The 122739-nt window shown below is 43.1% G+C and overlaps 1 protein-coding gene across 3 annotated transcripts; it reads left to right on the top strand.

Annotated features, from left to right (window-relative positions):
• Positions 1–14018: 14018 nt before the first annotated feature.
• Positions 14019–102534, top strand: NOL10 (nucleolar protein 10). 3 transcript variants are annotated; one of them, XM_032653309.1, is made up of 21 exons: positions 14019–14199; positions 18109–18154; positions 20412–20510; positions 23189–23266; positions 24514–24551; positions 25772–25908; positions 26648–26713; positions 28155–28215; positions 32870–32955; positions 37709–37787; positions 38993–39142; positions 41641–41707; positions 43760–43812; positions 72015–72141; positions 75641–75720; positions 75918–76016; positions 77056–77145; positions 85273–85446; positions 85710–85957; positions 95698–95800; positions 101713–102534. In XM_032653309.1, exons 1-21 carry the CDS (start codon positions 14134–14136, stop codon positions 101830–101832), a joined length of 2067 nt encoding a protein of 688 aa, XP_032509200.1. In that variant the 5' UTR covers positions 14019–14133; the 3' UTR covers positions 101833–102534. The 3 variants fall into 3 exon arrangements, 1 of the variants encoding a protein (XP_032509200.1); XR_004352938.1 differs by having other exon boundaries at positions 14027–14199; positions 85710–85982; positions 101713–101730; XR_004352939.1 differs by adding an exon at positions 46486–46616 and having other exon boundaries at positions 14049–14199; positions 26648–28215; positions 37709–39142.
• Positions 102535–122739: the final 20205 nt, after the last annotated feature.

Below are 122739 nucleotides of genomic sequence, written 5' to 3'. Positions count from 1 at the left end.
GCACGACTCCATCCTCTCCTGTGGCCACTCATTTCCTGACTCTCTCCTGCGTGTCCGTTCTCTGACCTCCCTTTACTTTTGTTGTCCCCAAAACTCCATTCTTTGCCCGCTCCTTTCTCTCCCTGCACCGGAGGTTTGTGACTTTGGGGGATCACAGATCCCTTTGACTCTCTGTTGACCTCTCCTCCTAGAAAAGATAACTGTACATTACACAATACATAGGATTCTTTTCATATGATATTATCAAGGAGTTTGTGGGCCCCTCTAGACACTCGGACTCCAGATCTAGAAGCCTCATCTATACACTTTCCCAGAGAGATTTCAAACATTCCCGCAGGACCATCTTTTAAACATTGAAGTGTAGTGGAAAGTGAGGGGTGAACAGGCAGAACACAGAAGATTTTTAGGAGAGAAACTACTTTGTATAATATTATTATAATGACGGGTACATGTCATTATACATTTTGTCCAAACCCACAGAATTCCAAGAATGAGCACCAAGGATGAAACCTAATGTAAGCTATAAACTAGGTGGTAATGATGTATCAATGTAGGTTCACAGATTATAACAAATATAACACTCTGGTGGGGGACTTGATAATGGGGGCAGCTGTGCACGTGGGAATTCTGTACTTTCCATTCAATTTGGTCACGAACCTAAAACTGCTCTAAAAATTAATGTCTATTATTTTAAAAGAGAAACTATAATGTATACAGGAAAGAGAACAAATTACAGGTATACAGCTCAATGAATCACAGGTGGGAACACCCATGGAACCAAATCAAGAAATAGAGCATTAGTTAAAAGAAAAAAGAAAGAAAAGAAAAGAAAAAAGAGTATTAGTAATGCACCAGAAGCCCCCTTGGCCCTCTGCCATTTGGTATTTCCTCGCACTCTCCAAAGGAAACTACCAGCCTGACCTCTAAAGCCATTGAGTAGTTTTGCCTGTTATAAATAGAATCATACACTATCTATTCTTCGGTGCCTGGCTTCTTGATTCCTACGTTATGCTTGTGAGGTTCGATGTGCTTGGGTGTTCGTTTTAACTGGTGTGCAGTATTCACTGCCGGGTGTACCATGGTGTATTTTGGTGGACTTCTGCTTCAAGTTTGGGGCTTTTAGCTATCATGCCGCTGTGAACATTCTTGTACGTGTCTTTCGGTGAACACGTTGTATGTACTCCTGTTGAATATATATCTGGGAGTGAAATTGTTGGGTCCTGGAGTTTACATATATTTAACTTATATATGTAACTTATATATGTTTTCCAAAGTGATCGCGCTAAGCCAAACACCCCACCAGCAATGTGTGAAAGTTCCTGTCATTCCATATCTTCATCAGTACTTGGTGTTTTCAGAATTTAAAATTTTAGCCATCCAGATGTGTGTGTAACAACAGCTCATTGTGGTTTTAACTCGCATTTCCCTGATGGCTAATTATGTAGGGGACACTTTCGTGTGTTTGTTGCTCATTAATATACTTATATATTTTGTATTGGGTTGTTGTTTTTTTACTGTTGAGTTGTAGGAGTTCTTTATACATCCTGGATACCAGGCCACCATCTGATATACGTTATTAATTAATTTATTTTTGGCTGCATTGGGTCTTCATTGCTGCGTATGGGCTTTCTCTAGGTGCGGCGAGCAGGGGCTATTCTTCGTGGCGTGCGTGGGCTCCTCACTGCGGTGGCTTCTCTTGTTGCGGAGCACGGGCTCTAGGTGTGCAGGCTTCAATAGCTGCGACGTGTGGGCTCAGTAGTTGTGGCGCATCGGCTTAGCTGCTCCACGGCATGTGGGAATCTTCCCGGACCGGGGCTCTAACCCATGTCCCCTGTATTGGCAGGCAGATTCCTAATCACTGTGCCACCAGGGAAGTCCCTTAATTGTGTCTTCTGGTGATCAGAAATTTCTAATTTTGATTCTAACATCAATTTTCTTTTATGATTATGGATTTTTGTGACCTAAGAAACCTTTGCTTATCCCCCAAGTCACAAGATATTCTCCTATGCTTCCTTTTTAAATCTTTATTGTTTTAACTTTGGTGTTTAGGTCTATGATCTATTTTGAATTCATATTTTTTGTATGGTATGAGGTTGAATTCAGGGTCTATTTTTCCCTATATGGATATCCAGTTATTCCAGCACCATTTGTTTTATATTTTATTTATTTATTTAACATCTTTATTGGAGTATAATTGCTTTACAATGGTGTGTTAGTTTCTGCTGTATAACAAAGTGAATCAGCTATACATATACACATATCCAGCACCATTTGTTGAACAGAATTTCCTCTCCTCATTGGATTGCTTTGGTGCCTTTGTTGAAAATCAAATGATTACATAAATTAGAGTCTATTTCTGGGCTCTCTATTCTTTTCCATGATGTGTTTGTTGATTCTTCCTCCAGAAGCATACTCTCTTAATTACTGTAACTTTACAGTAGGCTTTGAAATCACGTAGTGTACATCATCTAACTCTGGGGTTTTTTTCAAATGTTTTGAAGAAACCTTTTGTACTGCTGCACATTTTAGAATCAGCTTGTCAATTTCTACCAAAAAATAAAGAAAAGCCTGTTGAAATTTTGATTGGGATTACGTTGAATCTATAGATTAATGTGGTGAGAATGGACATCTTTTTTTTTTAATGTGATTTTTCAGGCTTTATTTATTTATTTATTTATCATTTTGTGGGGGGGTTATGTTGGGTCTTCATTACTGCATGCAGGCTTTCTCTAGTTGCAGCAAGTGGGGGTCTGCCCTTCGTTGCGGTGCGAGGGCTTCTCATTGTGGTGGCTTCTCTTGCCGCGGAGCATGGGCTCTAGGCACGCGGGCTCAGTAGTTGTGGCTCGCGGGCTTAGTGGCTCTGTGGCATGTGGGATCTTCCCGGACCAGGGCTTGAACCCATGTCCCCTGCATTGGCAGGTGGATTCTTAACCACTGTGCAACAAGGGAAGCCCGAGAATGGACTTTTTTTTTTTTTTTCTTTTTTGTGGTACGTGGGTCTCTCACCGTTGTGGCCTCTCCCATTGCGGAGCACAGGCTCCGGACACACAGGCTCAGCGGCCATGGCTCACGGGCCCAGCTGCTCCGCGGCATGTGGGATCTTCCCAGACTGGGGCACGAACCCGTGTCCCCTGCATCAGCAGGCGGACTCTCAACCACTGCACCACCAGGGAAGCCAAGAGAATGGACATCTTATTGACAAATCTCATCTTGAATTATTTATGTATCTCCGCATCCTCCCACTCCCCCCCACACACACCAAGATCTGCTCTTGTGTTATCTACTGTCATACCTGACCCTGAAGCTGGGAGGCACCCTTAACTTTGGCCTCTCCTTTAGCCCTGACAGCAATCATGAAGGCCTGCTGATTTTTCTCCTTTGTCCCTAGTGCTACCGTGCTAGTGCAGGCCTTCCTCATTACTCACCCAGATAATTGCAATCTCTGATTACTTACCTGGACCCTGCAAATGTAGCTCATGCACCAGCCTGAGAGAGACTGTTTTTGCAAATCTGACCCCACTACTCTGGCTTGAAACCCATTAGTTCCAGGATCAGTCCCAGTTGCCTTAACTTGAAATGTACCAGTTCGTGACCTGGCTCTTTCTCACCTTTTCAACTACATTTCCTGACATTCGCTGTCCCTTCCTTTTTCTGAAAGCCTCCCCACCCACCCCAAATGAGTTGGGACCCCTCCTTGATGCATCAGTCATGCCCTGTACACAGGACTGGGCACATAACGCAGGGTCCCTTGCTCAAAAATTATGAAGAATTTCAAGATGACAAGAGCAGAGTTTTAAACCAGGTGTGAGTGAGGGTCTTATGAGCATGGGGCCCTGTGTGACTGCACAGGGCCTTTGTACTTCCCACTCTTGTCATTGTCTCTGTTTGTGTGGAGCAGGAAGCCCTAGAACTCTGAAGGACCCAGGCAAGTCATCCATGAAGTGAGCTGCTTTCTTCCAAAATCAATGGCTTTTGTCTTTTGTTATAACCTGATCACTTTGAATGCCCTTAGAAGGTAGAACATTGACTACTATTATAGTCCAGCTGCTCAGTTCTGAAAGCTGAGTCAACAAATGATTATGTTCCGTGAGGCCCGCTGTGATCGGGGCACTGAGAGCCCTGATGGAATGAATCTGCTTGTGGTTGTGATGTCAGCCAGTAATCCCACCACAAAGGTGGAGCTTGTGATAAACTTTCAAGCACAGACGTCACCAGTTTCCGTGTAGTATAATTAGCCTGTGTTCATTCTCAGTAAATATCTGTTCTTATTCAAAGGATTCTATACATTAAACTCTCCAAAATAGCTCCTTCAAATAGACTGGAAATGCACGCCCATGTGTATTTGGTATCGTTTATGCAAAGTATTAGTGTGTGATTGAAGGAGAAAACGTGCAGTGAGGTAGCATCCCACTGCCTGGGGTGAGGTGTGGGGTGCTTATTGCAATCTGGTTTGGGGCCCAGGTCCTAGTGAGGGTCTTCATGGTCAAGTATAAGAGGTCTTCCAGTCTGTCTTACTGCCAACTTCCCTGGCTTGATTTCTCCCACTCTAGAACTCCTTGGCAATGTGGACTACATCCTATGCAGACTTTTATTCCTAATATGCACAAGGTCTGGCAATAGGTCCAGTAAATGTTTGGCTACTGAATGGAAGATAAAGGGAGAAAAAAAGAGGGAAGGAAACAGAAGGGGGATTTCAGCGTTGGATTATATTATCTTGTGGAAGTAAGATAACTTATATTATCCCTACCACCACCACCTAGAGCAGAGAAGCAAAGAAAACACAGCTTTACTTAATCTAAAGTTCAGCTTAACTTTGTCCATAATGTAGATAATAACTCATTCCGGTGCATTTAAGACAGTTAAATGTTCATATTAATAATACTAATAAAAACAATAATAAATTTATATTAATAACATTTATGAAAGTTATTTTCTTAATAACGTGCATATAGCTTTAACCATTTTTTAATTTATTCATTTATTTACTTATTCAACAGACATTGAGTGCCTATTATGTGTTATAACTAGGAAGTAGATTTTCATGATCAAACATTCTATAGTTTATTTCACCATTGGCCATTTGTGGACTTAACATAATAAAAAAGTAAATCTTTTTTTAAACAAATTATTTATTTTATTTTATTTATTTTTGGCTGAGTCGGATCTTCTTTTTTCTGTGCAGGCTTTCTCTAGTTGCGGCGAGCGGGGGCTACTCTTCGTTGCAGTGCGCGGGCTTCTCATCGCGGTGGCTTCTCTTGTTGCGGAGCACAGGCTCTAGGCGCACGGGCTCAGTAGATGTGGCACATGAACTTAGTTGCTCCACAGCCTGTGGGATCTTCCCGGACCACAGCTCGAACCCGTGTCCCCTGCATTGGCAGGCGGTTTCGTAACCACTGCGCCACCAGGGAAGCCCAAAAGTAAATCTTTTTAACAGTAAAACCATTAACTGTCTATTCCTTTCTCTTTTTTGCTCAAGTCACATAAAATGGACAAAAGGCGTAACACAAGGCTGTGTAAAAAATACAGGGCAACACTGTATTTCAGGTATGCAAACTGCATCTGTATACCTAAAAATGTTAACATTACCTCATATACATTCTGGAATCTGTGTGCCAATTCAGCCCACAGAGAAAGACTTACATGGTATTGTCTTACTTTTATATAATAATGTCATCTACAAAGCATTTTCATGTGTGTAATTTCACTTGAAATCTGCCTTCTAAAAACTTACAGCCTAAGGCAGACATATTGACAAGTGTCTGAACACATAGTAGTAACTCGATGGATATTCGCAGAATGAGTGTATGAATGAATAGGGTTACAGGACACGTGATTAAGAGTTAATTATTAAAATAACACAAAAACTTTATAGTAAGTCCTAAAGGCATTTCAATTCAATTCAAACATGGCATTTACACACGGTAGTAGCTGAATACATGTGTGCTTAACTAAATTTAATTTCTCACATCTTTGCTATACTCCAGGAGTCTATCGCATGGAGGGAGGAGTGATTCTCTTTTTCCCTCGGTGGGAAAGACAACCTGTATGTGATGATGGTGATGACGATGATGGTGATGATGTTGATGGTGACGGCCATGCAAGTCACAGGTAGTTAGGCAGAATTCTAAGATGACCCAATGTCCTTCACCTTTGCATAGCTCCCTCCTCTGTAACTATGATAGGCTATTATGTTACATCACATGGCAGAAAAGATTTGGCAGATATAATTAAGGTTACTAATGAGTTGATCTTAAGATAGGGCCACCTACTCACATGAGCCCTTTAGAAGAGTCTTCTCTGCTGGATGCAGAGGGGAAGTCCCTGAGACCCACTGTGGCCAGCTTGAAAGACCACAAGCATGCATACTGTGAGCTTCCCACGGGGGTCACGGAGGAAGGACCTGAGAACGGCTTCTGGGAGCTGGGAGTGGCCCCCGGCTGACAGCCAGCAAGGAAACCAGGGATCTCAGCCCTACAACTGAAGAAAACTGAATTCTGCCAACAACAAGAATGATCTGGGGAGCTGATTTCACCCCAGAGCTTCCAGACCAGCCAGCCTGGCCGACACCTTAGTTTCTGCCAGAGAACCAGCCATGCCAATGCCATAATTCTGACCTACAGAACTGTGGGTCAATATTTACGCTGTTTTAAGCCACCAAGTTTGTGGTAATTTGCTATTAGCAATAGAAAACGAATCCAGTTGTTAATGGTATTTTTAAGGTGTGGAAAATTCCTCTGCAGGTTATGTGGAACCCGAAGCAATGATTCAGAGTAACAGGGAAATGGGTGAGCTAGGCATCCTGGGCTGGGAAGGGCGTGGCTAGCTATCAGGCATTTCAGTATTCTGAAATGGGGTCTGACAGGCGAGAAGAAGACCACGCGACCAGCAAGTGTCTGGAAGAGAGAAATGTTATCTTTGGGGGTCACTTATAGTAACATCTTCCTCTTTCATTCATTCAACAAATACTTATATTTGTTCTCTTCTCAGTGTTGCATATAATTACATATATGTATAGCAGTCAGATGGATAAGGTCCCTGTTCTTACGGGGCTTACATGCTAGTGAGCATGAAGGAACCAGAGTATAAAACACTTCGAGTGTTAAAGAGTAAAGTCATTTCAGGTAATAAATGCAAGAAAAACAATAAAGCACATGGATGTGATGGACACAGCTGGGCGGGGGCGGGGCTGCTATGGGTCAGAGAAGGCATTTGGGGGTGGGGGGTGACATTTGGAATGAGATCCGGATGCTGCAAAGTAGCAGCCGTGGAAATGCTGAGGACAGAGCATTCTGGACAGAGAGAACAGCAAGTGCAAAGACCCTGAGGCCAGAAAAGCAAGAGAACAGTGTGGCCAAGTCACTGGGGAGAGAGAGGTAGGCTGAACAGAGGTGGTGGAGGATCTTGTTAGGCATCAGGAAGGAGTTTGGATTTAAATGTGAGTGCACTGTGTTCTAAGTAGGGGAGCGAAACCATCTGATGCACTATTTTAAAAAGGTTGCTCTGAGGGCTGAGGGTCAGGGGATGAGTGAAAGCAGGGAGACCAGCTGGCAGCTTGGGGAGCCAGGCAGTGGGTGGCAGTGGCAGTGTAGAAATCCAGAAAACCTTCTTTGGAGATAAAACAGATAGACTTCCCGGTGGATTTGACGTGGAGAGTGAACCACTTGGTGAATAGAATCCTGTTTATTGGGAGGGGGAAGGCCAGGGGTGACGGGTATCAAGAGTTCTGGTTCTGGTGGATGGTTGGGAAATCTATCCACAGCCTATTGTAGTGCCTCATGGAGAGAAAACGAGGAAGGAGTTTCCAGAAGAAACAGAGACGCTCCATGGGCTTAGCAGGAGGACCCTCAACACTGGCTTCATCTTAATAAAACAAAACAAAACAAAAGAACTTTATTTTGAAATAATTTTAGATGTACAGAAAAGTTGTAAATATACTACAGAGAGTTCCCATATACACTTCACTCAGCTCCCCCTATTCTACCCATCTTACATAACTATGGCGTATTTATCAATACTAAGAAATTAACATTGGTGCAACACTATTAACTAAACTACAGATTTTATTCAGATTTTACCAATGTTTTTGCTAATATCATCTTTCTGTTCCAGGATCCAATCCAGGACACCACCATGTTGCATTTAGGACTTAATTCTTTTTAGTGTTTTATTTAAAGATGCACAAATGTAAACCTAGTATAAGTTTATTATGCTTTTAGCTCTTGTATTACTATACACCAAAACAAATTGATACATTATTTTCATGTAAAACTTCAAACCAATAGAATTCAAATTAATTTACTATGATAATTGATATATAGATATTTTTGATGAAAAACAGTTGCTGCTTTGCTAGATGAATATATAGCACTGCTATGACATGAGATCTGTTGCGTTCTCTATCCCCGCCTGATTTAATTCTTCCCACCACCGTCCTCTACGTGATCGATTGCAAAACCTCCTTTCACGTAATAGGCCATGACATCGTTGGGCTTTCACTTGGCTCAGACGTGTCCCTATCATATCATTTCGTGCCATCCTCTCTCCTTCTAATCACTGAACCGAGACAATAAAAGTAGTGGCACGTGGAGCCAGTGAACTGTAAACTTAAATACAAACTTGGCGCTGACGTGAGCCGTAGTACTTTTCCGAAGACGCCAACCAGATAATCAGATAGGCTTATATCAGTTGGTTAAAAACTTACTGTTGAAATAGAAAAAAAAAAAAAACAACGAAATGTTATTTTGCAAATACAACTGTAAGCCCCAGTTTAAGAAACACTGCAGTGAGATTAAATACAATGTATGATGAGAATCTAGGTATTTACGGCCCCCTGGAGGTGAAGGAGGATGAACTGGAGTTACTGAGGTACAGAGGGTGGGATTAATAGTAGTCCGAAGAGCAGGTGCAAAGACTCGAAGGAGGTGTGAGAGAGGGTCTTGTATTTTTCACGCTGTGAGTAATTCAGCTTGGAGAGTCTAGGGAGTGAGCGGGGGTGAGAGACGAGCTGGAGAGGGGGCAGCATCAGGTACAGTGGCTGGGAAAGGCGGAAGGGGCCAGCAAAAGTGTCCTTCTAGGCTTGGGGAGAACTAAAGAGTTTCGAGTTAGACTGTTGATGTGATCAGGTTTGCCCATTAGAGACATGACTTTGTCTCCTGTGAGAGACATATTTGGGGCAGGAAGACCAGAATAAAAGGATTGTGATGGCCAGGTGGGAGAGGATGAAATTTGAATTCCTCTGGCAGTGGGAACAGAGAAGAATGAATTTGACATCTGAAAGGGAGAATCTAAAGGATTTGGAGTTGGATTGGCTGTGGACGTAAAGAATTGGGAGAGGAATCTTGAATGTTTACTTGAAGGTCTCTGGAATAGCAACTAATAACACAGGAGTTAAGGTTATTTGGAGTCTACAACTTTTTTTTTCTTAGACAATTTTAAATGTTTTTGTTCCCAGGAGTAAATAATAATAACTAATAAATAGTGCTTACTATGTTAGGAACAGTTCTAAGCGTTTCATATGTGCTGTATTTTATTGAATCTAAAAGCCCATTAACTATAAGATGCACCATTATCCCATGTACCATTAGAAGAAAAATACTGTCAATTCAATATGCATGACACACAAGACACACCTGATTTCAGGGATGATAAAAATAGGTATCCTGGACTCAGTGAATTATAACACACACTCATTTTATCTTTATAAAAGCCCTCTGAGGTAGGTTCTATTATTATCCTCATTGTTCAAATGAGGAAACAGAAGCAGAGAGATTACATGAACTTGTTCTATCCAGCCTGTATCCAGGTAGCCAGTGGTAGGGCCAGGATTTGGACCCATGCAGTCTGGCTTTGAAGACTGTACTCTTAGCTCCAAGCACGGGCATTGGATAAAGCACCACATTCAAGTTCATCACAGTCGGGACTGAATATTTGTGTTAGAGATGAAACTAGAAACACCCAGGAAGCAGCACCTGCTTTGTAGTTCCACCCTCAGTGGAAAACAACCCTAGAATGCGGAGGATTGAACCCTCAGGGCAGTGACTGCAGGAGGGGCACCATCCTGGCACCGAGGACCAAGTACACCTTGTTCTACCCAGCAGAAAACACCATGTTCCTTGCAGTGTGGTTCCTGACTCTCTGACATTTCTTGTTGGAGCAGGAAGATGTATAAATGGGCATGTTTGAAACAATCATTTGGCAGAGAGCTGTGCTGTTTTCAATATTCCAAAGGCCAAAATGTACCTGACAAAGAATTAGGACTTTGGGTCAGGATGTGGAGTGATTAATTGACTCATTTTTATCAAGGAATATTTACTGAGAGTGTGCTATTTACCAGGCAGTGGGTTAGGCCCAGGGAACCCAGAGATGAAGTAAGGCCCAGACTGTCATGAAGTCTAGGTGCAAAGGGTGGTCAAACAAGTACCTTACAAACCACAAAGGTAATTGCCATGGATTTACTTCAAATCTTTCAGAATAAACCAAGGATGAGGAAGTAGTGAGGGTATAGCTGAAACATAATGGTTCATGTGTGAATTGTTGAAGCTGAGTTTTATGTACATGAGTTCAATACACTATTATACTTCTAAATATGTTAAAAAATTTCCTAGAGTAATGAAAATGAGGGAGAAAGAAAATAACAGGGTGAAGAACATGTTCAAAAGGAGTCCATCCCCCATGGAAACAACCTAAGTGTCCATTAACAGATGAATGGATAAAGAAACTGTGGTATATGTATAGGATGGAATATTACTCAGCCATAAAAAGAATGAAATTTTGCCATTTGTGGCAACATGGATGGATTTGGAGGGCATAATGCTAAGTGAAATAAGTCAGACAGATACTGTATGATATCACTTATATGTATTATTTGTGTTCTAAAAAAGACAACAAACTTGTGAATGTAACAAAAGAAGCAGATTCACTGATATAGAGAACAAACTAGTGGTTATCAGTTGTGGGGGGCAATACAGGGCTGGGGGAGTGGGAGGTACAAACTGTTGAGTGTAAGATAGGCACAAGAATGTTACTGTACAACCTGGGGAATACAGCCAATATTTTGTAATAACTGTAAATGGAAAGTAACCTTTAAAAATTGTATAGAAATCAAAAACTTTTTAAATTTTAAAAAAGGAGCCCATCCCAAATTTAACAAAAAAGGAAGCTTTATGGGCTCTCTTTTTAAAAATGATATTTTAATTAGGCTTGAGAGGTTGTGACTTAAGGAAACCAGAATGCCTGCAGGAAACCGCCAAGAACAGGCATCTAGTATCGCATGGCATCCGTGTTCATTATTATTGTCTGTAGGATGTGTTAAATTACTGTGCATTTTAATAATAAAAATCTGCAAAAAAAGTAAAGGTATTTATTCAGTACAGTGAAAGCATGGGAGAATGAGAAAAATATTCAGAAGGTGAGTTTTGAGGAGATGGTGGCCTCTGGATATAAGGACAAGGGGAGGGCTTCAAATGACCATCAGCCAAGATTCAAAAGCAGAGAAATGAAGTTGATATTCATGAGGTAGATGGCGAGTCTAGGGGTCAGTCAGTGGGAAATCGGATTGAATAAGGTAAAGTGAAATGGTCTAGGACTCTTTATTATCAAAGTTAGGAGTAGGCTATATCTATATAGATTATACCTAACACATGTCACTTAATAAGTGACAGACATGCTTGTGGTTTACACTCAATGGGTCTTTACAATACATTCTTGAAAATAATAAAGGTAGGGACTTCCCTGGTGGCGCAGTGGTTAAGAATCCGCCTGCCAGTGCACGGAACACAGGTTCGAGCCCTGGTCTGGGAAGATCCCACATGTTGCGGAGCAACTAAGCCCGTGCGCCACAACTACTGAGCCTGTGCTCTAGAGCCTGCGAGCCACAACTGCTGAGCCCGAGTGCCACAACTACTGAAGTCCGCGTGCCTAGAGCCCGTGCTCTGCAACAAGAGAAGCCACCCATAAGAAGACCAGGAACTACAACGAAGAGTAGCCCCCGCTCACCGCAACTAGAGAAAAGCCCATGCACAGCAACAAAGACCCAAGGCAGCCAAAAATAAAAATAAGTAAATAAAAATTTATTTTAAAAAATAATAAAGGTAGTATTTTTGTGTGTATGAAAGTATTCAAAGTGTCTTGGAAATCATCCAGCATATTTTGGAAAATAAGCATTTTCCATTTTTTTTTAATTGAGGTATAGCTTAGTACAATATTAGTTTCAGGTGTACAACATAGTGATTCAATATTTTTATAATTATACTCCATTTAAAGTTATTATAAAATATTGGCTATATTCACCGTGCTGTACAATATACCCTTGTAGCTGGTTTCTTTTATACACAATAGTTTGTACCTCTGAATCCCCTACCCCTATCATGTCCCTTCCCCCTTCCCTCTCCCCACCGGTAACCACTAGTTTGTTCTCTAGATCTGTCAGTCTGTTTCTGTTAACGTTTTCTATTTTTACAACTTGCTTAAAAGGCCTATTTTATTACCACTCTGAAGCCCATGATCTTTCTCTCCCTTGGGACACCGCCTCCCCAAGGAGGATGGCAGTCCTGCGTATTTTCTCAAAAAAAGTCTCAGGCGGAAGGTAGAATTTGGACTGGAACTTTAAGGTAGAATAAGGACAGTTACAATAGGAACAAAATTGTTGAGCTCAGAAGTCCTTACTCTGCCATGAACAATATAGCTTGTGCTCAAAGTGACCCACCTCAGTTATATGAAAGTGGAGTGAGTACTACTCTCCAGTTTCAAAAGGACCCTTTTGCACAGTTAACCGACACTTTCTGCTGAAGTTTCATCTAACCACACCAAGAATTCTTAAGTCCTCAGATCTAGGCAACAGTCTCTAAGTAACTGGATGATCAACAGAGAAAGTTTGTGAACTTTCTGAAAACGATACTTAAGTGAGGGTCTGTCTGTCAATACTGTCACACACCCATCTCAAAAAACATCAGGTTCAAATCCATTTCTTCCCTGATCACCTCTTCTTTTACCTTTTTTCCCCTCTTCTTATTATGCTTTTTCTTTTCTTTCCTTATTTAGTGAGATTGCCAGGAAGAAAATTTTCTCTACCTTTCTAGGTTCTTTTGGCTAGTCTAAGAATTAAATTGACATCAGATTAATATGTGAAAATCAAACAAAAGTGTAATAACATGTATACATGGGAGGGACCCAGGAAAACTGAGTAATGCACCAAAATGCTGGAAACCCTCATCTTAAATACCATCTTCAGCTAAACACAAAAAAGATTGTTTCGGGCACTGGTTTGAGACTTCAAAAGCGAGGAAGGCAACTGACATGGAGATTAAAAAGCAAATGTTTGGTAAACAAATGCTTGCTGGGTATCACAGGGACAATGGGACACAGAGGGGAATTTTAACAGACTTTGCTAGGTTCCTCCCTGTCTACCACACCCAGTTCACACTCTAGTTATCCATGGCGACAGCGCCCTTGCTAGAACAGGTCCTCTATCTACATTCTTCTACACAGTGAAGGGGAAGGTCAAAGTTTTTTCCTGTGTCTTTTGGGCCTTGATTGGTTTCAGCTAGAAATAATACGCACGCCAAAGAGACATTTTGGGATGGCAAATTTTGCTCCCCTGCAGGATGAATGTCAATTCTAGATGAAAATATTTTTTTAATATCATTTTAAAAAAGCTTTTATTTCTAATGGAATATTGCAGGAACACTGGTGAGAAAAGAACTCACTTCCACTTTGAATTCGCTTCCAGGTCGCATTCTCTCCCTGGATTCCCTGACCGGGCCCCCCAAAGCCTCAGTCAGCCCAGACAGCCTCGCCCTCCCGGGTACCTAGACCCTTCGGCCTGAGCAGAGACGCTAAGAGCTTCCTGCTCCTCCCTGCTGAGAAAAGGGAAAGCAGTTCTTCGCCCTCCCTATATTAAGGTCGCTCCCAGCCCCGCCGACTCCTGGACCTCACTAGTTAGCCTTCCCTAACTCCGCCACTTTCCCACTTCCGGGACCGGCGCTTTTTTCCGGCGCCCGGAAGTGCGTCATCACCCGGCGCCCGCCGCCCGGGCCCCACGCCGCCCAGGCGCTCCAGGAGGCCCTGAGACTACGGTGCTTGCGCGCACTGCAGCGTCCTGGACGGGAACGGGGGTGGCTGCTCCTCGGCGTCGCGATGCAGGTCTCCAGCCTCAACGAAGTGAAGATTTACAGTCTCAGCTGCGGCAAGTCCCTTCCCGAGGTGAGTCACGTCGGGTCCTCTTCTTCGCGGGGCAGCCGCCCCTCTCCTCTTCCCTGTTCCTGGTAGTTTCAGCTGGGCCCGGGCCGGCCCCAGACTAGGGGAGGCCCAGAGTCCAGGGACGGTGCCTGGGGGAGCTGGTCGGTGCTGGGAGACGAGGACAGTGCTGTTACCGCGCCAGAGCCTGGGCCGAGGGGTGATCGGGATTGATGAGTTGGCTTGAACTTTTTGCGGGTAAAGTTCTCTAGAACAGAGGAGCTGTCCCTTTGGGTTTGTATAATGTTCACAGCCGCTGCCACACCGAGGAGGAAAACGTGGACAGATTGGTTGACAGGTATTTCTCCCCCACTTTAATGCCCGCTCATCAGCTCTTCGTTGAATTCTTGTTATATGCCAAGTTCTAGAAATACAGCAGTGAAGAGAAATGCAGACTTTGTGTCAGCAGCATTTATGATGTGGACGGCAGTATTTTTGAACCTTGCTGAACTTAACGCGATTTCGTTGAGTCTTAGGACATCAGAATTGGAAGGCCTTTGGAAAGTCAGCCATTCTCTTCCAATCTTTTCATGTTGAAAATATGCAAAAGTTCCAGCGAGGGGAAGGGTGACTTGTCCAGAGTCATCTGCCTAGGCTCTGTAGCTTGTATGTTATTTCTCATAAGTGCTGGTCAGGCTGCTGTCAAAGCACTGCCAGTGAGAAGAAGCTTTTGGCAGAAGCTCTTCCATTTTGAGACTGCTTGTCAGACAGTTGTTTTAAAACACGCCCCCTGGGCTTCCCTGGTGGCGCAGTGGTTGAGAGTCCACCTGCCGATGCAGGTGGTGCCCCGGTCCGGGAAGATCCCACATGCCGCGGAGCGGCTAGGCCCGTAAGCCATGGCCGCTGCGGCCAGCACGTCCGGAGCCTGTGCTCCGCAACGAGAGAGGCCACGACAGTGAGAGGCCCGCATAACGCAAAAACAAACAAACAAAAAAAAAACATGCCGCAGTTGCTCTGACTCCTGCCCTTGGAAATCAGAATAAGTGTAACTCTTCCTTGTGTCTGACCCTAAAAGATTTGGAGCCAGTGATTAGACTCTTCTCAGAATTCAGGTTAAATAACTCCTTGTTCTCCAGCTGTTTGTCACACAGCATGATCCTTCTCATTTTGTTCTTTGGTTCTGCACATTTGCTGAGATGTGAGTACCTGCAGGCAGCCCTGTTCTAAGTGTTGGGATACGTGATGAACCGGTCAGATAAGGTTCCCTGTTGGGGAAAAGGATAATAAGTAAGCAAATAGGACAACTTCAGATACTGAAAAGTGCTTTGAGTGTCTATAAGAGAGCACTTGTGGATGAATTGTTTAGAGAAAGTGGTTTGGACTCAAGCCCTCAGGGAAGGCCCCTCTACAAGGGGGTAACGTTTGAACAGAAACTTGGTTGATGGAAAGGATTGAGTCTTTTGAAGATGGGAGAAAGGAAGAGTTTTCCGTACTGAGGGAACAGAAAGTGTCAGTGACCCACAATGGAAGGCACTTGGCACGTTGGAGAAACAGGAGAAGCACGGTTGTGGCTGCGGAATGCTCAGTGGGGCAAGAGGGTGGGGACAGCTGAGGCTGGAGAGGTGGGCCTTGTAGGCCAAGGCAGGAAATTAGGGTTTTATTCTTAGTGCTGTTGGAAGCGGTTGCTGGGTTTCAGACTGGCTGCTCTCTGGTAAATTACTGCAGCCGGGGAGGGTGTGAGTGGGGATGAGTTAGGTGGTCCAACTGAGAGACGGGTGGCTCGGGCTAGGATCTTAGCAGAGGAGATGCTAAGACTGGGTGGGGTAAAGGAGGTGTTTTGGAGGTAGGCTAATGGGACTTGCTAATGGGTTGGATAGTCTTAGGGAGTTGAGGTGAAGGAAGGAATCAAGAGAGAACTCTTAGGGTGTGGATCTGAATAACTGGGTACACGGTGTTGCTGATAACTGAAATGGAGAATTGAGCACATTGGGGGTCGGGGGAAGGTAGTGAGCAAAAGGCATGAAAAGTTTTATTTTTGATACTGAAGGTTTGATGTTCTAATAAACATCAGGTGGAAATGTTGAGTAAACAGGTATGTGTATCGTGTTAGGGAATCTCTCTAAATCTTCTTTTAAAGTAATTCTGACTTACCAACAAATTGCCTATTTTGCTTTACCTACTTCAAATGTAAGATCAAGCAGGGTTTTGGTTTTTTTTCTTCTTCTCTTTTCTTTTCTTTTCTTTTTTTTTCAACAATGGCGGGATGCCTGTCCAGTGAGAGAATTAGGTCATCAGCATTTCCAGAGCTCTTTTGCTGGGTTTCTGGTTAAATTCTTTGGCATTGGTAAAGTGATCTTCTCTATCAGCTGTGATTTTGTAGAACACAAAGAGGATGCCTGATATCAGTGACAACTTTCAGTTCTTTGTTGAACTTTTAAAACTTAGACTGGTTCATTCCTGCCCCGTGCTGACTCTGTCTGGTGTGCTCTTCTGTAGTGCTGTCAGTGTGTACAGAAACTCCAGAGTGAACTGTTTTTTCATCATTTTTCAACTCTTTTCCATCGTCACCGTTGTAAGGAATTTCTGGCTCTTTTAGGTCCCAGGCTCCCATTTAGAAGGCAATCTCAGTCCCCTCCCCTTTGCCCCAAGCTCCTGATGTGTGAGACCAGCTATTGAATGAACTGCCCCCTTCTTTAGCATAACTCCCTGAGAAGAGGAAATCGAATCCCCTATGAAAGGAGAACCCTTTGTTTTGCTTCTATTAAGTTGATGTAGAAGAATGTATCGAGTGCCCAGAAATATAGTTTAACATCACCTTTAATTGAAACATTTCTGCCTAAAATGAAATCAGAGCAGTGTAATCACAAAGACTAGCACAGACCTGTAAATCAATGCCCTAAACACAAGGCAGGAGGAGAGCTCTGGCTCAGACTGAGGCCCTTCAAAGAGTGACACCTGTTCCAGTGTCCACACTGCCTCAGGCGTCACACTTAGGGTCTTCAGGAGTGGGGCTACATGACCAGAGAGCCCTAAAGATTATAATGTTCTGTGTCTAACATGGGATGTACATTGGGTTTCTGCTTTTAGAAATGACATCTGTTAATTTTTCTCTTGCTTTTCTTTGATTTCCTGAGGGTATGTTTTCTTAACCTCGTCATTATTGACATTTTGGGCTGGACAGCGCTTGTTGTACAGGCTGTCCTGTGCATTGTAGGAGGCTTGGCAGCATCCCTGACCTCTACCCACTAGTTGCCAGGAGTGCCCACCCCTTCCCATTGTGGCAACCAAGTACCCTTTAAGAATTGCCAGATGCCCTTCGGAGGCAAAATTGCCCCCGGTTGTGAACCACTGCTTTAAGGTAATCGTAACTGATTAGTGCTTCATCGTTGGCACCTGTTCATGCAATGGACTTATGCTGCAAGCTAAAATAAGGTACAGGAATTACAGAACAAAATCTGGTGTCAGCGAATGTGACTTTTAAAAGTATCATTTCTTTATTATCAAGTGTCAGCTATTTGGTCAGGTTTACTTATCTAGGTTTATGTTTTGTAAAAAATATATTTCTTTAAGAAACTTTCTCCATTTAATGTTTGCTTTTTAAAATTTCACTTAAATAAAGTTCCATATATTAGTTATAACCCATAATATTTGAGGCTTACTCCTTTCCCTTAGGTTGATTAGATGAACTAGTTTTCTCTTGTATAAAATATAGTAGTTCTAAAAATTTATTGTCTAGTATATGTAAATATATACCAGAAAAAAATCCATGTAACAGGATGTTAACAGTAGGGTTAGGATTACAGAGTATTTTCATTTTCTATGTTATATATTCCTGTGAAGTTTCAGTTTTTTAATATGAGCATGTATTATTTTTGTAAGCAGAGAAACAATTCAAGTAAATATGTTTTAAAATAAAGTCTCTTTGTTTTCTTTAAGTGGCTTTCTGACAGAAAAAAGAGAGCACTTCAGAAGAAAGATGTTGGTGAGTATTATTTTTTTCATTTCAGCTACATTTGTGATCCACGTTATAATGCTTTTCTCATTTATTGTTATCATATTTAAGTGAAGGTTTACAAAAACACAGTGGAATTCATGCAGTGGAAAATAAACTTTCTGCCCTTTTCCTTCCTTTTTAAAAAAAATTTTAATTAATTTATTGATTGATTTATGGCTCTGTTGGGTTTTTTTGTTGCTGTGCGCGGGCTTTCTCTAGTTGCGGCGAGCGGGGGCTACTCTTCCTTGCACTGCACGGGCTTCTCATTGCAGTGGCTTCTCTTGTTGCGGAGCACGGGCTCTAGGCCTGTGGGCTTCAGTAGTTGTGGCACACGGGCTCAGTAGTTGTGGCGCACAGGCTTAGTTGCTCCACGGCAGGTGGGATCTTCCTGGACCAGGGCTTGAACCCGTGTCCCCTGCATTGGCAGGTGGATTCTTAACCACTGCCAGGGAAGCCCCCTTTTCCTTCTTAAGAAAACCTTTGTTGTGCTTGATACAGTCCCGAGGGTATAGGGTTTGATTTTTACCTACTTAAGCACTAGTAAGTTAGCTCGTTACTGTTTCATGGATGATAGCAGAAGACGTAAGACTCCTGGGTCAGAGACAAGGGCTGCATCACTCAGGCTGCACAGCAGATAGCGTGATCACCAGCATGCTCTGTCACCCCCCTGCCCAAGTTCCACAAGGGCACTCAGTGCGGCCCAGATGGGTGCACTGCATGCGGTGGGTTTGTGTTGCAGCTGAGGAACACTGAACTTGAGAAGTCCACTGCCTTTACAGCAAGCAGTAGACACGCCTGCTCTTTGTCTAGAGGAGACTCACCTGTGGAGGTTCCCAGCTGCATAAATAATGCTGAGAAATGGCTCAGGTAAAGGAGTGGCCAGGGCCTCACAGTCTTGCCATACCCAGCAAGACCAATAGGAATGCAAGCAGTCCCAGAAGGACTAGCTCTCCTAACAGTTCCGTAATCACTTTGTTTTCCAGTGTATCATATCTTTTTCCATTCGTTAAATCCATTTGTCAGTTTTTGAGCTATAGAGACAATGAACATTTTCTTTCTGAACAAAGTAATTTTACTTACAGGACATATGAACATGAACATATGGTCACTGTAGAAGATTTTGATTCTTTAAGTTATGACAGCAGGGAAGATAGGTTTGTAAGATCAGTTTTTAACTTAAGTCATTTTGGACAAATTTTCATTAAATTTTCTCTATTACAACTTGTCATAGTTGAAAGATGATTAAGTTCCCACATATCTTGTTCAAGTTATTTTCTGAAAATCAAAGACCTAAGATATTGAAAAGGTTTCTGGATGTGAGATAGATACGTCAAAGCAAGCATCTTGGAGAAGAAGTAGGCTTTATATAAAATTAGAAAAGTACAATTGCTGCTTTCACAGTGCTTACTGATTTTGATTTCTTCTGATTCTCTCATTCCACTCCAGTGTTCTAGTGTGTAAGAAAACAGGTTCAGATTACTTAGAGGACAAAATTGTTCATTGACTCCTTTCCAGCCCATCTCAAGAGTATCGTGTGTCTTCCAAATTTAGTGGGCCATTCCTGCTCAGTTGGTTGGTTTAGTGAACAAGGCAGTAATGTGCCAGAGAGTCATACACAGTCCTTACAGTGGGCGCATTGTTACAGTAGCAGCCAGCAAGAATCCACACTTTCTTGTTGCAGGGAACCAGTTTTTGTGAGAGTACGTTTAGGTGTTTAGACCCAGAGATTGCTCTAAGGCTTCCTCTAGCCTGGATCTTCTTGGCCGCGGATCAGTGCTGCCACAAAGAGGCAAAAGTCAGCTTGGTAGCAGCTTCTTATATAAAGTTAAGATTTTAAAGGTTTAGACTTGTTGTTATTTAGGAGAAAAAATGGTAAAGATTTTTGTCTTAGCCATGATCCATGATTGAATAACAGTAGTGGTTTAATGTTTATTCTGTTGCCCCTTTATCCAGGGCTTGAAACTGTATGTTTGATGCACTGTTATGGACCTTTTTTTTTCCAATTAACGATGACACTTTTTCCTTTTTGAAAAATAAAAATAAAATACTTAGTTTAGAAAAATAAGGTATGAGCTAAGAGAAGAGCTTGCTGTGTCAGGGGCGGGGCTGTGTCCGTGTGCCTTCCCGAGGCTTGGAGGCACTGGGACGTTGCCGTTGGTAGTGACCCCGCTCTGAATACTGTCTTCCTGGACACGAGAGTTAGCACGTGGAGGTTAAACCAGTTATTTATCTTCTTTCTTTGTAGATGTCCGTAGGAGAATTGAACTTATTCAGGATTTTGAAATGCCTACTGTTTGTACCACTATTAAGGTATCAAAAGATGGACAGTATATTTTAGCAACCGGTAAGCATCTTTTTGGTTATGATTTACATATACTTCGTAGCAGGAAATGTTATGATGGGAAAGGTCACTTTTTAAAAATTACCCTGACATTTTATTATTTAAAAATTTCAAACATATAGAAATATTGAAAAAACTGTACAGTGAACAGCCTGTCACCTAGATTCTTCAATAGTTTATTGTATTTGCTTTATCACATATCTGTCTACCCATCTTTCTGCCATCCATCAATCCATCCTGTATCTTGATACATTTCAGAGTAAGTTGCAGGTATTAGTATACTTCACCCCTAAACACCTCAGTGTGTACATCATTAACTAGAGTTCAGTATTCGTTTATGGCTTTTTTTTTTAAAGATAAATTTGTATAAGTACACTGATGAGTTTGGACAAATGCATACGCCTGTGTAGCCCAAACCCCTAGCAAGATACAAAACATTCTTTCATCTGGAGCATTCCGTTATGCCCCCCACAGTCAATCCCTGCTCCCACTCATGTGTAGCCGGCCGCTGCTGTGATTTACTTTTTCACCACAGACAAGTGTAGCCTGTTTTAAATGGACTTCACGTAAATGCAGTCATACCCTATGTATTTTTTGTGTGTAAGACTTATTTCATCTAGGGCTTCACATTTCGGATTCATTCATGTCATTATGTGTGTCAGTAATGTGTTCTTTCTTTATTAGCAAATGGTATTTCCTTATAGGAATATGCCACACTTTGTTAATTTAGTCTTCATTTGGTGGACACCTGGGCTATTTTCATTCTCCGACCGTTACTGGTAAAGCATTAGGAGCCGTCTTGTCCAAGTCTGTTTTGAGGGCGTTGCTGGGTCAGAGGGTAGGTGTATGGTTTTGCAGAGCAGAGTCAGATCGTTTTGCGCTCCCACCCGCGATGAACGATGGTTCCAGGAAAGGGCATTTTTACCGTAATGATTTGCTCTGTCATGTCACTAAGATTTTATGTTAGCAGTATTCATCAGTATCAAAAAGTCAACAAATATAGGGAACTTTTAATATATTATAAGTTAGAACAGCATTACCCAACCTTTTTATGGTTGTGATTCTGCTACATATATCCCGGGTATTGTCCACTTAAATTTTTTTGTTGGCTTAACATTATCCATCTATATCTCTTTTCCAACCACTTTCTTATTTGACTACTTTTATACATCCACGTGCTAGTCTCTTTTGTTCTGTGTTAATGGTTGTCTCATTACTAACACTATCCCCATTTTTTAGCGTCCAGTTTTATGTTCAGAATCTAAATTTTAATTATAGATTATATGTAACACATACATATAGAGTATGTGTGTGTATATATACTATACTGTATACTATTTTTAAATGAGATCTTGGGCTTTGATCCATGCCAGAAAACATAGGACTACTTCATTCCTTTCTTTTAAAAATATCCTTAGTGGTTTTAAAAGTCAGTCTTTTTCTTTTCATGATAAACTTATAAAAAATGCACACATTATAGAAATACATAAGATAAAATGTGAAAGGCCCTAAGATTGCACTAAAATACACAAGATATCACTGTGCTTACTCCTCCATCTTCTTTCTGTACAGAGTACTGACACTGTCATTGTTGAGTTTTACAAAAGCCAGATCACAGTATAAGCGCCACTCTGCAGCCCTCCCTGCACCCGCTGTACTCACTCTCCCTTTCACTTTGTAATATGTTTTGGCAGCTTTCCACGTCAGGAGTTACAGGTCTGCATCATCCTCTTTATAACCTCTATAATGATTTACCATCATTTATTTAACCGTTTCCCTATCTGTGGACATTTAATTTGCTTTCAATTTTTGGCCATCAGTAAATAATGCTGCGGTGAACGTTCCTCATGTCTTCGGTACACTTATGGGTGTGTTTCTGTAGAATAAATTTGTATAAGTTGAAATACAGATATAAGGCGTATGAGCATCACATGTTTTACAGATATTGCCAGATTGTCCTCCAAAGAATTTCTAATAATTTATACTTATCACCAAAGTATGAGAGAACTTTTTTTGAACATCAACCTCAATATAGATACTAACCAGTTTTTCATCTTTGCCATTTGATAGACAAAAACTAATTTTTTTGAATTTTTTTTGAATTTTTGAATTTTATTTTTTATACAGCAGGTTCTTATTATTTATCTATTTTATAAATACTGACAAAAACTAATTTTTAAAAAATCTTTGTTAGATTATTTGTGAAGTTGATTAGTTATTTGTATTTCATACACAGGTGTATACATTTTCCGTGTCTTGCTTGTTTATATCCTTTGTTCATTTTTCCCTTGGGATGTTGGAGAGGGCTTTTTTTTTTTAAATATCTTTATTGGCGTATTATTGCTTTACAGTGTTGTGTTAGTTTCTGCTGTACAACAAAGTGAATCAGCTATATGTATTCATATATCCCCACATCCCCTCCCTCTTGAGCCTCCCTCCCACCCTCTCTATCCCAGGCCTCTAGATTGTCACAAAGCATCAAGCTGATCTCCCTGTGCTATGCAACAGCTTCCCACTAGCCGTCCATTTTAGGAGAGCCTGCTTTTAAATTCTTTTTGTTTGATATGCTTATAATGAATCTTACTTACCTCTAAACAAAAAGTATACTCAACATATCTGCAGGATATTGATAATGAAAAGTATGTCCTTTAGGTTTTACATCACATTAACTTTTTTTATAGGAACATACAAACCTCGAGTTCGATGTTATGACACCTATCAATTATCCTTGAAGTTTGAAAGGTGTTTAGATTCAGAAGGTAAGTAAGAGGTTATATTTGAAATCACAAAAATAGTTTTTATTTTTGGCTGCTTTTCTGCTTTTTAAAATGGGCATGGGTTGTGCATCAGTTTTCTGTGCTGTGTAACAAATTGCAATAAACGCGGCAGCTTAAAAAAGATTCATTTATTAGCTCATAGCTCTGTAGGTAAAGTCCGTCCAGGCTTTTCTGTGTTCTGTGCTCAGGGCTGACCTCAAGGTGTCAGCCAGGTGGGACTCTTGCCAGAGGCCCTGGGCAAGACCCCTTTTCAAACTTACAGGATGTTGGCAGAATGCAGTTTGTTTTGGTTGTAGGGCTAGGGACCCCTCTGCTGCTGGCTGTCAGCCTGGGGGCATGCTCAGCTTCTAGAGACCCCTGCATTCCTCCTCACTTGGTCCCTTCCTCCTTCAAGCCAGCAGCAGCTCATTGGATCCTTCTCGTGCTCTGAATCTCTCTGACTACCCCTTCCGCCGCCAGCTGTAGAAAACTCTGCTTTGAAAGGGCTCGTGTGATTATAAATCTTTCCTTTGCCATAGAACGTGATGTAGTCACAAGGGCGGTGTCTCCTCACGTTGATAGCGTCCACCCACACTCTCCAGAGGAGGGGGCTGCCCTGGGGGGAAGGTCAGCGGGGTCATTCTTAGAATTCTGCCTGGCACAGGGCGCAGGTTGAAATGGGAGAGTTCAGGTATTTTTGTCAGGTGGCCCCATGTTTGAGATTGAGGGAAAAGGAGTTAATGGGATATGTATTCTCTTAACTTGTTTCACTGTCTTCTTTTTAAAAAACAGTACAAACTCCATGTGCTGCTAATAATAACTGTTTTCATTCTTTATTTTCATTTAGCAGGTATACTATGAATGAGTAAAAAGTTACTGTTACCTTTTTTAAAGCAAAAAGTTTTGAGTTTTTAATGTTTGTTGTTTTACTTTGAACATCTCAGAAAAACTGTGACAAAATTTAGAAGTCATTATGTTTTGTAAATTTATTATTTAATTTGCTTCAGTTCTGTAGAAAATCTAGCTGATCTGTATAAAGAAACTATAAAGCTTTTAATTTTCCATTTGGTGTTTTGGGGGGGCAATATAGCATGGAAACTTTGTTCTTGTGTTTTGTAGGTGCAAAAAGGGAAGAAAAACCCAGCATTTGTATATAGTATTTGTGTTGAGTTAGAATCTTTGCATCAAATTTGTATTTTTATTAAAAAAGTGGACTGATAATTGTATGTTTCCTGTTTCTTATTTTTCAGTTGTCACCTTTGAAACTTTGTCTGATGACTATTCAAAGGTATGCTTTGTAGCGTTGGTTTATCCTGCCTGTCCTCAGGAAATGAATGAGAGGGATTTGTTTTTATGATAAGTGTTTTTAATGATGTCTCCATTGTTAAATTTAAAATGGCTGTATAGTAAAATAAAACCTATTGTTTTCTATTAATACATACTTAGTTTGTCACATGTATGTGACAACTGGGATAGAGATAGCCTTTGGCCAGTCTAATATCGAAAATTTCAAGTTTGCCATAGCATGTATGAATGAAACCTTATCTATATTTTTAAGAATTGGTAGCAGTCATCTTTTTAGACCATCCTGTGTTCTAGATGTGTGATTTTCATTATTGCATTTATTATTTTCGTTTTCTTATTCATATGTGAGAAGTACAGCAGCAGTGTTGTATGTTTAATTTTCTTAACCCTGCAAATAAGTGGTTGTGCATATACTGAAACAGCTCAAGACACAGCTAATATATTTACGTTTCCTTTTCTTTCATTTTTGGTGCCATTAGTGCGTCTTTCAACTCTTGTGGTAATTTTCAACAGTTACAAGATTGTCAGTAAAAGTGCCTTATTCAATTTAAAATGAAAAACTTTTAGAGATGTCATCATGAAGGAAAATTGAATTTTCAGAGCTGACATGCTTTCTGTGTTGTCTTCAGTTCTGGAAACTGTGGGGTACAGTTTATCCTTTTGCCTGTGGTAGCCGTTTATCATACGTTTTGGAACTTGTAATTTTATAGTATATTTTCTCTAGATCTTGATAAATTTGCTTTTCAATACCATCTGCAGATTTTTAAGATACCTTTGTAATACATTAAAGTTAAATTTATACAAGGAGCCTATCAAACTCCATGTGATAATAGTGAGATTACTAAAATGTGTTCTTAAGTAAAATAGGAAATGACTCTCTGAGGTTACTGAGCAGTGCTCTACATTACAAAGTGCTGGCGCCAGGTAGATGAAGGGCATTCGTATTGAGTCTTTCAGTTAGAAGGTAAAGTTTGCCAAAAACCTATCTAAGATGCGGGAAGGCATTAAGTAACTAATGGAGAGGTTTGATTCTCAAACACATTTCTTAACCATCATGGCGAGTTGTGTTTATACACATGCGTTTACAGAGAGCAAGGAGGAGGATGAGAGAGATGAGAGATTTTCTTGCTTTGCCGGTTTCAGTGATGATGATGAAATAAATACTTTAACCTAAGCAAACTAATTTTCTTGTTTTATTTTCAGATCGTCTTCCTGCATAACGATAGATACATTGAATTTCATTCACAATCAGGTTTCTACTACAAAACCAGAATACCAAAGTTCGGGAGAGATTTTTCTTACCATTATCCATCCTGTGACTTGTACTTTGTTGGCGCGAGGTATTGGGGTCTAATCACCCTTTGTTTTCTCCTTTCCACCTCCCCAAGCAACTTCTGTTCTTAAAATTGAGGAGAGGGATTAAAAGAAGGATAAGACATTATCCCTGCCTTATGGTTGCTCAAAGAGTGTAGTTCCAAAGTGACTGGCTCATTTAGGAATTACATCCTTGACTTCTATTAGCGTGGTGCTCTAAATCTAGAGAGACATGGGTGACCCAATAGTGTAGCAGTGGTGTGGAGTCAGTATCTTAGCCCCATTGCATGCATTTTAAAACTTTTATTCTTAAATGCTACCTTCTTTATGATTATAAAAATAAGTCATATCCATTTTAGAAAATTGGGGAAATATAAAAAAGAATAAAGAAGAAAAAAAATCACCCATAATTATGCCACTCAGAGGAAACCCTTATTAGTATTTTATTGTTATTTCATTGTAGTCTTATATACATACACTTATAGATACATTTTGGATCTTGTAATCTCCGTGTTATTTGTAAATAATATCCTACTTAATGACTTCATAATATTTCCTTGGCACATGGGTCGTTTAAATCACTTTTATGCATGAACAAACTTACAAGTAAGGTGGTTATCTTTTAGGGTTAGAATGCATTTTTGTATCAGTTTTACAAAGGGAAGTGATGCTTTATGACAGATCCATGTTTCTAAAAATTATATTTACTTGAAGAAACGTTCATTGTAGTTTCCTGGATTTTTCACTTTATTCATTGTTTGACAGCTCTGAAGTTTATAGATTGAACTTGGAACAAGGACGGTTCCTGAATCCTCTACAGACTGATGCTGCGTGAGTGTTTTGTTATAAGAATCCTGCTGTATTTATTTTGGCCAGGAGATGAAGCCAGACGCCCACTTTGTTGTCAAATGACACGTGTTGCCTGTAAGCAGAGCTCTGGGCAGCTTAGGTAAAAGAGTAACATTAAATTTTTTCCCCCACAAAAAATTCACTAGAAGACCTGGTGTTGTTGTAAAATATAAAAAAAATTTTTTTAATATATGTGAAGAGTTTTTAACTCACTCCAGAAATTCAGTTACTGTTTTTTGCTGTGTTCTTTAAATTTTCATTCGTGATTTAGTTTTGTGATATTTTCTTTTATAGAGAAATTTTGAAATAACTTGGAGTACTATTTTTTAATTTTACTTTTTTATGCTTTTGCTGGCAGACATTTAAGATTTTTTCACGTTTTCTTTTCATCATATGTTATGGTCTGTACTTTTGTTTTATTCATAGAGAAATCCTTTAGGAATGAATCTGTCTTAATAGTATTAATACTGAGAAATAGTAACAACAGTAGTGAAAGCACTTACTATGTGCCAAGCATTATTCAGGATTTTATATATATTCACTCATTTGAAACTTATAACAGATTTTTACAGTACAGGTACTATTGTTATCTCCATTTTACAGCTAGGGCAGCTGAGACTCAGAGAGGGTAAGTAGCTTGTTTAAGTTCACACAGCTAGTATAGGGTGAAAGCTGGATTACTTCTCACCTATGTATATAATTAGCTTGTTGGATTTTCCTCATTGCTTTGAAGGGGATTTTTAAAGGTTGGAAGAATAGGTAGTGATAAAAACCAGGTAAACTCTGGGTTTCTTTCCACATTGATTTGAAATACTCTTATTTTCTTTAAAAAGAAATTATAGTAATGTCATGATGCATCCTTGAATAATAAAAGGTTGTATGCTCTTTAGTTGCAGAATTTCCTGTTTATAATAACAACTTTTATTTATTGTCTTGTAAACTCTAGACGCTGTGTTGAACATGTAGTTTTTTCATTTACTCCTCACAACAACCATATGAGATTGGTGAATACCATTTTTCAGAAAAAGAAAACGAGCCTAGATCAGTGTACTCAACAAGCTGGTCAAGTCTCCGGATTGGCGTAGTGATAGCCTGCGTTCTTTTTGCTTTGGGAGAAAATATATTGGGAAATGTGTTCTCGCGATGGTGGAATAGTGTTTTTGAAGAAAGCCCTTCCTTGTCTCGTCCCCTGGCAGATAAGAGTGTCACCCTGGGGTCTGAAACTGCGGGGACTGTGTACAATGCACTGGCCCCTTTGATGCCTCGGTGCTTCGCATACGCAGATGAGCGAGAGAATCTGCTGCCACCTCATGCACAGCATTGCGTTTACTGTTTGTTTAGAAAGTTTATTGAGTGTCTGTCGTCCCCGCCCCCTGCAAAAGTAGATGCTAAAACTCTCTCCCTTATGGCTTTACTATTTTAGGGAGAATAATGTTTGTGACGTAAATTCAGTGCATGGCTTATTTGCCGCAGGAACAATAGAGGTAAGCGTACGTTGACTTTATTTTTTAGAACATTTGCTCTATATTTGATAACGAATGGAGTTTTATTTAAAGACAGCGTTGCTTGGTTCCTAAGAGCAGGGTGCTAATGAAGCCACAGCCCACTGGTTTGCTTTTCGTATGGACCGTGGGTCACGTTCCACAGAGATACAGCTGTGCCGTTGCTGCAAACTGTGCCCCTTGTGCATTGATGTGGTCTGCGAGGGCCATCATCGTCGGGGGTGAGACCTGAAGTCGCTGCTGGATTGCCAGCTCCAGTATGATTGCCACCCCTGTTCTTAACAGGAGGCAGTCCCAGCTCTGTGCTGCTTGATAGTTTTATGACTGACTTTCCCTGAGGCTTGTTTTTCTCATCAGTGAAATGGAGATGATAATACTTACCTTGGCAACTGTATAGAGGTGCTGTGCTGGTGAGAATCACATGAAAGAACCTATTTGAAAACATTATAAACTGGAAAGGTATATGGGGTTTTGATTTGGACATCCTCTATAGTAGCATTCAATAAATGCACAACATTTTCATTTTAAACTACAGCACCTTTCAATCAGTGTCCTTCATGCTTACCAGAAGTTTTTCTATATTTGCATTTTTTAATTACAATATTGTTAAATACTCCTAATAAAAAAAAGGTAAAAATGTCAAAAACGTATTATTAAAAAAGTACCCTTCTGTGCCTTCCAGTTACCAAAATCCTCGTACACCCGAGGTAACTCTAATGGCTTGCAGTATTCTCCTTTCTTTTTTGTTTTTCTGTGTATGTGCAGGTATGCATATGTGTTAGTAATATGGTTTTAAAATTTTTTCACAAAATTGAAATTATACCATGGTTCTTCATTTGCTTTTTTTTTTTAATGTAATGGTATATAATGTACGTCTTTATACATTGGTACTTGTAATTACTTATAAAGCTAAACTAATTTTTTTTTAATTAATTAATTTTTGGCTGCGTTGGGTCTTTGTTGCTGCGCGTGGGTTTTCTCTAGTTGCGGCGAGCTGGGGCTACTTATCGTTGCGGTGTGCGGGCTTCTCATTTCAGTGGCTTCTCTTGTTGTGAAGCACGGGCTCTAGGCACACGGGCTTCAGTAGTTGTGGGTCACGGGCTCTAGAGCGCAGGCTCAGTAGTTGTGGTGCACGGGCTTGGTTGCTGCGTGGCATGTGGGATATTCCCAGACCCGGGCTCCAACCCGAGTCTCCTGCATTGGCAGGTAGATTCTTAACCACTGCGCCACCAGGGAAACCCCTAAAGTAATTTTTTTAAACTGATGGATAGGATTCCATTGTTTGAATGTACTGTAGTTTATTAAACCAGTCCATCTGGAGGAAATTTAGGTTTCTTTACTAAAATTATTTTTATGTTAAAAGATTAAAATTTGAAATGGAACACATGAGGTTGATTTAATGGAAACGTATAAAACTATGTTGACAGTGTTATAATACTATTAAGCCTGAGTCAGACCAGTGAAGCAGTATCTTGCTAATTACTTTTCTTGAGATTACCAAGGGGAAGTTTTAAAATAATTTTCTTGAAAAAATTGTTTATTTGAATAGAGTCCTTACAGAGTAAGTTAGGCTAGAAATCAGGAAGCGTGCTCTGTAAGAGAAGTTTTGTATTAGAGCAAGCTACTCTTTCACCAGCTTTTTTTTTTTTTTTTGCGGTACGCGGGCCTCTCACTGTTGTGGACTCTCCCGTTGCGGAACACAGGCTCTGGACGCACAGGCTCAGCGGCCATGGCTCACAGGCCTAGGCGCTCCGCGGCATGTGGGATCTTCCCGGACCAGGTCCCCTGCATCAGCAGGCGGACTCTCAACCACTGCGCCACCAGGGAAGCCCTCACTAGCTGTTTTAAGACTAGCCCTGAGACTTGTTGAAGGGGCCGCAGAACCCCCCAGACCAAAGGCTGGGTCCCTGAAATTCCTTGGGTACCTTGATTACTGGGGGCTTGAAATTTGATATGCATAGTTAGACCAGACTTTAATATTCATTTTACATTCATTTTTTTAAAAATAAATTTCTTTCTTTCTTTATTTTTGGCTGCATTGGGTCTTTGTTGCTGCACGCGGGCTTTCTCTAGCTGCAACGAGCAGGGGCTACTCTTCATTGTGGCGAGCAGGCTTCTTATTGCAGTGGCTTCTCTTTGTTGCAGAGCACAGGCTCTAGGAGCTTGGGCTTCAGTAGTTGTGGCATGTGGGTTCAGTAGTTGTGGCTCACGGGCTCTAGAGTGCAGGCTCAGGAGTTGTGGCACAGAGGCTTAGTTGCTCCATGGCATGTGGGATCTTCCCAGACCAGGGCCCAAACTCGTGTCCCCTGCATTGGCAGGTGGATTCTTAATCACTGCGCCACCAGGGAAGTACTAATTTTTATATTATATGTTGGATTTTGATTTCTTCTGTGATAGTTATTATAGTACATATATTAAACATTTATCATTGATACAATAATATTTACAAATTTATATTTTCCCAGTTACACCAAAATGTCTTTCATAACTCCTCTCCCCGCTACCATACCAACCAAATCAAGGTCCATTCAAGGATCACATTTTGCACTTGTTTTTCTTAACCATCCTTCTTTTCTTCTTTTAAATTATAAAAGAAATGCAGCTAATGATAAAACATATAACAGTACTAAAAAGGGGATAGGAAAAAAGTTTGAAAAAGTTAAATTCTTTTTTTTTTAAACATCTTTATTGGAGTATAATTGCTTTACAATGGTGTTAGTTTCTGCTTTATAACAAAGTGAATCAGGTATACATATACATATGTTCCCATATCTCTTCCCTCTTGCGTCTCCCTCCCTCGCACCCTCCCTATCCCACCCCTCTAGGTGGTCACAGAGCATCGAACTGATCTCCCTGTGCTATGCAGCTGCTTCCCACTAGCTGTCTGTTTTATATTTGGTAGTGTATATATGTCCATGCCACTGTCTCACTTTGTCACAGCTTACCCTTCCCCCTCCCCGTATCCTCAAGTCCATTCTCTGGTAGGTCTGTGTCTTTATTCCTGTCTTACCCCTAGGTTCTTCATGACATTTTTTTCCTTAAATTCCATATATATGTGTTAGCATACGGTATTTGTCTTTCTCTTTCTGACTTACTTCACTCTGTATGACAGACTCTAGGTCCATCCACCTCATTACAAATAGCTCAATTTCGTTTCTTTTTATGGCTGAGTAATATTCCATTGTATATATGTGCCACATCTTCTTTATCCATTCATCTGATGATGGACACTTAGGTTGTTTCCACCTCCTGGCTGTTGTAAGTAGAGCTGCAATGAATATTTTGGTACATGACTCTTTTTGAATTATGGTTTTCTCAGGGTATATGCCCAGTAGTGGGATTGCTGGGTCATATGGTAGTTCTATTTGTAGTTTGTTAAGGAACCTCCATACTGTTCTCCATAGTGGCTGTACCAATTCACATTTCCCACCAGGAGTGCAAGAGTGTTCCCTTTTCTCCACACCCTCTCCAGTATTTATTTTTTCTAGATTTTTTGTTGATGGCCATTCTGACTGGTGTGAGATGATATCTCATTGTAGTTTTGATTTGCATTTCCCTGATGATTAATGATGTTGAGCATTCTTTCATGTGTTTGTTGGCAGTCTGTATATCTTCTCTGGAGAAATGTCTATTTAGGTCTTCTGCCCATTTTTGGATTGGGTTGTTTGTTTTTTTGTTATTGAGCTGCATGAGCTGCTTATAAATTTTGGAGATTAATCCTTTGTCAGTTGCTTCATTTGCAAATATTTTCTCCCATTCTGAGGGTTGTCTTTTGCTCTTGTTTATGGTTTCCTTGGCTGTGCAAAAGCTTCGCAGTTTCATTAGGTACCATTTGTTTATTTTTGTTTTTATTTCCATTTCTCTAGGAGGTGGGTCAGAAAGGGTCTTGCTGTGATTTATGTCATAGAGTGTTCTGCCTATGTTTTTCTCTAAGAGTTTGATAGTTTCTGGCCTTACATTTAGGTCTTTAATCCATTTTGAGCTTATTTTTGTGTATGGTGTTAGGGAGTGATGTAATCTCATACTTTTACATGTACCTGTCCAGTTTTCCCAGCACCACTTATTGAAGAGGACTCCTTTCTCCACTGTACATTCCTGCCTCCTTTATCAAAGATAAGGTGACCATATGTGCGTGGGTTTATCTCTGGGCTTTCTATCCTGTTTCAGTGATCTATCTTTCTGTTTTTGTGCCAGTACCATACTGTCTTGATTACTGTAGCTTTGTAGTATAGTCTGAAGTCAGGGAGCCTGATTCCTCCAGCTCCGTTTTTCGTTCTCAAGATTGCTTTGGCTATTCTGGGTCTTTTGTGTTTCCATACAAATTGTGAAATTTTTTGTTCTAGTTCTGTGAAAAATGCCAGTGGTAGTTTGATAGGGATTGCATTGAAACTGTAGATTGCTTTGGGTAGTAGAGTCGTTTTCACAATGTTGATTCTTCCAATCCAAGAACATGGTATATCTCTCTGTCTATTTGTATCATCTTTAATTTCTTTCATCAGTGTCTTATAATTTTCTGCATACAGAAAAAGTTAAATTCTTATTCCCCACGAGATAATCAATGAGACTTTTTTTTTTTTTTTTGGTATTTGTCTAAAAATATTCTAGTGTTTAAAATGACTGTGTTTTATCTGTTTAGGGCCGAGTGGAGTGCTGGGACCCGAGGACGCGTGGCAGGGTTGGCCTGTTAGACTGCGCCTTAAGTAGCGTCACAGCTGATTCTGAGTAAGTGGGAGTGAAGTCGCAGTTTAAATACTCATCAGCTTCTGATTTAAACAAACGTATCAACACTAAATTAAAATCAGTTGCTAAAGGATGACACTCTTAAAACACGTTTATCTGAGGTTGTGGTTTTTGATTGTTTTATGTAGAAGTCCTTTCCTGTGAAAGGTCACTAAGTGGGGAAGCCAGATGGAATTCCTTGTTTATATAGTTGCCCTGGAATTTTGTGAAAACAAATACACTGCAGGAATTTGTATTTCCCCTTCTGTAGGATATGGTGGTGGAACCAGGAGTCCACCACTCCATTTAACAAACAAAAATATGTGCTTTGAATTCTAAGGTAGAGGGAAGCAATGTTTTTGATATTTTCTTGTTCCTATTTGGCCATTCCTACCCTTAAAATAATTGGAAAAGTAAATCACAGTTGGGGGATGAAAACCTCTAAAGCTTGAATTAAGTAATACCTATAAGCCCCCTGTCCTTTGCCCACTCACAAGAGTACTTCTGTTACACTGCTTGGTACATATGTTTTCAGACTTTTTTTTTTTTTTTGGCCTTGACGCATGGCTTGCGGGATCTTACTGCACCAACCAGGGATCGAACCCGGGCTCCCGGCAGTGAAAGTTGCGAGTCCTAACCACTGGACCTTCAGGGAATTCCCTTCAGACATTTTTCTGTGCTCATATTAACACATGCAGATTATCACTGTCTTTGTCAGATCCTTGACATGGGATTAGTTGCTGTAATCAGCTCGGGAATGCCCTTTCTCTGGGGTCTTGTTATTCATGGAAATGTCATTTTACTTTGTCTTTTCAGTTGATCAGACATTTATCTACAGTCATGTCACATAGGAGGTGGAGTGTTAGATGGGTGGGCTAAGAGAGACTAACTCTAAATTTATTGTAGAATTTTGTGTGATTTGCATTTTTCTGGGGGAGAGAAGAAGAAATATAGTTCTTTCTTCGGAAAAAATCAGCTTTGTAAAAAAGCATTCTTGACCTAGAAATAAAAGCTAAGAATCACTGAATGGAAAGATGTCTGGTTCTAATGTATACATTTTTCCCTGTGTCATAAGTAAAGAAAAAATTTTTTCTATCTTTTAATTATGACATTGAAAGTAAGTATAGGAAATTTTTTTTCCTGAGTATTGTTACTGAGTTTTATTAAAGTAATGCCAATGAATAACTTCATTAGTCATGGTACGGAGTATAGTGTATTAAACAATCTAAAAATGGAAAACTCATTCTACATTTGATTTTTCATTTTGTTTTGGAATTACTTAGACATTTTTATTGTGAAATGTACACATAAAGAAAAGCTCATAAAACAATGTGCAGATTACTGAGTTATGAGTCTCTACATTTGTTAATAGAATAAAGCAATGGAAAATGCTTACTAGTATTCATCAAGTAGGTATGAAAGAAAATGAATCAGAAACTTGTTTATTTTTAGCAAGTAGAAAATCAGGTTTAAGTGAAAGATATTTACTCACTGTATAGGAAGCAAAGAGGTTAATCTTCTCTTACCCTTAAGCATTAACTTGTGTTTGAATTAGAATCAAGAGACTTGTGTACAAACTCTGTCATTAATGGTTTCATCTTGAAAAGTCATTTAAGAAAACAGGCCAGCAGGAGTTATTTGCAGTATGTCTTAAGGTTATTTCTACTTTAATGACTACAATAGAAGTACCATTATACAAAATTTAAGGAAGGGATGTTAAAAAATAATCTTAACTGTGTTCTCTAGAAACATGGGAGTAGTTTTTCTTTTTTTGATAGAATATTGATTCACAGACATTTTTGGTGGCCTCTTTTGTCCTTAGGGGTGAGGCATTTTTCAGCTGTCATGATGGAGGTTATTTTATTTATTAAAATTTTTTTTTTAATTTTGTAAAGATGATTTGTACTTAATGTAAAAAGATACTAAGCAGTTTCAAAAATGCACAGAAGAAAGTAAAAATGACTTCTGCATATATACAGGTAGGTCTAATTTAAGTAACAGACCACTCTTGGTTCGTGAAGGATGCTTATAGTTTTTCACTAGTACACATCTATTTACAGTTTTATGATTATTTCCTTGGAAAATATCAAGAGCTTGAACAGCATACATGTTCTTAAGGCTTTTGGTACCCATTGCTAAATTGCCTGACAGAAAAGGTAACATCAATTTAAAGGTCTACCTACGTGTACAGAGTGCACCTTCTCCCACCTTCCATAGCCCAAGGTGTTAATCCCATTATAATAATACTAAGATGTCAGAAAGAGCCCGGGATAACAAATCAAAATACAGCTTGGTAGAAATAATAGCTTACAGTACTTTCTATTTGCCAGGTAGCATTCTAAGTTCTCTACATATATTAACTTATTTAATAAAACAACAACAGTCTTTGATGCAGGTACTGTTTTGTATTTATTTTACAGATGAGGAAGTGTTGACCAATAGCCTACGTAAGCCTTTAAGAATTATGTGGCAGAAGCATATTTATTTCTAGGGAAAGATGTTCCAAGTATGCTGTTAAGTGGAAAAGCAAATCATACAGTTCCCTGTGGAGTTTCATCACATTTTCATAAGAAAAACAGTGAACTTATGTGTCCAGTCACAGGGACGAAATCTGGATATGTTACAAAGTGTTAAAAGTAGCTCTGCCTGCTGATTGAGCTTCAGGTGATTTTTTTTTTTTTTTTTTTTTTTTTTTGCGGTACGCGGGCCTCTCACTGCTGTGGCCTCTCCCGTTGCGGAGCACAGGCTCCGGATGCGCAGGCTCAGCGGCCATGGCTCACGGGCCCAGCCGCTCTGCGGCATGTCGGATCTTCCCGGACCGGGGCATGAATCCGTGTCCCCTGCATCGGCAGGCGGACTCTCAACCACTGCGCCACCAGGGAAGCCCCAGGTGATTTTATTTATTAATTTTTTTATGCTTAGCTTTATTTTTTTCCTACACAAACATTATAAGCCGTCACCTCTGTTATTTGACATAGGTAGAGTTTTGGAAGGTGGAGCCAATACAGTCAGAGAAAGAAATACGTGTTAAATTTTGGCTAGCGGAGGATAGGCTTTTGTTCTTTGCAGATGATGTGATTGTCTGCCTAAGAAACCCAGTAGAACTAACTGAAAAACTATAAACACTAATAAGAGAGTTAAGTAAATTGGTTACAAAATAAATGTACAAAATCAGTGGCGTTGATGTTTATCAGCAATATCCAGTTAGAAAGATACAATGAAAAGCAGTTCTCATTTATAACAAAATAATTTACAACAAAAAAATTGCAAAGTACTGAGGGATAAGCTTAATAAGTGACTATCTGAAGAAAGGGACAAAATTTTATTAAGAAACAAAAAAGTTTGAATAGGGCTTCCCTGGTGGCACAGTGGTTAAGAATCCGCCTGCCAATGCAGGGGGTACGGGTTCAAGCCCTGTTCCAGGAAGATCCCACATGCAGCCGAGCAGCTCAGCCCGTGCACCACAACTACTGAGCCTGTGCTCTAGAGCCTGCGAGCCACAACTTCTGAGCCCGTGAGCCACAAGTACTGAAGCCCGCACGCCTAGAACCCGTGCTCCACAACAAGAGAAGCCACTGCAGTGAGAAACCTGCGCACTGCAATGAAGAGTAGCCCCAGCTAGCCGCAACTAGAGAAAGCCCGCATGCAACAACGAAGACCCAACACAGCCAAAAATAAATAAATAAAATAAATTTTAAAAAAATACAAAAAAAAAAAAGTTTGAATAAATGAGGAAAAATAATGTCACCGCACTGAGAAATGATTCCAGAGTTCATTTTGAAGAGTAGATGACTGAAAGTGATACAGACGAGAGACCTCCAGGTTCCCGTGGATGCTTCAGTGTAGTTGCAGGCTGAGGCTTTAGGTGGCATAAGAGACCTGAGGATGCCAAGAGTCAGCAGCCTGGACTGAAGGTACTGGTCCAAGGTTGTGGAGACAATAGGTATTGAAATCAGGACTGTGGCCTGCTTCTGACTCATCTTCTAGGACCCTTTCCCCCTCAGAGCGTTATTCTTGGTTACTGAGTGAGAAGCATACTCCAGATTCAGAGCCATAAACATCCATCATTTTGTTACCTTTACAGGTTCTGGGTCCCCGTTTGGGGACTAGTCTTTATTTTACCTTGACATCACTAACTTTAAAAATGAAAATGGGGGGGGCTTCCCTGGTGGCGCAGTGGTTGAGAGTCCGCCTGCCGATGCAGCGGACGCGGGTTCGTGCCCCAGTCCGGGAAGATCCCACATGCCGCAGAGCGTCTGGGCCCGTGAGCCATGGCCGCTGAGCCTGCGCGTCCGGAGCCTGTGCTCCGCAACGGGAGAGGCCACAACAGTGGGAGGCCCGCGTACTGCAAAAACAAACAAAAAAGTGGGTATACCCATGCCCGAATATAAAACTGTTTTCTCTTAAGCAAAAAAGGGCATGTTTCTGTAAATACCTTAATCAAAATGAAAGATATTGTCATACTGATCTTTTTCAATTGGTTTTATGTTTTCAGAAACTCTGTTTGCTTGTAGCTACTTTGAAAATATTTCTTACAGTTTTTAAAGAACATAATCTACAGATTTTTAAAGTACATTTATAAGTAAAGGTTATTTTTCATTTTGATTAAGAAAGTTTGGCTACAATTACCTTTGAAACAGAAGACTAAGAAATGTGATTGTCCCCATTAGAATTGAAATGAAGATTAATAATGAATTTGTTATTTGGAAGGAGATTTGGCCATATATGCACGAAATACAAATGTTTTGCCTTTCAGGATAAACAGTTTACCAACGATCTCTGCTTTGAAATTTAATGGTGCCTTGACCATGGCAGTTGGAACATCCACAGGGCAGGTAAATATGTTTAAGTGGAAACTTCACACTTCATTTACTACTTCAGGGGCGTGTATGTATCATGGGAAACATCCACATGTCTGTTCACTGTGGGAACAGAAAATGAAGCATTGTTGTTTTGGCCAGAGTGGAGAGGGTACTCAGAATGCTGTGTTCCTTTAGTACCTTGAGAAATTCCGGTTCTGGCCTGAATGGCTGGTGTGAGAGGCTCTCGAGCTGAAGCTGCAGCGGGGTATGCCTCAGGTGTCCTGACTGTGGTTTGGAGCAGCCTTTTCTAGAGAGTGTGGAGTGGAGTTCCGTGGTCACACAGGTTTGGAATGCTCCAGATTTCTACTCTGTGAGGTTTATAGTGCATTTAAATATCTATTGAAAGCTCGGAGAATTCCTGCAGACAAAAAATGTGTTGAGTAAGTATTTCCAGAATGTATTAGCCCAAGGAACCTTTTTTTTCACCCGGCACTATCACCCACATGCAGTGCTGTGCGTGGTCAGTGGGACATACCTCAGCAAACGCTAGTCTGAGGAGTACAAATGAAATAGCTTCAGGGATTTAATTTCATCTTTTCTCTCTTTCCTTCAAGGCAGAGCCCACACACTTGTAAGTCTGTTCTGACCTCAGCACAGGTGTGAGCCCTGCTTCCGGTAGAGTTACTGCCTCTGTCATCTGTCAGCTGGGACTGAGATCCAGCTTCACCAGGCCCCTTGCCTATCAAGACAGGGCTCAGAAGAGACCCCCCCCCCTCCCCCCGAAAGTCATAACTCTGCAACTGCCATCTGTCTTGAATCTACCAGGACTGTCTTCATTATGCTTCTTGTTCTTGTTTCTGTCAGCCGCTGTGACAGTGCCTGGTACCCAGTAGGTCCTCAGTGTATATATTTGTTGAATTCATAAATGACACAAATTCTTGTGGACTTCCCTTTTGATTCCTTCCTTAATATAGCTAAGTAGTTCTCAATCTTAGTGTGCCTAAAAACTACTCTCAGGGTTGAATTCATAAAACCATATACTGGAAGGGTAATTTAAGAGATTTTTCTGGAGTATTTTTTGCTGGCTGACTTTAGAATCTTTGTACCCTGAGTGAGGGGTGTTCACTGTGTTGATAAAAAAGGTAATGAAGCAAATGGCAGCCGTTTTTCTAAGTTTTAAAAGTTTCAAGATAAAATATTTAGTTCGTTTAAACAGAAATAACTTTTTTTCTTTTTAGGTTTTATTGTATGATCTTCGGTCTGATAAGCCATTGCTAGTTAAGGATCACCAATATGGGCTGCCCATTAAATCAGTTCATTTCCAGGATTCTTTAGATTTGATTTTGTCTGCTGACTCTCGAATTATCAAAATGTGGAATAAGAACTCAGTACGTATTTTTTGTTGTTAACATTACTTACTATTTGCCTATTTTCCATGTAATGTTTCTTTTCTTTCTGTTGCCTTTTTTGAGCATTGTGGGTTCTCGAGAAAGAAATATCAATACTAAGCATCCGTTTGGGCGCTTCATTGGAAGTCGGTTACTTCGGGATAGATAATATTCATATTCAAAGTAGCCAAGATTGTTTTCTTCCTGTTAAGAAGTTTTCCTCATTTGCTAGAACAGGCATGCATTCTTACATGTTCAGTTAGGTAGAGAGTAAATCATTGTTTAAAAAAATCTAGAGAGTTTCTAGAGAAACTCCCTAGATTTTGAGGCTGTCTTACAACCCTTGGAAGGTTTTTATGAGCTACTACTAATCTTTCCATATCAGTATTATTATACATCTCAATTTCATACCCTTTCCGCATGTCAAACAATTGGATTTTAGATATGATACCTTTACAATAATTTCTTATAGTGTTTTTCTTAAAAACAATATTTTCGTGAGAATATTTGATGTTCCCTGCCCTTCTGAGTGTCATTTAAAAGGTAACAAAACCCTGTGTTGCTGGTTTTATTCTGGTTTCTGTTTTTGCTTTTTCATTTTAAAACCTAAGTATTTTGAGAGAGTAGTAACAGATTAGTTCATCAACTGGGAAGAAATTCATTCAGTGTAGCAGTTGCTTTTAAGAGTCTTTGCGTTTATTGATTTCAAACAGCATCTTTAGTCAAAAAGTGTTACTTCAAAAAAAAAAATCATTTTTGAGGTGAAGTGGGTGGAGGCCCCAGCAGCCTCAGCATTAGTTACCGGAGGGCAAGCGTCGGTCTCTCCTGTGAGGGCTGCCCGCGTTTAGGGCAGAGGTGCCACCAGCAGCTCCGTCATGGTTCAGCTACTGAGCAGAATCCCTGCCTGCTTGGACCATTACTTTTGTTTTTTCATTTTCATTTTGTCAACTCTCAAAGTATTGACCTTACTTAGCTCCCTTTCTTTTTTTCTCTGGATGTGCTGTGGAGGTTCAGAGTTATCCTTGGGGTGTGTCCCGTCTCTCCAGCCCTGTTACCTTTGCAGCTCCTGAGACTCTGTTAGGGAGAGGAGGAAGGGCTTCCGGCTTTTCTCAATTCCTGGAAGAATTACCCTGACGATTGCCCGGGAACCAACTATGCTGCTTTGAGTTAGAGGGTTTTGAGGGCTTTCTTAGGAAGATACATGGTGTCTTAGGCTGGAATTTTCTCTGCTCTTTTCTGATAATCCAAACTAGTTTACTTTGAAACAGTATTTCTTTTTAATACTACAAATGCAAACATTTTATTTTTGAAAGGTCATAGCATACTGGGAAAGTAGAAGTTTCCCTTGACCTGGCTTCCATCCTACCTAATGGTAAACTTACCAATTTGGACGCATCCTCCCAGGCCCTCTAACTGCTGCATAGTTTTCCCCAACATGGATTTCTGTGAACTGTGGCCCCTTTTCTTTTTCGTTCCATGCTATTATTCCCATTTCACCTTCCTTTTTCCTTCCGTTTTTCCGTTTTTTTGTTTCAGGGGGCACTTGAGACGAAAGGGAGGTAGCCGTGCGAGTCCCATTGTCTGTCTTCAGTTAGAACCTGGCTGCTGTTTTTCACTGGGTGCAAAATTAGTTTTTTAACTGCTGCCCCCACTTTGCCGTGGAGCCTCTAATAATGGGTTAATAAATGCAAGAGCTGGCAGACATTTTCAACAGCAGTTCTTGAAATCATGTTGTAGTTGCTACAGTAAGTTTTATTTTGGTGTTGTTGCAGTGACTAAATACGTCCTCTTGACCAACACCCAAATTACTTGGTTCTGCTTGACTTGCTTTCCTTGTTTATCTTTCTCATCACCTTTTTCCACTCCCATCTACTTACTTTCTGTCTTTTTTCTTTTACTTCTTTTAATTTTTAAAACTATAGTATATTTCCTCCCACGTTAAAAAAAAATTTACCCTTTGCTATGTAATAGCTAACACTTTATGTATTTGTAGGATTTTTTTTGTGAGTTATTTTATATTCATCATCTTACTCGATGCCCCTCAAGTCCTCGTGACGCAGGTATGGCAGATACCATCCTCATTCTGCCTTGTTGACCGTCTCTTCATCTTTGGTTTCTTTGAGGACAGGTTTACCTAGGGTGTGTTTTCCAGGTTATGAGAATTTTTTAAAGTTGATGTACAACTTTATTTTAGACTTTACCCTTTCCTGTTTAGACATTATCTTTAAAAGTTTATACTCATTTTCCCAAGAAAGTCACCTCTCCCCCCGAGCCTCAGTTTCTTCCTCTCTAAAATGAGAGGATTTGATAAATTGATAAAACAGATTCTCTAAGATTGTTTTGAACTTAAATTCTGTGATTTCAGTTAGGTGATTTTATTTTTTCACATCAGCAGGGTGTAGTGGAGTTATGTCTCCAGGTTATTTTCTGTGTATCACATTGCCAAAAGTTGTCTTCCTTTAACTATTTTAATAATTCCCTTTTGCTTACTCTTTTAGGGAAAAATATTTACTTCCTTGGAGCCAGAACATGACATTAATGATGTTTGCCTCTATCCTAACTCAGGTATGCAGTATGTAGCAACGGGGCATTCTGCGAGATGAATCTAGGTTATGCTTTATAGGGTTTTAAACTCATTTTATTTCTTAAGACAGGGTTTGGCTTGGTTGGGACAATTCTTGGATATTGTATTTACTTGAAAAATTAAGAGCAGGAAGTGGCGTGGATGATGGAGAAGGTGACCCTCTCAGTGACTTAGGCCTCAGCCAGCCTAGCTATTAGTAGAAACTGGTAGCAGTCCATAGGTCGGTGGCAGGTGAGGTGCTATGTAGTGTGCGCTTTAGCTGTTTTATGTGATTGGTAATCGTGTGTAGGGATTTGGAGGAGGCTGGAGCTCCCTGATGATGATACACAGGCTCATAAAGCCGTGGGTTTCGTATATCCTGTGTTGCAGGCTGTTCAGTAAATTACCTGGCAGATTTTAAGGTTTAACAATCTTAAAGAGAGAGAGAGAGAGAGAGATCAGCTGAAGCAATGAGAGGACTTTGAGCCTGGGGTGCTGGGTGGAGTTGGGAGGTGAGGTGATCGCCATGAGGGGACAGTGTAAGAAGGGCAGGAAGGATGGGCGGGGGCACAGCACGGTGCACGGAGGAGCTCTGGGAGGAATGGGGTGGGAAGCAGGTGGTGCCCGGCTGGTGCGGACCCAGGAGTGAGCTGCTGAGTGGCTGGGTGCTGTTTGTGGTCAGGACCTACTCAGACCCTGCTTCCAGAGGTGGTTCTGTCCACCAGGTAAAAGGTAGATCAGTTTTGAACTAAGATGAGTAGGAAGTGATACTCGGAGCCGAGATTGGGAGCACAGGAGAGAGAGCAAATTTGGAGAGAAAGATTATGTTTTCTTCTTTGAGCCTTTGAATATGAGGAGGCAGGGGGCAGTGGCAGCGTCTGGCAGAGGGTCTCCAGCCTGGCCACCCCTAGGATCGCCTGGGAGTGTCTTAGAAGTATGGCTTGCTTGGCCCCACACACATCAGGGGTACTGACTCGGCGTCTGGGGGAGAGCCCCGAAATGAGTTACTTTTCACATGCTTCCCAAGTGGCTGTGAAACCCCGTCCTGATCCACAGCCTCACCCTGGGAGCCACGTCCCATGCACAGTGAATAGTGTGGTCTCGAGAAAAGCAGGTCTGCAGACGCCAAATTCTTTATTTTTTTAATTGATTAATTAGGTTATTTATTTATTTTTGGCTGCATTGGGTCTTTGTTGCTACACGCGGGCTTTCTCTAGTTGCAGTGAGCGGAGGCTACTCTTCGTTACGGTGAGCGGGTTTCTCATTGCAGTGGCTTCTCTTGTTGCGGAGCACGGGCTCTAGGCACACGGGCTTCAGTAGTTGCGGCGCTTAGGCTCAGTAGTTGCAATGCACAAGCTCTAGGGTGCGTGGGCTTAGTTGCTCCGCGGCATGTGGGATCTTCCTGGACCAGGACTTGAACCCGTGTCCCCTGCATTGGCAGGCGGATTCTTAACCACTGCGCCACCAGGGAGGTCCCAGGCTGTTGGATTCTGTATGGGTCTTTTCTAGTGTCGCTACACATAGCATTCCCTGTAAGCCATTTTGTTTTCTGTTAAGGTGTAAAGTTTAATCCAAACATTAGGAACTACTTTGCTGTACCATTTGGTGGGAAGTACTTTACCTTGGTTCTTTGATTCCTGATTAACAGAGAGAAACCTTCTTGACTTCCTTATTATATTATAATAAATAGTGCATCAAAACTACATTTTATCTATGTGTCTGAAGCTTAAAACTTTCCCCCTTAAAAATGATGGCGAACTTTGTATAGACCTGAGCACTTCATGGTGGGAACTGCTCAGTCACTTTGCCAGTACAGACAGCCTAAGTGTTTTGCAGATGGGGAGGCTGGTCTTTCTGATACTTAAGGTGCCCCGTCTGGGAGGGTCAGGGACCACAGGCCACAAGCTGACTCCGAGGGTGCCTGGCTGCCAGTCTGGCTCTTCTGCCGTTCGCCGTGTTGTGAGCACCTCACCCATTTCAACCTGTAAAACGAGTAGAAAAGGGAGCTTTTCTTTTCCCCATGTGTTTACCTTTTTCATTGTGTTTATTTTTAGGAATGCTTCTTACTGCCAATGAAACCCCCAAGATGGGCATCTATTACATTCCGGTAAGTGATACAGAAAGGAGTTATGATAAAAATAGGACAAGAAAAGATACTGTATTTTTAAGCTGGCTGTGTTGAGGGACTTTGGGTCTGCATGTGGCTGTGTAAATTAGACACAGTGGCTCACTTGTCAATTCCCTGTGCTTCCTGGAACCGGTAAAATAATGCTTAACCATTGTTCATGGGAAACTACTTAATATCCCATTAAAATAGTAGAAATTTGTCTTTATTCTACATTTGTTTTTTGTTTCAAAGCGTTCCAGAATCTTAAACTTTCAGCTCTTAGTGATCAGGAGATCTAATCCTCTAAAATAAAAGTCTGGTTCTCTTCCAGTCATCTCTTTGTAGTTTGTGTCTTTTAAAAATGAGTTTATAGGGCTTCCCTGGTGGCGCAGTGGTTGAGAGTCCGCCTGCCGATGCAGGGGACACGGGTTCATGCCCTGGCCCGGGAGGATCCCACATGCCGCGGAGAGGCTGGGCTCGTGAGCCATGGCCACTGAGCCTGCGCGTCCGGAGCCCGTGCTCCGCAGCGGGAGAGGCCACAACAGTGAGAGGCCCGCGTACCGCAAAAAAAAAAAAAAAAAGAGTTTATATAAAAGAAACTATCTTAGATTGCCATGATCAGTGATGACATGCAGTTTGCAATCTTGTGCCATTTTTTCTTCCTTAAAGAATTCTTCTGTTACATTTGCCAGAAGCTTCCCTACCTTTACCCAAACAGAAAAGTTTGGCATTAGATTACGGTTAGCAAACATCTCCTTTTCTGAGATTTGGGGAGGAGCGTGAGGGGTGTTGAAGATCAGATCTTTAGGGCAGTGAACTCTCTATAATCACTGTTAGCCTCCCGTTATGAAGGTTCTTTATATTGATGATGGGTTTTTGAAATATCTCAACCATGTGTGTATTTCAAAAAAAAAAAAAAAGTATTCTGTTGATGTTCACTTTCTGTGGTTTCAGGAACCTGATATGTTGTTGAAAGCACTTTGAGATGTTTCTTTTGATTGATAGTGAAATGAAGACTATTCAAACAGCAGCTTTTCCGTTTTCCTAAATTGTCATTTGTTCCTTTTCTCCCCGGAGTCTCACAGATACTGCTTCCATATTCCTGTTAGTTTATATATCTTTATCTTCATCTGATCAATAAGTGATTGTATCAACTGTGTGGCAGACACAGTGCTATAGGTTGGCAGTGTAGCAGTGTACAGGGTACTGCCCCTTTCTTCAAGGAGTTCATTATTAGGGAATAAAACAAGAAAGTAGACAATTTTCAGTCAGTGTGATGAATGCTGTAACAGAAGTAAGGAACCCATCATGGGGCTGGAAACTGGTGGGAAAAGTGGAGGATACTCAGAGAAACCTTCCCAGAGGAATTGATTTCCAGGGAGAGACCAGAAGGCTGGTTCTGTCTCCTGGATGAAGAGGGTGGGGTGCAGAATGGGAGAAGGGTCTTGGAAGTAAAGGGAACATTGTGTGCTAAGATCAGGGAGAAGATAACACACGTGGCCGAGCATGAGCGCTTGAGGATTGGCGGTAGCTCAGGCTGAAAAGGTTCTCCGCAGCCAGGCTCTGATGGTCTTGGAGGCCAGGTGTGACGGTGCAGGGCAGGCACTCCTGGAAAAGCTGTAAGCGGGAGAGTGCTGTGGTCAGATCTGCATTTTTGAAGGATTGTTTGGGCTGCCATCAGGAGAATGGATTAGGTAGGGTCCAGTCCGGAAGCAGCAAGAACAGGCTGTGGCGATCTACAGGAGAGGTGCTGGTCCCTGTGTTACCTTGGCCAGGCCTCCCTTTTTAGTATTTGGAGCTTTGGGGGTCCTGGGGTAGTTTGAAAGAAGTCTGATCTGTTGGGCAGTGATTTCAGAGGCTTGTTATCCATGAATAGCCAGGTGGTGTGTCCGGAGGTGTCCACTGATGAAGACTTGTGTCGATCACGAGAAGAGCCTTCCCTCGGTCCGGTGTTAATAGTCTTCTCGCAGCGTCAGCCCCTCTTGCAACGTCAGGAGAGGCAAAATAAATCAGCTTGCCCCTCCCTTTACTTCTCCTGGCGGAGGTCTCTTTCCGTCTTCCTCTCAGGAGTGCTTACTGTGTTTTGATTGTCAGCAGCTGCCTATAAGGCGTCGATGTCTTGAATGGAAGAGCCCTTCCTCCCATCAGAAGTGTGTAGAATCCGCCAGAATCTGAGATGGAGCGTGGAGGCCGCATGGGGGGTCTGCTCAGCTGGTCAGCAGTCGTGGGCTGAGAGCCCCTTGGTGTGGAGCCAGGGAGGGCAGTTCTGAGTACTTCTGCGGGAAGGCTGTGTTACCAGCTTGTGCTAAGATGGTGGCAGTGGGGGCAGAATTGGAAAGATTGTCAAGGTTGTAAGACAGGCTTGGTCATTGATTGGATGTGAGGAGGAAAGGAGAGGAAAGAACCAAAGATGACAGCTGCTTTCTGCTTGGTAAACATGCAGACGAGGAGGTCCCTCCCTGAATCCAGGAGGAGAAACGGGATGATAGACTCTTAGAACTGGAGGAGACCCTTATTCCCTTCTGCTTCTCTGGGTCTATTTCTCAGAGTGGGCTTTTTTGTTCCAAGTTCTGGGAACTTTAATTTGCACGTGTGAGAGGGGCTAGATGCTGGCCAGGTGGTGAGAAACTGCTTTCTTGACAAACGTTAGCTTATCTTACAAGGTCTTTTTAGTTTCAGCTCTGTAGCTCAGATTTAACTTGAGCGCTGTGGAAGAGGATCCAGAGGCTGCTCCCCGGTGACTGTGCATCGCGGACAGCGAGAGCAGAGTTGTTCTCGTGCAGCTAAGCACTGTGCTGCAGCTGGTACGTAAGTGGTCCTTCCTGACCTGCCTTTCTGCCCTGCTGCCTTGCACGGAGTGAGGTTTTCGAGTGCCGCGTGTCTTTACTTGGAACCTATTCTTTGTGACACTCCTTCAAAGCAGAGAGAGCCCAGGGGTCTGAAAGCCTGCCATCTTTCATAAGATTTTATCAAACTCACCAAGCTGATTTGGCACAAAGGTTTATTTGAGGCCTATAGGAACAGAGAAGTGTGTGTTTAATATATAATTCATGCCCAATATGGGAGGTTGGGACTGTGATTTGTATCAACATCTTATAAACCAGGTCCGAAAACTCTTTTTCCCTGCTTTGGGGCTGTGCTAAAAATGAAGACAGCTTAATGTTCTTTTATTTAGCTTATTAATTTTTGCCTTTCTACCTGATACCATCTTTCTTGAATACTTGAAGTCTTTTTAGATTAAATACAAATACTGATTTATATACCCTCTGCTACTTATATATCCCAATAACTAACTAGTCTTTTATGACCAAGTGGATTTTCTCCAGCCCTTTCCCCATTTTCTCAGTACTCTCTTTTTTTCCCTCTCGGAGACCAGGATCTGTTATTTTGTCTGTTTGTTTTTTAAATTCCAGGGCCTAATTCAACGGCAGCTTTCAGGACTAATGCCAGAAGTAGTTTTTCAAGTTTGGTTTCCTCTGAAATGTAATTTAATCGTAGGTTAGTTCTTCATAATTAACACCTTTGGCAACTGTATAGACTCCAGAGGGAATCCAGGTCCTGTGGCACCCAGCCCCAAACCTGCCAGTGTGCTGCGTACTGTCTCTGTTGGAAATGCTCCTTGGGCTCCAAGCCCCCGTGGGTCAGTGAGCTCCAGAGACCACTCATGACGGGATAGTTGATGGCTTGCGTGTTTGATAATGTGTATGGATGCGTAAACTTGGGAAAAGAGAGTTATTATTTGTTTAGGAAGCTATTTGAATTAGAAGAATAAAAGTCAGTTGATTAAGGATCTATGGTTTGGTTTTTTTTTTTTTCCTGAACATGTGAATTTAAGCCACTACAATGATTATATGCAATGTCACTGAACCCATCTTTCAGTATTGGCAGTTAGGTGTTTTATTTTAAAACATTTTCTTAGGGGAAAAAATACTTGTTTTTATTTATTTATTTTTGGCTGTGTGGGGTCTTCGTTTCTGTGCGAGGGCTTTCTCTAGTTGTGGCGAGCGGAGGCCACTCTTCATCGCGGTGCGCGGGCCTCTCACTGTCGCGGCCTCTTTTGTTGTGGAGCACAGGCTCCAGACGCGCAGGCTCAGTAGCTGTGGCTCACGGGCCTAGTTGCTCTGTGGCATGTAGGATCTTCCCAGACCAGGGCTCGAACCCGTGTCCCCCGCATTAGCAGGCAGATTCTCAACCACTGCGCCACCAGGGAAGCCCAAAATACTTGTTTTTATTGAGATGTTTTTATTCTTTATAATGAATCAAAAAACTATATTAAATATTTTAACATTTACTATTTAATTTAAAATTATATTTTAAATTTGGAAAGTACTTTTGGAGCCAGAGTACCTGCAAATAGGGCAGAGTTAAAAGCATAAAGGGTTATCTTTAACTTGCACCAGTGCTTCTGTTTCTTTTAAGAAAATAGCACTTGAACTTATCCGGCATAATGCATGTTTACCTCCAGAACTCTGTCTTTGCAAAGAGAGATGACTACGTATTAAGAAGCATAAAATCTCAAGAACGCTTGCTTCACTTAGTTGTAACACACACGCACATATCCTCCCAAAGGCATGTAAAGCCAAAGGAAGTGCAAAAAAAATTAGTGAAGTTTAGTCAAATTTTGTGAAATGTAATAAAAGATTCAGTCTAGTGAATGTCTTTAAGTCTCTTCACTTCAGTGAGTTATCACTCACCAACCCAAAAGGTCTTCAAAAGAACCATGGCCTCCAGATACCATCGCTGGGTTCACTTGCTCCTGTTCAGAGCGGTTTAGTCTGATTTAGATCAAACACCCGTGCTTCAGCCCTCCAGGAGACAAGAGGTCAGTGAGTGCCGCCTGGTTTGGGGGTGGTCAGAGAGGTGCTTTTGAAATACATTTGTAGTGTTTGGAAGTCAGTTTTAGAGAAGTGCAATGAAAAATTTTGTAGTAGATATATGGATATTTGCATTTGGGCACATTTTGTTTTTGTTGCTCAGTAAAGAGTTAAAAATGCGTATCATAACCTTTTCACTGGTGTTTTTTTCTCTATGGGCTTTTGTGACTGAAACAAAGAAATTCAGATGTGAACAATTTTGACTGTTCTGTCTGTGGTGAATTGAACTTGTCAGCCTACTTCTAAACTCAGCCACTATATTAGATTGTCCATTATCAAGGTATTTCTGTGGCCTCCCTCAGAGATGCCCTCTTTTTTTCAAGGCCAGTATTTCAAATATTACTGCTTGGTATGTTTGGCATAATTTTCCAGAAGGCTTAAGAACATAGTTATATAGTGCTTTCTAACAATTATTCCTCACCTTCACCATAGATAACATATTTTTATCAGCTGTCCAAATTGTAAATATGTCATTTTAGCTTAACGTTAGATTTGACAGTGTCTTACAGATATTTTATGTCTCCTTTTTATATAGCTATTATCTTCTCCATTTTAGTTTTAAAGTTTAGGGTTAGAGACTTGGTCTTCTTTTTTTTTTTTTTTTTTTTTTTTGCGGTGTGCGGGCCTCTCCTGTTGAAGAGTACAGGCTCAGCGGCCATGGCTCACGGGCCCAGCCGCTCTGCGGCATGTGGGATCCTCCCGGACTGGGGCATGAACCCGCGTCCCCCGCATTGGCAGGCGGACCCTCAAACACTGCGCCACCAGGGAAGCCCTTTTTTTTTTTTTTTTTTTTTTAATGTTTATTTATTTATTTATTTTGGCCCAGGGTCTTAGTTGCGGCACACGAGACCTTTAGTTGTGGCATGTTGCCTTCTTAGTTGCAGCATGCGAACCCTTGGTTGTGGCATGCGTGCGGGATCTAATTCCTTGACCAGGGATTCAACCCCGACCCCCTGCATTGGGAGTGTGGAGCCTTACCCACTGGACCACCAGGGAAGTCCCTTGGTCTTCCTTTTGTCTGATGATCACATCACACACCTGGGGGCAAAATGGTGAATGACAAATTTGTCCCACAATCTCTAGAAACAACGCAAACAGCAGAGAGAATTTTGGCCAACAGAGCAGGTTCTGCTTTTCCTGGAGAGTTGGACACGCTTTCTCCTTTAAAGTACATCTCGTATGCAGATCACTTAACTTTATCTCTAGTTAACGTTGGACACAGTTGACCAGGCTGTGCCTAGCTTCTAGAACACCACATTCTCTTGGTTCTCCTCCCATCGCCCAGTCGGCCCTTCCAGTTGGTCTTCTTTGGTGGCTTCTGCTGGCATGGCCCAGTGCTTGGGCCTCAGCTCTCTCCCCTTGACCCAAATGTTAGTGAGCCCTGGGGCTTAGTGCTTGTCTCTTTGTTTATTCTCCCCCAGGGAGCTCATCTGTCCCTATGCTCTGTAAGGCACCTGCGTGCTGCTGACTTGCAAACTTCTGTCTCCAGCCTTTCCTTCCTCTTGGAGCTGCAGAGGTACATATCCACTGGGCTACTGGACTTCTCCACCTGGACGTCTACTTGGTGCCCTGTGTTAAGGTGCCTGCAGCAGAAGTCTTGATCCCAGCTCTCCACCCGCCCCACCCCTGCCTGTCTCCCGTTCCAGCAGAGGCAGCGTTGTCTCCTCAGTTTCTAGGCCCAGAGCGCAGGCACCCCCATGTTTCCTCCCCCTCCCTTTACGCCTCCTCGTGCAGTCCATCCGAATGTCACATCAACTCTTTTTCCAATATTCGTTCAAATCCAGCCATTTTCAGTACTTCCGCTCCTGCCACTCATCTGGATTACCTTAGTGGCCTCTTAACTGATCCTTCTTCTTTCACTTTTGTCTCTCTTGCATTCTGTTTTCCATACAACAGCCAGGTTGATTTAAAATATAAAAGTAAAAACAAAAATCAGAGTCTATCATTCTTCCTAAACCTTCCAAAGGCTTATCATTTTGCATAGCGTAGCATCTTAACTCCTATCGTAACTTAAAATGTCCCACAAACAGGAAAAGGCTAAAACACCAGAGTCTCCATTTTCTCTCACCCATTAGAGACTAGATCTCTGTAAACCATTTATCCATTTACAGGGATCACCAGATGGTTAGAGCATAAGACCAAATCCCCAGTCATTGCTGCCAGCAAGGGGGAATAACTTATAGGCCATAAATTAACCAAAACCCAAGCACAAAATTAGTAGAGAGGAAAATTAAAGTTAGAGAAACAGAGTTACCGAAGTCCTGCTGCCCCTTTGGATTCATATGGAGCCAAGAAGAAAAGCTGCACTTGGCTGTGCTTCTCTGGTGATGGAGTTTCCCTGACACTGTCAGGTGAATCCATTGTGCATCTTGGTGAGACCTCTAAAACTGTTACAGGATAATTTTCAGAGAAATGTGAAGTCATGACTTTCACATAGATATCAAATGAATACGTGTTGAAAATTTCATTTAACTTATTAATTAAATAAGGGAATCAGGTACATGTCATCAAAGGTGAAGTCTAAAATAGCACCAATTTACGTGGAATAAAGTGATATTGAATTGGGAATGTGCAAATAAATAGATAGGCCTTTCCGAAGTTATGGAGGGTTATCTGTCCAGGACAGAATGCATTTACGTGACTATAGACAATTATCTTGCATTGCTGTCAGTTACTTGCAATTTACAGAGTTGTAAAATATATCCCATGGAGTCAGAATCAGATAATCTCTAGACCAGGAGTTTGGCAAACTAAACACGTAAGCACCAGCTGCCTGTTTTTGTAAATAAAGTTTTACTGGAACACAGTGCACGCATTCATTTATCACGTGGTGTCTATGGCAGCTTTCTGACTAAAAACGCATAGTTATGTAGTTACGACAGAAAGACCCCGTGGTCTGCAAGCCCTAAAATCTCTACCTGGTCATTTATAGAAAAGTTTGTGGCCCCTACTCTAGAGTATGCATAGCTTTCCATTGAACACAAAAGCTTCCTATATTTATTTACTTATTTGTAAATTTATATAAATAATAAATATATGAATACATTTATAAATAATAAATGTATATCTTTCCTCATTATAATGTAAAACATGGACACAGGGATATTGTTGTGCTCTTTTCCCTGTTATATTCCCAGCACCTAAAGCAGTGTCTACTATACTGTAGACAATGAATTAATATGTGCTGAAGATTAATAAAACAAATACATATGAGAGTAATACAATGACCATAATTTGAAGAATCTTGGATAATGTTTGCATGTTTTGACAATGGCTGGATTGCAATGATTTTTAGCTGTTATACCAAATTCAAATTTACCATCTGCCCTTTTCTCCTACCATTAGTGAAATTAAAAAGTGGAGAACATGACTCATAAGTGTTAGACATAGTTTTTATACAGTAGGGTAAGGATCAGTTCCTTCGCTCTGACAGTATGTTCTAATCAGCAGAATCAGAGAATCTTGGGACGATGCAATCATTGTGTTTGGGAATGCTGTCAGACTTCTAAAAGAAATGCCTTGTCCAAAAGATTTAATGGTGCTGTTAAGATGAACTCTTTCCTAGAAAAATACAAAAGGAGAATGTGAAAGTAAGGACATTTAGCTTTTGTGGTACCTTTTTTGAAATCTGTGGAAAAGTTGGCTTTAGGATGGACTTACGTGTTTTAAAGATTGGAAACAACGCCATTGTTTTTCTTCCTGTGCTTTAGCTGGAGCTGGTGGAAGTCCTGTGCATGCTGCTCCCTAAGATTTGGCTTTGAATCTGGGCCATTGATCCATTTCGACTTGAAGCCAAGGCTGAAGGCACTTAGGTTTACTAATTTGATACCAGAGATTCCCCAGATGTGAGATCTCTTCAGACCACTAGTGTATGTTGAAGTGGCCCTGAATATATTAGTGTCCATGTAGAGTCCTAAAAGTGATGGATCACGTTTTCCTCTAAGATGCTTATTTAAGCAGAGAGCTGTTAGATGTAGTGACAGAAGTAATTTTGTTAGAAATTCCTTTTTTGTTGTTGTTTTGGTTTTTTTAGTTTTTTTAGATTTAGAAATTTCTATTTTCTAGTGCCAGTTGCAACATATTCTCTTGGTTTAGGGAGGTAGTACCAGATGCAAAGAAAACTGTCTTCGGGGGAGTTTGCCGACATACAAGGGATGTACAAAACAGAACATAGGGCTTCCCTGGTGGCACAGTGGTTGAGAGTCTGCCTGCCGATGCAGGGGACACAGGTTCGTGCCCCCGTCTGGGAAGATCCCACGTGCCGCGGAGCGGCTGGGCCCGTGAGCCATGGCCGCTGAGCCTGCGCGTCCGGAGCCTGTGCTCCGCAGCGGGAGAGGCCACAACAGTGAGAGGCCCGCGTACCGAAAAAACAAAACAAAACAAAATAGAACATAAACTGGACAAATGGTTGCTGAAATGGCTTTCCACAATAAAGGGTTTTCCAATGTGCTGCGAAGGAACGGGGGAAGCTTTTGAAGTACAGAACACTAGAACAGGAAGGGAACTTTGAGGTCATCTAGTCTAGCCCCTTAATATATAGGCGGAATCAAGTCATTTGTTCAAGGTCAAATGACAGGTTGGTCACAGAGCTGGATCTAGAAGGCATTTCTTTTTTTTTTTTTTTTTTAAACACCTTTATTGGAGTATAATTGCTTTACAATGGTGTGTTAGTTTCTGCTTTATAACAAAGTGGGTCATAGAAGGCATTTCTTCATTCCATATTACTTATGGAAGGAATTTCACAATTAGTCTGACCTGAGTTTGAATACCAGCTTTGCTACTTGTAAGTATGGTGACTTTGAATAAGTTACTTACCTTGTCTCAGCCTTGGTTACTTGAGCTACTTGTAAGGCAGCTGTGTACAGTAGATACGTCGTCGTTTATCATGGTGCTTGGTGCCTGAGAGATGTTCAGCTGATTGTTACCGTTATACTTTTTTTGCACTGAGTAAAATTGGATGGATCCAGTGTCAAAGCGTATTTATATTTAGCATTATATGGACATGGGCTTTTATGTAGCTTTTAGGAGGAATGTGATACTGAGCACAGTAAAGATACATTGAAAAGGTCGTGACAGAATCGTAGGTGTGAGTGAGGAAAATGACTTCAGAAATACGATTGGAGATTGTTCAGTCTGTGCCAGATCATATAAAATAGAGGTTGAGAAAGAACTATTGAATGCCATTGGTTTTGCCGTTAGCTATTGAAACAGAAAGCAGTGATGAAATCTGGTTGCTCAGATTAAAAATCTGATTTTTAGAAGTGAAGTCCATTTCCCCACATTATATAAACAGAGCACACTCTATAGAAAACATCAAATAAAGATGAGTAGAAACGGCACTCTTCCACCATCCAAAGGCAAACACCTTTTAATATTTGGCTCTATTTTTTCCATTGTTTTAATTTGAAACGTTGATATGGTTTAATATCTTGCCTTTTTCCCACTTAATTAATGTTTCCCCAAATTATCATAAGCTCTTGGAGATCATTAAAAAGTAGGTTTTGTGTGTGAATATAAAAATAATATATAGTTTTTAAAAAATGTTTAAATAGATGAAAAAACCAACTAGTCTCACCAAGTCAGAGGCATTCTTGCTAATACTTCTGTTACAGTTTCTTTGCATTTGGGAACATCTTGGTGGCTATTGATTACATTTTCACTTAAATCCTATAATTACGCTCACTTAGCTTACATAAATTTAAATAGAAGTCTTTCAAGGTGTGGGTGCTGGGGAGCGATGTGGCTCCATCCGTCTCACGCTGCAGGCCTGTGTCTGGGACTGAATTTAAGGTGGAAGATCGTTTCTCAACTAACAGAAATCAGCCCTAATTCTCTAAAGCATCCACTGAGTGTAGTCGGTCACCTTCTCATCTGTGCATTTAGGAAGGTGCTACTTACGTATCATTCTTGGGAGACTTGAGAAAACAGTCGTTTGCTGTGTTATGTGGTTGAGATGAGGAACGCCATTCAAAAAAGGCTGCTTGAATGTTTTCTTCAAAAGATTTTTGTTCCCACTACCTCTCATAGCATTGCCACACTGAGTGTGATTCTGGTAATTTAAGGTAAGGGGTTTTTGGTATGACAAGGCTCCTGGCTGTAAGGTCGCTGTATCTGGTCCTGGTCCAACACCTGAGGCATAGGTGCTCTTTTAGACATACTGAAGGACATCCCAAAGGGATCTTTCAAGTTTGATTACACTTTATTTAGTCTTAGCTGCTTGACTTTAGAACCTGGTCTCTGTGTAAGAAGTTAAACCAATGAAATTCAGAAATTTTAATTGCAGTGAACAGAGTAGGAGAAAGGGAAAGATTTAAAAAACAGGGCTTCCCTGGTGGCGCAGTGGTTGAGAGTCCGCCTGCCGATGCAGGGGACACGGGTTCGTGCCCCGGTCCGGGAAGATCCCACGTGCCACGGAGCGGCTGGGCCCGTGAGCCATGGCCACTGAGCCTGCGTGTCCGGAGCCTGTGCTCCGCAACGGGAGAGGCCGCAACAGTGAGAGGCCCGCGTACCGCAAAAAAATAAATAAATAAATAAAAAATATAGTTAGCAAGTTCAGAATGAGAGAGATAGGGCTTAGCAGCAGCATTTGCGAAAAAGGGATCCAGGGGTTTTGTTCACCTTTAAATCAAAGGAATAAATTAAGCAGAATGTTGGCAGTGATTCCACATGTGAGTGGGGGTGGGGAAGGAGGAGGGGGTACAATTGAAAGGGCCATCTTGGGGCTGTTAACATGAATGTTCATTGAGAAACATTTCACAGATTGAGGATTAGAGAAAGATCAGAAAAGAGTTCAGGAATTGTGTTATCAGGCAGTATCTAGAGAAGGCATGTTTTTAGGGTTTAGGAAAAGAATAAAAGTCACCCTTTGTGAGGTAAAAACAAAACAAAACTGATGGGGCATTAGACTAAGGAAAATTTTCATTATTGAGCACTTAAAGTCAGAACAGCAAGTTAGTGGAAAAGTTAGATTCCCAACTCCATGTATTTTCATTACCTTCTTCTAATTAACAAAAAAGGAGCGGGATGAAAAGCAGATGCATTTCTTTTTAGTGAGCTTCCTTTCTAACCCAATTCACAGCAGATCTACTGTAACTGAATTTTATCTTATGCATGAAATCGCTTTATAAGGTGTTGTGTTCTGTTTGTAATTTTTCAGTTATATATTCATAATTGTGAAATGGGAAGTAGGGCATAAATGTCAGGTGGCTAATAAAGTATTCTGATCTAATACAAACAAGTTGTTTGTGTCTTTACAAAGGGGAAATGTGGTCTTCCTATTTTAATCTAAACACTTTCAGGCAGTAACATAGTATCTGTGGCATTTTTCTCAACAAAGGAAATCCTCCATTTCCCATCACATTTTATTGAGTCACAAGAATAGCAGACATACGGAAAGCGTTAATGTGTGACACTCAGGAAGTAATTTTCTGAGCATCCTGTCACATTTTCAAAAGTTAATTTCAGTTCCGGCGAGGTAAAAATGAATGTAATTTCCATATGGAAATATTTGACGCACGTATGACATTTATTTTATTATGTTAATATGTTGGATGATATTTATTTTTGCATAAATGTTTACACATCTGGCATGCCCGTTTTCTTGAAAGTAAATAACAACTTCCTATTCAGATGCTAGGTTTTTAGTTCTGAATCAAATATTGACCAAGGATCTTATCTCCCAGCCCTGGTGACGACATGCTTACCAGGTTGGTCTCTTTACCATTCTTGTTTTGGACAAGATAGAGTCGGAAGTAAATCTAGTATCCTTTTGTCCTGTTGGTGTGGTTGCCTAGTTGGTGGCGGTAGAGTGTAGTGCTCCCAACCAGGGATTGATTTTAGTCTCTGAGTTAACCTGACTGCTTGAACCCTCTGGTACTTTCTTTGATTAATATGCCCATTACCTATTATGGGGTTTTTTTTGTTGTGTTTTGTTTTTTTTTTTCCTTAAAAATAGAAGGCAAGTTATACAAATAGGCAAGAAATTTGGGCTACATTCTTTTAAAAGGCCCAGCTAATACAGAAAATAAGAAGAAAGTTCTAAGACTTAGACTTTTCTTTACTTAGATTTAGTGTTCTCTCAAATCCCAGGCAAATTTGTCTTCTAATGCACATGTGCTCAGATGTAAGCACCCTGAGGGCAGGACTTTTGTGTGTTTTACTTTTTGCTGTGTCCCTGGTGCCCAGAACAGTGTCTGGTACTTCGTGGGCTCTTGCTGAATACGTGCCAATTTGAAGGAATGAATATTACTGACATTTCATTTAAAAAATTTTATTCTGGGGCTTCCCTGGCGGCGCAGTGGTTGAAAGTCCACCTGCCGATGCAGGGGACACAAGTTCGTGCCCCGGTCCGGGAGGATCCCACATGCCACGGAGCGGCTGGGCCCGTGAGCCATGGCCGCGGGGCATGTGTGTCCAGAGCCTGTGCTCCGCAACGGGAGAGGCCACAACAGTGAAAGGCCCGTGTACCGCAAAAAAAAAAAAAAAAAAAAATTATTCTGGAAATATTTCAAATATACGTAAAGAGAGATATAAAGAGCCCCCATCTATCCATCTCCTTGCTTCAGTATCATGTGCTTTCCCCCCATGCTTTTTTGGGGGGCGGTGGTGGGATTGACTCGTATTATTAGCAGTTTAAATTGCTGTAGAAAGAAGTTGAAAATTGTTAGATGGCAATGAATAATTGATCTGCACATTGGCACAAATCTTTAGTTAGGCTGTGTTTACCTTCTTGAGGAACAGAACATTATTCTTGGTTGGAAAGAGATAATGTGTAAATGATAATAGTGAGACATATTGAAAGGAAGTTTAGGTCTGTTTATGTTTCTCTCATATTTGGACATGGTTGTATCGTTCATTCATTCAGTCATTTATTTGCATGACTTTACTTTTTTTAGAGCAGTTTTCAAAATGTTCACAGCAAAATCATGTGGAAAGTACAGAGTTTCCACATACCCCCTCTCTCTCACACACACACATACCCCCCCCCACACAGTGTACACCACCTTCTCCACTGTCAGCATCCTGCACCAGAGGGTACATTTGTTGTAGTTGCTGAACTGACATTGACACACCATTATCACCCAAAGTCATTAGGGCTCACCCTTGGTGGTGTCCATTCTGTGGGTTTTGACAAATGTATAATGACATGTATCCACCATTATATATCATACAGAATGGTTTCACTGCCCGAAAAATCCTGTGTGCTCCACCCATTCATCCCTCCCTCTTCCCCCAAGCCCCTGCCAACCACTCATTTTTTTACTATCTATGTGGTTTTGCCTTTTCCAGATGTCACATAGTTGGAATCATACAGTATTTAGCCTTTTTGGATTGGCTTCTTTCACTTAGTAATATGCCTTTAAGATCCCTCCTTGTCTTTGTGGCTTGATAGCTCATTTCTTTTTACTGCTGAATGCTCTTCCATTGCATGGATGTACCACAGTCTGTTTATTCGTTCACCTGTTGAACTTGTTGCTTCAAGTTTTGGCAGTTACAAATAAAGCTGCTCTAAGCATTCATGTGCATGTTTTTGTGTGGACATAAGTTTTCAGCTCTGCTGGGTAAGTAGCAAGGAGTGTGATTGCTGCATTGTCTGATAAAAGTGTGTTTCGTTTTGTAAGAAACGCCAGACTGTTCCAAAGTGTCTGTACCATTTTGCATTCCCACCGGCGATGAAAGAGAATTGCTGTTGCTGTATATCCGTGCCAGCTTTTGGTGCTATCAGTGTTTTGGATTTTAGCTATTCTAATGATGTGTAGTGGTATCTCATTGTTTTAATTTGTAAGTACATTTATTTTTATATTGGTCCCTGAAGGAAATCCAGCCCTTTGTTTTTTGTCCTTGTGGGCTTGACTAGATAGTCTGTGTTGACTAGTTTCTAGGTTGAGTTTTTGGGGGGGTAAGGGTCATTGGACTAATCCTTAGTAGGCACCTTTCATGCACCTGCACTAAGGCCTGGGATATCAAAGACATTTTATTTGTTGCCTCGGAGCTTATAGTTTTGTAAAGGAACAAACATTACAGTTGTAGGAGCACGCTAGGAAGCCATCTTTCCATAGGTGGGATAGTCAGGGGGAGTACAGACATTTGAATTGAATCTTGAAGGACATGTAGGAGTTAACCAACAAAGAGGTAGAAAGAAAGGTGGTGGAATCAGGGAGATCTTTCTACACACAGGGAGTTGAAACTAGATGCTAGAGCCTCAGATCTGTTCTGTGTGCCTGGGAGGAGCTTAGGTTTTCCAGGGGCAGGGAGGGGCAAGAAATAAATAAAACTGGAGAGATGTAAGGGCCTTAAATCTAAACCTTTGTACTATGTTAGCATTTTTGCTTTTGGTTTAAAGTGGAGCGGCATGCCTTTGAAGGGTTTTATTCAGGGGAGTGCGATCAGATATGGGTGTAGGATTATTCTGCCTATAGGGATTGGGTGGCTTTGGAAGCAGGGGCTAGGACAGATCATAATTGACCAGGAAAGGTCCTGAGAGCGCCCTCTGAGGTAGTGGCAGTGGCTGGTGAAGGAGGAGACAGATAGAAGAGGCGGTCAGGAGGTAATGCCTCCTTAGGGCTTGGTGATCGTTGGGAGTGGGGACTAAGAGGCAGATGGGGCTGAATGAGTGATGGTGCCGTTCACAAAGGTAAAAGCTACAGGTGGTGGAGCAGGTGCTCAGTTGAGTTTTGGAAGTGTTGAGATGACTTGAAGTTTTCTCTCCCAGGTATATGATTTAAAACTCCGAAGCTTCAGATAATGGCAAGCTACTTCCTGGGAGGGCGTTTTGATTTTTGGTTTATCTCTATGGAAAGGATCAAAAGTTGTGAGTGAGTTAAGTTCTTGAATTTTCTGGAGAGAAAAAGGATCTTTTGTCTTTCTTAAAGGTCTCTTCTCAGTCAGTATCACAAATACCAATCCAGATGTTCACTAAGGGTCTCAATCCTGAATTACAGGCTCTGAAACAATAGATGTTTCAGTTTGATGTTGTAGGGGGCTTGTTAATCATTTGGTAACTCTGTCTGTTTCTGTGCCTCTGTCCCTTTGGAGATGTTGTTTATTACTTTAGGAGAAATGCTCTATTTTTTTTTAATCAAACATTGTAAAAATATATAACCAAGGAAGAAAAAGTCCTTCATAACCGCCCCTCCCACTACCATTCTTAACAGGACGGTGCATACTCTTTGCAGAGTCAAGTCAGTTCTCTCTCCCTCCATGCCCCCCCAAACCCCCCAAACACTCGCATGTGCATTTTTAGCAGAATTGGGGTCTCATGCTGCATACAATTTCGAAAGGGGTTTTTGTCACTTAACGATATGTTGTTCTGATCAGATCAGATAAATATAAAGCAAACCCATTCTTTTTAATAGTTGCACAATATTTCATTATATAGATGTCATAATTTATTTGTCTAGTTTCCTATTAATGGATATTCACCACTCGTTTCTTTCAGTTCTCTAAACTAGTGCTGTTCAGTAGAACTTCTCTGATGGAAATATTCTAAGATCTGCTCTGTCCAACATGGTAGCCACTAGCCATGTGTGATTATTAAGCATTTGAGATGTGCTCGGTGTGCGTAAAGAACTGAATTTTAAATTTTACTCCATCTTAGTTCATCTAAGTAGCCACATGTGGCTAGGGGTACTGTACGGGACAGCGCAGCTCTGAAGTATGTCAGAGTCAAGTTAGGTCATCAGGGTGCTTGCTTGGATCACATTACTTGGGCCTTCATAAATTACAGTTTAATGGTGTTTCTCTGATGTTTAACAGTCATATAAAGTTTCTCTTGTAAACCTCTTTTAGAGAAGTATTGTTCAGTGTTAGAGTTCCTTGGGAGATCTATGAAATGCTTCTCGAGTTTAGTTCCAAAAGAGAGTTTCTCTTTCCAGACATATCAGTATGCTTCCTTTATCAAGTAAATGATCTCTTTCTACCTCATTATGCATCTCTTTTGCCATGGTTGCCATGGAGTCCAAAGTTCAATTTTTGGTTCTGCTACAGCAGGTAATCTTTTCCCTTTCATCACTCCTCCCACCAAACTATATAGCTTTCCTTTCAGTCTGAGTTTAAGTATTTCATTATGTGTATGGTTTTCCTTGTAAAGCACTTCTCTTTTTGAAAATGATTAGATTTACGTGAAGTTTTTGGAATTTATCCTAAGAGTTCACTAAAAAAAGATAAATACAATATACACACTACTTCCCTCCCACAACCCTGCACACACATACATCATATATCTTAATAGGGCCATTAATATTGTCGTGTATGAATCCTGTTTACCATCACAGTGGGAAATATATGTATTTAAAATCTGAAATAGACATTCTACCTGGGTTGTAGAAAATTACTTACGTGCTTTATGGTTGGTTACATTTTATTCAATTATGAGTCAAAATTGGGTTCTTTTATCCTCTTGTTTTGCCAGTATAATGCTCTAGTTTGGCTTTCTTTGGGAATATATGGAAATCTCCTTTTGCTTGAATTTAAAATGTATTCTTCAGGATTTCCTAGTTCCATGTGTGGCACCCTGTAGATAAACATTAACTGCTAAATGGTGGCAAAATATTTTTTGACCCTTGTAGAGTAGCAGTATTGAAGTGTATAACCTTCATTTAAAAACATTTTACTCTTCCTTTGTTTCTGCCAAGTTTCCATCCCTAGATATTTTTAAATATTAGGATGCCCTTAGTTTTTACATAGACTTAAGAATTGGAAAGCGTAAGAATATGCCGAAAAATTATTAATAAATTTCTTTGCCTGTGAGGAAGTAGGATAGAACCAGGAAACTGCTGATGTGGTAACCAGGATAACACACTAAAACCATCTGTGTAACTCTTGGCAGGAATAAAATGACAAAATAAGATCTTGGAGAGTGCACATTACCAGGTGTGTGATCAAAAAGATAAATACATTCTCAAATGATAAAATTGGCCTAGCGCCTTTAGCACCCATGGGACTGTTGTGTGTACACTTACGTGCAGACATAGCTCTCAAGGCTGAGCATTTTTAGTGTAGTTAGGAAACTGGGACAGGGAAAGGCTGGAAGTAGAGGACTTAAGCACAGCGTGGAGTCACTGGAACTGTAAACTCTGGATGTGAACTTGGGGAAACTGCGTGGGATTTCAAGTGTAACGTGGTGGTAAACATCCAATGGTGATTTGCAGCAGAGGTGCAGAGCCAGGCTCTTCAGGAAAGAATAAAGAGGAGACCTTAAAAGAACCATGTTTGTCCTATTTAACTAACAGGGGACTTTGAAAAAGACAGGGACCATAATAAGATATTTTTTTCTTTTTTCTTGAGAATTGAAGGAAGATGGAAGCTGAGGACTTTTTCATGCTATTTAATGCACTGTTTGTAATTTTCAGGAAAAGCTTTTCATTCTAACTCAAATTAGAATTACTTAGGTTAAGTATAATACAGCTTTGAATACTTACAAGAGAACTTTTAAGAGATTTGGTTTATGAAGGAATTTCATGGTTTTGAACAAGATTTTTGCTCTCTTAAATTGCGGTGGTTTGAGAGTAACTCTCTTTCCCCTTTGCCTCAATTTAGCAGGACTGTTGGTGTAAGCTTGCATGTGCTGAATGTTGCCAAGCTCACAGTCAGTAGATCTCCAGTGGATGTGTGTGTTCAGTCAGTAGATCTCCAGTGGATGTGTGTGTTCAGTCAGTAGATCTCCAGTGGGTGCGTGTGCTCAGTCAGTAGATCTCCAGTGGGTGTGTGTGCTCAGTCAGTAGATCTCCAGTGGGTGCGTGTGCTCAGTCAGTAGATCTCCAGTGGGTGCGTGTGTTCAGTCAGTAGATCTCCAGTGGATGCGTGTGCTCAGTCAGTAGATCTCCAGTGGGTGCGTGTGCTCAGTCAGTAGATCTCCAGTGGGTGCGTGTGCTCAGTCAGTAGATCTCCAGTGGGTGCGTGTGCTCAGTCAGTAGATCTCCAGTGGGTGCGTGTGCTCAGTCAGTAGATCTCCAGTGGGTGCGTGTGCTCAGTCAGTAGATCTCCAGTGGGTGCGTGTGCTCAGTCAGTAGATCTCCAGTGGGTGCGTGTGCTCAGTCAGTAGATCTCCAGTGGGTGCGTGTGTTCAGTCAGTAGATCTCCAGTGGGTGCGTGTGCTCAGTCAGTAGATCTCCAGTGGGTGCGTGTGCTCAGTCAGTAGATCTCCAGTGGGTGCGTGTGCTCAGTCAGTAGATCTCCAGTGGGTGCGTGTGCTCAGTCAGTAGATCTCCAGTGGGTGCGTGTGCTCAGTCAGTAGATCTCCAGTGGATGTGTGTTCAGTCAGTAGATCTCCAGTGGATGCGTGTGTTCAGTCAGTAGATCTCCAGTGGGTGCGTGTTTCCCAGAAGCTTTCTTGACATTACAATACCTCAAATTCAAAAGTTTGAAACAGGAAAGGAGTGGTATGAATATCTGTTTTCAGGTACATTTGTCTTTTCACAGTTTGACAGTGATGTGTCTAGGTGTGGATCTCTTTGAATTTGTCCTACTTGGATGTGCAGTTTAATAGTTTTTACCAAATTTGAGAAGTTTTTGGCCACTATTTCTTCAGGTACTCTTTCTGCCCCTTTGTTTCTTTTCTTCTGGGACTCCCATTTTGTGTATGTTGGTCTGTTTGACGTCCCACAGGTGTCTGAGGCTCTGTTCAGTTTTCTTTTTATTTCTCAAACTGGATAATCTCAACTTACCTGTCTTCAAATTGGCTGATTCTTCCTTCTGCTGATTTATATCTGTTGAGCCCCTCTAGTGAATTTTTTATTTCATTGTATTATTCAACTCCAAGACTTTTATTTTGTTCTTTTTTATTTCGTTCTTGTAATTTCCCTCTCCTTGTTGATATTCTCTATTTCATGAGACGTGTTCTCATACATTTCATTAGTTCTTAGGCACGGGTTTGTTTGTTTAGTTCTTTGTGCATATCTGTAATAGCTGATTTAAAGTCTTTGTCTGGTAAGTCTAAAGTATGAGCTTCCTCAAAAGATAGGTTCTATTGACTGCTTTTTATCCCCTGTATATGGGCCGTGGTTTCTGGTTTCTCTGCACGTCTTGTAATTTTTTGTTGAAAACTAGATGTTTTAGATAATATAATTAGGGAGTTATGGAACTCAGATGACCCCCACCCTGAATTCACTGTTGTTGCCATTTTGTTTGTTTAGAGACTCTGCTGGATTAAGTCTGTAAAATCTGATAGCTTTGTTCTGTGTGGCCACCAAAGTCTCTGCTTAGTTGACTTAATTCAGGTGATGACAGAGCTTTCCTGGAACCAGTAAGTCTCCCATCCTTTTTAAAGAGATCCTTGTAAACATAAGTCACCCTCCAGTGACTTCCGTCTCACTCAAGGAAAAGGTGAAGTCCTGCAGTGGCCTGCAAGACCCTACCTGATCTAGCCCTTTCCTGTCTCCCTCTGTTCACACCATACTGGGTTGTTCTCTTTGCTGATCCCCAAACATGCCAAGCAGTTCTGATCTCAGGACCTTTGCATATGCCAGATATTCTCATGGTTTATTCTCTCCTCTCCTCTAGGTCTGTATTCAGTTGTCACTTCAACATGGGCTTCCCTCTCCACCCCTGCTCCCCTTCCCCTGTGTTCTCCATCACCCTTCACTGCTTTATTTTCCCCATAGCTCTTATCACCGTCTGTCATACTCTATACTCTTTCCTTTGTTTGTTTATTGTTTCCCTTTCCAGAATGAAAGCTCTTTAAAGGTAGAGATTCTTGATTGTTTTGCTCACTGCTGTATCTACAGTGAAGAGAAAAATGCTTGACAATAACTATTTGTTGAATAAATGAATGGTGATCTTTGGCAATCTATTCTTATTTAAGAATGAGACACTAGGAACTTCTCTGGTGGCGCAGTGGTTAAGAATCTGCCTGCCAATGCAGGGAACTCGGGTTTGATCCCTGGTCTGAGAAGATCCCTCATGCTGCAGAGCGGCTAAGCCTGTGTGCCACAACTACTGAGCCTGCGCTCTAGAGCCTGTGAGCCACAACTACTGAAGCCCACGCGCCCTAGAGCCTGTGCGCAGCAACAACTGAAGCCTGCGTGCTCTAGGGTGCCCGCATGCCGCAACTCCTGAGCCCGCGTGCTACAGCTACTGAAGCCCGTGCACCTAGAGCCCATGCTCTGCAATGAAGCCACAAGAGAAGCCACTGCAATGAGAAGCCCGCACACTGCAATGAAGAGTAGCCCCTGCTCGCCACAACTAGAGAAAGCCCGTGCAGTTCTTTGTATGCCGTGGTCTTGTCTTCTGGTAATTTTCATGCTAACTCTTCAGCTAATGACCAAAGGCATACCTTGGAGAAATCACAGGTTTGGCTCCAGACCACTACAATAAAGCAAATGTCGCAATAAAGTTAGTCACATATTTTTTTGGTTTCCCAGTGCATATAAAAGTTATGTTTACAGTATACTGTAGTCTATTAAGTGTGCAATCGCATTATGTCTATAAAACTATGTACGTATCTTAATTTAAAAATACCTTATTGCTAAAAAATGCTAACCGTCATCCGACAACACAGGGTTGCCACACACCTTCAGTTTGTGAGGAACACAATATCTGCAAAGTGCAGTAAAATGAGGTCTGTGCCTATATTGGAGGATTCCCAGATATCAACATCTGGAAGTCTGTCTTTGGGGATCTTTCGTTTTCTATAGAGAATCCCCCAGTTCCTCACCAGGACTGTTAGGGGTTTAGGCTGGCAGGAATGGACGCACAGCAGCATGTGTTTGGCTTCTGGCATTCTGGGAGCTGCGGAAGGAGCTGAGGGCCGCACACTGATATGGAGGCTGCCAGTTAGTTTGCTAATTTCAACCTCCGCAGCTCAAGTCACCTGTGCCAGGTATCCTGTGGAGCAGCTTTTCTTCACTTTCTCCAAAAAATCATCCTCTGGTTTCCTAAGGGGTGGTGGGACTTTAGATATTCATCAACTCCATCATCTCCCCTCTGTTTGGGCCCATCTTCCCAGATGCATGGAGCCTGGAAGTGCTGGGTTTCAAGGACTCTAAGGAGAGAATCTAGTCTCCTCTTTGATACTTACCTCTGTAAGCACCCAACATTTTTTTTTTTTTTTTGGCTGCGTTGGGTCTTCATTGCTGTGCCCGGGCTTTCTCTAGTTGCGGCGAGCGGGGGCTACTCTTCATTGTGGTGTGTGGGCTTCTCATTGCGGCGGCTTCTTTTGTTGTGGAGCGTGAGCTTCAGTAGTTGTGGAGCGTGAGCTTCAGTAGTTGTGGCACTTGGGCTCAGTAGCTGTGGCTCGCAGGCTCTAGCGTGCAGGCTCAGTAGTTGTGGTGCATGGGCTTAGTTGCTCTGCGGCATGTGGGATCTTCCCGGACCAGGGTTCGAACCTGTGTCCCCTGCATTAGCAGGTGGATTCTTAACCACTGCACCACCACGGAAGCCCGTACCCAACATTTATACTGTGTTAAATCCTTTAACCACTATATTTTCTTCTTTTGTTCTTTTTGTCCTTGAAGGGTAATACCTTTTATACTGGTATACTATCATTTTAAGTAGGCTTGGGAGGGAAAGGAGATAAAAATATATAGTTAATGCGCCATTGAATTGTTTGCTTGGGGCATCCTGTCTTCCCTAACCCTTGAGTATAGGTGCTCCATCGCATGCTTGTTTGTACTCATAGGGCATTGCATAGATTAACTATTGGTTTGTCGGCTGATACGGACAGAATGGCATAGGTGATCTTTTTCTTTATCACCTGGCCTTATTTTATTATTATTTTATTTCAGTGCCTAAACTGCTTTTCAAAAAGTGAATTGAAAAAAACCTGAAATCATGGCAGATAATAATTTTTCTCCCTTTTAAAAGAAATATTTTAAAATGTTGAAACTAAATTGCTCTTTTGCTGATCTGATTTTTAGGAATGAGAGAACAAAGTACCACAAGTAGATAGAGTACCTTTAAATGACTCATAATTACTCACGCAAATACATGTAAACTTGGGTACGCAATTAGGCAGGTCATTATGTTGCAAATGCAGTTACATGCTTAAATTCGTGGCCACTCCCTTGGCTCACCCAGCTGTCTCTCCTCTTTTAGGCTTATTTATGACCGGTTATTAATAAGCCCCAGCTGTCAGAATTTAAAAATACATGCTGGTACTAGTGGTGCTGTTCAACTATTAATAGAGGGAAAGTTTGAAAAGGAAGTTTGCCTTTGAGTTTATGTATTGCAGGGTTGGTCATCTTAGTTGGCAAAATCCCGTTCTCCTTCTGGAGATACAGGCTATACATTTAGAAAAATTATGATTAATCGTAATAGTGGTTAATGATAGTTACATTATAGTATACCCGCATTATCTCTGATCTGCAATTCTGAAATCCAAAAAACCCTGAATTTTTTTTTTTATAACTGATCAGTGGCAAAACCTGAATCGCTTCATTAGGACTCAAATCTGACATGTAATGATGAGGCTCTTTCTAGACTATTTATCCAGATCATCGGTATGAAGATGTGTAGATTTTGCCGCAGAGAACTATTAATGTGTTTGATTATGGATCACTGACCCAGACCCCACTGAAGATTTTACATAAAAGCACTATACGTACTGTGTTACCTTTTGAAAATGCAGAAGATTCTAAGGTTTCAAATGCTCTTTGGCCCCAGTAGTTTCTTCTTCTTCTTCCTCTTCTTTTAATATTTATTTATTTATTTGGCTGCGTTGGGTCTTAGTTGCGGCACCGCGGGATCTTCATTGCGGCGTGCGGGATCTTTCGTTGCGGCACGTGGGCTTCTCTCTAATTGTGGAGCACCGGGTTCCAGCGCGTGTGGGCTCAGTAGTTGCGGTGCTTAGGCTTAGTTGCCCCATGGCATGCAGGATCTTAGTTCCCCGATCAGGGATCAAACCCACATCCCCTGCACTGGAAGGTGGATTCTTAACCACTGGACAACCAGGGAAGTCCCTGGCCCCGGTTATTTCTGATAAAGAGTTATAGTGAGAGTAACAGATTTCAGATTAGATGTGGGTTAAAATTCTAATGGGGAAACTTTAACTGATACATGTTAGAACACTTGGATATATTACATATAGTTAAAGTTTCCCATTTTTGTTCAAAGTTATTGTGAAAAAAGAAAAAAGAAGTTATTTATTGTGTGTTGATACAGTACTACCAAATGGAGTAATTAAGAATTTTCTTAGTTACTAAGGTTTTTAAAATTGTTTTTAAATCATTAGTTTAAAAGTGAAGGGACTTCCCTGGTGGCGCGGTGGTTGAGAATCCACCTGCCAGTGCAGGGGACATGGGTTCCATCCCTGGTCCGGGAAGATCCCATGTGCCGCAGGGCAACTAAGCCCGTGGGATGCAACTACTGAGCCTGCACTGTAGTGCCCACGAGCCACAACTACTGAGCCCATGTGGCACAACTGAAGCCCGTGCACCTAGAGCCCGTGCTCCACAACAAGAGAGAAGCCACCTCAATGAGAAGCCCGTGCACCGCAACGAAGAGCAGCCCCCGCTCGTCGCAAATAGAGAACGCCTGTGAACAGCAACGAAGACCCAACGCAGCCAAAAAATAAATTTATTTTTAAAAGTCAGGGTAACAATTTCATATTTAATTGCTGTGCTATATTATCAGTGATTTTCATATAAATAGGAAATACTAAGTAGCATTATAAGTAAATGGGAAAAATTATGGCATCTATATTGAATTAGTACAGTTTGGTTCTTTGTCTCTAATGATATTAATAATACTTTGTTGTTATTTTAATCACCCTTGATCTGTTAAAACCATCCATCCAGTAATCCTCAGTCCTTATTTCTGCCTTAACCCAGCTTTAGGATGTGGCACAGTGGTTTTTCAAAAGAATGGGGGAAGGGCTACCCTCTTCTGTCACCTCCCTAAGGATCTTAATATTCATCGTCTGTCCTCCCCACTCTTAGTCATTTTTGTCCATTACCAGAATATATGAGAATTTTGAGGTTTTAAATTAAGCATATGTAATTAACATCTTAAAGGTAGGTTGTAATCATACAGGCAGATGAGCTTGGGCACATGGCATGTATTTTCATGTACCTTAAAATTGGTTCTTTTGCCCAAACGGATTAGAGCAAGTAGATACTTGGCTGCATTTCAGTCAAGGCCTTCCCAAAGCACACTGATAAAGATTCTTTCCTATTTTGGAGGACCAAGTATTTCTGTTTAAATTGATTGATATGATTGTCATTAAAGTTGCTGAGGGATCCACAGTATCCCTTTATAGCAGTTTGATGAGTCCGTGTCCAATTCTCTACTTTTACTGACCTGTGACTTTAGGAAATTCTTATAAAAAGTGGCAAGTCATTAACAGATAACTGAAGTTTAAAATAGAACAGTCTTTACCAAGTTTCTGAGACAAAACTCTTCTGGTGCATAAAAATGTAGGTAAGCAATGATCAGTTTTGACTGCAGTATAGAATACAGCAATATAATGACACTACAGAAAACCTAGAAACTTTTGACGTAGTAGTAATAGTACACCAATTGTTAAAAAAGATGTTTTCTTCAAGTTGTAAAGCCTGAAATTTAAGAATAAATTAATATATTTTTACATATTCGTTGAAGGATTAACATTTTATGAAAAAAGACAGCAAGGAATTTTTACACATGAATTAATATTGTGGTCATTATAGGTACATCAGAGCTGTGCACGTGGTTAAACCCTCCTTATTAGTTAAGCCAACCACTGTTTTTGCAACTTAGTGGTAGACCTTTGAGGAAAGCTCTAATGCGGATAAAACCTTCAGTGAATACCAGTTAAATCAGTAATTTGAACTTTGTTATGGTTATTCTGATTTTTTTCTCTGAGTAGGAAGTAGGGAAACGTGATTAATAATCAACCCATTAGACTTAGTTTTGTTTTTGATGGAAATATTTCCTCCTGTAAAATTTAATGGCCGTGAATTTGATTGCAGAGATTATTTTCCATAACCAGAGCTGTCCCTGGAGAGGCAATTTGAAACAGTTTCATTAGAATCCAGGTAACTATCAAAAAGAGTGTTGTGGAACATTATAAAAAAGGGCCATGTGAAAGTAAGTTCAGATCTGGTCTGATATTTTAGTATTCCTACCCCTCATCCCCCAGGAAAAGTCAGTAAACACAGTGTAATCTTTTCATTGTCTTTGAAGCCCATGTTTATGACTGATTTAAGGTTTAAAGGTGAAACTACTTTATTATGAGGTCCTTTGGTACCAGTACCCCCTTGCATAGGAGGCAAAATAAATCTGACTTTCACTAAAAAGTGTTCTTATATCCAGTAATTTTATGGTGAGGTATTTGAATGTTTTTATCTGAGTAAGGACAACTAGACAATTTAAAAAATACTTTTGCCAAAGTAGACCCTTTAAGTCTTCATGCCTTGTGCAGTGGAATTCGTGAATGCATTCATACATGTTTTATGTGTGACTAGATTTATTTATGAAACACTTATTGAACACCTACTACTTGGCAGGCAATGTTCTGGGTACTGGAAATTAAGCACTTAAAACAGATGAAGTTTAAACCCTCCCATGAGAACAATTGCTTGAGGATTTTACGTTCTAGAAAAGTGCCAAGAGTTAGTGTACTTTCTTCCTCTCTAAAAGAGGAGACGATTGCTGTCCTTAGGCCATACACCAGTACATGGTCGAGCTTTGCTTTTGCATATTTGTGACTGATGGGAAGCAGATACCCTGTAGTTGCAGGTGCCTAAACTCTCACTCTCAGAAGGTACCCCCCGTGGTTTTCCTAGCTTGCTCACGTGTTCATTCCAACCGGAAGTCCTTTCAAATATACTTACTGAGTGTCCCAACCCGGCCTGTTTCCTCTAGCCCTCGCCCGTCTTCCACGTGGATTCAGCACAATCTCAGTTCATGGCTTTAAACGGCTGAGTGTGTGCTCATTTGCACGTGTGTGTGCATGCACAAGCCACCTGCTGCAGTGAGGTTTCTAACTCCTTGGGGAGCAAGAGGATAGTTGGGGACCTTGGGTTAGCACCGCGCTTTATGTATAGTAGCAATTAATATCGATATTTGTCGACTTCAAGCTACTGTCCTAAAATTGCTTAAAATCACAGCAGTTTCTTTAAAGGGGTCTACATTGAATTTTTTTTAAAAATACCTTTCATTTCTTGAAGGTTTGTCTTTTATGGTTAGTCTAACCACTTAGCATATCAAGACCTTTACCTCTGTTTTAAAAATTGTACAGATTATGCAAGTAAGAAAATTCTCCATGGGACTTTTTAATGCTCATTAAGAGTTGTTTTTCACGTTCATGAGCCCCATAGCCTTTGGCAGGAGTGGTGGGATCACCCTCTCTAATCAGGCAAAATAATAGAATTAATTAGTATGGCTGTATCTTACATTTACTTTTTTTTTTTTTTAAATGGTTGAAAAGGGTGTTGGGGGCTGTCTTCCTTTGTTATAACTCTCTTCCTCCTACCTTCCCTTCTCCAAAAAGTTTAAGCTAGATTTAATAATTTCCATTATGAGTTTTGTTTTTTTTCCTCTGTATGATTGATTACTGTCAAAATACACAGGCAAGAAGTCATTGGAAATTCTATTTTGTAAGAGCCCAGAGTTCTCTCTTCTGAAAGCCTCCACCGTGAGAGAGGGTTTCAGTAGCTTGGCTCTCCCACTGAGTGTTATTTCTTTTGGGATAAGCATTGACCTCAATGCGTGAGGCATCTGCTGGGAAAGATTTGTACCAAGGGCAAAAGCGTAAGAAGCATTCACGGTATTTTATGGAAGTGATTGGGTTACAAATTGAAGTATTCATATTTTATTGCTTGGTTATAAATTCTGTTCAATCCTTTGTTCCTCAGCCTTGTGGATCCTGGCAGCCCATTTTAGGTTAAATCTAAAGAATTCTGTTTACAGAATTTTAACTTTTAATCAATTAAATGAAGTGGACCATACAAGATAGAATGTAATTATCAAGTGATTAGTTGAAAACCCTTAAAAAGGGTAATTCTCATTTTGGACTTTTGTCATGAGTGGCAAAAAAAAGGTCTGATATGCCAAGTATGCTTTTGTAGATTCTAGTACTGTTTTGAATGAAAGAGATAATAGAATTATAGATGGATGTTACTATTACTACCTGAATTATTATTTATATTTTCATAGTTCTCATGTAAGAATATTCATTAATACTGTTGTGTCCCAGACTGAGATTTTTCCCTTATAGGCTTAAGTTCTCCCTACTCTGTTTTTTTCTCTTCCATTATAGACTTGATTATGCATATTGCAGTTGTTTCTCAGTACTTCTGATAGAATCAAGGATTTTTAAATTATATAAATATAACACAAAATCTGGTTGTAAAATAACTCTTAGTTCACATGATTAGAATGTACATCTGCTAACCTTCTAATCAACGCCGGCAGGTTTTGGGTCCTGCTCCCAGGTGGTGTTCCTTCTTAGACAACTTGACAGAAGAACTGGAAGAGAATCCAGAAAGCACAGTTTATGATGATTACAAATTTGTCACCAAGAAAGACCTTGAAAATTTAGGTAAAAAAAATTATGATGAAATGTTTATAAGATTATTTCTACTTGTTTTTGTTTTGAGTTTTGAACGTTAGAAGTGATGGAGTCACATTTATCTGATTTTCCAAATCTCTTTCTGACAAATCAGACATTAAACTTAGTATATATAATCTCTGCTTAGAAAAAGATTCAGATAAATTCAACCTACTGAGGCTTTTTTGTATCTTAAATGAGGAATGATTTTTTTAACCTACCGCCTATGTATAGGAAAGGTATCAGTCAAGGGAGCAGTGACTTTCAGGTACTATTTGAATATAATAAGATTTTGAGAAATCTCAGAGACTGCACGGAAATGATTTTTGTCCCCAGGTAGGTTTGCTTATTGAAAGACCTAATCCAAAACTTAGAACCCAGAGATTGAATCCTCAAATATGTAGAACCTTAACAGTTACTTAGGTTTAAAGAATACAAACCAAGAAATGCTTCTTAATAATGGCCAACATTTAAAATAGGGCTTACGTGTGCCAGGCGGTATTCTGAATGTTTTATATGCAACTCATTTAATCCTCACAGCTATGGAGTGGATACTATTATGATTTCATTTTATAGGTAAAGAAACTGAGGCACAGAAAGATTTTTTTTTTTTCCCAGAAAGATTAAAGCAACTTGCCAAAGGCTTCAGTGGTTGGTAAATGTGAGGGTTAGAGTTTAAACTTAGAGTCCATGCTCTTAACCTCAGCCATACTGACCCCTCTGAAGAACATATTTATCTTAGTTGACTAGTACTGGTTTGTAGGATAACAAGACTAGGTTTTGCTAATCTTGTTCTATTGTTGGGAAAAGGCTACATAGCAAATTACTGAGAATGGGAAAACTTAGAGGATCCATTCTCCACAAGCCTAGGCAGCTTAGTTATCTTTAGAACAAATAGAGGTACTATAGCAGTTAAATGCTAAAAGAAAATAGAATCATATAACAAATAGATTAGAAGAGAGATTCTTAAATTCTATTTTTAAACTATATCTTTTAGCACAGTTAATCCAGGCAGAATTATTTTCTACCAGCTACCACCAAAATTATTCTTTAAATTTTAATGTTTAAAAAGAAAAGAGTTGTATTTAGCCTTTTAAAAATATGACTTATGGATGAAGTAGGGTGAACTAAGTCTTCCTACTGAAGTGCCTCCTTAAATATCTCCAACGTAATTTTTACAGTATACTTGTGTCATACTCACCTGCCTTCTTAAATTGGAGACTAAAAAGTCATTGCTATTTTGTGGATTTTTAAAAACTACTGTGTTTAGTATATTTTGGGTGTTTTTTCAGTCTCTTCACTGTGTTTATTTTGGGTGAGGAAGGCAGTGATAAAGGTTTAGGTACGTTTTGTTAAAATGCATTCATACTGCCTATTTTTAAAACTATGGAAATAGATATAATATTCAACAAAATAAGTTATACTAGAAATCATCTTCATGTAAATTAGTAATATCTTTTAATATTAAATGAGCCGTTGGTTATAATTTTTCATCAGATTTTATGATCATATATAAAACCTTTTTAAATAATTTATGTTAAAGTAAAAATAAGGCCATGTAACTAACTTCCCTTATTTCTTAAGATTATAGCATTGAATACTTGCAAGTTCTGACATTTCCCAATTATGGCCTTTAGCAGGTCCTATACCGTGTTTCATGGGCCACTGTGTATGCAGTGCTGGATGGGTAGCATTGTGGCTGATATCATGGGCATTAGAGATGGGCTGACATGGGCTCACATCCCATGACTAATAGCTCTATGACTTGGCCAATTTACTTAACCTCATTGTGCCTTGGTTTCCTCATCTATAAAATGGCAATAGTAATGGTACCTACCCATGGGGTTGCTTGGAGAATGAATCAGATAATGCTTGAAAAGTACTCAGCACAGTTTTGAAACATAATACATAAATGTTACCTGTCATTTTAAGAGATTTGTGGCAAATAAGTTTGAGAAATGTTAGGTTAAGCCAAGATAAATCAGTTTCTCTACTTATGGACTTCTTTGAGCCTTTAATGCCATCATACGCTATAAATCTCCAGGAGTGGGAGGAGAATATGAAACAGTTCCCAAACTTAACTTGATCATAGAACCTCTTCTTCCTCAAAGATCTCTTGGGACTAGTGTTCTGTGGAGCTAATGATGAGAAAAGCTGCTGCTCCTGCCAGATTCTCTGTGTAGAATTGTTTTAATATGAAAAGCTTTCTCCTGGAATGGGAATAATGCTGGGCCATAAATACAAATTTTATATACCTAACAGAGGAAACAGAAACTTAGGAGCACACGTGTGCAGGTACCTAAACGCAGACTGTTATGCACTGGACGTTTCTTTAAGGTCCAGCCCTCCCTCCCCCGACGCCCCACCACCTTTTAAGTTTCTCCTGTGCAAATCCAAACCCTGTGGTTTTATTAACCTAATGAATTCTAGGAAAGTATTTTTCTGACCAAGTCTTGTTACTTTATGAGATTATCCTAAATTTAATTTTGCCTTTTGATGTTATTCTGTAATGTATACTGTTCTGTACATCTATGTGATTTTCCTAGTAAGTGATTTTTAGGTCTGGAGCGATGTTTATTTCTAAAATTTGGAAATCAGGGTAATGTTTTCCTTGGAAACATAATCACTTAGTATTACACCAACTAAAGCTGCCTTTTATGTGAGTATATCATAGGTGGTCTTATTCGGAAGATAAATATTCTCATAACCTTTCTCTGTGTAAATATTTGCAATTAATAAATAATTTCTGTGACATAGGCAGAGCATCCTTATGTGACCACCAGCACCACTAATTGTAAATGAAATCTAAATCTAGGAAACCCTGTGAAAGATACTGTTTAAAGCTTCCAAACACTGATTGGCATTGAACTTTTAATTCATCCATGATGAAGTATGTCTGTATATAATATATATGTTGGTATAAATTTGCCAAAAGCTGTTCTTTTTGGGGAAAAACATGCCCTAGGTACATTACTGTTGTGACAGTGTCCTTTGTTTGAAAGTTGACAACCTAGTGTTGATCTCAGCATTTTTTGTTTGTTTGGGCTTTTTTTTTGGCCGCACTGCACGGCATGCGGGAGCTTAGTTCCCCGATCAGGGATCGAACCTGTGCCCCTGCCGTGGAAGCGTGGAGTCTTAACCATTGGACCGCCAGGGAAGTGCCCTCAGTATTATTTTAAAAGTTAAACTAGCTCATGGAATCCAAAATTCTGAGAACCACTTGTATAGGGAACCCTTCATTACTTATCTGTCATAGTTCATAAAGACCTTGCCATCATTTTTATGCTTAGTATTGCATTAAAAAGAAGGAAGGATGATATTGCTGAAGCAGAGTAAAATTTTCTTTGCAATTATTGAAGAAGATCAGTAATTCTGATCCTTAAATTTTTACTCAGAAGTGAACTTATAATCAAATTGTTGTCATGAAAGATCATTGAATTTTAATCAAGATTTCATGAAGATCTGCCCTCTTTTGATTAACTTTACCCAGGGCTCACCCATCTCATTGGATCACCTTTTCTCCGGGCATATATGCATGGATTTTTCATGGATATAAGACTCTACCACAGGGTGAGTACAAAACTACAGTTATTTTAGGTGATAAATAAAAGCACTCTGTAGCCATTTCTTCTCTACTTACTTTCGTTTTTATAAAACATCAGATGTGTAAGCGATCTCCCTGTTCTTCGGCATGATAGTCATGCTGTATATGAGACATGCTGCTAAATACAATTCTCTTATTTTTAATTTTTTTCCACTTTGAAAAGGTGAAATTGATGGTAAATCCATTTGCTTTTGAAGAATATAGGAAAGATAAGATCCGACAGAAGATAGAAGAAACACGAGCACAGAGAGTCCAATTAAAGGTAAATATTGTAGTCAGCATTGAATCTACTAGAGAAAGGTACTTCATTTGTATTTTATTTATTATTCAAAGAAACCTGCCATCCATTTCTTAGTTCTTCCATCCTTAGTCTACATCTTTTACTAATATTTCTGGTATATTTTATTTGTTGCGAGGGTGGATACTCTTTACAGTTTTATCATTATAGACTCTATGGTAATGGTGTTGTGGGAAAATAATGCCAGGTGAGCTGAGAGTGTCAGTCCTACCAGGAAAACATGATGCTGTTTTCAAATAGGGATTTAGATTTTGGAGTGTTGGTGCTTTGCTAATCCCCATTTCTTTCTGACATTTGGGAGTGTCTTAGGCTAGCTGCTTGGATCATGGGAGATGGTCATTAGACTGTTCCAGGGCCCAGACAGGAATCAGGCCACACTAATTCTATTAACAGAGGGAATTTACTGTAAAGAATTGTTACCCAGGTATTAGAGAACTGAAAAGGCAAAAATACTGAGGTATTGATAAGAGAGGCTGTGGCTTCAGGGAGCAGCTAACACTCCAGGGCTGGGCGGCGGGAGAGAGGCAGGCCTGAGAGCTGGGACTCAGACCTCCGTGGAGGGCTGACAGCTGGCGCTGGGGTTCCCGAGGTAGGATGAGGCTGTTCCGGGAGCGTGGGAGAACCACAAAGTGGACTCCCTGCTCTGCTGGAGCCACCTGTTGTTGCCAGGACAAAGAAGCGTTGATGGGTGACGTCACGCCAACGGCAAGCAGAGGGGAAGCGCAAACCCCATCTCCTTCTGCCTTCCGACTGAGGTCAGCCACCAAGTGATACAATCATTTCTAACTGGACATTGTTTAAAACACATGCACACACTCTCGGTGCAAAAGACTAGTGACAGGTTTTTCCTTTTTCCAGATTATTTGTTAAGGTTTTAAAAGCAGTGAGTGTGTGTATATTGGCCAGGCTAGGATGTGGAGTCCTCCTGTCCCTGCTTTTCGCTTTAACCTTTAAACCTAAATTGTAGGTGTTTCAGTACAGTTTTTTTTTTCACCTCTACTAGAAATTGCCAAAAGTTAACAAAGAGCTGGCACTTAAATTAATTGAGGAAGAGGAGGAAAAGCAAAGATCTACATGGAAAAAGAAGGTTAAGGTAAGATTTTATAAGGCAGAGAAAATACTGATAAATTGTTTCTCCATTTTCTTGACAGTAACTTGTATCTTTTTTCTTTTTACTTTAAAAATGCATTTAGTTTTCTATTTTCCTTGCTTTTAAGATAGTATGTGCTCAATATGGGAAGTTTGTAGAAAAGAATATAAAGAAGAAAGTCACCCATATAATTCTATCCAAAGGCATCATTAATATTTTAGTGAATTTCCTTCCTGTCTTATTTATCTTAAAATTATAAACAATAATAGCAGGATACTACTGTATATATAAAATATTTATCCTGGTTCTATAAAATAACACACATAGCTTCCCATTTTTATTAAAAATTCTTTTGTAAATATTTTTGAGAGCTGCGTATTTTATCTTGTGCATGTATCTTAAGTAATCCTTTTATTGTTCAATATTGAGTTTGTTTATTGTTTTTCTCTGTACTAACTAGGTTTGTTTATAACTTCACAAGTAACCAGTTTTCATTTAGACTGGGCATCATTGGGACTGTGCACTCCTATGAATACTGCTCTCTACGTTCCTTTCCTAATGTAAAATAGAGAAAGATCGATTGTAAACTAAGTGAGGGTCAATGCTTCATTTAGCTGATGTTGTCAAGACAGGAGGAGATTTTTCTAATTTTCCCGGATATGCGAAGGCTTCCTCGTTCCTCCCCAGTGCTGTTTTCTCACCTGCTTAGATCAGGCAGGCAGATTACCAAGATGGGCTGTTCTCTGGAATGAGGTATAAAGATCCGATCTCTCCTGCAAGCCTACAGGACCTGCCTGAGAAGATAGATGGCCGAACCTCGTATCTGGGCCAGCTGTGTTGAGCTCTCAGTAGGGGATTGTTTGCTTGTTTATTCTTTCTCGGTTCTCTCTCTAGTTTTTAGCCAGGTGAGTGAACGGGAGATAAGTGAGCTCTTCATGTGTTAATTTTTGTACCATTCTCTTCAGTGACGTCAAGGGACTGCAACTAAAGGGTCTTGAGTCTGGCCCCCTTGCTAACTAGTTGTGTCATTATGGGTGATCCTCAGCTTCACTGGGTCATAGCTTGTTCTTCTCTAAGATGCAGGAATAGGACCAGCGAGGGGCGTTCCCGGTGCCATGAACGGGTTCACTCTCACTGTTCCCTCCGTCATCCTTGGCCTCCTCATTCTTTCTGCATCCTCTTATCCTGGTCTGTTAGCTTCTTTTAATATGCTGTTTTTTTCCCTTCTTTTTCCAATTCTTTTAAATTTATTTTTTATTGGGGTATAGTTGTTTTACAGTGTTGTGTTAGTTTCTGCTGTACATGGAAGTGGAGTTGCCTGTGCTATACAGCAGGTTCTCATTAGTTATCTATTTTATACATATTAGTGTACATGAATCAATCCCAATCTCCCAGTTCATCCCACCCCCACACACACAAGTAAGTACACAGATGGCTTTTACATTTCTACTTTGATTACATGAATAGTATACCAATGTTGAAACAATGACTTAAACTTGTTACATGAATTTATACATCTACGTGCTATGGCTGTGCACCTTCCTGCTTTACATCAGTGTATTAAGTATATATGTATATCTTAAAATGTTTAAAATGTAAGTGCTTCCTGTACCTTGACTTTCTCCTCAGAGTATTCACATTGATTTATTTTCTTTCTTCCTTTCTTTCTCCTTTCTTTCTTCCTTCCTTCCTTCCTTTCTTTCTCCTTTCTTTCTTCCTTCCTTCCTTTCTTTCTCTTTCTTTCTTTAATAAATTTATTTATATTTATTTATATATGTGTTGGATCTTCGTTGCTGCGCACGGGCTTTCTCTAGTCGTGGTGAGCGGGGGCTACTCTTCATTGCAGCGTGTGGGCTTCTCATTGCAGTGGCTTCTCTTGTTGCGGAGCGTGGGCTCTAGGCACGCGGGCTTCAGTAGTTGCGGCACACAAGCTCAGTAGTTGTGGCTCACGGGCTCTAGAGCACAGGCTCAGTAGTTGTGGTGCATGGGCTTAGTTGCCCTGCGGCACGTGGGATCTTCCCGGACCAGGGATCGAACCCGTGTCCCCTGTATTGACAGGCGGATTCTTAACCACTGCGCCACCAGGGAAGTCCCCACATTGATTGTCTTGTTAGCCCAGCCTGAGGATGGTTAGGGAGGTAACTTTCAGCTTTATATGTCCTTCTGCAAGCTTAATGGAAGTGATCTTTGGATTTACATGCCCTAAAGTTTCAGTAGGGAGGGAGTGAAGCTAATTTAGGCTGCAGATGTATTCTTTTCTATGTTTTATGCTTATGAGTCTTTATTACATTTAATGTTATAGAGAGTAGGGCACTTAAAATTTAATTTTGATACTTTGTGCAGCACAGCATACACAGTTCAGGATCCTTTTTAAAGGCCTTATGATTGTGGAGATGTGGGGGAAGCGCCCTTTTCTCACCATGCCCCCATCTGCCTCACAGACTTTCGTTGAGGTTAGGGACGGCCGGAAGAGATGGAGAACACAGGCGGCCCTTGCTGTGCACGTTAGTGCAGGATGGTAACAACGACCCTGGGAGCTGCAAACATGCAAAGTGATCTGTAGAGTCAATGGGAAAATCATGGTTGTCTGTGCCTGTAGAACAGTTTTAGTCAAAACATTTATAGGGTTATCCTGTAAAGAATCATCAGACTATGTGCTATTTCTACTGCAAGTGCAAAGAGGAGGAACCTTGGAAATTCTTATCTTCTTCCATCAAGCAGTTTCCCTTCAGCTGTTGGAAGCTGGAAGCGCGGTGTCTGTAGCTGTGTGAACTGTAGAACCCTGCCGGCGAGTGGCGTTTGTACAGCATGCTCATCCGCTCTTCGTGGCTTGCTGACCCAAGTCAGGCTCCATTACCAGAGCTCAGTTTCTTTCCAGAAATACTTGAATATAGTCATCTAAAAATCTGAGCCTGTTATTAGACAGTTTGTGTGATTTGTTTAACAGTTTTATCTGATTAAAATGACCTGGGGAATTCCCTGGCGGTCCAGTGGTTAGGACTTCGCACTTTCACTGCCAGGGCCTGGCTTCGACCCCTGGTCGGGGAACTAAGATCCCACAGGCCGCTTGGTGTGGTTCCCCCCACCCCCAAAAAAAGACCTTAAAAACCATTCGTGAATTAAGGAAAGACTTCTTCATTATAATTGTAAAGAAGACTTGAAGGAATCGTTAAATCCATCAGCAGTTCATTAGTCTCATCTTTGAATTCAGCTCTTTAAACCTGCAGGAGCTTTAATAGCTCTGATAACTTCTGATTTGAAAGTCAGCATGGTGCAGTTATGTTCTGCTTTGGCTCCGGCTGAAATTTCATGGAGGCCGACGGTGAAATATGTTCCCAGATATCACTATCACTGATAACATAATTAAAGTCTAAGATGTTTACCTTTCAGTTGATGTTGGATCTGCAGTGGCAAGTGACCCACCTCATAATGTCGCGAAACATCTGGACCTTATCCAAACTTAGAAATTTGGTAGTATTAATTGGTGGTATTTGGTATTAATTAATTTGGTGGTATTAATTCTAATTAAGAATTAATTCATTTATTCTTTCAGCTTTATTCTTTCAATCCAGGAACTTAGGTTGTACAGTACTGGGAAATTTTCTTAAAAAAAATTTTAAGTAGTCTTTCCCTGCTGTGATTCATGGTCATTTGTTCAAATTGAAGAGTGAAAGATTTGAAAAGCTGACGGGAGGCTCTGAGGTGGAGACAGGGCTCATCAGTCCTGTGTGCTGACCTGGCCAAACTGTTTATTTGGGGAAGCGCCAAGTGGCATCATCTTTCAGCCTTTCTCTCCGCCGCTCCGAGTCTCCTGATTGGAGGGTGGTGGCCTGGCTACCAACGTTCTGAGGACTGAGAGCTACCATCAGGAGGGCTTGGGGTGTCGGGGTGGGTGGCACCTCAGCCCCTCGCCTACACCCCCCTGGTGCCAGGTGCTCCCCTTGCCTCCCCATGCTGTGGCCCCAGCTGGCCACGTCCTCCCCTCCAGAGAAGCCTCCCTCCATTTGGAGACCGCGGGTGCTAGACCTTCCTTTCTTGCTTCTGCAACCTCATCGCTCCTGTTTCCTTTCCTATCCTTCTCATCCTTAAGGATTTGTGTCTTTTTAAAGCCCCTTTTCTATTGTGTTAGTGGGGTTTTAGCAGAGATTAGAAGATGCTCACGTTCAAACCACCGTCTTTACTCAGAAGTCTGCATCACCTTAATTTCATAGATATCATAGCATTGAAAGAATTAACCTGTTTTAAATGTGAAGTGTTTCTCATATATGTCACTGTGTTGGGACAAAATATTGATAATAAGCGTGCTACTCAGGTCTACACATAATACACTTCTTTGAGGCAGGGCTGTGGTATGAACAGTACTTTAAGATGTTTCCTAAATTCCAGTGGCAAGTGTTCGGCATATGTACATGTGTATTTATAGGGCAGATCGCTAGCCAGACGCTCATGAACTACTGCAGAACATCAATAACTACATCTCATCCTACTTCTTTTTTTTTTTTTTAAGACAGCTGTGAAAACAAACAGACTAGGAAACTCTGATGGAAATATTTTTACAGCTGGGTTAGAAGAGTTTGTATTTTATATTCTTCTAAGGCATACTTTAGGCAATGCAACTTATTTGTTTTAAATTAAGGGAAAAAAGAATACTAGCCAACATATCCTTTTTTAACACATTTCTCAGTTATTTGTTAAATGTGATTATTTAATAATACAGTAAGATGAAAAAGAAAAGATTTCCCTTGGGATTTACATATATATACATGAAACCTGAAAATGTGTAACAGGCCAATAGCTATTCATGTGGTCTTTGGCAGTACTATGTATCCTGTGTTTACAGGTAACTCTAAAATTTATCCAGATTATCCCCCTCTTCTCTCCTGAGTCCTGGTGCCTTGATATTAGGCACCTAATGGTGTCCGTCAGAATCCAGATGATGTTCTCCTTGAGCCGTAGACTGAGTTAACCAGCCTTAAATGGAACATAATTTCTTTTTTTGATCTTCAAACAATTGGACTTTATTTTTTATTTATTTTTTTAACATCTTTATTGGAGTATAATTGCTTTACAATGTTGTGTTAGTTTCTGCTTTATAACAAAGTGAATCAGTTATACATATACATATGGAACATAATTTCTTTAACTTTTCTCATGCACTGGATATTTTTTTAAGACAGTTTTTACTTTAGAACAGTTTTACGTTCACAGCGAAATCAAGAGGAGGGTACAGAGATTTCCCATATACCCCTGCCCGGACACGTGCGTAATCCCCCCTCCCCCCATTAATATCTCCCACCAGAGGGAACATTTGTTACAATCGATGGACCTACATTGATGCATCATAATCCCCAGAAGCCCACAGTTTACATTAGGGTTTACTCTTGGGGTTGTTCATTCCACGGTTTTGGACAAATGTATAGTGACACATATCCACTATTAGAACATCAGAATATTTTCACATCCCCTCAAATCCTCTGTGCTCCACCTGTTCACCCCTTCCTCCTGAGCCCTGGCAACCACTGATCTTTTTACCGTCTCCATTGTTTTACCTTTTCTACAGGGTCATATGGTTGGGATCGTAGCCTTTTCATATTGGCTTCTTTCTGCTTAGTAATATGCATTTAGGGTCCCTCCATGTCTTTTTGTGGCTGAAAACCTTACTTCTTTTTAGCACTAAGTAATACTCAGTTGCTTAAATGTACCACGGTGTACTTACTACTTAGCTACTGGGGGATGTCTTGGTTTCTTGGTACATAATTTCTTGTCCTTTATTCCACCCTATGCCTCTTTTTCTGATCATCTCCAGTGATGGATCCTGACTTACTGTATCACCAGCTTTCTAGTGACTTAAGCTAGACCCTTGAGAAAAATTTTTAACCCTCTTTTTCAGTCTTCCTCCTCCCATCTCATCTGTAGCTGTATCTATCAGTTCGAACTTAGAAGTGTATCTCACTATCATCCTTTCCTAAAACACCCTTAGATTGCAGTTGCCCTAATTCAGGCCCTGTCTCTTTTCCCAGTTTCCTCAAGAGGCCTCTTCGTCTTCCTCATGACTCTGGTTTCTCCCTCAACAGCCCACATGTAGCACGCCGCTGCGGAATCGCAAAGCAGGCTTCTTTTTGTCATCTGAGATTCTTTTTTTTTTTAAATTAATTTATTTATTTATTATTTTGGGCTGCATTTGGTCTTTGTTGCTGCGTGCGGGCTTTCTCTAGTTGCGGCGAGCACGGGCTACTCTTCGTTGCAGTGCGTGGGATTCTCATTGCGGTAGCTTCTCTTGTTGTGGAGCACGGGCTCTAGGTGCATGGGCTTCAGTAGTTGTGGCACGCGGGCTCAGTAGTTGTGGCTCGTGGGCTCTAGAGCACAGGCTCAGCAGTTGTGGCGCGTGGGCTTAGTTGCTCCGCGGCATTTGGGACCTTCCCAGACCAGGGCTCGAACCCGTGTCCCCTGCATTGGCAGGCGGATTCTTAACCACTGTGCCACCAGGGAAGCCCTGTCATCTGAGATTCTTGACGCACTTTTCTGTCTGTATCTTTCCTCCTTATCCTCTTCTTCCCTAATAGTTTCCCCTTACCTGCAGAATAATGTCACGGTATTTAAAATCCTTTACAATCTGGCCTGATCAGGAATTGCTTTTTCAAATTTTGCCATTATCCTTGCATTATCAGACTGTTTACCACTCCTCAGTTGTCTGGAAATGTTCTTCCCAAATTTCTATCTGTTGAAAACTCCCCATCTTCTAAGCTTCCTCCCCGATGCATATCCCCTGTGAACCCTTCTGAGGTGTACCTTATTGGAGTTACTTTTTACCTCTCTGCTCCTAGAGCACTTCCAGCTCTGTGTAGCATCCTTTTTAAGGTGCCTTGTAGCATAGAGGTTTGTTTGTTTTTTGCTCATTAGGTTGTGAATGCCTTGGGATCAGGAACTAGAACTTACTATCTTTGTTTTTTCCTTGAACCTAAATCTGTCTTGGAAATGATACTTAGTCAGGGAAGACTTCGATATATCTCAAATATATATTCAGTATATCATAGAATTTTAGTAAGGGTTTATCAGATTTTAGGTACACACAGGTAATAAATAGCCCAAGTTCCTTAATGTCTCATGGTTTACCAATTTTTTGTGTAGCTCAGCTATACAACATTCTGACCTCAACTACTTACAACCTTATTTACTCCCAATAGTGGAGAAGCAGCCAGTAAAATAAAGTGTGTTAAGTAGAGCCATAGTTTACCACAAACAGGTTCATTTTTTCCAGCCTGTGCTTAGGCTGTTTACTTTACAAACCATGTTAAGTAGGTTAATTTATCTTGTTTCCAAGCCTATTGCAGATAAGGAACAATAGGAGAGCCCTGAGTGTATAAGATTATCATCTGTTTACGTGAACAGATAAATTTACAGTACATTCTAGAAAATGTTTCTGTTCAGAGTGGTATAAATAAAAGGGAATGCAGTGTCAGTCCTGAGCTATCCCAAATGGGTCTCAACAGTAAAGTTTTATTATGTCAGAATCGTAGCGTCTCACATTATATCCTTTGAGAACAATTAAATGGCCTAGGAGAAAAAGATCGATGAGGCTGTCCTATGAGGGAAGGAAATATCCCTTAGGTTTCCGAATAACTCAGAGTCAGTAAACTTACACCACCAGCTCCCCACCTTGTTCATTCTTGACTTATGATTGATGCAACTTCCTCTCCCGGTTTTAGAATATGAAGTTGAAAGTCTCACTAATTTTCATTCAGTATAGTAGCTATGCTTAAAAAGCCACGTTTCAAAAACATGTATTTTCTTGAAAACTGTTTTTGCACCAAAAAATGTTAATTGAAGAAAATTCTTTCTAATGTATTAAGCGTAAAGTTAGGCCAGAAGACTCAGTCTTAGCTCATTGTGTGCATCGGCCAACTAATACATATTTTCTGTGAAATGGGTGAATCGAATTTGATTGTGGGTAAGAGATAAGCAGTTAGAAAGTTCTGGAAACTGATTCTTTTAACAATTTCATAATAATTTAATAAGTTGTGCTTTATGTAGCTTATTAATTTATTATCGAGTAAAATGTTTTTAAGCCATCTTTCTGGTCAGATTTTATTACAGTATTAACTTTAAATTTTGACATTCTTTTTCTTATAGAGCCTTCCTAATATTCTCACCGATGATCGATTTAAAGTTATGTTTGAGAACCCTGACTTCCAAGTAGACGAAGAGAGTGAAGAATTTAGGCTTTTGAATCCACTTGTTTCCAAAATTAGTGAAAAAAGGAAGAAGAAACTAAGACTCTTAGAGCAACAGGAACCTCATGAAAAGGTAACGTACTCTTTATCATTTAGAATTTGCTCCTGTTTGTTTAAAATAAAGTTCTCTGTGTAGGTTGGAAGAGTCTTTGAACAAACTTGAGCTGTAATTTGTTTGACCTTCAGCTTAGGAATATATCTTATTTAATTAAAGATGTTTTTTCCGATGCATGCAGGGTCACGTACTCTGATGGGCTAATGCTATTTAAAAGAAAATAGTGGGTCAGTGTTTTGGGTTGGGGGAGAGGAGCTGCTTCTTACTATTTTTATTTTCAGGAAGAGGAGGAAGAACCGGAAGGAAAACCAAGTGATGCAGAAAGTTCTGAGAGTTCGGATGATGACAAAGACTGGGTTGCAGAGGTCAGGAGACAGCGCCGACTTCTCCAACAGGAGGAAAAAGTGAAGCGGCAGGAACGGCTCAGGGAGGACCGGCAGACAGTCCTCAAGCCCCAGTTTTACGAGATCAAAGCAGGCGAAGAATTCAGAAGCTTCAGAGATTCTGCCACAAAGCAGAAGCTGATGAAGTGAGTAGCACAGCCTTCAGTGAAGGTTCGTCGAGTTGTCCCAGCCTTGCTTTTCTCCTTGCCCTAAAGGTGGCGTTTGGATCTTTGGAGTTAATGTGAGGGAAGCACCACAAGGCCTGAGGGGAAATACACTGGTCTTTACTGTGATTATTTTTAACAATTTTTTGAGGTATAGTTTACATACAATATAAGGTGCAGGGTGTGGCCCCATGAGTATTGGTAAATATATACGTTGGAGCACTTTTATACTGCAGAAGCCACACTCTTAAATTACGGTGGTAATTAAGAGGTAGCAGCTTCTTTAACAGAAAGTTATTTTTAAAAGTTAGAATTTCAGTTATGTTTACCCTCATTGTAGTTTACCTGATTATTAAAAAGGTCACTTGGAAAATTTGCCAGGAATTTTAAGCCTTTTGTAGGAAAACTGAGAGATCAGAAAGAGTGGTATTCTAGGATAGTCGAATACATAGAGACAGAAAGTAGAATGGTGGTTGCCAGCGGTTGAGGGGTGGGGAGACATTGCTTAATGAGATACAGAGTTTCAATTTAGAATGATAAGAAAGTTCTAGAAATGGACAGTGGTAATGGTTGCACAATGGTGTGAATATCCACTGAACTGTTCACTGAAAAATGGTTAACATGGTGATTTTTATGTTATATATATTTTACCACAATTAAAAAATCAACCTTAAAAGAAATGGTATTATTTGAACAGTTTCAGTTGTCAAGTGTCTAAGTAAGGAACTAGCTGGGTATGTAAGCCCAAAACGTGTATGAGCTCTAAGTCACCCAAGTCTCTGCTTTGAGAATTTCTAGGCTGAGTATTGATGTACAGGACTTGGATCGATAGCCAATCAGAGTAGATGACCTCGTAAGAAGAGCCTAAAGGCCTGGGGAGCCAAGGAAAGGTGGGGAGGAGGAGGGCCCGAGCAAGACAGGTGAGGCATTAGGTCAGGGGCGGTACCAGCTCTGCACCCTGTACTTCTCTAGCCCCCACCTTCCCGTTTTGAAAAATGTGGTTTTTCAGACGGAAGAAGGGGGAAAAGGTGGGGAGGATATTGATAGACAGGCTGACTTGTTTCTGGAATGGAGATGTGCCTGTTCATCTTTATTTCAGCAGTTTCTCACAAATATCTGGGAAACCAAATGATGAGCAAACCCTTCAACCTAGATCCAGGAGCACCTAGAAATTCTGGTTCTGACTAACAAAAGAGATGTTGGTAGACAAAGAATCTAGTAATAGGCTTAATACCTTTTGAAGACATTTTCTTTACCTACCAACCTCACTTTTTTTTTTCATAACAACTTTCTTGAAATGTAGTTTGTATAACATACAGGTCACGTACTTAAAGTGTGTAAGTCGTTGGTTTTTAGCCTATTCACAGGGTTCTGCGACCACCACCACAGTCAGTTTTAAAGCATTTTCATTACCCCCAAACAAAATTCCTTACCCCGTTGGTATTCACCCCCATTTACCCCGTCCCATCCCTGGGCATCCACTAATCTATTCTCTATCTCTATAGATTTGCCTATTCTGACATTTCTTTTTTCCCTTAATGTTTGTTTATTTATTATTTGGCTGCGTCTGGTCTTATTTGGGGCATGCGGGCTTCTCTCCAGTCGAGGTGCATGGGCTCCAGAGCATGGGGGCTCAGTAGTTGTGGCGCACAGGCTTAGTTGCCCCGCGGCATGTGGGATCTTAGTTCCCCGACCGGGGATCGAACCCACGTCCCCTGCATTGGAAGGCAGACTCTTAACCACTGGACCACCAGGGAAGTCCCTGACATTTCATACAAATGGAATCATATAGTATGTGGTGTTTTGTCCAACTGCTTTTACTTGGCATAATGTTTTACATGTTCATCCATGTTGTAGTATGTGTCAGTACTTCATTAGTTTTTATTGCCAGATAATATTCCAGGGTATGGATATACCACATTTTATTTATCCATTTATCAGTTGAAGGATATTTATGTTGTTTCCAGTTTTTGCCTATCACAGATAATGGTACTGTGAACATTTGTGTATGTGTTTGCATGGACATATGTTTTCATTTCTCCCGGCTGCGTACCTAGGAGTGGGATTGTTGGTCCCTTGGTAACGTTGTGTCTAACCTGAGAAACTGCCGCACTGCTTTCCAAAGAGGCTTCTTCATTTTACCTTCCAACAGCAATGTGTGCAACCTCGCTTTTTACGTAGCCGTCACGCGTAGATTTTTATCTGGAGTCCTACTCAGAAGCAGAGGGAAGACTGCTTGTTTTCAGTATTCTGATTCCGTGGAGTGAATTTCTTTTTAGGTTATCTGCTGTTTTTGTCTTGCATTATTTACCCCTAGCTCCTGGATCAGTACCTAGACCCGAGTAGGCACTTGATAAATCCTTGTGAGAGTGTGAATCTTCTGTGCCTTTCCTACATGTCAGGCAACTCTGGAAGTTTACCCTTTCAAGATCTGCTGAAAAAGAACTCATTTACCTGAAACCCAGGAAAATCTGGGAGCAGTTGTTTTCAGGGTAACCATGGTAACAGGAAGCCACAATTTGGGGGTGGGAGACATGACTAAACTCACTGACATTCTTGCTTTGCCTGTGGGTCGTAGTAGGATATTAATGTAAAAAACAAAAGGGATGAAAATTTAGTATTTAATGATAAATAATAGCTAAGTTAATGCCCTGCAGTTAAACGTTCTTACTAAGTTAAACGTCAGGAAGTTAAACAATTGTTTTGAGAAGAGGAGCTATGTGAGTGACGATACTTACACAAGCTTAAAAGCCAAATCCAGTTGCTTAAAGTAATGACCCTTTGGTATGAACAGCCTGCAGTTGGCTGGCGTTTGGGCACATACTGCTTACTGAACTCTGGTCTTGACCGGATTATTCTGGCAAATTCTGAACTTGTAATATTTTAATGTTATTTAATGAAGCAATGAACCATTTATCCTTCAGACAGCTATAGTGATTCCTTATGTTTATTCTGTGAGTTACCACAAGGCGACCAACAAGACACAACATCAGAAGCAAGTGTATTATGTTTAAAAGTTCACTTGGACTTGCCCAACCTTAAAACCATTTCTGTAAAGGGAAAAGTGAAGAGTGAATCCTGACCGGGTGCTTGAGTGAGTCCTCTGCTTGACGTAGTAACAAGGCTTTAGGTAAATGCACATGTCTGTCAGCACCTTTTCATATGCCTTCCAGTACGCTGCACTTCGTTTGTGTGTCTGCTCATCCACCTGTCAGCCTCCCCACCCACCCATTCATCAGTCAGTCAGTCATCGGGTGCCTCATGTGAGCAAAGTGCTGTTCTAGGCCCGGGGGCTGGAAAGGAAAAGCACAGCTCACATGCCCGCTGCCTTCCCACTCTCGCTGACACTGTGAGCTGTTCAGGGGCCTGGGGAACGTGTACAAGGAAGAAAGAGGGTCAGTTTTTAGAGATTTGAGGGCGTCTTTATTAGAGGTCCTATTAAAACTGGTCTCTTGAAAGAAAAAGATGAGCACGGAAAGCAGGTTGGGAAAGCTGGCATTCTAGGCCGAGGGAGCGGCGTGGCGGGAGGACTGCTGTGTGGAAGTGAGGGAAGCGCTCTCGTTGTGCAGCGAGAGCGCAGAGTGAGTGGCAAGGGCACAGCTGATGAGCCGGAGATGCGTGTTAGGCCCCGACCCAGGTCCTGGCGGGCCAGGGAAGGGTTTGGGCTAAGATGAACGTGATCAGATCTGCTCAGCCCCTTCTCCCAACGATGGAAATACTTACACAGTAAAAGCAGTACATGTTTGTTGTAGAAAATAAAAACATAAGCGAAAAAGTCCCTATTTCCCAGGGACTGTTATGAAATACCGCAGTTTTAGAGAGAATGCAGGGAGAAACTGGGCCTGTGAGGTCAGCTCACACACTGCACAGCAGTCCTGGCGGGAAGTGACGAAAGCCTGAAGTGTGGGGTGGAGAGGAGCCTGAGTATTCATAGGTACGTCTAAGAATAAGACACACTACAGCACTGTTTGGTCACTAATTTAATGTCACAGGAGTCAGGGGTGACGTTGAAATGTCTAGCAATGTTGCCACCGAGATAAGGGATACAGAATGAAAAACAAATGTAAGGCTAAAGTATTGAGCCGGGTGTTCAGCACATTAAGTCTGCAAGACCCAAATGTCTTCTTGGTAATGTCCAGCTGACAAATGGCAATGTAGGAGGTGGGCCAGAGACATTGGTGTAAGAGATACCAGCTTCATTGTGGGACTGAAACTGTGGCATAAAAAAGACTTCCCACCATTATGTAGAGGGAGATGAGGGCTAAGAGTGGAGCCCTTGGGAGCAAGTATTTTTCTTGTGTCTGTGATGAAAACCGTACACCTCTCTGACAGCATACAAGTGCATGCAAAGTAACACATATGATTTTAGAGGTGTTGGGAATATATCGCTAGGCTGGGGCTGAGAATTCTGATTTAGAGGGCTGGTAAAGGAGAATGTGGGCAGTAAACATTACTAAGGAGCTGCCCGAGAGGCGGGAGGAAAACGAAAGAGCCAAGCATGGAGAGACTTTCACCGAGAGGGGCGTGGCTCGAATGTCAGGCGGAGCACGGGAGGCCCCGGAATGGAGGTTGGAAAAGGCCATAGGAAGAGTGTCTTATTGCGATGAATTTCTCAGGATTGATGAATGAATGGGAGATGAAAGAATATTGTGAACAATTAGCATAGATGGTTCTCTCAAGACATTGGCAGTGAAAGGAGGGTATTCAGAACCAGTAACTTGATAGGAAAGGGCTTTTAGGCTTGAGAGATGTGGCTGATCAGTACGCGGAGAGGAAGGGGAGAGTGAAGAAATGAGAGACTGGCCTGAATTGGCAGAGCTGAATTAGGTGCACAGTCCGGAGTGAATGGGGCCAGGAGCACCAGTACATCTTCAGAGACAAGGGAGAGAAGTCAGGATGGGTGGAGGTGATTGTGTTTCTGGGTAGAAAGATGGGGAGTTCACGCCGGCTGGCCGCCGTCAGGAATCTGGGCACATCAGCTCTTCAGTTACCTGGGGCAGCCTTGGTCTGCAGTGCGTGATGTAAATATTGGAGGTGTCTGTTGGTAAACCCCAGAGAAAGAGTCCTTGGGATAACTCTCTAAATTTCAGTAGTTGAGGGTAGCTCCTCTTCTTGGGTAATAAATACTACACGCTAGGTGGCCCTTTCAGCCCAATTCATGAAAGCATTCTTTGAAGCACCTACCCTCTGGTAGGTCCTGGAAATTCAAAGATCTTTAAGACATTGTTTGCCTTTGACGACCTCATCTTCTTCACCAGCTACTTTAGTAGCTCTTGGTGAGCCGCTTATCATGTCTGCAAACTTACCCACTTTAAATAACTATGGCCAGTTTTTACTCTTCAGCTAATTTTCTTCACTGACTGTGGATAAGAACTAAAAGAACGCAGTCTCGTTTTTAATATAAACATTTTTAAAATCTAATTTTGAAAGCAGTTTAATTCCAAACTTTCACTTTAAAAAAAAGAGAATCTTTTAATACTCCAGTAATATGTGCTCCAGTAATACACCAGCATATTATCATTGTAATACTTGGGAACACAGGATGAAAGGTGAAAGTCTCTTCTTACCCACACTCCCTTCCTGAGGTCCTGCTCTGGGCGCCTTCTTAGGTTTCAGTCACTCCCGTATATGCACACACTCACGTGTACAGTTCTAGCTTTTCTGCCTTTGACATGAAAGGATCGCACTAACCTTGTTGCTGTTTCACATGTTCTTTTCACTGAACAATAAGTTTTGAAATTTTTTCATGGTAAATACATGGAGGTCTGCCTTATGGCTGCATAAATATTTCATGAAGGGCTTCCCTGGTGGCGCAGTGGTTGGGAGTCCGCCTGCCGATGCAGGGGACACGGGTTCGTGCCCCGGTCCGGGAAGATCCCACATGCCGCGGAGCGGCTGGGCCCGTGAGCCATGGCCGCTGAGCCTGCGCGTCCAGAGCCTGTGCTCCGCAACGGGAGAGGCCACAACAGTGAGAGGCCCGCGTACCGCAAAAAAAAAAAAAAAAAAAAAAAAAAAATGTCATAGGTTGGATGGGCCATGCTATCTAATTTTGGATGTTTAGGTTGTTTCTTGTTTTTCTCTTCCTTTCTCACAGTTATAAATGCATACACATGCGCAAGAATTTCTTTAGACTGCCTTACCTAGTGATGGAATTTGCTGGACCAAAAGAGGTGTGTGATCAGTTTGGCCAGATCGGCCTCCAGAAGGGCTTTGGGCCCTTTGCCCTCTTGCCAGGGTGCCTGTTTCCCCACACTTGCAACAACAGTGGATATCAGGGATCTTCTAAAAATTTTAACTGAGCTGCACGTTGAGATAACCGATCTCGTGGTTGCTTGAACTTATATCTGCTGAGATAGAGGCTTTGAAGCCACGAGTGCAAACTGAAAGCACTGAAATAGTTTCCAGTAACCTTGACAGTGTATGTAAATATTTATCAAAGTTATATATTTAAAACGAAGTACTTAAGTTTTAAATACTTCTGTTTCTCCATTCTCTTCTTACTCCCTTTGATGTAGACTGGGGTGATTCCTTTCTGTTAAGCTCATTTCGCTCTTCTCAACGCTGTACTAAAGCAGGTGCCTTTAGGTATGTCTTCCACTCCCCTACCTCCCTTTCCTCACAGAGTGATTTAAAAACTGTGAAGGAGCATTATTTTTAATTAGCTTTAATTAAGGAAATAGATACTAGTGTGTGTGTGTTTTAAAGCCTCAAAGAAGTAAATCATTCAGCTGTCCTGGGCCATCTAATAAATATCTAATTTGATTTTTTTCCCCTCGTAGTTTATGCCCGTTTTTCTTCATTCTTTTAATGCAGCCGCACTGATCGTGTACGTTCTTCCCCCCATACCCTCTCCATCCCATACTGAGTCATTCCTGTCACTTTCCACCTTCTGCAGCCCATGTCTGTCTTCTCAGCAGTCCCCGCAGATGTGGGGGAGTTTTGATCGTCTTGTGACCGGCAGGGGGGTACTTTCTCCCTAAACCTCTTAACTTCACCGTCAGTTACAAAGCAGCCAGAGGCCCGCGACCCGAAGCCTAGACAGGAGGAGGAGCAGGACGGAGGGCCGGCCAGCGCTGGGCGGACGGGAGCAGGACGGGCAGGGGTGGGGGGTTCTGCCTTTTCCTCTAAGGGTACAGTAGACAGTTTTCAGGGGCCTGACTGCGTCTTCAATCCCCTCTGAGCAAATTCACACTTCGGGAATTCAGGCTTCGGGACTGGTGGTTCACAGCCGCTCTCCTCGCGCTGCCTTTAAAGGGAGGGAAGCGGGGCCTGCTTTACTGCAGGAGCCTCTGACCTCGGCCCCTGCGTCTGATCCTGTGCCACGGCTCCTCCTATAGCTCAGGGCTCTCCAAGCAGCCGAGGCAGAACAAGTTTCTGCGGGTGCCCGGCCAGGTACACGGAGAGGAGATCAGAGCTTCTCTGCCGTACCTGCAGGAAATAGGTCACCCTGAAAAGAGTAGTCATTTCCCACAGTTTACTTGAAAAGTCTTTTTCTTCCCAAATTAGTGTTCTCTGTGTACCACCTTGTCTCAGTGGCTCCATACTTACTCAGGATTCCTGTTACCTTTAAAATCTCAGCACTTGGAGCTCTGAAAGGAAAGAACAAAAGTGCAATGAAGGGTTGGAGGAATTTGCAGAGCTGACGTGAGTCACAGGCGTGCCGGAGTCAGTTTACGCGTCACCCTTGAGTTCTGCTCAAGTGAAAAAACGGCGAAACCAAACCTTAATTTCTCATTCAGTTTGTCATGTGGAAGCTTGTCATTTAGAATACTTAGTGGATACATTTCCTGAGCAAACCTTTATAAATCAGGCATGGTCTGACACACGCCTGGAAACCAGGAATTCTTCAGGTGGAGTCCTGGTTTTAGGCTTGAATCCTTCTGTGGCCTGGGGCAAGTCAGAGAACATCGTGCCTCCCTTTGTGCCATCTATAGAGGATAAGCGCTTCTGTCTCAGGGATGTTGAAAGGATTAATTAGTTAGTCTGTTAAGAACCTTGAAGATGAAAAGTACTTTAAAAGTGCTTCCTAATAACATTGCTTAGAAAACAGTGCCACTTTTATGCTAACCACGTTTACGTCTCAAATCATGTAAAGAAGGTATGTTTAGTACTAACTAGTAGTCATAAACTAGAGGTAGGGCTTTCAAAGGTGTAAACGTCAAACATTGGCTTCAGAATTTCAAAGGAGCATCACTTTGTCTAATGGATCACTTAGGAGCTGTGTTCTACTCAGTAATTAGTTACGAAGATCATATTTCAGGAAAAAGAAGACCCTTTCACACAGTGCACACACCCCCTTTTAAATTCAACCAAGTTTTTTCATATTAACTTTTAAAAAGGGGGCACAGTTTTAAGTTGGTGAAAGGAGGATTGGAAAGGGAAGTATATTTACTTTTTTTTGAGGAAGGAACCGATAGAAGAGAAAACCATATTCTTGTTTTTTGTTCCCTCTCTTCTCCCCTCCTAGTTTCATCCCAGGGATATGAGGGTGTTGCTTTTAGCCTTTTCTAGAAGGGCTAGAGCTAACTTTAAAACTTACTCAAGGGGCTTCCCTGGTGGCGCAGTGGTTGAGAGTCCGCCTGCCGATGCAGGGGACATGGGTTCGTGCCCCGGTCCGGGAGGATCCCGCGTGCCGCAGAGCGGCTGGGCCCGTGAGCCATGGCCGCGGAGCCTGTGCTCCACAACGGGAGAAGCCACACAGTGAGAGGCCCGCGTACCGCAAAAAAAAAAAAAAAAAAACTTACTCAAAATGTCTATCTTTAGGCTTAATTCTGTTTTTTCCCTCTAAACCAGCTTAACAATGATCTGATTTTATAATAATACATTATTATAAGAACATTCAATGAAGTGTTGTATAACTGGTACAAAATTCAAATTTAACGTCTTGATTGTTGTAGCTGGCAATCAGTTGCCGGGCACAGCAAACCATAACAGTGACAAAGATTATAAAAAGACCTTAGAAACATGATCAAGAAATGAAATGAAATTGAAATTGGGGCAGATTGTGTCAGAAAGGGTAATTCAGGTAAGAAATTGAAAGGAAAACACCTGGAGAAGTAGCAGTGAATAGGGCTGGATCAGATAGAATTTACCCTCAGTGTAACTGCTTTTGTTCCCTCTGTGTAATCGTCTAGACGAGTATTCACGTTTCAAGTTGGTCATACTGTGGGTGATGAGTGTGGTCCATGAGCTAAGACCGAGTGAGGGACAAATCAGAATTCTCATAGCACTTCTCTGTGGCTCGACCTGGAGAGCTTCCTTTGTGTTGAGTCCTTTGTAGAAGGTGAATGAGTTGCCGAGATGCTCACATACCTAACTCATGCGTGGATTACATATAAAATGCTTTAGCAGCGCAAGTGCCCCTGACTATTACGGTAAATTACGGGCTTCAGAAATATTGCTCCTTTGCGTTTTGGCTTCAGAAATGTGATTTAGTAAGATAAGTAGCAACCATTGAAATATGTGGAACCCCCACTTAAAATATTAAATTAGTGGGTGTCTGGGACAGCCATCGTTTCTACTAGGGATCTGCTGAGTCTGAGTAATGACGGTTGAGTGCCCGCAGTTCTCTCCATGATTGTATTAAACGAATGCCATTTTCTGTCTTTACCAAATTTGTGAAAGATCATTCTTCGTTTGATCAGTTCTAATTAAAACTTGTTTCAAATGGTAAATCAAAACAAAATGCTAATTAATATGTCATTCTCTTAAATTTCCTGCAGTAAAACCCTTGAAGACCGGTTGAAACTCGAAGCGAAAAATGGGACATTGAGTGTATCGGACACCACGGTTGGCAGCAAACAATTGACATTTACATTAAAGAAGGTAAGTTGCTTTTTAATGTTCTTTTTTAATTTATAGAAGCAAAATAGGCCTCCAGTAGTGTTGTGTGTGACCTCAGAGCTGCCTTCCCAGGCTTTTCCCCTGTTGAGGAGCTGTGTTCTCTTCAGGCATTTTTCCTGCAGCCAGGACCTGTCCTGGGCCACAAGCACACGGCTTGGCCTCGGCAGAGCTGGCGTGTTTCTGGTGTCCTGAGGGAGACAGGGCCTCAGTGACCCCAGGCTTGGTACTGTTGGTGAGGAGCTGCCGTGTGGTTTCTGGGTGGCTGGACCACCTGAATAGGGCCTTCTAAAGCACAAGTCGTGACCTCCTGCGGTATAATGGAATAGTTCAGGCTCACGTGGACTTAAAGGAGATCAAGAACTGGTGAGTTCTGATGTGTTCATGGCAGTAAGATCAGCTTGTCCAGGGTAGGTAGTTTCTGTCGGTAGTACGTTATTCTGAACTGACTTATAACAGTCATTTCTTCAGCCGGCTTTGATGATGCCTGGTACCCATTGAAGGAGGAATAAGCTGCTTTAAATATTTGCTAGGAACTCATGGGTGAAGCTCTTGCCAAGTCTTGGCTCCCTGCGCACCGATGCCGAATACAAATACAGAGGTTTGGAAGATAAGGAGTGGAGAGGCTTTTTATTTTCTTTGCCAGGCAAAGGGAAGACACAATAGGCTAGCGCCTCAAGAACTGTGCCCCCCCTTCCCGGGGAGTTACAGGGATTCTTATAGGGGAGTTCGCAGTCCGAAGTGCGTGATAAGGGTCAAAATGGTGAAGGTCTTACATTCTTCTTCTTCTTGCATTATTTCAAGACAGTCCCCACTGGAGTCAGGCAACCGGTAATTGGGTCCAGCAGCCCGGTAATTGGGTCCGTTAGTCTCTGGGTTATCGGTCTGTGACCTCCTTTCTGAAGTGCAAGCGGCTACAAGGGGTGATTTGCTACAAGAGATTACAGGGGGAGCAAATACCAGGTGTAGAATGTAAATTACACAGGATTAGGGGTGACAGGTTAGCTTTGTGAAGGACAGATCTAACTACAGACACTACAGATTAGTAACAGTTAAAATAAAACTAGGATTGATTAACTCTTTCAGCCAGGTTATGTTTCTTCTCTAGCCTGTTCACTGTTCCCTTTATTTTTCTTTGTTCTCAGGAGAGGGAAAACTTCATTTCTATTTTTGCTACATGGTTTTATTTGTCAATTTTTTTTTCTCATTTAGTCAATCTTCCTTAATATACATTGTCTCCAAGAGGGAAGGAGTGACAAAGACTCCTCCTCTGATTCTTTTTTAAAATTGAGTTCTAATTCACATATCATAAAATTCATCCTTTTAAAGTGTACATACAGTTCAGAGGTTTTAGTATATTCACCAAGTTGGGTGTTCATTACCACTGTCTAAATCTGGAACATCCTCATCGCCCCAGAAGGAAACCCCGTGTGCAATCACCCCGTACTCACATCTCCCCTGCCTAGGGATTTGCCTGTTCTAGACACTGTATATAAATAGAATCATACAACATGTTTTCTTTTGCGACCAGCTTCTTTCACCTTAGCATGTTTTAAAGATTAATCCATGTTGTAGCGTGTGTAAGAACTTCATTCCTCTTTATGACTGATATTTCATTGTGTGGATATACCACATTTTGCTTATCCTTTAATCTGTTGATGGACACTTGGGTTGGGTTTTTTTTTGTTGTTATTATGAATAATGCTGTTGTGAAAATTCAGGCCTATGTTTCTGCACGGACTCATGTTTTTATTGCTCTTGGGTATATACCTAGGAATGGAGTTGCTGGGCCATATGATAACTGTTTAACTTTTTGAGGAACGGCTAGACTGTTTCCCAAAGCGGTGGCACCATTCTACATTCCCACCCACAGTGCATTTTATCCCCTTCCTTGCCAACACTTGTTATTGTTCGTCTTTTTTATTGTTGCCATCCTAGTGGGTGTGAAGTGGTATCTCATTATGGTTTTGATTTACATTTTCCTGGTGACTAATGAGGGTAGAGCATCTTTTAATGTGCTTATTGGCCATTTGTATATTTTCTTTGGAGAAATGTCTGTTCACATCCTCTCCCATTAATCTCTGATTCTTTGACAGTTCTCTTGGTGTCATCAGGAGGCTTGGCAAATGATAAGGACATTTTTTTTCTTAGTTACCATCCATTATCCATTGTATTAGATACAATAAAAAGAAAAAGCAAAAAAAAGAAGAAAAGTTGTTTTTTCCTTGTGATGAGAACTCTTAGGATTTACTGTCTTAACACTTTCATGTGTGTAATATAATACAGCAGTGTTAGCTAACTGGAAGTTTGTATCTTTTGACCACCTTTCTCCAAGTCCCCCCTCCTCCCACCCCACCTCAGAACATCTTTATTATAAGTGTAAGAAGCTTTTCAGTTAAATTTGCCTCCATTTAGAGCAAATTTGCACTCTTACACTTCTCATTTAAATAAGCCAAAACTGGCTCTGTGTTCAGGTGAACTAACTGTGCCTGCACCTAGTTTCTTAGAAATTCTCTGTGTACCGTCAAACATTTCCCGATTCCCCCTGAAGTCCAAGAGGCCGAGGGGGCATCAGGCGCACGGCAGCTGTGGGAGGACCTCTGGCTCGCGGCTGCCCTGGCCCTGCGCTCCCTCTGTGGCATGGAGTGAGCTTCAAGGAGGATGCATGCCCACTCCTTTCCCACTTTTTCCCCTTAATTGGAAGGTACTGAGTTGAATATCAGGTTGTAATTCGTGGTAAAGTGAAAATAAGATGGTTCTGATTTTCTTGGGTGTTTTTCCCCCTGAAAACAAAAGCAACACTGAGTAAAAAGTACTTAACACAGCCTCGTGGTTGAGTCCAGCAGAGGCTTGGAAACTATTCTCGGGGATGCATCAATTGGTGTTTGGCTTATGCCTGTTTTATCATTTGGCTAACAGAATTTTAACTATTAAGTCTTAGTTTTACTTAAGAATATTTAGGGAATTGTTTGTATATTTGTTTATACAGATCGTTTTATACTAGGGGTACAATATAGTCAGGTAAGATCTCGAGTTTTCCCAGTATTTTCATATGTGAATCAAATTGAGGGAGAAAACCTATGCTTTAATATTATTTAAAATTGTGAGGTGGCAAAACTGGGATTAGGTCCCAGATCCTGTTTCAAATGTCCTGTAGTTCAGTCCCTCAGGGGCCCTAGGCCGCTGCTAGTACGAGGGTGTGGGTTTGTGTTCATCCTCCCCTGTCTCTGTGACAGGGCTGCTGTGGCTGTAGGGGAGGGAGTCGGGACAGGAACAAGGAGGGGAGTGAGCTAGTTGGCTCTTCAGTCATAGCAAATGGGTCACATGGTGGCGACGTCTTCCAAATACAGCCTCTTTTCAGAAGGGGGCTGATGAGAGGTTTTTCTGGACAGGGGTTTGTCTGCAGGACGATCGCTCTTGCATATGAGCTCCTGCTTAGGCTCCTGCCTTGTGGGAACCAGTGGGCAGGGCTTCGTGGAAAGGGGCTTTGCCACTGGACACATAAGGGAAATCTACTACTGATGTCTGTATTAGAGACGCATAACAGCACCTGACTTAAAAGCCCCACCCAGAACACCTTGTTCATCTTTATTTTATTTTCCCAAAGTTATTTGGACAAGAAGCACTTTTTTTAGGGATACTTTTTTTAAAAAATAAATATATTTATTTATTTTTGGCTGCGTTGGGTCTTTGTTGCTGCGTGTGGGCTTTCTCTAGTTGCAGTGACTGGGGGCTACTCTTTGTTGCAGTGTGCGGGCTTCTCGTTGCAGTGTGCGGGCTTCTCATCGCGGTGGCTTCTCCTGTTGTGCGGAGCCGGGCTCTAGGTGCACGGGCTTCAGTAGTTGCGGCATGAAGGCTCACTAGTTGTGACTCGTGGGCTCTAGAGCTCAGGCTCAGTAGTCGTGGTGCACGGGCTTAGTTGCTCCGCGGCATGTGGGATCTTCCCGGACCAGGGCTCGAACCTGTGTCGCCTGCATTGTCAGGTGGATTCTTAACCACTGTGCCACCAGGGAAGCCCTAGGGATACTTTTTAACATGCAAAAACAAATTCACTGACTTCACAGGGGTCTTGATGACACCGTTATTTGGTCTGCTAGGGAGTATGCAGTTTCCCTCGGGGTTTCTGACTTTTCCGTTAACAAATGTGTATCAAATACCTGCTCTGTGCCACATTCTGGGGATACACAGAACAAGACAGACTTGGTCTTTGCCACCACAGTCCTCAGGCTATACAGGGGGATACACACACAGTCACATCACTGTAATGTGGGACGTGCTCCCAGGGAGGCCCGGGGCTGTGAGTGTCAGGGACCTGGCCTGGACCATGGAGTGTGGGGCAGATGAGTGAGGGACAGGCTGGATCTTAGAGTCAGGTCAGAGCCTGGGTGGGGCAGGCAGGGTTCCAGGCGCGCTCGGGGATCTGAAGGCGCCTATGCGTGCGAAACAGCCATCTTGGGGAGGGGAACTGTGGCTTTGGGTGTAACTAGAAAGACGTGTAGAGTTGTCCTGTGGGGCCTGGTGAGTAGGTCATGTTCAATTTTAACCTCAATCCTAAGAGCCGTGGAAAGTTATTGAAAAGTTCTAGTTAGCAGAAGACTACATACTGTTTTTATTTTTAAAAAGTCCTGTGGCTGGAGGCTCCTCCCCTGCAGTGAGGGGCCCGTGGGGTGCGGACGGCACCCCGACCTGGGACGGGGCCAAGGTAGAGCCAAGGGGAGGAGTACACAGGGCAGGCTTTATTGTGAAAAGGCTTTGCAAAAATGGTAATAGTCAGAAAAAGAACTTAAATAATTATTCGGAATCTCTAAGGGTCTCCTAGAATAGGGGCGATTCATCTCTTTTTGGTCTTATAAATTGCTTTCCTTTCTCACGATTCCCTCACCTTCCAACTCTTTAAAATATTGAATGATACCAGCTGGAAGTGAACACAGGGACTTTCTCTTCAAGACTAAAATACAAATAGTATTTTCAGGTGCATGGAAAATACAGGTCACAGGCAGGCAGGCTGCGTACGTAGGTATCTATAAGGCAGTGTTTTTCAACCTTTAAAAATTTGTCCCTGCCCTGCTTTCACAGTTACCTTCTGTCAGTCCCACCGGCTAAGATTTTTTGTTTTGAGCTTCATGGTGAGGAGTTTGTATTACCCAAACCACCAGAAGTGTTTTTAAAACGCTGTAGCCCTTACTTCATTGCGGACTCTGCGTTGAAACTCCTCTCTTTTAAGAATTTCTGCTAAACGTAGTGAAACTGTTTGGAGGAGGTCTGGCTCTCGCCTGGGTGCTGAGAACGGTGCCTTTCAAGCAGCCCGCCTAGAACCCACGCGCCCGTTCCAGCCATGAACTTGCGACTGACGTGTCTGCCGAGCCTTTATCAGCATTTAATGGTAGATCTCTGCCTTTCAAGGGGAGTTTGACTTTCTGGAAATAGCCAAAAACTCTTTGGAACCAGCTCTGGAGACTGAACGCTTAATCATGGGTGGGTTATTATACGCTTTCAGGACACAGAAGTACTTTTGTGTCTTTAAGACAGTCTGAGTAAACTAATGAATGTCTCTGGCTTGTAAACGAAAGACAGTTCTACGTGAGAAGTCGTGGACATGTTGAAAGCAATAGCGTCCTCTTAAAATTGGCTCTCCTGGGAGGGGCCGTGTTGTGTGGGGAGTTGGAAAGCCAGCCTCAGACTGTGTGGTTTAGACCCGTGTGTCAAGGCCGTTCTCTTACCCAGGGGTTTAGGGTTTCAGGTTTCACAATGACCGTAAAGGTTGGCCCTCGTCCTGCTGTCCCTGCCGGAGCAGGGCAGTGGTTGGTGGTTGTGCTGTTGGCGTTCTGACGGCCACAGAAAAGGGGTGTTGGCCTTCCCTTTCTCTTTCTCTCTCCTCATTTAATCTTCTCTTTTAGTCGGAACAGCAGAAGCAGCAGCAGGAGGCGGTGAAACTGCACCGACAAGAGAGGAAGACCCTCCGCCGTTCGGCCGGTCACCTGACGTCCAGGCCCAGGCGAGGACGGCCGTGCCACTGAGTCTGGCACCGATCCCACACGTGGTTTGGAGGAGCTTGCCTCCCCTGCTTGACCATCATTAGAGGGTGTTGTCTGCGCCGGGGACGCACGCTCCCGGAGCCCCGCGGAAACCCTCGCTGCGTCTGCAGGGGTCGACGTCTGGCAGCCGGTCCCAGGCCTCTGGTCAGACTGCGGGGCTGCGCCCGCTGGCCATGCGGCACCCCCAGGGCTCCCCGAGCACATTGTCCCTTTCCCCGGTTTTAATCAAGTAAGCGAGGTGGTTGGTTTTGAATATTGTGAAACGTGCACCGTGACATGAGAGGTTCTCTTGTGCTGAAAACCAGGACTAACGGTCTTCCAGAAACTTTCTTGCACTGCCTGCCACCATCCATGAGTCAACCACCCCGAGATGCCATTCCTGTCTTGCCTGACTTGTGAGCGTCGGTCGTGTTTATGTTTATAAGGATATGCTGGTAGCTGTGTTGCTTGTTTATGTGTTAGTTTGGGATTTTTTAAAATATATTTTTATACCAAGAGAATATAAAGTAATGGTAATAACAGTCTAAAACAAGAAGTGGAAGCTACTGGATATTCTTTTAACTTGGCACAAGATTAAATACAGATTTTTTTTTTATTATTCTGTTTCTTAAGTGTAATTAGAGACATACTGGCTGGAGAAAATGTTTATAAAAATAAATGCTTTCATTTGAACAGCTTCTTGGAGAGAGACCCATTCCTTGAGTTAATTTGAAAAATAACTTTGGTTTCCTTAGTTTTTTGTGTATGGATGTGATTTTGGAGATGCATTTCTTTATGTACAACTGGGATAGTGACTCTTTGGATTGTAAATGATGGAATCTAACTTGAAATGCTGTGAGCCAAGAGGCAAAGGCGTTAATTAACACAGCCAGGCTGTCGAGCCTTTAGCTGCCTCGGGACACCTGGATCCAGGCCTTCCAAACTCAGGCCCGTCTGCCCTCCTTTCTTTTCTCCCTCCTGTTTCAACATGACTCCTGTTTGCTCAGGTCTCCCCTCTTCTCTTCCTATACCCCCTCCCCGTTATATCTCCGCTTCTGTGCAGACTGGCCTGCTCCCCCAGGCAGGGAACGGCATGGGTCACACTGTTACCTCTGTGGTCTGAGAGAGTAGGCGTGCGCGCACGCGCGCGTGTGTGTGTGTGTGTGTGTGTGTGACAGACACGGTCACCAGAAAGAGACTCTGGTTACATGGGCAGCCAACCCAAATTGTGTTGTGATACCAGAGGGTCCCGCACCTGTTTGGTACTTTCCTTTCTCAGCTCGTCCGCTAAGCTATGCACGGGGCTTCAGCTCTCTGTGGCTCGCTTTTCTGTCTCCCACGCTGCTGTCTTCAGGAGCTGGGAGTTTGAGAAGAACTTAAAGGACACTGCCAACTGGAGTTTGTCCCCAGGGGTTGAGGGTTGTGCTCCAGACCTGTTTCCTGGAGTCAGGCTCTTCTGTACATACACCTGGCCTTCCCGGGCCCCCTTTTCCTTCTTTGGGGCCCTCCGTGTGACGTGGGGTGCCAGTATACCGTGTGCCAGATTCCAGAAGCAGTGCTGCAGCTGGCAGAGGGGCCTCATTCGCCCTGTGAAGCTAGGGCTTGTCTGAGTCCGGAGCATCGCCAGGGCCAGGAGGATGGTGTGGACCCATTCTGGATGCTTGGGACGCTGGCAGCGGGGCCGGCCTGACCCAGGGTGGGGTCCCAGGCCTGTTGCTACCAGTTCCGTACCCACTGACCGTAACTTCTCTGAGTCTCGTTTCCTCCTGTAAGCGGGCCTGACGCTTCATTTCGGTGAGGAGCGAATGCGGCCCGTACGTGCACGCGCACCTCGCACGGGTCCGGGAGTGCTGGATGACGTGCTCGCTCAGCAGCCACGCCCCTCCCCTCTGCGCACGCGCCCCTCTGAACTCAGCATATTTTTTTTTTTTACTTTTTTTTTTTATTCATTCATTTATTGATTTATTTTTGGCTGTGTCGGGTCTTAGTCGTGGCGTGCGGGTTTCTCTCTAATTGTGGCGTGCAGGCTCCAGAGCGCGTGGGCTCCGTAGTTGTGGCACGCAGGCTTAGTTGCTCCGTGGCATGTGGGATCTTAGTTCCCTGGCCAGGGATTGAACCCACGTCCCCTGCACTGCAAGGTGGATTCTTAACCACTGGACCACCAGGGAAGTCCCGCAACGTATTCTTTAATATCAAGATTTTCCTAGAGCGAGGTGCCCCTCAGCTTTTGTTCTGGGGGAGTCCTGAAAGGGCAGATGGAAGGCCTGAGCTGAAGCTGTGAGGGACATTCGAGAAAAACTTGCTGGATAGATAGAAAGCTGCAGAGCACATCCTCCAGGCCCTGCTGTTCCCCTAGCGACCCCCTAAACAGGCCCACCTCTTCAGGGTGGCGATTCCTGAAGCACCTGCTACAATCCCCCCATTTCTTTCTTGGAGTTTCATTTTCCATAGTTTCCCTGTGTTTCTGATAGCTTCCTCAGCAGCCCGATGATGTGGCCGTGCTTCTCCAGGGCAGGGGGTTCCTGAGCCAGTAGGAGAGGCCCAGCCTAAAGCTGGGGGCGTGGGTTTTACCTCAGGACCACCCTGTGGTTACCGAGTCATGACTTCTCTAAGCCTGCCTGTACCAGATCCCCTTCGTTCTCTGACACCCTCGACCTGATGCCTAATATTTTTTATTTTGGGTCCAACTATTAAAAGAAAGTTGCTTCCAGCAGCTGGGGCAGTGGTTACTTTTGGAGAGAGGGGAAAGTGGTTGAAGGGGGACATGATGGGGCATCTATAGCACCTGGTTGATTCCAGTCCTTAACCTGGGAGCTGAGCTACTCTCATGACTTGTACACTTTTCTGTGTCATGTTATACTTCAATTAAAGTCATAAGAAACAGAATTGTTTCATCAGTCACATGTACCCATGATAACAAATTCCCAACTAATCCATAACGACGAACAGTAGAAGGTATATCCTTTTTTTTTTTTTTTTTTTGCGGTACGCGGGCCTCTCACCGCTGCGGCCTCCCCCGCTGCGGAGCACAGGCTCCGGACGCACAGGCCCAGCGGCCATGGCCCACGGGCCCAGCCGCCCCGCGGCACGTGGGATCCTCCCGGACCGGGGCACGAACCCGCGTCCCCTGCATCGGCAGGCGGACTCCCAACCACTGCGCCACCAGGGAAGCCCGAAGGTATATCCTTTTAAATGTCTGTGAACAGCTGTGTACTATTACCATACCTACCACGATCCCAACGAATCGTGCTATATGGGTTCCTCATACTATAACGTGCTGTTCAAGTACCATTCATGGACGTCTTATTATGCCTGCCACTGAAATGATTAAAGTTCCTAAGACAGTCGTACGGGTTTCCACCTCATGAAAGACCTGCCTCACTTATCCTCCAGCTGCCACGAGAAGAATGGGCAGAAGCGCTGAGGCCCTTGGGTGACTTGGGCGGGCCTGGACGGGGCGGACGCGGTGGTGGGACCTGATTTGTTTTGAAGGTGCGTTGGCAGGATTTGGGCTGGGCTGGCGGCGCTGCATGATGGGGAGAGGAGGCCGCGGCCCCAGTGCTGGGCCCCAGCCAAGCTGGTGTGGGACTGAGGGGGTGAGGACGGATTCCACTCAGACTAGATCCGATCAGGTCCCTTCTCCTCAGAACCCTGCAGGGGCTGCCCTCAGAGCAAACAACCGGGTCCTCAGAGCCTCCACGGCGTGGTGCGGTCCGGCCCCTCTGCACCCCCTTCAGTTACTCCCCGTCACCACGTGATGCTGTTTCTGGAACACACAGAGTGTTCTCTTAAGCCAGGGCCTCCGCAGCTGCCATTTCCTCTGCCTGGAGTGCTCTCTCTTCGGCCCACGGCATGTCTGTCTCACCTTTCAGGTCACGACCACCCTGTGCAGAATTGTCCCACCCCTGCTCCCAGCACCGATACCCACCACAATGTGCTTTAAAAGAGAAGAAAAACAAACAAACTTATTACTATGGAGAATTTCAAACACAAACCAAAGTGGAGAACAGTTTAATGAGCTTCCATGTACGCATTCATCATCCAGCTTCAGTAATTAACCACAGAAGCTCATCCTGTTTCCTCTTTACTCCTGTCCATTGGCCCTTTGTTTTGAAGTGTTTTGATCCCAGACATCGTTTCATTTTACAAGAAATATTCGTAGCGCTTTACTTGTTTATTGTTTATCCCATCCTCCACCCCACGCCACAAGTGCCTTCCATAAGGTTAGGGAGATTGTTTTTTCTTTTCTTTTCTGGTCTGTTTTGTTTACTGCTGTATATCCAGCACCTAGTACAATGCCTGGTTACATAGTAGCTACTTAATAAGTATTTATCAAATGAATAGTTGAGTCAAGTTAGATGAGGACAGAAGATCAGATTTGGGGTTGAATAGCAGAGGGATGATTCTCACTTGACGAGAGCTTTTACAGAGCTGAAAGGCCTAATTGAATAGTTCAGGAAAGAAGAGGAAAAAAGGAGTCAGAAGAAGTGACTACAGACAGCAGTTGGCAGGAGTTTGGGAATACAGGGGAACAGAAGATGTGAGATCAAGAGAGAGTTTTCTTTAAAACGGGAGAGATCCAGCATGACTGCACACCACTGGAAATAAGCCAGGGAAAGGAAATGGTGACGTCAGAGAGGCGGGACAGCTACTGGAGTGATACCCACTAGTAGGTACAGCAGTTGTCATTGCCGTGTAATTGCCCCAAAACAGTGGCTTAACGTAACAGTTATCCAACAGCCTCAGTGGATCAGGAATTCAGGAGCAGCTTTGCTGGGTGGTTCTGACTCCTGGTCTCTCGTGAAGATACAATCAAGACGTCCGCCAAGGCCACAGTCATCTAAAGTCTTGACTGGGCCCAGAGGATCCCTCTTCCAATCTCACACACATGGCTGTGGGCAGAAGGCCTCAGTTCCGTGCCCCATGGGCCTCTCCATAGGGCTGCTCGAGTGTCCTCCCTCCCCCAGAGCAAGGGATCCCAGACAGCAAGAGAGACCAAGACAGAAGCCACTGTGCCTTTTATGACCTGGTGTCAGGGGTGGCACATCATCACTTACCCTTTCTTTGATTTGTTACAAGTGAGTCACTAAGTACAGCCCACTCACAGTGGGAGAGGAATTGGGTACCATCTTTTGAGTGGAGGGAGTATCCCGTAGGGTTGCCAGATAAAATACAGGGCACCCAATTACATTTAAATTTCAGATAAACATAACTTGTTAGTATAGGTATGTCCCAAATATTACATGGGGCATACTTAGATTTAACAAATCATTCATCTCAAAATCAAATGTGATGATCTGTATTTTTTTTTTGCTAGATTTGACAACCCTAGAAAGAATCTGTAGACAAATTTTAGCGCCCACACACTAGCCTGAGAGGGAATGGGATAGAGTGCAGAGAGACACCCACCTCACACAGACACACGGGCAGAGGCCACTGGGGTTCAGATAGGTGACAGGGAGGCAGGTAGACGCTCTCTTCTAATACCTTCTGTTTTCTCATTGGGCCAAGGTGAGCTTCTTGCCCCGCTCACCGTGTCTTGAACTTCTGTGCTTACACAAGCTCACCCTTGATTCAGAACCCTTTGTTCTGGCTGAATCTCTTAATCCCCAGGAACTGTCCATCCCGTTCCTTTCTCTCCTTCCTGCCCCTCCACCCCCCGTGAGCATCTTTGTAGAACACCAATTGCTTCCTCAGAGTAATAAAACACAGGACGTGAGAGTTGAGAAGTCTGGGTTCTGCTTTTGCGTTTCCTCGGATTTTATTGCCTCTCTGAGTTTCCAGAATCCTACCTCAGTGTTTTTCAAAAAAAATTTTTTTACCGTGTCCCACAGTAAGAAATACATTTGACACTGTGACCCAGAACACGTGTATCAAAAGTGTTACAAACTGTACCTCCCAGTATATAAAGCAGGCTGGCATTTTTCTGTTCTGTCCTATTACACTTCCTTTACCCCACCATCCTCCCCCAAATAAGTTCCCACCTATTAAATTGGTTACATGACCCAGTAATGATGGCTCCAGCGCCGAGTTGGAAATTGCCACCTACCCTAACAGATGGGTTTGTCTTCATGCTCCAGGAGCATGTTGGCAAAACCCCCTAAAGTTTGTCCCCCAAACCTGTAATTGTTGCTGTAACTTCTAATAGTGATAAATTGTGTAGTGAGACATTTTGCTGGAGCTTCCATGAGAATTTTTTTTTGACTGAATGCACAAGATGAGTATTTCCGTGACTTTTCTTTTTTTCAAAGCTCTATCTTCAGCATAAATTAAATGCAAAATAGATTTTATAGAGGAGCAGTTTGGGTGGTTTTATAAGAAAATTTAAAAGATTTTATGGTTCTTAGGTAAACTCTTGATGCATTAAAAATCTGGTTGTTTTTTGATTGATTTTGGTTTTGAAATGACTTTTAAACCTCGTATTACCTATGTAGCCATGAAGTTGAACCAAAATCCTAGAGTTTATGCTGTCATTGTTTTTAAGCAAATGTAGATGATGTAGTTACATAACCATTCTCTTTGTAAAAGACCTGCCTCCATATTTCTTATCTGATAGAAAACTCATCTCTCATCTGCACTGAGAATACTAAAAGTAATGTATTTTAATCCAAGAAAAGTCCAAAGTAAATTAACGTGTTGGGTCTTGAAGTGACTGAATTCTTCTCAGAACTTTGAAAGAGGACAGCAAAGTATTAGAAAAAGTATATGTATAAATAAATACTATAAGTAGATACTTGATTATTTCCTCGACATCCCTGTCCAAGTTGGCATAAATTTTTTTCTTCTTTTTGGGAAAACAGGGAGTTGCCTTATATTTGGAGTGGCCTTCTATTAAGGCCTATATAAGTGGCTTGATTTAGGGTACCACACACCTTTTTGAACACGTAGGGGAAATTCCAGTCCTAATAATTTTTATTCCAGAAATTCATGTTTTATCCACATGTAAATTTTCCAAAATGATGCAATAAAAAGTCTGTGACAGTAGAATGAATTCTCTTGGGAGTTAGGGTGCCGCCTTCTACTCAAGACGTGTAACCTTTATCATGAGCGCATCCTGGGTGAATGGAAATGTATTAGAAGACGTTCCGTCCTTGCCCTTAAAGATATGATGGGCCTGGAGTCAGGTTTCAGGAAGGACACAGCTCAGGGTGTTTGTGGGGCGTCCTGCTGCCCAGCTGTCCTGCAGGGGCTGGAAATCACCCACACACTCCCAGTTTTCCTGTCTATGCGCGCGCACACATACACACACACACACATCTTAATTGAGGAGGAAGTTGTTATTCTCTGACGGTGCTGGGTTCCAGACTCTGAGACTATTTTGTAAACCCAGATGGAACTTCAAAGTTATAGGGCCGCAAGCTTTCCTGTTGGGTGGGAGGGAGGCCAGCTGTATTTTTCTAGTAGCCTTGGGTTCTTTCAGACTCAGGACAGCATCATGAATCCTGGACTCCCGGGATTTGACGGGACCGACCTTCCAGTTCAGCTGGCCACACACCTGCCTGATTGGATTTCCCCTGTCCTGTCCCTTTGAACTCACCATCCAGTTTCTGCTGACATACCCAGCTGACAAATGGCCTTCCTCCCATCCCGGCTGGGTCTGCCTCCTAGGTCTCTGCAGGGCAAGTTGAATGTCTCCGGGTGTTCCCTACCCGCCCTCCTGCCCTCCCCCCATTCCTGTACTGAAGCCCTGTAGAGGGGGAGGCTCACTTCCTGTGTCTGCTGGATCTGAGACCCGTTTCTCCCGCCCTGCTTGGCTCCTTGCGCTTTGGGCGCTGTCTGGTCCTTGGCCGATCCTCGTGTACCTGCACAGGTGCGGACGTGCCCCAGGATTTCCTCCTCCTCTCACAGGACCACCTCTTGCACCTTGCATCCGTGTGCCCTCTGGTGCCTCGGGTCACCTCGCCCAAAACACACGGCATGGACCCCTTGTCCCCACCAACCCTCAGCCCAAGTACTTGTTCCTCTTCCTCGTTGCTCATCCAGTCACCTGAGTCAAAAATCATGGTGCGTATCAGTATCGATGGATTACACCATGCAAGTGACCAAGCAAAGGGCCGTGTTCTCACGGGGCTTCCATTTTCACGCGGGGACAGGCACTGTCTCTCAAACGTCGTGAGGGTGAAGAGGGCCCTGAGGGCTGGGTCAGCGGGAGGTGGGATGGGACAGAGCCCACCTGTGAGCCAACTAGGCTGGGTCAGGATAGGCCTTGTTGAGAAGGTGAGATCTGAGAAAAGGCTTGAAGGAGGGGAGGAAGGGTGGCTGGGATGCTGGGGGAGGAACATTTTAGGCAGAGATACTGAAAAGCCCCCAGAAATCTTGAGAAACAGAGTTTCTGATTCAGCGGGTCTGAGATGGGGCCAGAAACTTCGGGTTTCTAACATAGCAGGGTCCCCTTTGAGAGCCACCGAGCAGAGGCCCCAGGGCAGGCTTTTGCCTGGAGGTTGAAGGAGGAGCCCGTTGGCCAGTGTAGTGTCAGACTCTTGGCACGGAGGCAGGAGCAGCCTGCTGTCAGCTGTGTGCCCCTGCCGCCCCATCAGCCCTGGGAACATCTGGCCAAGGATGATGCGGGCTCTGCAGGCTGTGACCCAGGCAGTGCGTTGCTGGAGGAGCAGCACCTCTGGCCCCCAGACCCCTGAAGGGCCGGCCTCCTCTCTCCCCTCCCTGCGCCCCTAAGTCCCCTCGCTGGGCAGCCTTTTCTGCACAAGGAAGGCAGCAGAATCTGGGGTCCCCCAGCCACACTGTGGGAAACTCTGAGCCTTTCATGATGAAGGGCTTCAAAACCCAGAATGGAGCCTGATGAGTAGAGAAAACAGACAGAAACAAGAGGAGACCTGGGTCTGGCCCAGACTTGCTCGTGGTTAAGCTGCCAGTCAGCAGCCAAGTCACTTAACCCGTCCGTGCCTCGGTGTCTGCGTCTATAAAATGGGTTTAATAGTATCTGTCCCCTAAAGACTTCAGAGGATGGAGCTTAATGAATGAGATCCATTAAACTCCTCAGAAGAAAGGTGTAACTAAATATAAAGCACTATTGTAATTAGCTCTGGTTCTTTAAACCAGGTCACATCTTGTTTTAAGAGGGTTACCATGACAACAGATTTGTTTGAAAAACACACGTAAAAAGGTGTGGCTGTGGGCTTCCCTGGTGGCGCAGTGTTTGAGAGTCCGCCTGCCGATGCAGGGGACATGGGTTCGTGCCCCGGTCCGGGAAGATCCCACATGCCGCGGAGCGGCTGGGCCCGTGAGCCATGGCCGCTGAGCCTGCGCGTCTGGAGCCTGTGCTCTGCAACGGGAGAGACCACGGCAGTGAGAGGCCCGCGTACCGCAAAAAAAAAAAAAAAAAAAAAAGAAATGTCTGCTGGAAAATAATTACTTTCCCTCAGGTCTTGGCCTAGCAAGTATGGGTCATTGCCTTTCGTGTAGTTGAGTGCAGCGGTACGTGAAGGAGAACCCGCGTGTTCTTCACTGTGGAGAGCTGAGTGGCAGGCACCACGTGAAAAAATCAGGATTGGGGGCTAAGACCCGCCAGCTCACCCGTAGCCTGGGGAGCCCCCAGGGGCCGCACCATCTAAGCGTTCTATCCACCTCTCCTCACTCTCTCTTCATCCTCATCTCTTATTACTTTCTAACCGCTCGCTCTTCCGTTCACAGGGCCATCCATCGTCTCTACCCTTAACCCTCCAATTAACTCTCCCAGCCCTGACAGGCCCCAAGAGATGGGCTGTGTCAGCCCCACGCAGCCCCGTCTCAGCCGATGCTGATAAAGGGTGAGGGGCTGGGACAGAATACACTGCACGTCTCTACCCTGTTCTGGCTCCTGTCGTACCCTCTGGTGACAGAGGTGACGTCAGGCAAGGCCGGGGACGTGGGGCTGAGCGTGCCTGTACAAAAAAGGCCATCAGACTGAGCTGCACCTCTGTGAACTTCGTGGGTTGAGAGTTCCTCCCTGCTACTAGTAACCATAGCAACAACTTCTTCGACAGAGACCACACCCACCGTTGGCCTCCCACCTGCAGATCTCCGGGTACCAAAGGCTCAGAGGAAACAGCCGGGTTCGCCGGTTACCACATCTAGAAACTTGGAAACATTAAAAGCCCCTGGATTTCTTTCTCTGTCAAGTGGGCATAATTACTTCTACCTCATGAGGCTGCAGGGCCATTTAATGAGATAAAGTGTGTAAAGAACCAGACAGTGCTTAGAAAATGGTAGGTTCCTTGTTCCTTGTTCAACATCTGACCCCCCTTCCCTGCCCAGTCTTGTCAACACGTTTGGTCCAGTGTGGACCCAGCTTGGCACATAGGTGTGGCACTGCAGGAACACCCTTCCGGTGGGTTCTGCCCACAGGACAGTCATCTGACTGTGTGACAAGGTGGCACCATGGTGGAGACTCAGCCCCAAATGAGGCCCCAGGCCCCGTGTCAGCGAAGTGAGCTCCACACTTGGGTCACAGGCTCCGTTACCATGGAAACAGTTGATGTGGTCCTACTCTCCGCTCCCCACTGCCTGACCCCATTTGCGCCACAAGTTTCATCAGTAGAAGCCGAATCTCCACCAGATGGTCACTCCCGCTTCCCGATACAACCTGCCAGACAGCTTCTATCTTTGAAGGGCAATCTCAGAGGATGCTGGGGACGAAGACCAGAGGACTCACCTCCTGCTTCTCCCCGCTCCTTCGTCCCGCTGCCTGGTGGTCGCCATGGCCTCTCCTCCCTTGCTTGGGACATTGCCGAGACCCCTAATGGAAAAATCCCTGCTGCTTCTTTCCCTGCAGTCTTCTGGATGAGAATAAACCCTGAGCTTTGTGTGAATTTTGAACATTCCCCTGCACCCATTCACCCCTGTCCTTTCTGCCTTTGATTTCAGAATCCGAATTTCTTGGGTACCAAATATTTGACTTCTGCCCAAAGCAAATCTGCAGTTTAAGTAACAACACACAGTATATAAATCTGACTTATAGCTCAGCAGTTTTAGAAAATATTTCCATCATTTCTAGGCTGCAGAGTGTCTGGTGGAAAAACCTCATTGTTTGCCCATTTCTCCCCGAGGGCCCTTGCTGGGAAGACGGTCACCAGGTCACGGCAAATGCGGGAAGGCAGCCAAGCGGGCATGGCTGTTACGGGTTGGAGGCCCCGGAGCTGGGGGCAGTCAGGCCCTGGAGACCTGACTTGGCTTGTCTGCCTGAATTCCCAGCTTCCCTTATTAGGGTATGGTCTCTAAACACGGCTTGAGGCTTCAGGGTTTATGCCAATTATACTTGAAAATACTTGTTCAATCAGTTTGCTCTTCAAACCCTTTAGCAAGATGTGTTCTGAGCCCGCAGTGTGTGCCTGGCATTGTCCCAGACAGTGGATGAGAGGCGGGGACATATAAGAGACAGATAAGACCGGGTCCCTCCTTGCATGGGGACAGAATTCAGCTAAGAAAAGCGTGACAGGGCAAGGCAGTGCAGGGTGGGAGTAGCGGATGGGGAGTGCAGGAGAAACGTGGGAGCTGGGGGAGTGGAGTCTGAACCTCCAGGCACAGGGCTGGCCCAGGGAATGAGTGACAGCCCGCAGATATGCCAGGAGGTGAAAGGGCTCGGGGCGGGGCACGGGAGCCAGAGGGGTGGGGCCTCGATTCCGGAGCAAGGGTACCCCGGCATCTTCTTGAGCCCAAGGGTGACTTGGCCACCTTGAGCCCCTGTTTCCTCCATCACCACATCGCCTTGCTCATTCCAACAATGGTTCTTTTCAGAAGCGGGACCTGGGTGTCCACAATGCCTTAGGAGGATACTGGGGGTCATGGGCATGTGTAGGGTTTCATTTATACCAAATGGCTTTGAAGCTCTCGTCTCTTCTGGCACCCTGGGTGGGTGGGTGAGGGCTGGAAGGAGCCAGTACACCGTGCTCTGGGCATATCTTGTACCCGATGGTCACCCCAGGCGGCCACCCCATATCTCAGGGCACCAGCCTCTTCGTGTGTTGAGGGGGTGACGTCCGGACACCTCCAGTGCTGAACGAACCCGCCCAGGCTGTGTTCTTAAACCGTCAGGCCCCAACTCGCAACTCAATTTTCCCTTATTCTTTCTAATTAGAAGAGAAATACATGCTGATTATTTTAAATGACTTAAACATTATAGAAATGTAACAAGGAAAGCGAATTTCCCCCAGAACCCCGTCTCTACAGGAACAACCACTGGTTTTTCTCACTTGATCTTACTGGTGTTTGGATATTTGCTGGGAGAAAACAGCTACAGGCCGATGCTTCCTCATTTATGGGGCACTCGGTGGGCAAAGCACGTTCAGGGCACAGTGAGGGGTTGGGGGTGCTTTTTGTCCTTAAGGAGCTTCCAGTCTAAGGAGGGAGACAAAAATCCATGAGAAACTTAGGCCAAGAGGAACCTAAAGAGACATGATACTAAATGTAACACGGTGTCCTGGCTGGGGTCCTGGGACAGAGAGAGGACGTTAGGTTAAAGCCAAGGACATCTGAGTAAAGTCTGGACTTAAGTTAAGGATAACATATCCGCATTGATTCATGAGCTGTAACAAATGTGCCGCTCGAATCTGAGATGCTCGCAAGAGTGGGAACCGGTGTGGGTACCTGGGAACAGCCTGTACCATATTCTCAATTTTTCTGTAACCCTAAAGCTGTTGAAAAACATTAAGTGTATTTAAAAAAAAAAAAAAAAAGACAAACCGGAAACACAGATCAGGCAAAATGGTAAGCGGTGTGCGGAGGTAGGAGAAGCTCAAGGCTTTCGGCTCCGGGGGTGGTAGCGCGTGGGGCTCTCACCCGGGGACCACCTCCCAGCCACATGGGGGGCGAAGGAAGCAAGACGGATGTTCCAGGAGAGAGCAATCCGAGGCCCCATCCAGAAACCGGCCCTCGTGCTCCCTCTGAGAGCCCTGGAAAAGCCACAAGAGAAAGGGGACTATTAACCCATATCGGGGGGGCAGAGGCCGGCGTTACTGCACCAGCTCAGGCCGCCTCTGCCAGCCAGGCGGAGGGCTCTGTAGGTGCCAGTAAATAGATGCTCAGGAAGTCTTCTGACTCCCGTTCCTGTTTACAGTTGTTTCATGGCTGGAGGTCAAATCCAGAAAGCTGCTGAGAGTCTTCCTGCCCCTCGGTTGGCTCTGCCACCGTGTTCCCGTTCAAACCCTCGAGGCGTGCTGGGGCCGAAGGATTGACCAGCGGCCCCAGAGAAGCCCGGTTCCTTCTGGTTCCTTCCCCTGGACGTCTGTTTATGAAGGTCTCTGCAAACAAAACTGTATGGAGAAGTCTTGAAATAGGAAACAGAGTCCCAGCTGAATGTCTAGGTTATATGAGAGTTCAGAAAAAATGAAAATTATTTCCTCCACGGCCAGCAAGTTTGGAGACCCTCCCCGGATCTACACACCCTGCAGATGACTCAACTCGACTCGCCCCCTCCGTCCCCCATGCTTGCCGGGCCTGCACCGTGGAGCGAGCGGCACAGTGGGGGCCCCGGGCCAGGCTTCTGCTCTGTCCTAGCACCAGCCCTTCCCCAGGCCCGGCTCAGGCCCCAGTGCCCAGCGAGCCTCACTCTGCTAACTGGGGCATCTGCTCACTGAAAATGCCATTGTTAATACAAGTAACGGTGGCCTGTGCCATCCACGGGGGAGAATCATTCTGCTATTTTAACCATCTGTAAGAGAACACTTCAGCGGCACTGGGCACATCCACATTGTTGTGCAACCATCACCACGATCCATGTCCAGAATTTTTCATCATCCCAAAGAGAAACGCTATACCCACTGACCTGGTAACCTCTACTCTACCTTCCGTCTCTATGAATTTACAATTCTACGTACCTCACATAACTGAAATCATACAATACCCGTCCTTCCGCGTCTGGCTTATTTCACTAACCGTGTGTTTTCAAGATGCATCTTTGTGGCAGTAGCATGTATCCAAATTTTATTCTTTTCTATGGCGTAATATCCTGTTGTATGTATAGACCACACTCAGCTTATCCATTGATCTGCTGATGGACACTGGGTTGCTTCCACCTTTTGGCTGCTGTGAACCTTGGTGCCCAAGTGTCTTTTTTGAGTCCCTGCTTTCAATTCCTTTGGGTATAGGCCTTGGAGTGTAATTACTGAGTCATATGGTAAGTCTGTTTTCCACAGGGGCTGCACCATTTTACATTCTTACCAGCAACGCACCAGGGTTCCAGTTTCTCCGTATCCTTGCCAATACTTGTTATTTTCTGTTTTTATTCCTTACTTTAAAAAATGTATTTATTTTTTACAATAGCCATCCTAGTGGATGTGAAGTGGTATCTCACTGTGGCTTTGATTTGCATTTCCCAGCTGACGACAAATGTTGACCATCTCTTCGTGCGCCTCTTGGCCATTTGTGTATCTTCTTTGGAGAAATATCTATTCAATTGCCCATTTTTTAAATTGGGTTGTTTGGGGGTTTTTTGTTGTCGTTAAGTTGTAGGAGTTCTTCATATATACTGGATATCCACCCCTTATTCTATTTGATTTTTGTATCTGTCTGTGCACACATACCTGGGAGTAGAAATTCAAGGTGCGCACATACCTGGGTGGTCTAGGAAGGGCTATTCTTAGAAATTTGATGCTCCAGGAAAGGATGGGTTAACCAGGTGTCTCAAGGTGCCAGACTGGGAATGGACGGAAAGGAGAGAAAATCAGAGACAAGAGGTGGGGAGGTCTCCATCCAGGCTGGCTTACAGCTCTGCCCTCCAACTGCTGATCTCTGCAAAGCAGTATCTGGAGGACTCTTCAGACACAGATGAGTCTACAGGACCTCACCTGGAGCGGATCCCAGTCAGCACAGTGACCAGCCCCCCAGTCCTGCTGAAGGTAACTGCATGTCCAGTAAAACCAGTACACCCTTGGGCTGTCTTGTCCATACCTCCTTCACTCCAGCCAAGGGAACTCTGCTCACAGGGCTTTTCTTGTTACCCCAGTTATTTCAGAAGAACTGATGGTAAAAAGGAGAGGCACCCCCAGTAAATATGAAGCCCGCCTCTCCCACTGTGGCCTCTGGCTGGTTCCAAGCAGGTCACCCACCCTCTATTCCACACCCACATGCATTGGCCGAGGCTACGGCAGCTTTACATACCGCAAGACCAAGGCTACTAAGTCGGGCAGTGGTCCCCAATCTTTGTGACACCAGGGACCGGTTTCGTGGGAGACAATTTTTCCACAGACCAGGGGACGGAGGGATGGTTCAGGCGGTAAGTGCGAGCGATGGGGAGCCGTGGGGAGCCGTGGGGAGCTGTGGGGAGTGGCAGATGAAGCTTCGCTCACTTGCCCGCCGCTCACCTCCTGCTGTGCGGCCAGGTTCCTAACAGGGACCCCTGGTCTAGAGGACCCAAAATTCTCAGGATGGAGAGAGTCCCCTCGGGTGGGAAGCATGTCTGGATCTGGGTTTGAAGGAGGAGGCGGCCGTGGTGGAGAAAGAGCCCTGGACTTGGAATCAAGTGTCAGCTCTGTGACCCGGGGCAGGTCACACAAGCTCGGGAGCCTGTTTCCTCCCTCCCAAAAGAGGATAACGCGGGGCGAATGATAATGTGTATAAAGGAACTGTAACCACGTGAGCACAGATCTATCTGACTGCTGCCACGGGGTTGTCTTTCTAGCTCTGGTTCAGGCTCGCAGATGATCCTCAGGTTCCGAGCACCTAGGTTTTCATGCATTAATATGCATGTAATAAACCTTTTTAAAAATATTTATTTACTTATTATTTATTTGGCTGCGTCGGGTCTTAGTTGCGGCACACGGGATCTTTGTTGCCACGTGCGGGATCTTTAGTTGTGGCACGTGGACTCTTAGTTGCGGCATGCAGGATCTAGTTTCCTGACCAGGGATAGAATCCGGGACCCCAGCACTGGAAGCGCGGAGCCTTAGCCACTGGACCACCAGGGAAGTCCCTGCACATAATAAATCTTAATTCAGTGTAACGGCCCAGACCATTTGGGAGGTTGTGAGCATAAATAACAGGCTTGATAACAAGGCCTGCCACTGGTGGGGCACCTAGAATATTCCAGACACTGTGCCAGTGCTTTTGCACTTGTGGAAACCCCAGGGGCAGATTCCACCCCGTTTTGCAGAAGTGGAAGCCCAGAGGCTGCTTGTCCGGGTGTCAGTTAGGACCAGAGCTGGGACAGTGACCCAGGCTGCGGTGGGTTCCGCCCTGTCCGACCCCACGCGTCATGGCCGGCTGTGCAGGTGTTTGCTAACTGTCCCCCTTACTCCTCTAGTCACGGGACACTCCCGATTTAGCTGGGCGCACAATCTAGCCCAAGGCTGCGGCCTCGAGCCCCCGGGAGCGGATGTGAGCAGGTCACATGTGTTACTTCCACGTCACCAGATCGAAGGGAAATGTCTTCTCCTGCACCTCCTCTCTTTCTCTTCCCGAGAGGTGGGGATGTGTCAGATAAGCTGCGGCCAGCTCTGACCACGCACATGGGGAGGTGGCAGAGCCACAGGACGGAGTGAACCTGGGCCCCTCAGGGTCTTCTTGCAGCTGGGCTGCCCCATCGGCTCAGACGACTTCCTTCATGACATGAGAGAAATACAAGGCTCTTTCCTGAGGCCTCTGTCATCTCCAGTCTTCTGGCCATTGTGGTTTTGCCCAAAGCCTCACTAATGGGTGTAAACGCTAAGGTGACATTCCTGCAGCACTGCCAGTAAGGACCAGCCAGGCCCACGTCACGCCAGCTCCAGGCTCCATCTCGACGTGTGAGAACAAGTGTCCGGGGTAGCAGAATCTCATGGCTGGGCAGTTAAATCCATTCTCTAGCCAGCTAAGGGGAAAGTTACCCATTCTAGCAAAACCTTCTAAAAAGTTGTGATTTCCTTTGCTGCCGTGGTAAGTCCTGTCTTGGAATAGAAATGGACTGGATGTGGCTGGTCCCTCGTTCTGAAACTCAGGTACCACTGGACAGGACTCCAAGGGGATACTGGGGACAGCGGCCCCCTCAGTGCCCAGAACCGCCCTCCCGTGTTCACTGAGGGCTGCACTGGGGGGTTATAATTCCCCACAGGAGCGAACTGAGTCCTCAAGGCCAGGACCGGATCTTACTCAGCCGTGAACCCCTGGTGGGTCCCCAGGCCCAGGGCCTGGCACTGACTTGAGAGCAGGTAGGAAGAATTAGGGGCTAGGGCACCTCTTGCAAAGACGCGGCTTTGACTGCAGCAGGTTGCCCTTTGAACACAAGCTCTCCTAGTTGTCTTGGGCCGTTTTCTCCTAGGACCTGCGTGCAGAAGCCAAATTCCTATTATCTGGAAGTTCTGAGTACTTGGGGCCAGTGTCGTCAGTCCTGAAGTTGACATGAAGTTGACAAGTTGACCTTGCTTTGTTGGAATAACACGAGCCTTTCTCTGCAGCACCACATAAATAGCTTGAAAACAAAACATGACAAAACCAGACCCCGAAGAGTCCCTTCCATTCCCGAGAAACATTCCAGAAGACTCTTGTCTGTCTCCATTTCTGTCTCAGTTCACTCCCTAACAGATGGTCGCTGGCCACACCCTTAGTGTTCTCTCCCAAGCACACTGGTTTATTTTTCACAATATGGCTAGGCTGAGAGTTTTCCAAATCTTTAGGTTCTAGTTCCTTTTTGCTTAACAGTTCTGCGTTCAAATCATTCCTCTCTTCTGGCATTTTAGCAGAAGCCGTTGGGAGGAACCAGGCAGCTCCTTTAACACTTCGCCTAGAGATCTCCTAAATATCCAATTCCCTCACTCACAAGTTCAGCCCCCCACAAAACACTAGGACATGAACACAGTTCCGTCAAGTTCTTTGCCACTTCATAGCAAGGATCACCTTTCCTCTAGGTTCCAATAACATGTTCCTTGCTTCCGTCTACGGCCTCATCAGAATGGCCTTTACCATCCACGTTTCTTGTTTTCTGTGTGTGTGTTTCTTTTTATTTATTTATTTATTATTTATTGCGGTGCGGGCCCTCTCACTGTTGTGGCCTTTCCCGTCGCGGAGCACAGGCTCCGGACGCGCAGGCCCAGCGGCCATGGCTCACGGGTCCAGCCGCTCCGCGGCACACGGGATCCTCCCCAACCGGGGCATGAACCCACGTCCCCTGCATCGGCAGGCGGACTCCCAACCACTGCGCCACCAGGGAAGCCCTGTTGTTTATTTTTATTGGAGTGTAGTTGATTTACGATGTTGTGTTAGTTTCAGGTGCACAGCGAAGTGTGTCAGTTGTACTTGTACATATAGCCGCTCTTTTTTAGATTCTTTTCCCGTATACGTCCTTACAGAGTGTTGAGTAGAGTTCCCTGTGCCACACGGTGGGTCCTTCTGACACCGTCCACATTTCTGCTCACGTTCTGCTCGTGGCCACTTTGATGTTTCCTAAGAAGACTGGGCCTTCCTCCCAGCTCTCCCCGCTTCCTTCCGTGTCCTCACCGCAATCACCCTTCGCTTCCGTACTCCCAGCCCGCCCCTCACAACGCCTGCAGCCTCTACCCATCACCCAGTTCCAAGGCCACTTCCACATCTTTTAGGTATTTGTTACAGCAACACCCCACTTCTTGGTATCCCATCTAGGGGCTGGGACTCTCTGTCTTTTCTCTGCGGCTTGACTGAAGTGCCTGAGCCCTGATCCGTGGAGCTGTCGCGTGGTTGCCAAGGTGACGTGAGGGAGGACAGCCACGGCCCCTCCCGCCCAGCACGGTCTGTCCTTACCTCCCGCTGCCCACCGGGCGCATCAGGGTCGCCCCTCGTGACCCCCAGACACCACCTGCAGACGCACGGCGCCTGCTTCCCCTCCTGTACCTCGTGCGTCTCCCTGCGCCCATCAGCGCCCATCCGCTCTGGGGGAGGGATTGTGTCTGCAATGCTTGACGGCTGTCTGTGGCTGCAGTTTCATCATTCAGGGAAACGATGAGTGTGGGTGTTAAATAGTAGTGATGGAAAAAGAGAACAAAACCCACGCCAGTATTATTACACGAGGTAGGATGCATTCGAAGGAGATGGTAGACTTACCCATCTGAGTCATACCCAATCTGTCAGATTCCTCAAATTGTGCAGACAGACCAATTCCTCCTCTCATGGGTGTTTGCCACCCTCAGTCAGGCTCCAAGGAGTAGGCCCTCCTTGTCACCACTTGGATTTGTGCTTTTCCAGGAGTGAACACCTGAGGCTCCATAGGACCTGGGAATAGGTAGTGAGCAGCACGTCTGGGGGAAGATGCAAGCCAAATGTGACGGGTCAGGTCCTAGACTGGAATGGGGCGCTCAGTGCGGCTCGAGGGGATGGTGGGGCCTCCGTGGCTGCCAGGAGCGAATGCCGGCTCTGTCCTTCGGCTCAGCTCTGCTGTGCCAGCCAGATGGGGCTGAGGCAGCCCTGAGCCACTAGGCAGAGGTGCCAGGACCCTGTTCCCCTGAAGCTTCTGCCTGGCACTGCTAATTGCCCTTTGTCTAGTTGCCGGTGACTCATGCTGCCCAATGCCGCTTAGACGGACACTGTGATTTACTGTCACCTCAGCTACGGCGGAGCTCAGCTCCTCGGCACAAAAGAACTCCAGGTGAATTCTAACCACATCTGATCCCATCTGTCTGAACAATTTTCCTGCCATTATCTCTGGGGAGCTGCTCACCACAATGGAAAATCTGGATTTCTAGAACCCTGGAGAGAGTGATGTGCTTCAGCTCCCCTCAGACCTTCTCTCAGTGGAGAAAGCTCCCAACACCGGCAGCCCACGGCCAGACCGGCCACATCTTCTCGACTGAGCAGCTGACTGTGTGGGAAGGGCCTGGCGGCCCGGGGGGTGCAGGCCAAGGGCGCTTCCCTTGAAGGGAGCCTCCAGCCTGCCAGCCTCCCATGGGTGGGCTCAGGCTCTCAGCCTCTCGCCTTAAGGACAGAGGAGTTCACGTCCCCGAGGGGACCCAGACCCCTGGACGTGGGGACTTCAGCACCTGCCCCTGCCCTGAGCATCCCTTACCTCACTTACCCGCCTCTCATGTCCCTTGGTGTCCTCGTTGTCACCTGGCCTTGGAGTTTGGCATGTTTGTTCCCCCTCGTGCTCTACCTGGAGAACTGTCTAAAGCCCAGGACTGAAGGAGCGGCCCTGCACCCCGGGGGGCCTGTGCGGGGAGCTGCCACAGGGGTTGTGAAGACGGGGAGGAAGAGACCGGTGTGCGGGAGAGTCCGAGGCTCAGAGGATGGACGACCGGGCCAAGACGGTCCTGGGCCCCAGGCCCAGGGGAGGGTCACCCACCTGGCTCACCCCTGCCACCCTCACACACCTGGGAGCCCAAATCCAGAAGGGCTCCATCGTGTACATCTCCCCAGGCTGACCCTCCCTACCCCAGCCCTAGACGCAGGACAGACAGGGGGTTCTGCCTTCGCCTGCACAGATGTTGGTCTTTACTCCGATTGCCTTAATGCCTCCAGAGGAATTTGCTGTTTAAAAGCATCCTATGATTAATCTTTTCATAAAACAACGAATCATCCCATTTTTCTGTTGAGAATATCCCAGTTTTCATAGGTGGGGTTTACTCATAGTAGCGTTGCCAGTGGAAAGGAAGAAAAAAGTCCAGGATGCCTAGTTAAATCTGAATTTCAGATAAACAACCAATAATTTTTTAGTATAAGTATGTCCCATCTCCTGCGTGGGACACACTGATATTCACATATGACCAGGGGTCCTGTAGTTTATCTGCTACTATGGATTGAATTGTGTCCCCCGCAAATCTACGTGTTGAAGTCCTAAACTCCTGTACCCATGAGTGTGACCTTATTTGGAAATAGGGTCGTTCAGATGATCAAGTTAAAATGAGGTCATTAGGGTGGACCCTAATCCAAGGTGACTGTGTTCTTATAAAGAGGGAAGTTTGGACACATACGCAAACACGAGGAGAAGGCCATGTGAAGATGAAAGCAGAATCCCGGTGATGCTTCTACCAGCCAAGGAAT

Source organism: Phocoena sinus, chromosome 13, assembly GCF_008692025.1.
Source record: "Phocoena sinus isolate mPhoSin1 chromosome 13, mPhoSin1.pri, whole genome shotgun sequence".
Classification (NCBI taxonomy): Eukaryota; Metazoa; Chordata; class Mammalia; order Artiodactyla; family Phocoenidae; genus Phocoena; species Phocoena sinus.
The sequence above is the reverse complement of the archived record's forward strand: the minus strand, read 5'-3'. Positions and strand labels throughout refer to the sequence as shown.

What these genes read in the sequence shown, in the direction of transcription:
- NOL10 (XM_032653309.1), top strand. Translation starts at nt 14,134, where the DNA reads ATGCAGGTCTCCAGCCTCAACGAAGTGAAGATTTACAGTCTCAGCTGC. An exon ending in AAATGTGGAATAAGAACTCA is followed by an intron (nt 39,143 to 41,640) that starts GTACGTATTTTT and finishes TTACTCTTTTAG; the next exon opens with GGAAAAATATTTACTTCCTT. An exon ending in ATATAAGACTCTACCACAGG is followed by an intron (nt 75,721 to 75,917) that starts GTGAGTACAAAA and finishes CACTTTGAAAAG; the next exon opens with GTGAAATTGATGGTAAATCC.